This window comes from Lacerta agilis, chromosome 18, assembly GCF_009819535.1.
Source record: "Lacerta agilis isolate rLacAgi1 chromosome 18, rLacAgi1.pri, whole genome shotgun sequence".
NCBI classification, from domain to species: Eukaryota; Metazoa; Chordata; class Lepidosauria; order Squamata; family Lacertidae; genus Lacerta; species Lacerta agilis.
The window spans coordinates 9,683,109-9,824,065 of record NC_046329.1 but is presented as its reverse complement, the minus strand read 5'-3'; the positions used below and the strand labels follow the sequence as shown (position 1 = coordinate 9,824,065).

General features: G+C 51.0%; 3 protein-coding genes across 6 annotated transcripts; all 3 read right to left on the bottom strand.

The window, feature by feature from the left end:
• Window positions 1–4,425: 4,425 nt before the first annotated feature.
• Window positions 4,426–12,088, bottom strand: KLF16 (Kruppel like factor 16). Its single transcript, XM_033136630.1, has 2 exons — window positions 11,640–12,088; window positions 4,426–4,709 (listed from the first exon to the last, which is right to left on the bottom strand). The coding sequence occupies exons 1-2, from the start codon at window positions 11,908–11,910 to the stop codon at window positions 4,426–4,428; spliced, it is 555 nt and encodes a 184-aa protein (XP_032992521.1). The 5' UTR covers window positions 11,911–12,088.
• An 11,854-nt stretch (window positions 12,089–23,942) lies between these two features.
• Window positions 23,943–30,027, bottom strand: ABHD17A (abhydrolase domain containing 17A, depalmitoylase). Its single transcript, XM_033136745.1, has 4 exons — window positions 29,667–30,027; window positions 27,971–28,165; window positions 25,608–25,787; window positions 23,943–24,508 (listed from the first exon to the last, which is right to left on the bottom strand). Exons 1-4 carry the CDS (start codon window positions 29,978–29,980, stop codon window positions 24,283–24,285), a joined length of 915 nt encoding a protein of 304 aa, XP_032992636.1. The 5' UTR covers window positions 29,981–30,027; the 3' UTR covers window positions 23,943–24,282.
• A 19,362-nt stretch (window positions 30,028–49,389) lies between these two features.
• On the bottom strand, window positions 49,390–138,614 carry NFIC (nuclear factor I C). Of its 4 annotated transcripts, none has more exons than XM_033136769.1 (11): window positions 138,523–138,614; window positions 105,068–105,599; window positions 70,950–71,024; window positions 69,418–69,492; window positions 67,557–67,680; window positions 66,130–66,254; window positions 63,330–63,452; window positions 62,434–62,618; window positions 56,683–56,839; window positions 53,536–53,615; window positions 49,390–49,822 (listed from the first exon to the last, which is right to left on the bottom strand). In XM_033136769.1, the coding sequence occupies exons 1-11, from the start codon at window positions 138,523–138,525 to the stop codon at window positions 49,805–49,807; spliced, it is 1,497 nt and encodes a 498-aa protein (XP_032992660.1). In that variant the 5' UTR covers window positions 138,526–138,614; the 3' UTR covers window positions 49,390–49,804. The 4 variants fall into 4 exon arrangements, with proteins under 4 accessions (XP_032992660.1, XP_032992659.1, XP_032992657.1 ...); XM_033136766.1 differs by lacking the exon at window positions 138,523–138,614 and adding an exon at window positions 131,105–131,263 and having other exon boundaries at window positions 49,391–49,822; XM_033136767.1 differs by lacking the exon at window positions 138,523–138,614 and adding an exon at window positions 112,157–112,203 and having other exon boundaries at window positions 49,391–49,822.
• Between the last annotated feature and the right edge of the window lie 2,343 nt (window positions 138,615–140,957).

Genomic DNA, 140,957 nt, shown 5'->3' with positions numbered 1-140,957 from the left:
CAAGCGGCACACCCAAAACACACACACACACACACATACGAGCTTCAGTGCATCTTAAAAATAACAGGGGCGAAGGGTGCGTGGAATATTGACAATTTCTCAAGTCATTCACCCCATCCCCACCACCACAATGCATGGGTTTTTAAGACCAGGAGAAGGGAATACACCGTCAAATAAATACATTTTATAATCCACCATTTGCACAAGTCGTACGGCAGGGTTTGCCAGCTGCTTTGGCAAATTTCCGACTGCTGAGCGGGCGGCCAGAGCCTCTGGCCGTGTCTCTCCCCTGCCTGCCAAAAGACAGAAATGAAAAAATTGCATGCATACCCAACTCTTCCGTTTCCAACGGATCTTGAGAAAAGACCCGGTTGGATTAGTCTGAGCCTCGAAAAGACCCACAGAGACGACAAGGGAACTTGGAAAGGTTGGCACTCTCCCCAACTTCTTCCTTCGGCTCCATGTGCTTTTCAAGAGAGGGAAACGACAGCCATGGGGCTTTGTGTGGGTCTCATGGGGGGGAAGATATCTCAAGGTTTAGGGCAGTCAAACAACTTCCTGAGTTTTCTCAGAAGCAGCCTGGGGTCATATAACCCTACTTTTTAAAAATGCCGGCCGGTTCAATGTTAATAGTGCAAACGTACCCACAGCTACACTGCACTGGGGGGGGGGGAATCCTATTTAATTCAATGGGATTTGCTCCTGGGTAATAAGAGGCTTTAGGATTGCAATCTCGGGTTTTGGGGTTGGTTTGTTTTTTGTGTCTGTCTTAAGTTTTAATAGACTAAAAGTTTTAATTAAGTAGTTTTAGCTTTCACGAGCTCTTGCTTTTCCGAGACGCCAGAACCGTCCACAAAACTCTTTAAGATCTGCAGGGCTGACCGACAAGAACGTAAAGGAGATCCTTAGAAAGAAAATGCGACGGACGCGTTTGTGCTTGCTGTTTCCCATAATAAACATAGATGGATGGAACAAAATAAAAAAAAATCTTTCCAGTAGCACCTTAGAGACCAACTGAGTTAGTTCTTGGCATGAGCTTTTGTGTGCATGCACACTTCTTCAGATTCTGCATGCACACGAAAGCTCATACCAAGAACAAACTCAGTTGGTCTCTAAGGTGCTACTGGAAAGAAGTTTTTATTTTGTTTCGACTATGGCAGACCAGCACGGCTACCCACCTATAGATGGATGGATGGATGGATAGATGGATGGATGGATGGATTAGGACTTTGGGCGCAGCCAGCCTCCTGTCGGCGCGTGGAAATCGCCAGTTGGGTGCAGATTTCTCGGCCGCAATGAGAAAAATACGTCACGCCTCCAACCAAAACCAACACCCCCCCCAAAAAAAACCCTGCACTGCAATTCTAATCTGCATTGCATACAGACCAAACAAACCCAGAACACTCAACCGACCTCAGCAAGGCGCTCAGCTTCCTGTCAATTCGCACGTTATCCTTTTTAACCAAAAATAAATAAAATCTACTTCCTTTCGTTTAAAAAATATCTCTTGCTTAATTACAAAGGGAGGAGGGAGGGAGATCATAAATATATAATTCCCCCAGAATAATAAAAGGAATTTGAGGGTGGCGGGAATTACCGTTCCCTTATTAGTCCCTGAGAACTCAGGAAATTTTAGATGGGGGGTCAGGACTCCTGGAGCGGGGGGCGAAGATTATCCCAGCTGAGCAGGCAAAACTTCCAGCTGTTGGTGTGCTTCCCAAAATGCCTTGCGCTTCCCAGCCTGCATATAGGGGCATCTTCAGGTCTCGAGTTCGAATCCCGTGCCTCATAGACGCCGGGCAGTGCATCCCAGAGCGGCCTAAATCACTAGACCTGAAGCACCGAACTTTATCTAGCTCAGGGATGAGGAAGCTTTGGCGCGCCAAGTGTTGCCGAACTACAACTCCCATTAGCCTCTGCTGCCAGGGATGATGGGAACTGTAGTACGGGAGCATTTTGCAGGCTCAAAGGCTCCCTGAACTTGGCCTAGCTTTATCGCGACACTGGTTCCGCTCGGATTCAACCCTGGCCGATGGCGCCTGGGGTCTTGCACAAAGCCCTGCTTTTAAACGTCGCTCCGCCAGCTTGCAAACTCTCCGCCCCGTCACCCGGCGCCTGCGCGGAGAGGTCACTTTTCTCCCCGCCAAGAAACAGGAAAAGTGCTAGCACACGTCCCTTCTCCGTTTTCCCAAAGGACCCCGGGCGGAAGTCCGGATCCAGCAGGGTTAAAACGGGAGCCTCGTAGAGCGACTCTGCGGCGCTTTCCGAGGGAGGGCGAGAACAAGGCAACTCCGTAAACCCAAGACGGGCAGCGACGCCGTGCCCAGCACCAACCCGTAGACCGAGCAATCGCAGATATGGCTATTGCCACCTTGGCAAATAATAAAATAAAACAAAAACCGCCCTCCTGCGCCGAGGGAGTCCCCTGCACCCTAGGAGCAAGTTCCGCAAATGCATTTAACAAAGGAAGAAGTGCCTCCGGAGACGCGTTCCAACCCTCCGCAAGCAAGCACCAAGGCACCGAAACTCACGCTACAAACACGCACGCATATCTATTTCTCTTTATCCACACCCTGAAATACAGCTCTGCTGGGGAAGGGGGTGGGGGAAGTGCTTTGAAATGCGCCCAACTGAACTCGCAAAAAACTCTCCCAATGTTGCCCAGGCTCTGCTGCTGCTGCTGCTGCTGCTGGGTTTTTTGGGGGACTACAACACCCATCATCCCTGACATTGCTAACCAAGGACGATGGGAGTTGTAGTCCAAAAAAAACAGCCAAGCCTGGGCAACACGGCTTCTGCGTCTTATCGGGTCTGCGGTCTACCTGGCTCGGTGCCGCCCGCCAAGCGGCGCCGCTTCCCCGAAAACCGAAGCGAAGTTCCTAGTCCTCATGATTGCGGGCAAAGCGATTCCCAGCTCCGCCGCTCAGCTGCGGCTCGGCTATAAGGCAGGTTTGCAAAGGGAGGAGGAGGAGGAGGGTAAAATCCTTAAGCCTTCTCCCCCCACCCCACCCCACCCTCCATCCCCTCCCAGGTCAACACCCCCCCCCCCCCGAGCGATGCAGATTCTACATTAAAAAATAAAATAAATTACACTGTTTATACATATATGTATAGTTATAAAAATAACATGGAACAGCCACACCCATAAAAACAGGTCCTCAATTTTCTATGTACAGATATTAAAATTTGGACCCGGTTCGGAGGGAGGGGGAAGGAGATAGGGAGGGATTATTTACAAATGTTAGGGATCGGGTTACCCACTAGCGATGCTCAACTAAGTCCCGGGGAATAGACGGATATATAAATCAAACAGGCCTCCGAAGCAGGCATCAAGGAGGGCATTTTCCCAATCTGGTTGTCTTCCAGATGCTATTGGACTCCAATGCTCATGATCCCCGCCCATTGGGCATGCTGGCCAGCTGGTGTCCAGCACCAGGAAGGATGCAGGCTTCCCTATCCCTGTGCGAGGAAGAGGCGTTCCTCACTCTCAGGAAGGGAGTGCCTCTTCCAGAAAGAGGCATCCCTCTCCCCATCACCCCTAACCACTAGTCATGCTGGCTTTCGGGTGGGCTGGTGGGAGTCGCGAGCCGAGCCGCACCTGGAGAAGCAAGGTGAGCGGGTTTCGGCTGCCAAGTGAGCGATGGACAGAGCGATCGCTCCTCCACGCAGCATACACAAATATATTTATTTTCCCTCTTAATGGTTAGGTCAAGGCCAGGTTCTGATCAATTGCGGGTAGCCGTGACAGCAAGGAATAGATTATTTAGGGGGAAATATACCTCCGGTCACCAGGTTCCGGGAACAAATGACGCCGGATCAGCTCCGACTGTACCGTACCCTGTTTACGAGCCTCTCGGAGCCATCCGTTCGCCTTAATAGCTCCTCCCAGGCCAGAGGCAGTCTACCTTTGGTTACCAGATCCTGGCGATGAGCAATACTGGACATCTCTGTCCCATTGTACCATATAAATGAGCTCCCCAGAACCATCCCATCTAGCTAAAGAGAGGTTTGGCGGGTTCTAGACAAGGTGACCCACACTTTCCTGAGTATCGGGGAGCCGGGGAAGGGGATCGGGAACCCAGACTTTTCCGGAAAGTGATAGGGGAACAGCGGGGTGGAACGGTCGCCCAACCGAGAATGTCCCTTTGCATTGGGAAACCGAGGCAAAGGGGCCGCGAGAGGACCCCAAACGGCGGCAAAAAACCCAACAACACAGCAGGCGTGGAGCAGGAGAAGGAGGAACGTTGCAACCGAATGGACCGAATCTAGTCGCCTGGCACGGTTCCTCCGATCGCCAGCGGCGACCCTTGCTTCCTGGGGGGCGCCCAGATGGGAACCGGGAATGGGCGTCGCCGGAGGGTCCCTCGCGGGCTGGGGCCAGCAAAGCATCGTGGGTACCGGGCGGGCAAAGGCGGGGCCTTCTTTTCAGGGGGCGGGGCTGTCGTGGGCGGGGCTCCCGGCCAGGCTGCTGGCGGCAGAGTCACTTGGAGAGGCGCTGTGGCAGTCGGGCCTGCGGACCATGTCCGGGCGGAAGGCCGGGTGTCGCCGGGCGTGCTTGGTGAGGTGGTCGCTGCGCATGAAGCGCTTCTCGCAGAGCGGGCAGGCGAAGCGCTTCTCGCCGGTGTGGGTGCGCAGGTGGCGGGCGAGCTCGTCGGAACGGGCGAATCTCTTCTGGCAGGAGGGCCAACTGCAAGGGAACGGGCGCTCGCCTGCAAAGCAGAGAGAGAGAGAGATGAGAGAAGAAGAAGAAGAGTTTGGATTGGATATCCCGCTTTATCACTACCCGAAGGAGTCTCAAAGCGGCTCACATTCTCCTTTCCCTTCCTCCCCCATAACAAACACTGAGTGGGGCTGAGAGACTTCAGAGAAGTGTGACTAGCCCAAGGTCACCCAGCAGCTGCATGTGGAGGAGCGGAGACGCGAACCCGGTTCACCAGATTACAAGTCTGCCGCTCTTAACCACTACACCACACTGACTGTTATCGTTCACGGCGGGAACGTTAAGCTGGAGTCAGGGTGGATGCGATTAAATCGCTAGTCAGTAAGACTTCTTTTGGGACTGTGGGTTAAACCGCAGAGCCTAGGGCTTGCCGATCGGAAGGTCGGCGGTTCGAATCCCCGCAATGACGGGGTGAGCTCCCGTCGCTCGGTCCCTGCTCCTGCCCACCTAGCAGTTCGAAAGCACACCAGCACAAGTAGATAAATAGGTACCGCTCCAGCGGGAAGGTAAACGGCGTTTCCGTGCGCTGCTCTGGTTCGCCAGAAGCGGCTCAGTCATGCTGGACACATGACCCGGAAGCTGGACGCCGGATCCCTCGGCCAGTAAAGTGAGATGAGCGCCGCAACCCCAGAGTCGGACGCGACTGGACCTAACAGTCAGGGGTCCCTTTACCTTTATGACTTCTTTTAAATCTCTTTTTTAAGATTCGTCCTTGCTGGTATAATCTTAATATTTACAACCAGGTGAAGGTTTCGTTTTTGGAATATTAAGTTTTCAGAGTAGTTTTTACAGTTGTATCAAAAATTATGCATTTGGTTATACTATTAGAAATACGTAGGCCGATCATTATGAAATTATGGTGAGGTTTAATAAGTTTAACTGTTTCTATTTGGGCAACTTTTCTGCTGCACTTTATTGGAAGAAAAATAATCATTTCCTTAATAACAATAAAAACAATTTATTTAACTTAAAACAGTAACATTATAGCATATGTATCCATGTTTGTTAACTGATGTGGTTAAACTTTTTTTAAAAAAGAACAAAACAAAACAGAGTTTTAGCACACATGAAAAACTTAAAACAAATCCTTATTTCCTGATGAATAGCCTTTGGGTTATAATGTAACTCACGGTAAATAGAAACTATCTTTAGAAAGGTTTTTCCTCCAAAAGCATTTTATTTTAAAAAAATCCATTTTAAATTTAAAAAAAAAAAAACTGAATTATTTATTTTTAATCACTGATTTTTATCCACCCTGATTCATGGTGGGAATGTTAAGTTGGAGTTCAGTCTTTGGCCAAATCAGGGTGGATAAAAATATATATTTTTAAAACTGGATATTTTTAAAATTTTAAATCGGATTGAAATAAAACGAGTTCTTTGCAAAAGACGCCTGCGGAATTTCAAGTATCTCTTGGAGGTTGGATGGCGGCTAACAGGTTGAGGTTGAATCCTGACAAGACAGAAGAACTGTTTTGGGGGGACAGGGAGCGGGCTGGTGTGGAGGACTCCCTGGTCCTGAATGGGGGGACTCTGCCCCCGAAGGACCAGGTGCCATTTTGGACTCACCGCTGTCCATGGAGGCGCAGGTTAATTCTGTATCCAGGGCAGCTGTCACCCAGCTCCATCTGGTACGCAGGATGAGACCCTCCCTGCCCGCAGACTGTCCGGCCAGAGTGGTACATGCTCTGGTTATCTCCCGCTTGGACTACTGCAATGCGCTCTCCGTGGGGCTACCTTTGAAGGTGACCCGGAAACTGCAACTAATCCAGAATGCAGCAGCTAGACTGGGGACTGGGAGCGGCCGCCGAGACCACATAACACCGGTCCTGAAAGACCTGCATTGGCACCCAGTACGTTTCCGAGCACAATTCAAAGTATTGGTGCCGACCTTGAAAGCCTTAAACGGCCCTGTATCACTGAAGGAGCGTCTCCACCCCCATCGTCCAGCCCGGACACCGCATCTGGCTCCCGGGCCTTAGGTTGCCTACCCCTGGTCAAGACAAAAGGACTGTTTTGGGGGGACAGGGGGGCGGGCAGGTCTCCCTGGTCCTGAATGGGGTCACTGTGCCCCTGAAGGACCAGGTGAACAGTCTGGGAGTCATTTTGGACTCACAGCTATCCATGGAGGCGCAGGTTAATTCTGTGTCCATGGCAGCTGTTTACCAGCTCCATCTGGTACGCAGGATGAGACCCTCCTTGCCCGCAGACTGTCTGGCCAGAGGGTTTGCATGCTCTGGTTATCTCCCGCTTGGAAACTGCAACTAATCCAGAATGCGGCAGCTAGACTGGGGACTGGGAGCGGCCACCGAGACCATAACCGGTCCTGAAAGACCTCCATTGGCTCCCAGTACGTTTTTGAGCACAATTCAAAGTGTTGGTGCTGACCTTGAAAGCCCTAAACGGCCTCGGCCCAGTAGACTTCCGGAACAGATTAAGTTTGGCTCTTTTGTTTTTGCAATTTATTTTGCTTTTTGTTTTTTTGTTTTTGAGGCTTTTTTCGGTTAATTTGTTTTCGTGACTGTGCGGAACCCAGTCCAGCTACTGATGGGTTGATCGTGCGACTGCGGAAGTGGGTCAAATCCAAGCAATGACCACCATCAGTGCAGGTAAGGGGGGAAAATCATTTTAATTTTGATCATCTACAATACTGTCTTGCTTATTTTATAGTACAGTACTTTGATTGCTGCTTCCATTTTATGGATCCATGGTCTCGTTAGATAGCAAAATTCGTGTTAAATTGCTGCTTTAGGGGTTGTGCGTAAAAGTCTGGAACGGATTAATCCGTTTTGCATTCCTTCCCGTTCGAAAGCAGCGCGCCTTGGTTTTGGAACGCTTCGCTTTTGGAACGGGCTTCCGGCTGGAAGGGCAGATCCTGAAGTTGAGGCTCCAGTACTTTGGCCACCTCATGAGAAGACTACCTGGAAAAGACCCTGATGTTGGGAAAGATGGAGGGCACAAGGTGAAGGGGACGACAGAGGACGAGACGGTTGGACAGTGTTCTCGAAGCTACTAACATGAGTTTGGCCAAACTGCGGGAGGCAGTGGAGGATAGGGGTGCCTGGCGTGCTCTGGTCCATGGGGTCACGAAGAGTCGGACACGACTGAACGACTGAACAACGACAACCAAGGTACCACTGTAAACCAGTCCTTATTTGGGCTGCATGAGGACTAGAACCTTGGCGTAGGAGGGCAGGATTTGCCCGCGAACAAATGTGCCCAAGGAGGCAACGGAGATAACTGGGCTCTGCCCTGATGAATGAGCGTGCCGCCTTTGCAACCTAGCTCGTGCCCGCAAGAGTTTGCTGCCCTTAATCTCCTCGTGGGTGGAAAGCTAAGCCAGGCAGGCAGATGTCAGGATTGCACAAGCAAAGTCTGCAAACCGTGTCCCCCCGCCCGCCCCCTCCGTTTGGAGCGTCTGTTTACCCAGATGCAGCCCTGCTGCCTCGACGCTTTGTGTTTCTCGACAAAGCTTCTTGAGGCTGGCGTGTGTCTTTGCAAGATGGGGGATTTTAAACAACCGCTAACAGCTCTCCTTCGCCGGTACAATCTGTTCCAAGCTCGTTGAGAGCTCTCTCTGTGTGTGTGTACATCATATCTCGGGTTACGATAGCTGCGGGCTGCGTTTCTTCGTGTTTACTTCCAGGTTCCGGCGCATGCGCGCAGAAACGTTCTGCGCAGGTCGCACATGCGCGGTATCGCCGCTCCGGTTGCAGACTTTTCGGGGTGCGAACGGCACCCCAGAACGGATCGTGTCCGCAACCCGAGGTACCACTGTACTGGTGAAACTCGGAAAATTAGAATATCGTGGAAAAGTCCATTTATGTAAGCAATTCTCTTCATTAGCTACTGGAGTTTAATATATGAGATAGACTCACGACATGCAAAGCGAGATATGTCAAGACTTTGCTTGTTATAATTGTGATGATTATGGCTGATGAAAACCCCAAAGTTGAGATTAATTTGGGGTTCTCATCAGCTGTACGCCATAATCATCACAATTATAACAAATAAAGGCTTGACGTATCTCGCTTTGCATGTCGTGAGTCTATCTCATATATTAGTTTCACCTTTTAAGTTGAATTACTGAAAGAAATGAACCTTTCCACGATATTCTAATTTTTCGAGTTTCACCTGTATACGTGCCAGGAATTGGATTTATGTATCAGGACACTAAACCAGTTCCGAAGAGAGGGGCACTGGATGTCCTCTCTAAAGCAGCGCGAAAAATACGCATCTTGGCAAGGAGGGTCCTCCGGCGCCATCGAAATGGTCGCAGAGGAGCAGCGAGTTCTTCCGAAAAAGAAACGAACACCGGTTTACATTCCAGCAAGGCGATAGGTGTGTGTGAGAGAGGGGAAATCTGAGATTCTGTGATAGCGGTTCATCTTCATCTATCGGGCTTCTTGAGCAGGAGCAGTCTATCTGGAAAGTGAGAACTTTGGAATTCAGGTGTGGTTTTTTTTTGCAAAAGTCCTTGCTACCCTTCAGAAGCTCAAAAGGGTTTCCTTTTGAGCTTCTGAATATCATTGGGGGTGTGGGTCTGTAATAAAGCCTCTTTCTTGATCAGATGGGAAAGTGTGTTTGTGTTTGTGTGTGCCCATGTAACGAAACCCCTGGCTCTTTGCGTACCTAAAGCGTAGCCTCTTGTCCCCGGGCAAACTTATCTTTGCCACCGCACCACTCCCCCGCAGCCATGCGGCCCTCAGAATATTGTCCACTGGGGAATGTGGCCCTCAGGCAGGAAAAAAAATGGGTTTCCTGGCCCTTGCTCTTGGCCCAGGGTCTGAGGTCACCCAGTGAGTTTTCGGACGCAGTGGGGATTCGAACCCTCATCTCTCAGGTCCTAGCCCGACACTCTAACCCAGGGGTCCCAAGACTAAGGCCCGGGAGCCAGATCCAGCCCAATCGCCTTCTAAATCCGGCCCGTGGACGGTCCCGGAATCAGCATATTTTTACATGAGTAGAATGTGTCCTTTTATTTAAAATGCATCTCTGGGTTATTTGTGGGGCATAGGAATTCGTTCATATTTTTTTTCCCCAAAATATAGTCCGGCCCACCCACAAGGTCTGAGGGACAGTGGACCGGCCCCCTGCTGAAAAAGTTTGCTGACCCCTGCTCTAGCCAATACACCACACTGCCTTCCTAGAGCCCTTCTGCTGTGGGGCAGCTCTATAAATCAAGCAGGTCCGTAACTATGGGGAAAGCAAAATTTCACTTGCAGAGAAGGATCCGAAATAAGTTCCCTGGACGCTTGGTGGTTTTAGTACATAACACGGTTCTTTTCTTTATTCTGCATTTTGTCTGGCCTTTCAACGTGTTGTAAACCGCTTTGAGATTTGTTCTTTGTTAATATAAAGCGGTATACAAATGAATAACCGTTATTATAGTAATAAATTACGTGGCCAAAACAAAACAAGACGCCTACATTCTGTCGTGGTGACAGTCACCTTGGTTTAAAGATGCCATTTGGCGATTAGCGCATGGTGAAAATGTCCACAATCCGAACCAGGATGCTTTTCCAGCAGTGAACAGTTCCGCCCCCTTTTAATACAAAATCGGAATTGGACTGTGTGCCATTTCCCCTCTTGCCCTCCTGCAAATTCCTGTAAGAAGGCGGGTTTTCGGTTGGTAACCTGGTCGCGTTCCAGGGCTGGCAAAAGCGATCTTTGCCCGCTTCGTGCCCATCGCACTCCTGATGCCACCTTGCAGCACCCTTCCCACCCACTGACTCTTAAGCTGTTTACTTTCTGAGGTTTTTGTGTGTGTGTGTGTGTGTAAATGATGGTTGTGTTTGCCCAGTGGGTTCGGGCGGAGGAGAGCCAAGAAACCAAGTGGCAGGCCAAACCCCTCCCCAAATTGCAGTTTCCACACAGCAGGTCCCTCCCAAATCAGGCCACCCCAGGCCAGCCACACCCACTGCCCCACATGGGAAGGCAAGTAAACTAGGCATTTGCCAAACAAGAAGTGGGCGAGATTATGAAGCCGGGGGAAAGATTTCCATAACGTTTTTTTTTTTTCAAATTAGGGACATGGGCGTAGCCAGGATTTTTTGCTGGGCAGGGCAGGCTTTTGTTGGGGGTGGGGAAGCAGAACCTCAGATTTGTATTGATTAGCCCCCCACCCCACCCGCCTACGCCCGTGGGCACAACCCGGCGCCTCCTCCCTTCCTTGGCAAGGGAAAGCCCTACCGGATCAGTCAAAGAAACAAACATGCTTGTTTGTTTGTTTGTTCGTTCGTTCTCCGGCGGCCGAGGTAGAATGCGCCTGGCCGCGGAGGCTCGACCGATTCTGGGATTTTTGTCCTCAATATCGATAAGGATACGATACAGATATAAACCGAAGCCGCCCACTCAAGAGTCTCCGCGCATCCCACCCACTCCGCTCTTCGGGCGCACTTTCGCTTTTCGGAGCACGTGGGGCCGGGATCGCTCAGCCCACGCGCGGGGGCGTGCGGGGGGGCGGCGGAGGAGGTGGAGGATCGCCCGGGCGGCACCTTGTAAGGGCGAGCAGAGAGACCGGCGCAGAGGTCTCTATCGCGACGTGGGTGGGCTGCGTAATCACCCGAGCCGAAATCCAGGAAATGCGTGCGCCGACGCCGCCCAGAGCGAGCGAGGCGCGGTCTCCCCACGTGGGTGGAGGCACCGGGGGAGGGGCGGGGGGCGGAAAGCGAGGCGGGAACCCGCCGGAGGGAGGATGGCCTCGCGGTTCCGGGGGTGCCACCTTGAATGAAACAGTGGAGGGGGCAGTAAACCCCCACCCCGCATAATCGTGCGCGTTTGAATGCCTAGCCACTTTTGGGGATGTTTTTGGTGGGGCAAAGACCACTCGGCCCCCCGGGGTGTAAGATGGAGGTGGGGGGCGGGGAGGGAGAGAGACACTGGCCCCGGGCGGGGGTGGGGGGCGGGCAGCCCTTACCCGTGTGCGTCCGGAGATGCGCCTTCAGATGGGAAGATTTGCCGTAGATTTTTGCGCAGCCCTGGAACGGGCATCGGTGCCTCTTGGCCGCGCCGGAGAGGCTGCCTGCGCCGTCGGGGGTTCCTCCCAGGGATTCCCCCGCCGCCTCCGGCGGGGCCGCGACGATGGGGCGAGCCCCGCGGTCCTCCTTGGCTCCGGTGGCCGGGTGTACCAGGGCTCCGCTGGAGATGGAGACGAGGCACTCGGCGGCCAGGTAATCCAAGCCCGACATGATGGCACCCGCCTTCCTCTCTCTCCCAAAAAGCCGTCCAGGCGGATCCTCGCCTCCTCCTCGGATGGACGGGCTGCGCGCCTCCGCCGCCGCCGCCGCCGCCGCTCCGCCTCGCCCCTGGCGCAACGTGGAGAGACAGAAGGAGGGGAGGGACGCCGGCGACGGTCCCCGCCCAGGCTGGGCAGCGCGCGCGCTCGTGCACGCGCCTTGGTGGAGGGCAATTGAGGATGCGGCGGGTTGACCCTCCTACCCGGCGAGTCTCCACCCCTGAGTGCCGTCGGAGGGAGGAGCGCGCCCAGGGTGGAACAGAAAGAAGCGAGGCTGGGACGCGGTGTCTCTCTTGGCGCAGGCTGGGGCGCGATGACACTACAGGCTGCGGCTGGGGAGTTTCTCCCGAGTTTGCCCCGGTGGGAGTTTCCTCCCTCCCCAAGCGATCTCTCCCCCCCCCCAAAAAAAAGCTCAACAACGTTTTGTGAGATCTCCCCCCAAAAAACTCGATAACAAAACTCGATAACAACTTTCTGGCCCGCCCCGCCATCAAAAATCTAGCCTACACCCATGCCCCCATCACTAGTGAAAGAAGAGGCAAGTTTCGCTCTCAGGAGAGCCAGCATGGCCCCGTGGCTGCCCGGGGCCGTGGGTGCTGTGCCCTTGCGCCGAAATTGGTGGGTGCCCGACCCCTTCATGGGGAGTTTTTGATAACATCGGGCACCCAAGACACATACGCAGGAGAGGCTGACTCTGTTAAATAGGATGTTCTTCAATCTATCAAAGATTGTTGCTTCTTCTTTGACCAGGGGTCATAGAATTGTAAGGAAACCCCCCCCCGGTCATCTAGTCCGACCCCCGGGCAATGCAAAAATCAATTGCCCAACGTAGGACTCGAACCCACAGCCCTGAGATCAGACCCTCCCAAGTGTCCCTGTTTTCCAGGGGCAGTCCCAGATTTACAGAAGCCGTCCAGGTTTCTGATCTGATCCCGGAATGTCCCGCTTTTCCTTGGGGCACCCCTACTCTCATCAGAGAAATGTTGGAGGAGGTGGAATGGGACGGGCCTATTTTCATCGGAGAAGTGAAGCTCCAGGGAACCAGGCAAGAAGGCCTTCTCGGTAGTGGCACCCACCCTGTGGAACGCCCTTCCATCAGATGTCAAACAGATATACAGTAGTAGTAGTAGTAGTAGTAGTAATAATAATAATAATAATAATAATAATAATAATTGTAACCTGCCCATTTGACTGCATTGGCCCAGCGTTTCTGGGCAGCTTCTAACATACATAAAGGTAAAGGGACCCCTGAGCGTTAGGTCCAGTCGCGGACGACTCTGGGGTTGTGGTGCTCATCTCTGGGGTAACTTGCTCAAAATTGGAGAGAGAATACAAGTGGTATTGGCAAATGAAACTGATGGAATATAGTCAAAACAAAATTTACTGGCCGAGGGAGCCGGCGTCCAGCTTCTGGGTCATGTGGCCAGCAGGACTAAGCCGCTTCTGGCGAACCAGAGCAGCGCACGGAGACGCCGTTTACCTTCCTGCCGGAGCGGTACCTATTTATCTACTTGCACTTTGACGTGCTTTCGAACTGCTAGGTGGGCAGGAGCAGGGACCGAGCAATGGGAGCTCGCCCCGTCATTGATGGGGATTCGAACTGCCAACCTTCTGATCGGCAAGCCCTAGGCTCTGTGGTTTAACCCACAGCGCCACCCGCGCCCCTTCCAACATACATAGAAACATCATAAAAGCTTTAAAAAGCTTCCCAATGCAAGACTCCCTTCAGATGTCTTCTAAAGGCTATATAGTTAGTCACAAACAAGATAAACAACTATTTGATTTTTAGAAGGCATCCGAAGCCAGCCCTGTTCAGGCAAGTTGTTAAAGGTTGCTGTTTTATTGTGCTTTTAATATTTTTGGGGGGAGCCGCCCAGAGTGGCTGGGCAACAGAGTCAGAGGGGCGGAGTATAAATCATAAAATTATTATTATTATTATTATTATTATTATTATTATTATTATTATTATTTGGCACTCCCAGGAGGAATGCCTCTTTTAAATAGAGGTTTTCTTGCCTTTTCTTGCATGCACTAGAGAATACTGCTTATTATTTAATTTATTTATTATCATAGTCATGGGCCCCCTCCCCTCCAAATAGCTCCAGGTGGCCTTTTCAGTTCCTCCCCAACAGTCAGACATTTTGTCCTCACAGCAAACATCACAGAATGGGTGCCACCACCGATAAGGCCCTGTGCCTGGTTCCCTGTAACCTCGCTTCTCGCAGGGAGGGCAGCCCAGGACCTCCAGGCTTGCGCCCCAGGGAGGTCACTTTGGTGCTGCCCACAAAGCAGTTTGATAATAATAATAATAATAACAATAATAACAATTTATTCATTTACACCCCGCCCATCTGGCTGGCTATCCCCAGCCACTCTGGGTAACTCCCAACAGAACATCAAAAACACAGTAAAACTTAAGACATTAAAAAAAACCTTGTACAGGGCTGCCTTCTAAAAGTCAGGTAGTTGTTTGTTTCCTTGACATCTGACGGGAGGGCGCCACCACCGAGAAGGCCCTCTGCCTGGTTCCCTGTAACCTCACTTCTCGCAGGGAGGGAACCGCCAGAAGACCCTTGGAGATGGACCCCGGTGTCCAGGGTGGAGACACTCCTTCAGGTATTCTGGGCCGAGGCCATTTAGGGCTTTCAAGGTCAGCCCCAACCCTTTGAATTGTGCTCGGAAACATACCGGAAGCCAGTGAAGAACTTTGAGGACCAGAGTTATGTGGTCCCAGCGGCCAGTCCCAGTCCCCAGTCCGGTAGCCCTGATCTGGATTAGTTGTCATTTTCTTCTCATATGCGACAATTGAATCCAGCATTTTATTTTCAGTAGTTTCCTGGTTGTTGCTTTTAATAATAAAAAAACCCCTCTGTATCTGTGTTTTATTTTTCTACTTTCATGTTTTATTTTTATTTGCTGTATCCGTCGTTTTTATTGTATTCTGTAGGTCAGAACTTTCCAAACCGTTGTGTCGCGACACGTTTGTTTGCCGGCTGCACTTTTGTTGGAAAGGCACGAATGTTGGAAAGGGGCTAGTTAGTAAAAAACTGGTTTGCTAGTAAAACTGAATTTCTGCGTCGTGAAATGATGCGTGTCTAAAAAGTCGTCGACATGGAAAGTTTGGAAAGCTCTGCTGTATGTGTTTATGCCCATTAAATTTTTTGGTTTTTATTATTATTTAAGTTTAGAGCTCTTCTGCTAGGCAGCCAGTCTCATTGAATTCAGCGGAGTATGTTTCTGAAGGTTAGTGTCTTTGCTTACCGGTACATTCTCATGCTCCCCCAGCCCCCTCTCCCCAAAAGGAGTGTCCCGTTTCTCCGCAGCTGCCCACCGGCTAATAAAACAAGCAATGAAAATAGTCCACCGTTTCAAAAACAAACAAATAAATGTACAGGTTTCGAGGTAATTATATACAAACGAGAAAGCTAAAGGTACAGTTTATCTCAACGTCTTACAGTTTAAAAAAAAAATCACATCCTTTCTCCGAGGAGTTCCAGAGGACCGCTACTTTTTTGCTTGCGAAGAATCGTAGAATTGTCGGATCGTCGAGCTGGAAGGGACCCTGAGCGTCATCTAGTCCAACCCCCCCCTTCCACAATTCAGGAATAAGCAGCCATCTTGTATGAGGATCGAACCTGCAACCTTGGCATCCGCAGCGCCACGCTGTAACCAACAAAGCTCTCCAATTTCCCTCTGCTGAGGACCTTTATCAGCGGCGGCCAGCAATGTTGGGTTAATAATGCAATTGCCCTGAGAACTTCAGCTTGCATTCATCAAGCTTCTAGTCCTCAAGCTCTGTATATAAAAGGGTCGTAGCCGAGACTGTAAGAGGGGAGCCCAGCAGCTTTTGGGCGCGGATCCGGCGGCAGCTGTCAGTTACATTGAGTAGGAAGAGGTGACGTTCGGGTGACTTTTCGAGGGGGTGTCTCCCCGATCTTCCTCCCCGAGCTGGGCCCACAGCCACGTGGCCTTCCCTTTACTATCCCAGCCTCCCAAGAATCTCCCAGGCATAGGATGACAAAGGGAAAACCACAAAGCCTAGCAGTGGGGGGGGGGCAGGCGTCCTTTGGGGGGAAGGTCCCATCCTTCTAAAGGCCTTCGACACAATTCAGTGGAACGAGGGGGGGGGGACAGAAAGAAGGGGACAAAGAGAGGTGTAAAAGAAGGAAGGAAGGACGTGCGGAGGAGAAGCGGAACGGAAGATGATTCGGCATCCTGTGAAAGTGGGAGGGGAAAATGGGAAAGAAAAAAATGAGGACTAGAAACTTGAATATATCTTAAGATACAAAATAAGATCAAGATCGTTAAATAGGTGTTTTATGTATTTTTTATGTTTTGTATGAGTTTTTTCTTTGTTTTATTTTTTGTACCGGGAGTTTGCATACCTTTTTGTAATTTGTATGTTTGTATTGTTTTTATTTGTTGGTTAATTTTCTTGAAATACCAATAAATTCTTATAAAAAGAAAGAAAGAAAGAAACTTGAATATATCTAAACCACCGGCTCCTTGAGACAGAGACTTTCAGCGCATGCTAAAAGTTTGCCAGCACATCTATTTCATTTTTCTTTAGTTTATTCGTTATTTTTTCCCCCCTTATCCCAGCCCTGACTCCTCCCCAAGGAGCCCAGGGGAGACCTCAAAACTGTCACCGCTGTGTCAATTTTTATTTATTTTATTTATTTTTTAAAAACCCACTTTTGAAATATTTTCGGTGCGTCGTAAATGACAGAAGCAGCACTGCTTGTGCACTATTCCGTGGCAGACAGAACTCTTCCAGAGCTCACGAAAGCCCCATAACCTCCGAAATGGGGAGGTAAATCAGGTTTTATCCAGTATGCATCTGAAGGCAGCCCTGAATCGGGAAGTTTTTTAACGTGTGGTGTTTTATTATGTTTTTATTATTCTGCTGGAAGCTGCCCAGAGTGGCTGGGGAAATCCAGCCAAATGGGCGCGGGGAATAATAATAATAATAATAATAATAATAATAATAATAATAATAATAATAATTGCTATACCAATGGAGCACACACCCTGAGAAATTTTTCTTTCTCTTAGTTGAGTACTGGATTGCAAATCTCGACAGGGTGTGGTCAGTTCCAGAAGACAACATCCAGAAGCTTCAGAGTCTCACATAACCCCTCCGTGAGAAATTATACGTGCAAACAATACTGCAGAATAAAAATGAACCGTGCGGAATAAGAAGACGGTTTCACCTTCTTCCGGCGGTTCCCAAATCCAGCTTTCCCTAGCACAGAAATTGCACTGGCTAAGCATATGGATTAAAAAAATATATATAAATATAATTCTGGCACGGAATACAGGTACAGCAAACATTTCCTCCCGTTTCTTCAACCTTTATCGGAGACTCTAAACTCTCCTTGCTTGTCGTGACCAAGAAACACACCCGCGAGTTGCAGATAAAACTGTTTAGGGAAGCTTTTAATGTGTGATATTTTAATGTATTTGATTTTTGTTGGAAGCCGCCCAGAGTGGCTGGGGAAATCCAGCCAGATGGGTGGGGTACAAATTAATAATAATAATAATAATAATAATAATAATAATAATAATAATAATAATAATAATAAAAGCCACCGCATGAATTTATGGCAAGACGGCACTTGAAATGCCGTGTCCGGTTTCTGTTTGCCTGGCCTCACAAAGGGAGCGGGTAAAAGCTAGACTGTGGTACTCCCTGCCACAGGAGGCAGGGGTGGCCACCAATTTGGATGGCTTTCAAGGGGATTGGGCAAATTCATGGAGGAGGAGAAGTATGGCGTGCCTCTGAGTATAAGCTGCCGTAAGAGCGTTCCGCTTTTGAGATTAAAGCCACGCTCTTTAAATTGCTGCACTCATGAGGACTAGCAACGTGAAATAAAAAGCAGGCTCCGAGATTCTCAGGAAGCTTACTGCCACGCACATTCAATGGTCACCTCCATGGGATACAGTTAAAAGTCCTTGACTTCCCCCAAAGAAGGAAGGAAATAAGCAACTATCTAACTTTTAGAAGACATCTGAAGGCAGATCAGTTTAGGGAAGTTTTTAAATGTTTGATGTTTTTAATATTCTGTTGGGAGCTGCCCAGAGTGGCGGGGGGAACCTAGCCAGATGGGTGGGGTATAAATATATTATTATTATTATTATTATTATTATTATTATTATTATTATTATTATTATTGGTTCCCAGCACTCTTAGCAAACTACAGTTCCCACGATTCTCGCCGAGGGTCGTGGTGCCGTGCACTTTGAACGTGCGGCATGGATGTGACCGGCTCGGGACCCGCCCGGCGACACCGCCTGTGCCAAAACGTTTGCTATAGAATTGTAGAACCCTCGAGTCGGGCCCCGCAAAGGTCCTCTAGTCCAACCCCCCCTGCAATGCGGGAATCTCGGCTGAAGCAGCCAACACAGATGACCACCCAAACTTTGCTTAAAAAACTTCCAAGGAGGTTTCCCTGGCTCTTGCGAACAAGATCTATCCTGCTTCCTTGATACCAAAAGGGGGTCTCTCCATTCTCGGCTGCCTTACCGACACATTTTTCGGGGGGGGGTGACTCCTTTCCGGCTGCAGCTGGGCTCCCCGTCCCGAGGCCCGAGGGAGCTCGGGGACCCTTGCCTCGTCCTCTTCTTCTTCTTTCCAGATGATGGCATCGGGCGTCCGCCGGGCGTCCTTTTTATCCTGTCGCCATTCATATGACGAGCACGTGAAAAGCCCGAGTCGTGCAAGGCTTGGAAGTGGGAACCGAAAATCCACTTAAGAGGGCTTAATTGCGGCGGGGGCTCCTTGTTGATGCTGGATCCCATGACCAGGCTAAAAGGGGTCTCATGACTCCCTTGTACCAGACCTAACTTCTCAAAGGGCCCATTCTTCTTCTCCGTGACCTTCCGCTCAGCTGGGCAACTTATCCGTCAAGAGAGGGCCATTGATCCTCTTAAAACAGGAACAGGGGGACCTGAATACCCAACCCCACCCCGGATGCTTGTGGGCTCCCAGCTCCCAACAGCGCTGGTCAGCACGCTCAGTGGTCAGAGATGGCGGGGTGTGTGTGTTGAGGCCCACAACTTGTGGAGGGTTGCAGGTTCTCCATGTCCTTGGGACAAGGACAAAATTCGCGACTGGATTCTTGCTAGGGACGCTGCCCTTGATCAAGAACTATCTAATGCGGCCAGACTCTCCACGTGGTTCCCTCGCGTGAAGGCAGTTAGATCTCTGGCCCACTATCTGAGTGATCTGATGGATCCTACGCTGAGAAGGGCCCTTACACTGGCTCGATTTCATGCCATTCCTGCAGCATTCTTACAGGGGGTGTATTTTCCAATACCCCTCTGGATCTTCGACTCTGCCCATGCAACAAGGGAAAGATAGAGGACTTTATTCCCTTTTTCCTCTACTGCCCACTATATGCCAAAACAAGATCCAGGCTTCTCCCTCTAATCCCGCCGACTATCGCCAGGGACGATGACCGCATGAAATATCTACTGGCGGATGCCAACCCCTTGGTTTCACATGGAGTGGCCATCTACATATTACAGGCCCCGAAACTCAGAACCACCTTTTTGGCCAACTTCCCTTAGCCTTAGTCTTATGTATATTCCCAACATGGACACTGTCGTCACGCCCGCTAGCGCTTTTTATTTTATTTGTTTTATCCTGTACGATTTTACTTCCAATTGTTTTAACTGTATCTGTTGTATTCTTTGCATAATCATGTCAGGTTACTGCCTGGTCTTTTACTATGTGCTATGGCCATAGGGCTAATGCAATAAATAAATTGATTGATTGATTGCTATATATATCGGGACATTCGCAGGGGGACCTAAATGCTTGTTTACAAAGCTCTTGTACTTCCAACCTTACCGTATGCTTGTGAAACGTGGACCGCTTACAAAGGCCATCTCCAACTCCTCGGGAGATTCCAACAACGGTGTCTCCGAAAATTTTTACGCATCACTGGGGAAGACAGGCGAACCAACGCCAGTGTACTGGAAGAAGCAAAGATCGCCAGCGTCGAAGCGATTATTCTTCAACATCAACTTCGTTGGACTGGTCATGTTGTTCGGATGCCTGATGATCGTCTTCCAAAGCAACTACTCTATTCCGAACTTAAAACTGGAAAGCGTAATTCCGGTGGTCAACAAAAGAAGTTCAAAGACTCTCTCAAGGCAAATCTTAAAAAATGTAGTATAAACACCGACAACTGGGAGACACTGGCCTGCGAGCGCTCCAGTTGGAGAACAGCCTTTACCAAAGGTGTCGTGGGCTTTGAAGACACTCGAACTCAGGACGCAAGAGAGAAATGCGCTAAGAGGAAGGCACGCTTGGCAAACCCTCACCAGGATCAACTCCCGCCCGGAAACCTATGTCCCCACTGTGGAAGGACGTGTGGATCCAGATTTGGCCTCCACAGCCACTTACGGACTCACTGTTGAAACAGTGTTTATGGAAGACAATCTTACTCGGCTACAATTGGTCGCCAGAGAAGCAGAAGCTATATACGGCTACGTCTGTTCAGTGTTGCACCCCTTGGCCGGCCATTTCTTAAGCCACAGAACAGAGCAGCCCTGAGGCAGGGAGTTCCACCAGTTGGCTGCTATGCACAAAGGCAGGCTTGGTTTTGGCCAAGCCTCGAATCCATACCCTCCCAACATTTCTCCAATGAAAATAAAGGGACCCCTGACCGTTAGGTCCAGTTGTGTCCGACTCTGGGGTTGCAGCGCTCATCTCGCTTTATTGGCCGAGGGAGCCGGCGTCCAGCTTCCGGGTCATGTGGCCGGCATGACTAAGCCGCTTCTGGCGAACCAGAGCAGCGCACGGAAACACCGTTTACCTTCCCGCCGGAGCGGTGCCTATTTATCTACTTGCACTTTTGACGTGCTTTCGAACTGCAAGATTGGCAGGAGCAGGGACCGAGCAGAGGGAGCTCACCCCGTCGTTGCGGGGATTCGAACCGCCGACCTTCCGATCGGCAAGCCCTAGGCTCTGTGGTTTAACCCACAGCGCCACCCGCGTCCCCAATGAAAAAAGGGGTGTCTTATTCCATCATCATCATCATCATCATCATCATTTTAATATTTATAACCCGCCCATCTGACCACTCTGGGCGGCTTCCAACATATATTAAAACATTAAACAGACAAAACTTCCCTCTAAAGGGCTGCCTTCAGATGTCTTCTAAAAGTCAGATAGTTGTTTATTTCTTTGACAACCTCCAACATTCCTGCGATGAAAAAAGGGGCTGATGGTTTAGGCATATTCAGTTATAGTGAAGTCATCCACAGTCCTGTTTTAAAAAAAAAAAAAAAAAAACAAGCCCCTCCAAAGGGACAGAATAATGAACCCCCTGGGGTTTCCTGCCACGTGAAAGCTATTTTTATATGTTGGAAGCTTTTAGAAGGCATCTGAAAGCAGTCCTGTTTAGGGAAGTTTTTAAATATTCGATGTTTTATTGTATTTTTAATATTCTGTTGGGAGCCGCTCAGAGCGGCCGAGGCAAACCACTCATAAGGGCAGAGTACAAACAAATTATTATTATTATTATTATTATTATTATTATGAAAGCCAATGTTGTTGTGGTTCAGTCGTTCAGTCGTGTCCGACTCTTGGTGACCCCATGGACCAGAGCACGCCAGGCACGCCTATCCTTCACTGCCTCTCGCAGTTTGGCCAAACTCATGTTAGTAGCTTCAAGAACACTGTCCCACCATCCCATCCTCTGTCGTCCCCTTCTCCTTGTGCCCTCCATCTTTCCCAACACCAGGGTCTTTTCCAGGGAGTCTTCTCTTCTCATGAGGCGGCCAAAGTACTGGAGCCTCAACTTCAGGATCTGTCATTCTAGTGAGCATTCAGGGCCGATTTCTTTGAGAATGGAGAGGTTTGATCTCTTTGCAGTCCATGGGACTCTCAAGAGTCTCCTCCAGCACCATAATTCAAAAGCATCCATTCTTCGGCGATCAGCCTTCTTGATGGTCCAGCTCTCGCTTCCATACATCACTACTGGGAAAACCATCGCTTTAACTATGCGGACCTTTGTTGGCACAAACAAACAGTTTTCTCTCATTGGATTAAGTCCGCCCCAAGCTGTTCCAGCCGCTTTGCTAATCGGAGGCTTCTGCGGACAACCGCGTGCCACAGAAAAGAGGGGGGGGGACCCACGAAATTGGCCTCCTGCTTGGGTCAGATTTTGAAAAAAACATCTAAGCTTACAGGTATTTGGGGGAGGGCTGGAAAACGGCCACTGTGTGCTCCCCAATCCCTCTCTTCCTTCTCCCCATCGATCATGCCCCCCATTTGCACACACACCCCGCTCTCTAACCTCCCGAGCTGCATGCTGGAAACCTAGCGCTCTTGTCACAACGACCCTGCGAGGTGGGGAGGAGGGACACCCGCCTTGCCTGAGGTCCCCCAGCGAACTTTGCAGGCTGCCTTTAATCCAGGCCTGCAAAGTCCCACGGGCAGGGAAGCCGCTTCAGCCCCCCGGGGCCGCATTCCCCTTCTGGGTGACTCTCCGGGGGCCGCATTGAAAAGTGGGTGAAGGCCTGTAATTTCTACCAGGTTCCAACATACGAATCCCACTCTGTCCTCCTTCCGAAAAAAGAAACATCCGTCAGAAACATCGCAGTTACCGTCTCTCGGCCGAACCTACCTCGCAGGGTTGTTGGGGAGGCAGAAAACCACATGTACCGCCTCGAGCTCCTTGCAAGTGAGGGGGTAAATGTCAAAAAAATGAAAAAAATGAACACAGTACGATTGTGTCAAATGGAAGGGCTCGGCTCCTGGGGTTCTGCGTAGAAAGGAAAATTGCGTATACCCAAACCTTTAAACCGCCCCATGAGGTCCAACGCAGAGAGCCTTCTGGCGGTTCCCTCGCTGCGAGAAGTGAGGCTACAGGGAACCAGGCACAGGGCCTTCTTGGTGGTGGCACCCTCCCGTCAGATGTCAAGGAAATAAACAATTATCTGACTTTTAGAAGACATCTGAAGGCAGCCCTGTTTAGGGGAGCTTTTAATGGTTGATGTTTTAATATGTTTCTGTATATGGTGGAAGCTGCACAGATTGCCTGGGGAAACCTAGTCAGATGGACAGACCATGAAAAATAAAATTATCATGATTAACTGCGTACAGCAGAAGTCGTGCATGTTAAGACGCGGTTCTCATGCAGGCGAGTTTCTTAGCAACATTTCCTTGCAAGGGAATCTCCTGGACCCGATCCATCGCAGAAGATGTAGCGAAGAGCATTATGAGATGGTGCAGATCTTACAGGAGAGAGGAATGTGGAATTTTCCCCAGGTACCCCAACACACCCAGTTCCAGCCTGCAAGACACACCCAATAACATTTCTCGGGAAACAAATCTGGGTCTTCCAAACTTTTATTCCTCTTTGTTTCAAAAACGAACGGGTGGGAGGCTTCCCCCAAACTCCCCCTCTCACCCCCCCCAAATATACACACACAAAAAAATTCCCTGCGTTACTTGGAATTAAGTAAATTCTGGCTCAAACACATGGGGTATCTGGATACGGCGGGGATATTCAAACAATGGGATTCGGGAGTTTGTGGACGGAACAGGTAAGGTGTCTGTCTGACTCCTGCCAACCCGCTTAATCATGGCCTGTGTGGATCAGACGGGTTGTACTCCACAACCAGGGTTCTCCCCGGTGTGTCCTGGCAAAAACTCCAGGGTGCCACCCGCCGCAGTTCAGGAGAATCTGTAACGGAGGTCCTCCGGCCTCTAGGTGGCGCTGCGCAACGGGCAGCGGAGGCAGAGTGGACCGTTTTGGCCGTCATGCATTTTGGCGCCCCCACCCCAACCTGTGTCCTCGGGGTTAGAGCCGGGGTTCTGCCGCCCCACCCTACCCCTTCCCCCGAGGCTTATTGCTATCTCTGGGACGCGCCGAGAGTTACGAAAAGAAGGATCCGGGAAAATGGGATGTCGTGGTGGCAGCGTAGTGTCGATGGAGGCGTCGTCGGCGTATTTTTTTTTTCTTTTAAAAAAAGGACAGCGATGTGCGGAAACGGCTAGTCTGCAGGCGCCACGCAGGGAGGGGCGGCTCGGCGCGTGGCGTCGACGTCAGAGATGGCAGCGGGGGGCGAACGACCGGCTCCCGGTGTCGGAGGAAATGCCCCCGAGAGAGACCCAAGACTGGCGCCCCTCTGTAACAGAGGACTGAGGGGTCCTCTCCCGCTTTGGTGGGCAAAGGGACTGGCGATCGTTAACACCGTCCTAAAGCCGCGAGCCCCTCGCCATCCTCCTCGCCGGCCCTCCCAACCGAGGTGCGCGCGCCCGCCGGCGCCGGAGGAGGAGAGGGCGAGAAACCAAGACGGGCGGTCGTCAGTTGTTCTGGCTGGCCAGGTCGTGCGAAATGAACTTGCGCAGGCGCTCCAGGTACTGGCTGTACAGTTCAATGTCGTTGTGGCCGGCGCCCTCGACCCAGAGCGGCTCGACGGCCTTCGGGCAGCGCTCGTACAGGGCCAAGCCGTGGGAGAAGTCAATCACCTCGTCCTCCGTGCCGTGGATGAAGAGGACTGGGGAGGTGATCCGGGAGACTTTGTCAATGCTGTGGAAGGGGGGGGGAGAAACATGAGTTATTGGCCTGGTTCGCCCTGTAACGTTAACCATGGTTTTTTTTAAACCATGGGCTTTAAAACAACAACAACAACAACCATGGTTTTTAAACCATATGGTTTTTTTTTAACCATGGTTTTTAAACCATATGGGTTTTTTTAACCATGGGTTTTTAAACCATAGTTTTTTTATGAAAAACAACAACCATGGCTTTTTAAACCATGGGTTTTTTTAAACTATATGGTTTTTTTAACCATGGTTTTTTAAACTATATGGTTTTTTAAACTATATGGTTTTTTTAACCATGGTTTTTTTAACCATAGTGTTTTTTTTAATGAAAAACGACAACCATGGCTTTTTAAACCATAGTATTTTTATGAAAAAACAACAACCATGGCTTTTTAAACCATGTTTTTTTAAAACTATATGGTTTTTTTTAACCATGGTTTTTTTAACCATAGTGTTTTTTTTAAATGAAAAACAACAACCATGGCTTTTTAAACCATAGTTTTTTAAAACAGAGTTCCAAATGAAACAAGGCCCTGATTATTACTATTTTTTTTATATCTTCCCCCCCCACAAACCTCCCCAGGTTTTGTCATCTTCAGAGGAGGCCGTTGAAGGTCCCGCCAGCTTCAGGGGGTTGGACTGGATGGCCCTTGTGGTCTCTTCCAACTCTATGATTCTATGATTCACAGGCACACTTGGTGAGATTGTGGGACAGGGCCTTCTCGGTGCTGGCTGCTCTCAGACTCTGCAACTCCCTCCCTCCCTAGAGAAGCCAGACTGGCTCCCTCCTTGTCCTTCCACCAAGAAGGCTTTCAAGGAACTGGCTCCTTTTAAAGCCTTTCAAAGAGTGCTCTATTTACTATTCCTATCTTAACACACCTGGTTTTTTGTTCTTTACCTTTTTTAAAAAATTCTATTACAGCTTAACGACTTTTTAACCATTTTCAACCTAGCTCTGTTGTTCTAATTTGCGTGTGTGATGTCCGGTGACGGCCGGGAACCCGTGGTCCCACCCTCCATTTGGCAGCACAGAGAAGCACCCAGCCCCAGATCCCATATGCAGACCCTCTCAGCTGCCTTACTTGGGGAAAGCGTCGAAACAGTAGGTCTTCTTGGTTTCCGGGAAGGCGACCCGCATCCCGGAAGTGAGCGGCGAGTGCAGGATGACAGCCGCACACTCATATCGAGAGGCCAGGTCGACCGTGGGCACCGTCCCAATGCTCTGCCCGTACAAGATGATGTTCTCGGGACTGATCCCGTATCTGGGAGGTAGGCAGGGAAGGCGAGAGAGAGAGAGAGAGAGAGCAAAGCCAACTTCAGTTTCAATAATAATAATAATTACTGAACACACCCCTGAACGGGGCAACCGTGCCTCTGAAGAAGAAGAAGAAGAAGAGTTTGGATTCGATATCCCACTTTATCTCTACCCGAAGGAGTCTCAAAGCGGCTCACATTCTCCTTTCCTTTCTTCCTCTGTGGGGTGAGTGGGGCTGAGAGACTTCAGAGAAGTGTGACTAGCCCAAGGTCACCCAACAGCTGCATGTGGAGGAGAAGAGACGCGAATACGGTTCACCAGATTACGAGTCTACCGCTCTTAACCACTACACCACACTGGCTCTCAGAAGGAAGGAGGCAGGAAGGAAGGAAGGAAGGAAGGAAGGAAGGAAGGAAGGAAGGAAGGAAGGAAGGAAGGAAATAAGTGAGGGAAGGAGGCAAGTGATGGCAAAAGTAAGGAAATAAGTGATGATGGAAGGAGGGAAGTGAAGGCAGAAGAAAGAAAGAAAGAAAGAAAGAAAGAGAAGAAGAGTTTGGATTTGATATCCCGCTTTATCGCCACCCGAAGGAGTCTCAAAGCGGCTCACATTCTCCTTTCCCTTCCTCCCCTACAACAAACACTCTGTGGGGTGAGTGGGGCTGAGAGACTTCAGAGAAGTGGGACTAGCCCAAGGTCACCCAGCAGCTGCATGCGGAGGAGCGGGGAAGCGAACCCGGTTCACCAGATTACCGCTCTTAACCACTACACTACACTGGTCTGAAGGACCAGGTGCGCAGCCTGGGAGTCATTTTGGACTCGCAGCTGTCCATGGAGGCGCAGGTCAGTTCTGTGTCCAGGGCAGCTCCATCTGGGATGCAGGATGAGACCCTCCCTGCCCGCAGACTGCCTGGCCAGAATGGTGCATGCTCTGGTTATCTCCCACTTGGACTACTGCCATGCGCTCTGCATGGGGCTACCTTTGAAGGTGACCCAGAAACTACAACTAATCCAGAATGCGGCAGCTAGACTGGGGACTGGGAGCGGCCGCCGGGACCACATAACACCGGTCCTGAAAGACCTCCATTGGCTCCCAGGGCGTTTCCGAGCACAATTCAAAATGTTGGTGCTGACCTTGAAAGCCCCAAATGGCACAGTATCCCTGAAGGAGTGTCTCAACCCCCATCGTCCAGCCCGGACACTGAGGTCCAGCTCCGAGGGCCTTCTGGCGGTTCCCTCCCTGCGAGAAGCGAGGTTACAGGGAACCAGGCAGAGGGCCTTCTCGGTGGTGGCGCCTGCCCTGTGGATCACCCTCACTTCAGATGCCAAGGAGATAAAGAACTATATGACATTTACAAGACATCTTAAGCCAACCCTGCATTGGGAAGTTTTTCATGTTTGATGTTTTATTAAGTTTTTACAAATGCTGTCAGCCACCCGGAGTGCCAGACGGACAGGGCACAATATTAATATACAGAAACATAACCAAACATCAAAACATTAAACACTTCCCTAAACAGGGAGTGCTGCTCTGTCAACGGCCAAAAATGAAAAACTCCATGTGCAGTAGCAGTCCAAACAACCAGAGGCTGGTGAGCAGTAATGATGGAGTAGATACGAGCTGCGAATCTCCTGCAGGAGGAGAACGCTTGACCTTGGTATACGAGCATCCTGAGACCCGTGCGTTTGGAAAATAAAGCTCTATATTTACTCCAGGAAATATGCACAGACTTGGGACTCGGCTGCAAAGAAAATGCTTAAGTGTGTTGCAAAGTGCATTAGGGTAAAAGGTAAAGGACCCTCGGACGGTTAAGTCCAGTCAAAGGTGACTCTGGGGTTGCGGCGCTCATCTTGCTTTCAGGCCGAGGGAGCCCGCGTTTGTCCGCAGACAGCTTCTCGGGTCATGTGTCCAGAAAGACTAAACCGCTTCCGGCGCATGATGGAAACCAGAGCACACGGAAACGCCGTTTACCTTTCTGCCGCAGTGGTACCTATTTATCTACTTGCGCTGCCGTGCTTTCGGCTAGGCTGGCAGGAGCCGGGACAGAGCAACGGGAGCTCACCCCGTCATCGCGGGGATTCGAACCGCCGACCTTCCGATCGGCAAGCCCTAGAGGCTCGGTGGTTTAGACCACTGGGGAACGGCGAGCTACCCAACTGACTTAAACAAGGCACCCTCTCCTCCGCGCTCACCGGGTGCGCAGAGCCTGCCAGGCCGCGTCGACGTCGGCGTACAGATTCTTCTCGGAGGGCTTCCCCGTGCTGACCCCGTACCCGGAGTAGTCGTAGGAGAAGATGTTACAGCTGATTCGGGTGCCCAGGCTGATGTAGAAGCTGCACATCTGGCCCAGGTCCACGGCGTTGCCGTGCGAGAACAGGACGGTGAACCTGCAAGGGGAGGAAGGAGAGAGTTGGAAGGGAACGTCCTGCGTGTGCGGGGCCGGATTGAGGTTCGATGAGGCCGTAAGCTCCTGAAGGCAACGGGGCCCTTTGTATGTCCGGCTGTCCTTTGTCAACAACAAATCGTCGCTGGTTTTTTTTTGGTGTTGAATATACTCAGGTCTTCCGTCCTCAAGGAGGTCTCTTATTTAACAGTTTGCAGCAAACCAGAGGAAGGGATCCTGCTATCAGTTGCAAAGCGGACAGGAAATTCCAAACCGGGGAAAACGCCCTCATCCGCAGCGGAAACAGCTGTGGCGCCAACATCTGTCTTGTTGCTCCTTCCTGGCCGCCGCCCTCCCTTCTTCTCCCTGAGCTGGCAAAATCTCCGCAGAGACCCAGGTTTCAGCACCCCCCCCCCCAGGTACGGCAACGCTGCCTCCCCCCTGCCAATAATAATATTTTTTTATTTTTTATACCCTGCCCATCTGGCTGGGCTTCCCCAGCCACTCTGGGCGGCTCCCAACAGAATATTAAAAACACGATAAAACATCAGATATTGAAAACTTAACAGGGCTGCCTTCAGGTGTCTTCTGAAAGTCAGATAGTTGCTTATTTCCTTGACGTCTGCTGGGAGGGCGTTCCACAGGGCGGGAACCACCACCGAGGCGGGGGGACAGGGAAAAATAGAGGGGGGCGTAGAGGGCCTTCTCGGTGGTGGCGCCTTCCCTGTGGAACGCCCTCCCGTCAGATGTCACCTGAAGGAGCGTCTCCACCCCCATCGTCCAGCCCGAACACTGAGGTCCAGCTCCGAGGGCCTTCTGGCGGTTCCCTCCCTGCGAGAAGCGAGGTTGCAGGGAACCAGGCGGAGGGCCTTCTCGGTGGTGGCGCCCTCCCATCAGATGTCAAGGAAATAAACAATCATCTGACTTTTAGAAGACATCTGAAGGCAGCCCTGTTTAGGGAAGTTTTTAATGTTTAACGCTGTATTATGCTTTTAATATCCAGCTGGGAGCCGCCCAGATGTGCCAGATGGATGGGCTATAAATAATAAATTATTATTATCAATTATTACAAGAATATTTAGAAAGCACAACAAGGTGATTCGGAAGTCAAAAAGTATCTGCGATGTTAGAGGACGTGTCATTGTGGCGTTGTTTTTGTCTCTTTGTGTTGTCCGTTTTGCAACACAGCGGACGCTCGGGTTGCGAACGCGATCCGTGCGGGAGGCGCATTTTCGACCCACGCCGCTGCGTCTGCGCACGACGCAATTTGGCGCTTCTGCGCATGCACAAAGCGCGATTCGGCGCTTCTGCGCATGCGCCGAATCCCAAAAGTAACCCATTCCGTTACTTCTGGCACGGTGTGCAACCCGAAATCGCGCGATCTGAAGCGGCCGTAACCCGAGGTGTTTGTAAAGATAGTACTGTAATAACAGAAAGGCGGAAAGGTGGTGTCCAAATTAAAAGCGAAACGGGATGGAATAAACAGCACCCCAAAACCAGCTCACCTGGCTCCAGGTACACATCGGACATACATGCACCCCACACGGTTCCCCCGGCTGCTCTTGGTCAGGAACACCTCGATGGTGTCCAGTTCCCGCTGGGCATACTGGAAATCGGCTCGGTCCGCCAGGTGGAGTTTCCAGCGGGTCATGGCTCCCCCTCGGGGGGAGGCGCTGCCAGAGCCCCCCGCGGGATCCGGCTCGGGGACGATGGTGTACGTGGGCTCGGGAGGCAGGAAAGCTAGCTTGGCGGCGATGCGCCCGGGGCAGGGCGGGCAACAGAAGAGGCAGCAGAGTTCGCTGACCGTTAGGCCGTTCATGGTGACCGGCGGGGCAGGGGCACGGTTTCGGGAGGGGGACACACACACACACACCCCCGCAGGAGTCCCGGTGCCGGAGTAAAGCAGGGAAGGCGAGAGCGCTTAGGGAAATGTTTTAGCGTCCCGCCGGACGGAGGGAGCCTTTATGACATGCCCACTCCGAAGAACTATGAGAGGGTTCTCCCGCATTCCGGCGTAGGGGGGGGGGCCGCGTTCCGAAGTCTCCCGGCCGAGGATCCGCTTTCCTCTGCAGAGTCCTAAAAACAGAAAGAGAGAGAGGGCAAGAGTATTATCGGCACAGAAATGGAAGCGAGAAGAATCACCGACAATAGAAGAACGGCAAACGAAGGTGATGGACTACAGCGGTACCTCTGGTTATGAACGGGGTCCGTTCCGGAGAACCCGTCCGTAACCTGAAAGGTCCGCAACCTGAAGAGCTGCGTTTGCGCATGCAGGCGATGCGATCCGGCGCTTCTGCGCACGACATCATTATTTCAGGCATTGCGATATATCAGTATATCGCGATGTTCAGCTGGTGACACATCGCGAATTGAAAACCAGCTCCATCCTTATTTCAGACATTGCGATATATCGCGGCGGTGAAAACCAGATATCGCCCAGCGCTTCCTATTGCTACTGTGTCTCGCACCTGCACCCTGCACTGCTCTCATTTCGCCTCTAGAGTTTAGGCTCCCAAGCCCCCTTTCTGCAACCTTGAGGACTAACGGCATGTGTTTGTTTTTTAAAACAAAACCGCCCCCGGAAGCTGAAGACGTGCTCTGAAGCCCGGTGAGTAAGGGAGATGTCGGAGCCATGTGTCCGTCCGTCCCCCCAGTCACCTCGATGCCAAGCCACATGATTCACCCAAAGGAGTTACACCCCACAGCCACAGCAAAGGCTTCTCGCGGAAGCGATGAAGTCAGCTCCCACAGCTATGGAGAGCACCAAACACTGTCTGGAACGCACGAAGAACTAGCCCCAAATAGCTCTGGGGTGGCTCAGTCTAAAACCGGAGAGTGGGTGGCAATTAAAGCCAACACCCGTCCTACTCGTGAGTAGACCCAACTTGGTCCCTTGGTTCTCAAACGCCTTGGTACTCAAAACAACTTGGAACCCAAACACTGCAAACCCGGAAGCAAGTGTTCCGGTTTGCGAACTTTTTCCGGAAGCCGAACGTGCTCCGTTTTGAGTGCCACGCTTCCGCTTTGAGCGTTAGGTCTGTCTGTTTTTGCTATCAATCTTGCGTTTTTCGTGGCTCTTTTTCGTTTTGCATTTTTTGTGGCTGTGCGGAACCCAGTCCGGCTACCGATGGATCGATGGCGCGACAGCAGTACATTGTTTATTGATTTCATTTTATGGGTCGGTGGTCTCGTTAGATAGTAAAATTCACATTGAATTGCTGTTTTAGGGGTTGTTTTTAAAAGTCTGGAACGGATTGATCCGTTTTGCATTCCTTTCTATGGGAAAGCGCGCCTCGGTTTTGGAACGCTTTGGTTTTGGAACGGACTTCCGGAACGGATTAAGTTTGAGAACCATGGTACCGCTGCATATATACACAGACATTTTCCGCAGTCCAGGGCAGAGTCAGCCAAGCTGACTCCTACTACAAATTCCAAAAAAATTATAAATATTAATAAATCATCGCTGCAGAGCTGTCTGTGGATTGGACAAGGCTTTTTTATAAATTAAAAAAACAGGATGCACAGCCCTGTCAAACGGTGTACCATGGAAAAACAGTAATGACATCATCCGCTGCTGCCTGCCTTTTAAACACACACCGCTAGATATTCAACTTGGCCAGATGTATCTGGGGGAAGGAGGAGGTGGGGCACGCAACTCAGGAGGGGGGGCTGACTTCAGAGTAAACAGGTAAGGGTTCAGACACCCGGACTGCTCTACTGTGTGTGTGTGTGTGCTCTGGAAAGGGTCGAAGTTTGCAAAACGACCCCCCCCCCCAATACACACGCAAACGGAGAGAACGCAAACAGTTCCCAACTAGGTCCGAGGAGGAGGAGGAGGAGGAGACCTACTGAAATCAATGGGCCTTTCGGTGGGTTTACCAGTGCTGTGGCATCTGGCAGACATACCACCCATATCTTGGTGCTCTGCAAAATAAAAGGAAGAAAAAGAGGGGGCCGTTCAGAAGTTTTAAGAAGGCGACCTCCCAGGTTCAGTCTCGAAGCCACTAGAGAGCCGCTGCCAGCCCGTTCCGGCAATACTGAGGGAGATGGACCCACTGCTCAAGGCAGCTTCGCAGCCTCCCGATTTAAATCCACGCTAGCCCAGATCCTTCAGGACTGGCATCGCGTTCTGGACGACGGCACCTCCAGGACGGGCTGGTGGGGGGGGGGGGAGAGAGAGCCCGTTCCTTGCCCGAAACCCTGGGGAGTCCCTGCCGGTCCGCGTCGGCAACAGCGCGCTCGGTGGAGCCGCCGGGCCGACTCGCGAGGAGGAGGTCCCTAAAGGCAGCTCAGCTCGGGGGAGAAGGGAGGCCGAAGGCGCACACCGATAATCTCCACTCCTCGGGGAGGGAGGCGCGCGCAAAGCGAAAGGAAACTCAACCCGGATCGGGCTCGCAGCCACCGACTCCCCTCCCTGCACCCTCTCGTCTCTATCCGCCGCGGGATCCTAAGGGCAAGTGACGCCCCTTCCTCCCCCGGATAATCACCCTCGCCGCCGCGCGTCCCTCTCCAAGTCCCGACGGGGGTCTCTCCAAAGCGCTCTTTGGCGCACGGCAGCTGGCGTCTCTCTCTTTCTCTCCCTCCGTCTGGCTGGCTTCCTCCCTCCTCTCCCGGCAGCAGCTGCTCGGAACTAGCCGCCCAGCACCGGCCAGGCCCCGATCCGCCGCCTCCGGGCCCCCGCCCGGCCGCTGCAACCGGCCCCCGCCGCCGCCGCCGCCGCGCTCCGCATTACGCGCCCGGGGCCTGGAACTTGGAGACGCGGCTGGCGCTGGCTCGCTGCTCTTCGGCGCCTCCCCTTCGGCGCCTCCTGCTCCTCCTCCCGAGGAGGCGGATGTGACAGCAGCGACAGCCGCACTGGAAATGACGACGGGGCGGCAGGAGGAGCCGGAGGTGGAGCGTGGCCTCCTCCGCCTGGCACGGGAACAAACTGTTGCCACGCTGGGGAAAGGCTTCCCGAAGCGCCGCGCCGCGCCAGAGGTGGCCCGGTGCTTCTCTTTTTGAGTCATTTTCTCGCGGGGAAAGACCCAAGAGACCCCCCCCCGCGTTTCGCCTGCAGAGGGGCATCCCCAGGAACGGCTCTTTGCATTACTCTCTGGAGAGCCGCTGCGTGTGGGCAATTGGCCTGGCTCAGTATAAGGCAGATTTCCTGTGCGTCTCTGTATGAGTCGCTGCACTTTTCTTAGTTACTCCCCATTATGCTGGACAGGGGGGCGACAGTTTTATGTATGTTGGAAGCTGCCCAGAGTGGCTGCAGCAACCCAATAATAATAAATAATAATAAAAAAATATTATCGTTATTATTATGGCATAGGACATCCCTATTTTCACCGGAGAAATGTTGGAGGGTATGCTACATCAGGTGTACCTGTTGCAACTCTGCATGAGTCACTGCATGTTGTACCTGCATCTGAGTGTGTGCATGCATTTAGGCAGGTGTCAGCAAACATTTTCAGCAGGGGGCCGGTCCGCTGTCCCTCAGACCTTGTGGGGGGGCTGGAATATACAGGTATTTTGAAGGGGGGGAAATGAACGAATTCCTGTGCCCCACAAATAACCCAGAGATCCATTTTAAATAAAAGGACACATTCTACTCATGTAAAAACACGCTGGTTCCCGCACTGTTCGTGAGCCAGATTTAGAAGGCGATAGGGCTGGATCTGGGCCCCGGGCCTTAGTTTGCCTACCCATGCATTTAGGGCTATTTTGAGTAAAACTACAACCTTTAGAAGACATCTGAAGGCAACCCCTGTATAGGGAAGCCTTTTAATGTGTATTATTATTATTTTTTATATTTGTGGAAAGCTGCCTCTCAGAGCGGCTGATGTTTATAATCGGGATTTCCTTTTTCAGTAACTGGAAGCCATGGGTTCGGGTCCTACCCTCCGGAGCAGGAGAAAACGAGCTCGTTCCACCTTCCGCGTGACAGCCCTTCAGATGTTTGAAGGCCACATCTCTTTTTTTTCCCTTTGCGCCTGCCTGACAGGTGGAAATCCAACCGGCGAAGCTTTTAGCCCCCCTTCTTTGTTTCTGAAAGCAAGGGCCAAACACTAACCCTGTTTGGTCAGCAGATGGAGATAGTGGACCACAATTGGACATGCTGGCTTTTAACTCTGTAAAAGCTATACACACACACACACACACACACACACCATATTTTCTGTCTATAAGACGCCCCCTATTCTTGGGGGGCTCCAAATTAAGAAAACACCCCTCAGCACTACCTGTGTATATGTTGTAAAAATTTTAAGGTATTTTATTTATATATAATAATAATTGTTATTAATGTACCAAAACAAATAAGGCCACATGTCTGCAAAACAGCACAGGAAGACAGGCCTCACTCCATTTTTGACTCCCAACTGACCAAGTATTTCTTTGTCTCAGGAAACAAAAAGGGGGGGGGTGCCTCTGCCTGAGTGATAATCTCTGGCATCCTGATACCTGAGTGCCAGACAAAAGGGTGTGATTAACTTGGCTGGGAAATTTTGTTGTCGTTCAGTTGTGTCCGACTCTTTGTGACCCCACCGTCCAGGGGTCCTTTGCCTTTTACTCTAATGCACTTTGCAACACACTTAAGCGTTTTCTTTGCAGCCGAGTCCCAAGTCTGTGCATATTTCCTGGAGTAAATATAGAGCTTTATTTTCCAAACGCACAGGTCTCAGGATGCTCGTATACCAAGGTCAAGCGTTCTCCTCCTGCAGGAGATTCACCACTCTGTTCAACTCCATCATTACTGCTCACCAGCCTCTGGTTGTTTGGACTGCTACTGCACATGGAGGTTTCATTTTTGGCCGTTGACGGAGCAGCACTCCCCTTTTGAATTTTATGGGTTGCGACTCATCGGTTAGATTTCCAACTCGCCTTTCATCTAACCGGTAAGCAGGTTTTTAAATGAACGAACAAACCACATGGACTAGAAACTTGGGGGCAGTTGGTTTAAAAAGGAAACGGAGCTTCTTGAGAAGTTTATATGCATGTTTGAGAGGAAGGCAGGATATATAAATTCGGCAAATAAAAGATACAAACAGAGAGGGCACCACATTGACTTGATAATTTGGGTCACTCCTTTCTTCAACCTTTCCCTGCTTTGCAATGTTGTATTTTCCCTTTTTAGAAGCCTGAAAAACTCCCGTTATTTGCATATAATAACTGCATATAATTGCATATAATAATGAAAAACCAGAGATTTGCATATAAAAAAGACACAAGAGGCTGCGAGAGAGTTGAAAGCATAGCTTATTTAATTTTTATACATTTTTTTCTCATTTTTTGCAACTTTTTTCTCATTTTTTTCACCCTTTTTCTTATTTTTTTTCTTATTTTTTTTTAATTGTCCTTTCGGAATTTTATTTTTTTATTTTCCTTTTGCATAGGGGGTGGGGGTGGGGAGGAGAAAAGGAACGAAAACCAGAGCCGGCTTTCGGATAATGGTACATTTAAAAAAAAAAAAAAAAGGAAGGAAGGAAGGAAGAAAAGTGCATTGGCTAAAAAAAGAAAAAGAAAAAAAGTATGCGTATGACAAATGCTAGAATCAAATACTGTGAAAAGCACTGGAGAAAAGCAAGCCTGTGTGTGCATGTGAGTGAATGGGGGGCCATGGTGAGCCCGGCTGAAATGAGGAGGGAGGGATGAATTGCAGTTTGCTGTGTTGTTGGACCGAGATCTGAGTTGCAGCCGATTATTTCGTTCCTCGGGTACGTCTACGCTATATATCGACACCTCCATACAAACCCCAACCGCCCAATGAACCTTGGGAACCGTAGTTTAGCCGGGTGCCTGGGAACTGTGGGCTGACGATCCCTGCTTGCAGCATGACAGGGCCGGGTTCGAGAGTTCGTTGTGCTCAGAGTAGACCCCTTGAAGAGCGAACGGATGGGGTTGACACAAAGGGCCCCATCAGTTCCAGATGCGACTTTCCAATACGTCTACTCTGAGTCGGGTTCTGTGCAACCCACCGTTCCCAGCAGAGAAGGGCCGGCCGCTAAACCAGTTTAAGGCTGCGGTGTAGACGAGGCCACATCTGTTTCCTCTTTGGCCGGGAAACAGTCCCAGTTCACTCTCCCCAACCGCGTATACGTGTGTTAACTTAGCAAGCAGCAAGCGAGAGACAGAGCAAACTATTATTGCGACATTTGTAAAATATAAACGACAGAAGTGTGTTTGCGGGGAAGAAAATGAACTTCGGGTCAGATATACGGAAAAAGAGGGGGTCGGGGGAAACGAAAGATGGAAGGAAATGAGAATCGTTGCCAGCTGAATCTTGGCCCGACTCTGAGAAACATTCTTGCCTCGGTTAACCCCCCCCATGCTCCCTTCCTCTTCCTCCTCCTCCTCCACCTCCTCCAGACTACGCAATGACAACAGAGAACATGAACCCAAAAGGATAAAACTTCACAAACGGAAAAGTGTGGCTCAAGGTCTTGGGGGGCAGCGACATCCCGGCTGGGCAGTGCTGTCGGAGAAAGAGGTACGGGCCAATAAATCCGTCAAGCCTCGGTTTCCCTCTTAGTTTCCTCACTCCCTCTATCTTAAATCCAGTCTGCTCAATTCAATTTCGGCATCCGTTTGCTTTTAAAAAAGAAACTCGCAGAAAAATCCGCTCGCATTTCTGTCCCTGTTAATATACAGCGGTACCTCGGTTTACGAGCTTAATCCGTTCCGGAAGTCAGTTCTTAAACCAAACCCGTTCTGAAACCGAGGCGCGCTTTCCCTAATGTGGCCTCCCGCCGCCGGTGCCCTTCCACCGTTCGCCTTCCGTTCGTAGACCGAGGTGAAGTTCGCAAACCGGAACGCTACTCCCGGTTTTGCGGAGTTCGTAAACCGAATAGTTCGTTAACAGGGCTGTTCGTAACCCGAGGTACCACTGTAGTTGCTTCGTAGATAATTTTGCCTCAACCATGCATCCCCCCCCCCTAACAGACAATTGACTGGAATATAGTGCATTATATCTACAGGATTTCCCCGGGATTCCAATGGCGGAATTAGCGTCCGGGGGAATTCTGGGGAATCGGCAAAACGCCCGGGTTTTTTTTTTTTGGAAACTCAGCAACTTCCCCACAAAAAGCTCAACTACTTGAAATATGGCAACATTTGCAGGGCAGCCTTTGCAGAACTGCGCTGGAAATTTTTGCACCTGCTCAGATTTCGAAGGACCGCAGGATGTTGGGTTGATCGTATTGAAAAGCAAACCAAATCAATTCCTTTCCCTGTCCCTTTGACAGCTGCCAATCACATCCGTGTCATTTTATTTGTAGTCGAGGAGAGTTATCAACTCTTTCATTTGTATAGCTGTAATTTCTTTTTAATTTCTTAGAATGCGTTTTGTGTAGTCAGCCATCTAGCTATATCTGGATCTGATTGCATTCGATTCCTTTGCTTATGGAAGGTTCTGCAAGTCTCCCCGAATCAGACTGAACTCGTAATAGGGTCGAGCGGGCGTGCCAACCAACTTAGCCCCGCCCACCTGGCTCCTCCCCCTCAACCAAGCCCCGCCCACTCGACCTACCCCTCGGCCAATCCTGACAGCACTGCATCAGCCAGGAGGGAAGTAGAATGAGGGGTGCCAGATCTCTCCTCCCAGGATTGAATTTGGGGCCCTTTCATACCGTAACGCCACAGATTTACGAGAGCAAAAATTACCCGGGGTAGATAGGTGATCAGGGCTCAAGGAAGCACAATCCAGCAGCAAATTTCATAGGCACAGCATAAATTATATTTTTGGTATTCCAGAATTGTGCTGGCTTCTGTTTCCTTGGCGCGAGTATACAGTTATTGTCCTTGTCGTATTATTGTCCGGCGACAGGTTATGGGCCCAGTGGGGATCGGACGTCTCCGGGAAATTCACAAAACACGCCACAACCTTGTAGGTTCGAGACAGGACAGGGAAGGCTGTGTGTGTTAGCAGAAGGGGAGATGCCAGGAAAAACCAACAAACCATGACTGATCCCAGTAAAAACCTTATTTCCAAAGGCAGCCCCCCCCCCACACAAATAACAACTTCCCCCAAACTCTCGGGGTTTGGGGAAACGGATGCAGCGATCGACGGAGCAGGTTAAGCAGCCGCTCCTCCGAATGTCACGCCCTCGCTTAATCCGGTTTCAATCTGGATTTTGACTGCGGTGGTGGCGCCTCCCTCCCTCCCGCTCCCACACCGCATCATCTTTTTTGGGCGTCCTTGGCTAAACCGGATTCGGAGCGGTTCCGTCCGAGACGGAAAAAGGAGCATTTCACAGGCTGATTCAGTCCGGAAGCGGCTCGTTTTGGAAGGAAGCTGGGAGAAATCTAAGGCTCTTCTAGGTCTCTTCTGAAATAAACTCGCGGGGCGGAAGCTGGGGGTTGTTGCTGGGACATAGCCTCACCCTAAAAGCCTCGTGTCCAGCTGTCATCGAACGACAGCTTCCATCAGCTCGCCAATATTTTTCCGGGAAACGTTTAGGGTGTCTCCCCCCCCCCAACACCTTTTGAGGACAACGGAAAACCCTAAACCGACACAAAACCCACCGCTTCTTAATTTTCACTCGGGACAGCCCTCCTCCCCCAGCATCTTGTGGGGGGCAGAGGACTCCCCACCTCAAATCCACAAATGTGCAAGTTAAAAGAAGCTGGTGTGTGTGTGTGTTTTCCTTTCAAAAAAAAAAAAAAAAAAAAGAGAAGCAGCAATTTAATAAAATTATATTGCAAAAGAAGTTTTTTTTTCCTTTTTAAAAAAGATATAGATATATACACACAGTGCTCCCCACCCCCAGCCATGTTGCGAGATTATCCTGGCTTCCAAGGAAGGATTGTCAGTTTAGACTCTTTGCCCCTCCGGCCAGACCAATTTAAAAGAAGAAAAGGGGGGAAGGGGGAGAAAAGACCTTTCGTTTTAACGAAATAGCCTTGTCGGGGGCCGAGAAGCGATTTGGGGCGGGGGGGGGGGGTGGAGACACCCACGGAGACGCGTCGGATGCGAGTCACCGCGTCACCCGGGCGGCAAGAACCTCCCCCCGCCCCAATCCGGCGTAGCACCATAAAGGTAAATACAATATTCTGTACACAATTTCTCTCCCGCGGGGCCCTTTCGAACAAAAAGTATATAAAAAAAATATGTAGTGCATGAGGAAGGCAAGAGGGCGCGCCCCCGAGCGTGTGCCTTGCATAGAAGTGGGTGTAGGCTTCCTCGGGTAGGGTCCACAGTGCGAATGGCGCTACGGGGAAGCTCTCGTTGCTGACGGTTGGGGGGTGATGGGAGCTTGGCGTGTCCCTGGAGGACCAGGGCAAGGGGGCCTCTCGTTCCTGCACTAAGGAAAATACAACCCCGCGGCACGCGAGATATGGAGGAATGCCTCTGTTCCGACGAGGCATTCTCACCCGGGATAGGGGAATGCTTCTTCAGAACCGGTGGCCGGACTCTTTACAGCCTCAACATCCCTAGCAGAAGGCATCAAGGATGCAATTCAGGAGCTGCTGGAAGGCCGCCGCACCCCACACACATCATATGGGGGAGCAGGATGGGATTCCCCCCCCCAAAACACCCTGGGGTTCCCTTCTCGCCACCCACTCTTCATCCCGCAGCCTTCTCCCCCTTCCTCGCCTCCCTGATTGTCTGGAGACCTGCTCCGCTGACGGCGAGTCGGAAATCGCCTCCGGGCGACTCATCCTGCACCCCTATAGAGAGCTGCGCCTCTCTCCTCACCCTGCAACTTAGTTCCCAATTCCGTTTACGGTTTCTTGCAGCTCCCTCCTTCTTTTTTAAGTTTTCTGCCACGGAAGAATTGCACATCATGTCCTCCACTCTTAAGACCGCCTGTTCCCACCCGGGGGGACCCCATAAATAAACCAACAAGTGCAGCTGCTGAGATGGGGTTGCATAGGTGCGATTGCTGCAAGGCTTTTTGTGTTGTGTCTGCGGTTTTTATTTGAGTTCGCGGAAATGTGCCCAAGCGCCTTAATATTATTTTTTTAAAAGGTGGGGAGAATCTCGGCGCAAACCGCCTCAATTTTCCTCTCTTCGGCCAATTCAGGAGGCGGGGTGGTGGTGGTGGTTTAGGATTAGAGGCCCTGTTTTCTGGGTCTCGGCTCAGGGGCAGAGTGCCCGCAGAAGATCCCGGGTTCGATTCCCGACGGCAGCTCCCAGCAGGGTTGTGAAAGTCTCTCCGAAACAATGGAGAGCTTCTGCAAGCCAGTGTAGGCTGTCCTGAGCTCAATGGCCCAGGGGCCCAACTCAGTATTAAGCAGCTTTCTACTTAAACCAACCCTTCGCCAGGGACGATGAGGACTAGAATATTGCGTTGTTTTTAGGGGAAGCCTGCATGCAAAAGGTTGCAGGTTCAATCCCCAGCTGTATTTACAATTTGCCTATGGTTTCTTTTCGGGGCAGCGGCCAAGCAGGAAACACGGAGGGAAGGGTTAAAGATTTGTGGCAAAGGACGGAACGACTCCATTGGCCCCCAACTTCCCGACAGTCAGTCCCCGTCCCAGGCAGTATGGCCTAATGGTCAGGGCAGATGGGAGTTGCAGTTCAGAGACATCTGGGCGGCCGCGAGTCCCCGCAAACGACACACGAAGCTGTCCTTTTTGGGGGCTGCGAGTGTGAATCGTGTAGATCAGTGGGAAGTTGGGGGGGGCAGGACGTTCTCTCTCCAGCGGCAATGCCTTGGGTGAGGAAGTCGAAGCACCCTGCCCCACAAATCTGTGATGAGTGCCTGGTGGTTAGTAAATAAGGTGCTATCATTTAATTTAATTTAATTTAGATCCCCCTTCCGTTAGTTGCTGGCCGATAAACCAACAGACCAAAATTAAGTGCTTTTTAATAATAATAATAATAATAATAATAATAATAATAATAAGTAGGTGGTTTTTTAAAAAGCATTTTGGGGTGGGTGTAGATGGTTCCGGTAGAATTATAGAATCTCAGAGTTGGAAGCTGGGGTGTCAACTTGAATAAAATATTGGGGAAGAACAATTAAGTATAACCGATCGCATAACCGATCGCAGGACGCAACATTTGAACGGCGAGGCCCATTAGCTTTTGGGGAGAGGCGGTCCCCTCTAACAGTTTATTGGCTCCTACGGTTAGAAGGGACCCCAAGGGCCCTCTGCAATGCTAGAATCTCAACGCACGGTCCCCCATCCAGTCCGAAACCACCCCAGACCCTGCTTAGCTTTGCAAACGTGCTGGCCTGCAGAATATATTCTTAGCTTGCCTACAGAATATATCCTTAACCTGAAAGTGCATCGACGCCATCAACATGCCTGGGGCACCCCGGTTAATAAATTGCCTTACCTTGACGACGTCAGGGTTTTTAAAACAGCGTTTCCACCCTATACCCTACATCTATTGCTCCCCGGGCAAGGAAGAATCTGTCAGCTTCTTTCCCCTCACTTTCTAATCCCCCCCCAAAAAAGTCTTAGATTCAGTTCTCTGCTTTCTGCAGCGATTCGCCAAAAGCAAAAAGCCCTCGCGAAAATTCAGCATTTTCTCATGCAAATTTCTCCGAACGCATTTTTTTTTAAAAAAAGGCGGTTTTTGACCGTCGCGCACATTTTCGCGAGCTGTTCCCTTCCTCGCTTAATGAATTTTATTATTATTATTATTATTATTTTGCAAATGTCCTTTGGCCGGAGAAGTGCACTTGCAAAATTCAAATCGGTGCAAATTTCGAAAGGCAGGTGCGTTTGGGATTGCTTCAGGAAGGGCGAATCAATTTCCATGGGTATACACAGGTATCTGCTGCAGGGAGCTAAATTTGGTAAGTGGGCGAGGCTATCGACGTGTCAATCACCTGATCTCATGATGAGTCCGGGCAGGACTAATTTGACCCCCGGTTTGCAGATCTTGGATTGCGTTCCTTTCAGAATTAAAAAAATAATAATCTCGGGGTCTCCAAACGAGGAAGGCCGCTGTCTGCTTTTGCAGCCTAAGTTGGTAGTATTCTGGGATGTCGGAAAAGACCTCGCCTCTCAGAGCTTTCCCGGAAGCCGGCTGCCACGGAAATATCCTATTTCCCCCTTTTTATAAAACATTCAAACCGCAGACACCATCCCGGCGAAACTGCAGAAAGCCAGCAAGTTTTTTTAAAAGGACAAACTTTTCTCGTTCTGCCTCCCCACACTCACTAAGTTCCGTTTTTAAGGTGCAGGTTTTGGAAATGCCCCATTTTTTGGGGGGGGGAGACGATGGTGGGGTGGGTGATATAGGATGGGAAAGATTCTAGTGTCAGGAAACAACAGATCTGGATCTTAAAGAGAAGACCCATCAGATTTAACGGACGCAAATCAACCACAACCACACATCTCCATAGGTCTGCCGAGATTGTGATTCCCCTGGTTATAACTTTTAAGTTCAAATGGAGTGGGACTCTGACGCTGTTCATTAATTCTCCCCCCCCCCCACCGGGCCCACTGCACCTCCCCCCAAAAAAACCCTGCCTTTCCCCCAGGCACCGACAAGGAAGAGATGGCAACAGATACAGCTGGCACACAAATGTCTACTTTTCTACCTTCGAGAAACTTGATAATTGAAGCAAAACCCACTTTGAAAATCATGCCCTCGGCTGTTTAGGGTGCACAAGGAGTCTACTGTTCTCTCTCTGCATGAGTCACTGGACCGGGCGGGCACGCCTCCTCCTTAGGAGAGAATTCAATTCTGCCGAGCCTGGGCTCTGAATGGACGACATCGCCTCACTCCCACCAAGGACAGGCCAGTTGAGGAGCAGGGCTCGGGCCCAATCCAGCACGTCCCTCTTGCATTCTCACCAGCTAGCCCCCCACCCCACCCCGCCGCAAGCAGTATTGCAGACACACAGACCAACCCCACCAACAAGGGACTGGAAGACAGCCAAGCCAGCAGCGACTCGCTCAGAGAGGCGGCGGGCACCCTCTTCTGCTCTCGAACTGCCTGCAGGAGGAGTTAGCTGGCCTGCTTGCAACCCAGAGCATGCAAAGACCTTTCTGTTGAAACAAACAACACCCCCCCAAAAAAACCTAGAACCTGACGGTATTTGCCTACACCTCGCCCCACTTCGAAACATGCACAGACCCTCCCTTAATCTACTCCGGAGACCGAATGCCGAATGCAAGGGGAAATAGAAAGTTGCGGCTGGAGGAATAAGCTCTCCGGGGATTCCTTGCGAGTGGGTGCGAGGGGGAAAGAGGATGTCCCCCCAACCCCCCCCAAAATAAACCCCAAACAGTCCTTCTCGGCCACGCTTGCGGACTTTGATCTATTAGAAAGCAGAAGATTTGCAGAATTCAAGCCTAGCCCAACTCTTCCAGCGGACAGGGCGATTTAATTTTGTCGCCGCTGATAATTAAGAGATTACCTACGGGGGGGCGCTGCATATCGGAAACCCCCCTCCCCATTTTTCATTTGCGCTCGTAACCGGAAGACGCGGAACTGCAGCCAGGGTGGGCCTGTGCCGCCCCATGTTGGCACCGAATTCAAATTCTCATTGTCCGTCTCTCAGGGGTGGGGATGTCTACAGTCTTAGAACAGCTTCTCTCCTCCCCCCCCATAAAAAAAACCCACCGGGTATTTTAAAAAGGTTTTTTTGCAACGGTGATGGTGAAGCGGAACCTCCAGCGGCAGAGGCAATGTATCTTAAAAGACGCTGGAGATGAACAGAAAGGGACGAGCTGGTCCTGGTTTTGGGGTGTCTGGGGGGGACAATCTGGGGCGATCATGTTGCAAACGCTGTTGATAAGGTTTTTTTTGGGGGGGGGTTGCTGCAGGCCAGCGATTCCCGAAGCTGGGGGGTGGTGAGATTCTGGAGGGGGGAGGCAAGGGGGCAGCCGAGGGGCCCTGAAACACCAATACTGCTCATTCGCTTTGTTGAGTTAATTAAACGAAATAGTTTCAATTGGTTTTGGTATAAGTGTGGGATTAATCGTGAATTTCATCCCGTTGTTACGCTCCTGCGAACCGCTTATTCGAATGCTTTTCTTTTTTTTAATAGGGCGGGCACTGGAGACGAGCTTATTATGGGATGAAAAGGGGCGGCATCCCGGGGGAAAAGTTTGGGAACCGCTGGTCTAGGCAGACCCTGGGTCTCATCTGGGCGCAGAGACCTCCGACTTTCTTTCGGAGAAACGGCAAGAGCTGTTAAGACAGGGGAACGGCCTCGGAAGGGACTCTCCTTCTTGGAGAGTTTTAAAATAGAAGTTGTGTGGCCTTTTGCCAGGGATTCTGTTTGGGGACGTTTTTGACGTAGTGTTTTTAATATTCTGCCACCCGCAGTGGCTGGGGCAACCCAGTCAGATGGGGAAGCGTGCAAATAATAAAATTATTATTATTATTATTATTATTATTAGCTGCGATCCCTGCCTTGCAGGGGGCTGGACTAGAGGACCCTGGGAGTCCCCTTCCGAATCTACAATACTATGATTTGTTGAGGGAGAGGCCGAGTCAGTGCAAAACAGGACTTAAGCGGGAACAGCAAACAGCCTCTCCGTGTTTTGGGGGGTTTTCTTTTAAAAAGGGGATATTTACCGAGACCTTTCTCAGTTCGCTGCCTTGATGACTCCCAGCTCAACCGCCTCTGGGAAATCAATCGCTCAGAAATGCGGGACGAACCCCCCCCCCCGAAAAAAAATATGGACTGCTGGCAATCGAAGGAGGAGTCCCAGCAGAGCTCTGTACATGCTACAAACGTCCAAAGCGAGCTCCGAGGGACGTTGAATCTCAAGGTCGTGGGTTCGAGTCCCGCACTGCAGGGGGTTGGGATGGATGACCCCGTGGGGTCCCTTCCGACTCTACGATCCTAGGAGTTAAGAGGGGGCCGTGTGGCCTGCGAGGGCCGAAAGCGGTTTGAGAGCGGTCCCAATTCACCCCCCATGTTGCCACCCCACCCCACCCACGGTTGCCTCTGCTTAAACCGGCGAGGCGGGTTGCTGCGGAAAGGCACAAAAACCTGCCAAACCTGTTGAGTCGAAGAGGTGGGTTTTTTTTGGAGGGGCCAACCCTCTATAGGGACAAAGGGGGTACAACTCCCCGTGAGCATTTGTGCGCAGGAGAAGAGGAACCCGCACCACCTCGAACCCACGTGCCGCGTCCCTCGCACGGAATGCACCCCCGCCTTTTTGCACGAGCCCGGAACACCAAACCTCCCCCCCCCCAAAAAGCCATCTCCGCCACCCCGGAACCTCTTTAAGAAACTTCAGGATCAACACACAAAAAAGGAAAGAATTAAAGAAACAACCGAAAACTCTCTCGTTTCACTTCCTCCATTGCAATTTGCCCTCCCGCGACCCCGTCCGTAATGCTGATTTTTAAATTTTATTTTTTTTAAAAAAAGGCAATAACGTCCCCCACCACCCTGTATACCTCCCCCTTTTCTCCCCCGCCCCACCCCCATACACGCATCAAAAGCATGCAAACAGATCTGTGCATTAAATCTCATTAAAGTTAATACATTATTTTTTTCTGTAGAAGGCAAGGCACATGACGTGGTATAAAAGATTATCTTTCTCTCGTTTTTTTGTTTTTTTTGTTTTTTTCTCTCTCGTGCAAATTAGGGTGGGGAGGGTGGGGCGAGGGGGGGAAGGGAGCGGTGGGTTTCTCTCCCCAACCCCCTCATTTCGTTCCTCATCGGAGATGCGGAGCCAAGTTGGGGGGGGGGGAAGGCGAAGGGGGCGGGGCTTATGTATTTTTTTGCCATGCACACATTCTCAGCCAGCTGATTGGTTGAGCTAGGTCACATGAGTTCCTGTCCCAAAAGCACCATGCAGTCTATAGTGGTAAAGGGTTAAAAAAAAAAACTCTCTCGGTTCCTTCTGAAAACATTTCCACCAATTGCAAATATACGCTTTATGATTTCCATTTAAAAAAATAACAACAACCCCCATGGGAAGACCCTCGTAACCAACTTTGTGGTTTAATGTCAGCTTGGAGAAAGACCATGGTTGGTTTTTTTTTCGGGGAGGGGGGACACGGGATTGTGGGGTTCCCCACTCACGACTGGCTAAACCTGGCGTCGACATTTCTCATTATATAAAGGTGCAGAGATGTAAACAAGAGCCGCTGGATACTGCCCTCCCTTTTCCGCCAAACGCTCCCCATTGGAGGTGGGCCGGGCCGGGCCTTGGGGTTATCTAGCAAAGTGTCTTCCCCCCTCCCCCCTTAGCCTCGGAGGAGGAAGTGGAGGGTCGGGGGGGGGGAGAGAGGTGGGTTTTTTTTGCATATGCAAGCCCCAGGTGGGCGGAGAAGCCACGGCCCCTGAGAATAAGTGGCGAGCGACGACATCGTTGGAAGCATCATTCAGAGGGGCGACAGGCACTGCGGCCCCCCCTCCCCAAGCTTTCCGGCCGCGAAGCTGGAACTGGAGACAGAAGATCCCGGGAACAGGGGGAAGTCCTCCTGGGAATCGCGCGAGACCAGGTTCCGCCGCGGAAGGTCAAAGGTCACCCCCAAAACCTCTGCTGTTTCGACCGATGGAGAGATCCGTGCCTTTCTCAAAAGCTCACAACTCTTCTTCTTTCCTTGTTGTACATCTGAAGGCTCAGAGACTCCTGGGCAAAGGAGATCGGGTGCGCCACAAACCGGTTTGGGCCCAGCGGTAAAAAACCCCCAACAACATATAAAACCCAGAAACACACCCCTCACATCTCAGATCTTTAAGCTAGGAGACGGGAACAGATTTGAGACTTCTTTTTAAAAACAAGCTTGGTGTGTATGTTGGGGAGAAACTCACCCAAGGATGGGATTCATCTCGGAAGCCACCTCTGGGGCTGCTGGAGGAAGAGATGGAGGTGGAAAGCTCCTAGAGATTCTGCTGTCCTGGAGAGGATCAAAAAATGCCATCTGGGTTCTCCCTGGTAACATCTAGGGTGCGAAACCACCCCATCTCTTTTGCGCCAGTTGGACAACCGCCACGGCTTCTCCCCCAACGAACGCTGGGGACTATAGTGTGGAGAGGGCAGGTGAGGGGATGGTGGCGCTGGGTTCCAAAACTCCCCGGCGAGTAGGGAGTGTGCGGTTTGCGGCTTCCAAAACTCCCTTCTCCTTCCTCGAGTGTCCCATGTGGCCTTTTCCAGCTGGTCTGCTTGTGCGGCCATTGCAGGGCTGAGGGCCGCAAATCCCTCTTGCTCCCCACACATCCCTCCCTGCAGCCTCGATCGCTTTCGGACACGCAGAGGGAAACTCGTCTCCGGGGTCGTTTTGAAGGATCTCCGCTTTGGTGAAGAAGAGGAGGGACCCTTCTGAAGCGAAGGCGTTGCGCCCCCGCCACCCCACTTTGCAGAAAACTCTGGAGCGGCCCGGCATCGGACTCCCTGGGAGATAATCTTGGATGGCCCTTTGTCGTGGAGGATGCTTCCTTTGAGATGGCTGCATTGCAGCGGGTTGGACTCAATGACCTGAGGGGGGGAGGACCCCCTCCCAGCTCAGCAATTCTAAGATTCTGCGAAGGAGGGGAGGAAAACAGGTCCGTCGTGTTTTAAAGCTTTGGTGTTCGCTAGGAAAAGAGGGAGTCGTGGGTGGTGGTGGTGGGGGGGGGGTCGAGGCGTTATTGAAACGATGCTCTCGGAGCGCTACAGTTCAGCTCGGCCCGGATGGGGGGGGTCCTGCGCCCGCGGGGTCGCTGCTCTCTCCGTAACCCAGCGAGGAGGAGGACTGGCGCGTTAAAAACGTAGGCACTTGAACCAGTCAGAGATGGCTTCTGGGCTCCACTGTCTGGGGCTTGCGGGCGGGGGGGGTGTGGAGAGGGTGGGGGAAGGAGAAATTGACCAGAGTCCTATAGGGAGGGGGCAACTGTGGAATAAAGGTATCGCCTCCCCCACTCCTCTGCTGGATTTAGTTTTTTTTGTCCCGAAAGACTCGCTCTGATAAGGCCCCACCTCACCACCATTCTGTGCCTCCCTGGTGGTCTCCTCTTGACCCCCCCCCTCAAAGAATAACAAAAAAAGCACTACAGGGAGACGGCCTTCCTTACCTCCCCCCTCCCCCTCACACGAACTCCCTCCCGCCCCCCATCTTCCTTTCTCCTCTCCAAAGTGCATTTCCTACAAAAAAATAACAACAGTGTGCAATCCTTATTAGAAGTCCCCCACCCACCCCCCTCGTCGCCATCCACGCCACCCCCTCACATAGCTGGTTTAACTATAACATGCATAGCTCTTTGTACACAGGGGCTGGGGTGGGGGGAGGTTGCGGGGGGCGTGGGCGTGGAGGCCACCAGCTCGCTCGCATCTCTCCGCAGCCCCCTTCGCCTTCCCAACCAGGGACGCGGTCCTCAAGACGCGCGCACGCAAACCCGCCGGCACGCTATCTTTCCCAAACCCCCACCCCACCCCCGCTCCCAAGGGGTTTTGCCGAGCGGGTGGTCAAAGGTGGAGGGCTTGAGGGGAGATGCGGGGACCCCACCCCAGCCGCAACCCCGTTCCCCGCAAGAGAGCAGGCCGGCCAGACTCCGCGCAGGCCGAGCAGAGCGGGCAGGGAACCCTTTCTCTTGGCCTCGGGTCCAGCTTTAAGGCAAGGGTTCAAGACAGACCTCTGGTACCATGCGGGAAGTTGGGGTGGAGGGGGGTGGGGGACGCTGTTTAAACACAGCGTACGCCCGCATCCAATCCTCCGCCCGGCGTTGGAAGAAGACGCGCCATGCCAACCCATTCAGTCACCGCAGGGATTTGTTTTTTTTTTGCGCGCGCGGCGTTTCGGCTCCGCCTGCTCCAGGGCTGCGCTCTGCCTGCGTGGATGCGGCTGGGGTCTATCCCCAAACCGACAGCCCCTTTTGCCAGACCAACCCTGTCTCCGGCCTCCTCCCTCCTCCCCGCCCGTCCCACCCCCTTCCCAAAAGATGGCATCTTTCGAACGCGCTTTTACGCATTCTGCTGGGGGGAAAAGAGCGCAGCCCGCGAAAACGCGCTCCGTTCCTCCGCTGAAGAAATCTCGCCAAGCAACCCTGTCATGCGGTGGGTGCCGCGGGCAGGAAACCCTCACGGGGGGAAGCAAAGCGCAGGTTATTTTGTGGGGGTGGGGGGTGGGGGCAGGGCGGGCGGGCACAGACACAGCATAAAAGGCGTCCAGCTTTTTTTCTCTCACGCAGGGAGAGAGGGGTTTGCTACCTCCGCCGTCTCAACGCTTCGCGGAGATCCGTTTGCGCAGTCCGCCTCGCGCGCGCCGCTCCGTCTTCTCCGGAGAAGGAAGGCGGTGTACAAAAGGGGAGCGGGGTGGGTGGGAAGGTGCTGGAGGGGTCAGCAGCAGCAGGCCAGGAATTACCCCCCCCCTCTCTCTAGTCTTTCTCTTTTCCACCCCTTACTCCCAAGAGAAGGGGGGGTGAGATCAGGAACATTTTGCATATAACATCCCTTTTGAGAACGCAACAGGCGGGGTGGCCACGAGGCGCGATACGTCCTCTATACAAGTAGTGTTTTGTTTCTGGCCCGCAAAAGACTTGTCTGACGGGGTCGCGGGCCGGGCAGGTGGTGGGGAGGACGAGTCTTCGTTCGTTCGTTTTTTAAAAAACATTTTGCAAAAGTTTGGACCTTTCCTCCCCGCGGTTGCAAGGACTCCCGAAGCCAAGTCCCTCGTTGTCCCTCTCTCCGCGCTGCCACCAAGGTTTGAGCCGGGGGTGGGGCTGCATCGTTCTCCTCGGAGGAAGCCCAAAGCCCGGGAGGGAGGGGTGAGGGGGGGGGGTGAGGAAGATGAAGGTCCAAATGAAAGCTGCGGTTAACCTAAATACCAGGACTGGAGGATAGAGGTGAGAGAAAGAGAAAGGGGGGAAAGAAGAGAAAATTATTTGGCGGCGAGCAATCGAGATTGTACTGTTAAGTTATACACCCACTATTATATTCTAACACAGTGTTTTTCAACCTTTTTTGGGCAAAGGCACACTTGTTTCATGAAAAAAATCACGAGGCACACCACCATTAGAAAATGTTAAAAAAATTAACTCTGTGCCTATATTGACTATATATAATTTTTCAATTTTTCCCACAGCACACCAGGCAACATCTCGCGGCACACTAGTGTGCCGCGGAACAGTGGTTGAAAAACACTGTTCTAACAGATTGTTCAATATTACTTTATTTGGTATAAGTCGTTCCATTTTTAAGTTACGTTTTGTTGTGGCTTTTAGTATTGGATCAGGCTACACAGCGCTACCTTGGTTCTCAAACTTAATCCGTTGCGGAAATTCCGTCCCAAAACCAAAGCGTTCCAAAACCAAGGTGCGCTTCTTTCCCACCGGAAGTCAGGCAACGCCCGTGGGATGGAAACCTGCAAGCAGGATTCGAACACAAGACCAACACTGGCTGCCTCCTCTGAACATGGAGATGAGGAACCATCCATAGCCTTTCCCTGCTCTGTGATTTCCCCCCCCCCTAACCCTCTTCTAAAGCCTTTCGGAGCCGGTTGGGAACAAATCGAATACGGTAACCCAGGGGGTCAGCAAACTTTTTCAGCGGGGGGGGGGGGGGCGGTCCACTGTCCTCAGACCTTGTGGGGGGGGCGGACTATCTTTTGGGGAAAAAATAACAATGAATGAATTCCTATGGTCCACAAATAACCCAGAGATGCATTTGAAATAAAAGGACACATTCTACTCATGTAAAAACATGCTGATTCCCGGACTGTCCATGGGTAGGATTTAGAAGGCGATTGGGCCGGATCCGGCCCCTGGGCCTTAGTTTACCTCCCCGTGCAGTAACCAAACTCATGATAGGTTGTCCAGAGTGGCCGGGGAGACCCAGCCAGATGGGCGGGGTACAAATAATAAATTATTATTATTATTATTATTATTATTATTATTATTATTATTATTATTATTATTATGGTGACACCAGCAACGCTGAGTTGTTGTTTTTGCAAATACCCAGCAGGTGGCAGCACAGCCTTTTTGACACTTGGCTGCAGACTCTGTTTCTAGCTAGAGCTATCCATACATAGCTCTAGCTAGAAACAGCTCTCTATATTGAACAAACAGGCCAAACCCTACGCCAAAGGATAAATGGACGTAAATCTGATATCAGGAATCACAAGACAGAGAAACCAGTAGGAGAACGCTTCAATCTCCCAGGACATTCTATAAAAGATCTCAAAGTAGCTGTCTTAATACAAAGAAATTTCAGAAATAGACTGGAAAGAGAAGTGGCTGAATTGCAACTAATCACCAAACTAAAAACCATGGAGAAACCTGGTCTGAACAAAGACATTGGATTCTTATCTCATTATACATGACAAAGCTATCTTTAGCCATCTCACCCCTTGCCTTTCACTGCAAGACTAATTGCAGGTTTTCCACACCTATCAGCTGATCACCCATTCCCACCACCCTTCTGAGTAATACCCCTCCCCACTCCCTCACTATATTTAAGGGTCTGGTGACTTCTGTTTCAGTGTATCTGAAGAAGTGTGCATGCACACGAAAGCTCATACCAGGAACAAACTCAGTTGGTCTCTAAGGTGCTACTGGAAAGAATTTTCTATTTTGTTTCGACTATCCATACATAGAATTATAAAGTTGAAAGGGATATTTAGGACCATCTAGTTCAACCCCCTGAAATGCAAGGAATAAGCAGCTGGGTTTTTGCCAAAAGAATCAGGAAGTGTCTTGGACTATCACTATTTTTGTTGGCGAATCCCCCCCCCCCAAAAGCCTCCACAATTTCACTTCCCCCAAGAAGCTCAACAACCAGGCATGGAGGGTCAACTCTGCGAGTGTTTGTGATGAAAAGAAGCAGCTGCAGAAATTTAGCACTGAGCGCAGCGTCTGCTTTCCCCAGAAACTCAGCATTTTTCAAATTTATTTTTTAAACCAAGTTGCTAGTCCTCAATATATTTCCCAGTGGCAGGGGCCAGCAGCACCACCAAATTACATCTCCACAGGTCGCCGCATTCGCTTTCTTGAAAATTTTAGCTTGAATAACCAAGTTCTGGGCCCTTTCGAACCGGCAAGGGTGCGGCCTGCACCACAGCCAATCTCCAAAACGCAGTGCATGTGTAGCAGGGCGGGGGTTAAATAAAACAGCTGTGCCCTAGGAAGCTTCCGGATTAGCAAAGCGAGAATCCTGTCCCGAAGCGTAGGAAACGCTCCATGGACAAAACATGCAAAGATAAAATACTGTTGCAATCAGAATTATTCCACCCACAGGTTTTTTTTTTTAATCAAAAGGGTTGGCAGGAGCTGGGACCGAGCAACGGGAGCTCACCCCGTCATTGCGGGGATTCGAACCGCCGGCCTTCTTATTGGCAAGCCCTAGGCTCTGTGGTTTAACCCACAGCGCCACCTGTATAGAATATAGTCAACACAAAAAACAGTTACAGGTGGGTAGCCGTGTTGGTCTGCCATAGTCAAAACAAAATAGAAAAATTCTTTCCAGTAGCACCTTAGAGACCAACTGAGTTTGTTCTTGGTATGAGCTTTTGTGTGCATGCGCACGAAAGCTCATACCAAGAACAAACTCAGTTGGTCTCTAAGGTGCTACTGGAAAGAATTTTTCTATTTTGTTACAAAAAACAGTGACATTTTGTTGTTGACAGCTGGACATATAAAGAGCTCCATTACTTTTAGGAGCTTAGGGCCTCATCGAACCTAAATACGGCCCTGGCTTTAGCTGAGATTCCGGCATGGCAGGGGGTTGGTCTGGATGACCCCTGGGGTTCCCTTCCCCACTCTACGAATCTACGACCTGCAAGCCATCTTGGCTGGAGGTGTTTGTGCGTGGAGAGAGAGAGAGGGAGAGAGAGAGAGGCTGCGCAGTAAGCTTTTTTCCCCTTCCACCCATTTTTTGCAGATTCAGCAGATCTCGGCTGGCGAGAGCGATTTCCTCTCCGCGCTCCTCCTCTCCTAACCAGGCACCCGCAGTGTCTGCGCAGCCTCTCCTCTGCAGTCAATTCCCCACCACCACCAAAACCCCCCCACAAACCACACAGAGACTCATATATGCGCTCTAGGACATTGCAAATGCGGCACAGAGAATCGCACGTGAAAAGAGAGATTTGCGGGCAGACCGAGTGGATCTGACCCATGTCTCCCTGCCTGAGAAAAGCAGAAGATTTTGTAGAGAGAGAGAGAGAGACAGAGAGAGAGAAAGGTCACACAGATCGCTTCTTCGGTCACCCGACAAAAACATGTGTCGATTAAGGGGAAAGCACGCACCCAAAATGTGTCTGTTTGCGAAACGGGTTTGCCAAAAGCCGTTCATCTCGCTGCCTTTTCTCCCTTTGGACGTCTCAGAACCGCAAGTTATGCTATCTGGGCCTGCCTCACAGAATCAAAGGGCTGTAGAGTTGCAGAGGGACCCCCAGGGGTCATCCAGTCCAACCCCCTTTGCGATGCAGGAATCTCAGCTTGAAGCATCCCTGACAGATGGCCATTCAAACTCTGCTTAATAAAGACCTCCAAGGAAGGAGAGCCAGCCGGCCACCTTCCATCCCTCGGCCGAACAGCTCTTACTCACCTGTGCCTGATAGATACTGCCGGGGTCACGTCCTAGTCCCACGAAGCGGTTCGCAGGGGGTGTGCCTGGGGCGGAGTAGGCTGAGGAAGGGAAGGAGGGAGCAGAGGAAGGAAGGAGGGAGGGGGGAACACAGCACAGTTTAGAAAACAAACTCAAAATAAACCCCTGACCACCAATTCCGACCCATTCATGGGGAAACCACCCAGAATAATCTTCCTTCCTTCCTTCCTTCCTTCCTTCCTTCCTTCCTTCCTTCCTTCCTTCCTATCTTTCTTTTCCTTCCCTCTTATATTTCCCTCCCTCCCTCCCATCCACCTTCCTTCCTACCTCTTTCTCATCTTTCTATTCCTTCCTTCCTATCTTCCTTCCTTCCCATCTTTCTTTTCCTCCCTCCCTCCCTTCCTCCCTTCCTTCCTATCTTTCTTTTCCTTCCTTCCTTCCTTCCTTCCTTCCTTCCTTCCTTCCTTTCTGTTACTTCCATCCTCCTTCCTTCCAATCTTTCTTTTCCTTTCTATCTTTCTGTTCCTTCCTTCCTTCCTATCTTCCTTCCCATCTTTCTTTTCCTCCCTCCCTCCCTCCCTCCCTCCCTCCCTCCCTCCCTCCCTCCCTCCCAATCTTTCTTTTCCTTCCTTCCTTCCTTCCTTCCTTCCTTCCTTCCTTCCTTCCTTCCTATCTTTCTGTTCCTTCCTTCCTTCCTTCCTTCCTTCCTTCCTTCCTTCCTTCCTTCCTTCCCTCCTATCTTTCTGTTACTTCCTTCCTTCCTTCCTTCCTTCCTTCCTTCCTTCCTTCCTTCCTTCCCATCTTTCTTTTCCTTCCTTCCTTCCTCTCTTCCTTCCTTCCTTCGATTTAAATGCCCGCCCCCCCAATCACAAAATCTCAGAGCGGCTCACAGGACAAAACACGAGGTAAAAACCACAAGCAAATAGTTAAAACGAAAACAGCAACCCATCTCCTCCCCACAAACGCATTTAAGAGGCTGCAGAAGGTCGAAAGGGACGGACTGTGAAGAAAAGGCAAAGCCGGCGGCGGAATTAAAAGAGCAAAATGACGAACTTGTTACAGAACTATCTATCTATCTATCTATCTATGAATCAATCAAACGAAATTGTGGGCGGGAGTAGAGATAAAAGCAACGGGAGAAAAATGACAGAGAAACTTTGCATAATGAAGGCGCCAGGGCAGCCTCCCTGCAGAGCATTTCACAAACTCCTTCCTTCCTTCCTTCCTTCCTTCCTTCCTTCCTTCCTTCCTTCCCCTTGTCGTTGCCCTGAGGGCACAGCATAAATGTTTCCTGCTTCCCCCTCTGCCCGCCGGGCTCTCAAGCGCGCCAGTCCGCAATTTTATTTTACTTTCCTCCTTTTTTAATTGCATCCGTAGCCCACCTATCCTTCAAAGAGCTCGAGGTGGTGTTTGTGCTCCTCGTTACCATCCTCACAACAGCCCTGCGAGGCGGGACAGGCTGGAAGATCGCGCCTGGCCCCAGGATCGTTTCGCAACCGAGCGAAGGTGCCGGGATGGCGCCCGAGGTCTCCGCCACCCGAGGATCCTTGGATCCTGCCTGTTTTCCCACGCTAGCAACGCACACTGCAGAATTCCACCCGCGATTATTTTACCTGTACAACCGGAATGAATTTCAGGAACCCAAAAAGTCGTATTGAAAACTACAAGCTTCTAACCGCCTGAATGGCAACATGAGGTTCCGTTTTGGAGATGGTAACCCTGCTTAAGGGAACCAGAGCAGCGCACGGAAACGCCGTTGACCTTCCCGCCGGAGTGGTACCTATTTATCTACTTGCACTTTGACGTGGTTTCGAACCGCTAGGTTGGCAGGAGCTGGGACCGAGCAACAGGAGCTCACCCCGTCATTGCGGGGATTCGAACCGCCGACCTTCCGATCGGCAAGCCCTAGGCTCTGTGGTTTAGACCACAGCGCCACCCGCGTCCCTCTTGATATCATTTAGGCGCCGACAAATTAAATTGTTTCCTTCACTAAAACCCAGCGTGAGTAGCTGTCGTGGGGATAAACAACGAGAGTGAAGATTTTGGTAAACGATTTTAGTCCAGGTGCTCTTGTGACAATCTTGCGGCTCTGGGGGTAGGAGACCGGATGGATCCGTATGTGTGTTTGTGAGAAGAAGAAGAAGAAGAAGAAGAAGAAGAGTTTGGATTTGATATCCCGCTTTTCACTACCCGAAGGAGTCTCAAAGCGGCTCACATTCTCCTTTCCCTTCCTTCCCCACAACAAACACTCTGTGAGGTGAGTGGGGCTGAGAGACTTCAGAGAAGTGTGACTAGCCCCCCAAGGTCACCCAGCAGCTGCATGCGGAGGAGAGGAGACGCGAACCCGGTTCCCCAGATTACGAGTCTACCGCTCTTAACCACTACACCACACTGGCTCTCCAGAAAGTGCTTGTAAGAAACTAGCCTATTGCATAAAGGAAGAATTTGCATTTGCCGCCCCGCCCATTTTGCCTCTGGCCCCACCCTCTAGCAGCATGTGTTTCCCCCTGCCCTTCTTAATAATAATAATAATAATAATAATAATGTAGTGTCATTTAGGCATAGGGCTATTGCTGGGCTGTTGAGCTTCGCTTGGCGGCATTCGAAAACGCATTCCTTTATTTTAATTAATTAATTTATTATCATCGCCAATGGAAATCCTTTAGCTAGATCTGAGTCTGCAAGACGCCGTTTCGGTTCTACCAGCTGCGAAGCTTCTGTTTAGCTGCAACACTATTCAGTTGCAAAAAAAAAACCCAGGAGGGACGCCGCCGCTTCAATTTAAACCGGTGCGTTTCAAACCGGCCCTTTGCCCCAGCCCTTTCCCATTGGCAGGTGGGGGGGGGCTGCCGCTGTTTCGAACCCAGGCCTCCCCCGCTGCTGCCACCGCCCCTGGAAAAAAAGAACAAGCCCCTCCCACGAAAGACGCCACCACGCTCCGAATCTCACCCACCCCCCTCCGAAAAAATGAAAACGCAAGACTGCAGAGCGGCCGGCGAGCAATGTCTGGATTTGGGGGGTGGGTTTGGGGTGGGTGGGAGGTGGGCAGAATTGGTCATGGGTGGGCATGGCTGCTGGGCCATTTGGGAGGGGGCAGGCGGGCGGGTGTCGGGATCGGGTGAGGGTGGGGCGGGCAGGCTTGCTTACTGGGAGACGTCGGCGAAGTGGTCCCTCCCTCGGAAGTTGTCGCGATGGGTTTGGTGTCGGGTGATATTGCCAGGCGGGGCATACCCGGGGGTGGCGGCGCCAACATCTGGGTGGAAAGGTAATGCCCGGGCACCTTCACTTGGCCACCTCCATTTAACTAGCGGGGGGACACAACATGGGAAACAAAAGAAGACACAGAAGCTGGTTAGCAGAGCCCTCAAAAGAGCCGCACGGAGGAACCACCCCCCCTTAGAAAGAAACGGGGACGGTGGCCGGGCAGGAAGCGGGGGAACTCGGGCATCTCGGCCAGATCAACTCAGCGTCCCCATTTGCGACCGCCCCCCCTTGGCAGCCGGTATTCTGAGGTAGACTGCCTCTGAACCTGGAGGCTCTCCACGGCCGTCTCGTCACTGCTAGAATTACCCTCCGCAAACTGGCCCTGCTGCATTTCGAAAGCAGCATTTCGAAAGGACATGGGACGCGGGCGGCGCTGCGGGTTAAACCACTGTGCCGCTTGGGCTTGCCGATCAGAAGGTCGGCGGTTCGAATCCCCGCAACGACAGGGTGAGCTCCCGTCGCTCGGTCCCTGCTCCTGCCCACCTAGCAGTCCGAAAGCACGTCAAAAGTGCAAGTAGATAAATAGGTACTGCTCCGGTGGGAAGGTAAACGGCGTTTCCGTGCGCTGCTCTGGTTCGCCAGAAGCGGCTTAGTCCTGCTGGCCACATGACCTGGAAGCTGGACTCCGGCTCCCTTGGCCAGTAAAGCGAAATGAGTGCCGCAACTCCAGAGTCGTCCGCGACTGGACCTAATGGTCAGGGGTCCCTTTACGGACATCAGAACGGTGCTGCAGCTGGGCCAGGCCTAGAGGGGGTTGCGGGGGCCCGGGGCAAGGCTTGCCCCTCCCCTGGGGGACTGGGCAGGAGTCTAAGCAAGGGAGTCTCTCCTGGCAAACCAACCCCAACCTGGGAGCAGAGATAGGGCTATACAGGTGAAACTCGAAAAATTAGAATATCGTGGAAAGGTTCGTTTCTTTCAGTAATTCAACTTAAAAGGTGAAACTAATATATGAGATGGGCTCACGACATGCAAAGCGAGATATGCCAAGCCTTTGTTTGTTATAATTGTGATGATTATGGCGTACAGCTGATGAGAACCCCAAATTAACAACCTCAACTTTGGGGTTCTCATCAGCTGTGCGCCATAATCATCACAATTATAACAAGCAAAGGCTTGACATATCTCGCTTTGCATGTCACGAGTCCATCTCATATATTAAACTCCAGTAGCTAATGAAGACAATTGCTTACATAAATGGACTTTTCCACGATATTCTAATTTTTCGAGTTTCACCTGTATATATCCTTACATATATTTATTCAGAACCGGGTCCTGTTTTCGGACAACGGGGCTTACTCCTGAGCAAAGTTTTAGAAGGGTAACTGTCTTAGCTCCACCCCCAATGTCCAGCCTGGACACAGGGGTGCAGATCCGAGGGCCTTCTGGCGGTTCCCTCCCTGCGAGAAGAGATGTTACAGGGAGCCAGGCACAGGGCCTTCTCGGTGGTGGCGCCCTCCCGTCAGATGTCAAGGAGATAAACAACTATCTGACTTTTAGAAGACATCTGAAGGCAGCTCTCTTTAGGGAAGTTTTTAATGATTGATGTTTTATCGTGCTTTTAATATTTTTGTTGGGAATCGCCCAGAGTGGCTGGAGGAACCCAGCCAGCTGGGTGAGGTATGAATAATAAAATTATTATTATTATTATTATTATTATTATTATTATTATTAGGTGGAATTTAGGCATAGGGCTATAACTGGACTGTTGAGCTTTGCTTTGCAGCATTTGAAAATACATTCCTTTGTTTTATTTTATCATTTTATTTTATTTTAGGGTGCAGTTGCAAAAGCTGGAATACAGATCGAAGGGGGAACCATCCGTGAGGGGGGGGGGAAACACCCCATATTTATGAGAAGGGCGGGGGGGAACGCATGTTGCTAGAGGGTGGGGCCAGAGGCAAAATGGGCGGGGCGGCAAATGCAAATTCTGCTTTTATGCAATAGGCTAGTTTCTTGCAAGCACTTTCTCACAAACACACATACGGATCCATCCGGTCTCCTACCCCTGGAGTCGCAAGATTGTCACAAGAGCGCCTGGACTAAAATCGTTTACCAAAATCTTCACTCTTGTCGTTTGTCCCCACGACAGCTACTCACACTAGGTTTTAGTGAAGGAAACAATTTAATTTGTCAGCGCCTAAATGATTTCAAGAGGGACGCGGGTGGCGCTGTGGGTTAAACCACAGAGCCTAGGGCTTGCCGATCGGAAGGTCGGCGGTTCGAATCCCTGCGGCGGAGCGATCTCCTGTTGCTCTGCCCCAGCTCCTGCCAACCTAGCAGTCCGAAAGCACATTAAAAGTGCAAGTAGATAAATAGGTACCGCTCCAGCGGGAAGGTAAACGGCGTTTCCGTGCGCTGCTCTGGTTCGCAAGAAGCGGCTTAGTCCTGCTGGCCACGTGACCCGGAAGCTGTACGCCGGCTCCCTCGGCCAATAAAGCGAGATGAGCGCCGCAACCCCAGAGTCGTCTGCATTTCTTTCTATGGGAGAGTGGGCCTTGGTTTTGGAGCGCTTTGGTTTTGGAACAGACTTCCGGAATGGTTTATATTTGAGAACCAAGGTGCCACTGTGCTGCATTTTGTTTTATTGCTGTGGCTGGTGGCCGACGCAAATAAAAATTCATTCATTCATTCATTCATTCATTCATTCACATACAGATCAGCGTTCAAGCACAAACGCCACCATTCCTGACCATCAACCAAGCGGCGAGAGAGAGCCACATTTCGGAGGTCCGAGCGTCTACTTCGCATGCAGAAGGTCGCCGGTTCAACCCCTGGCATCTCCAAGTAGGGACCAGCAAAGACTCCCTGCCTAGAACCTTGGACAGCAGCTGCTAGCCCGTGCAGACAATACTAAGCTAGACGGACCGATGATCTGACAACATCCTATTATGTTCCATGCTGACAAGATCAAGGGAACCAATATTCCCGCTCTATTCCGCCTTGGTCACACCACACCTGGAATACCGTGTCCAATTCTGGGCACCGCAACTTAGGAAGGATGTTGACAAGCTGGAAGGGTGTGCAGAGGAGGAGGGCGAAACAAGATGATCAGGAAACCGAGCCTGATGAGGAACGGTCGAAGGAGCTGGGTGTGTTTAGCCTGGATAAGCGGAGACCGAGAAGAGATAGGAGAGCCACCTTCCGGTATCCGAATGACCGTCACGTGGTCGACGGAGCAAGCTTGTTTTCTCCTGCTCCGGAGGGCAGGACTCAAACCTATGGCTTCAAGTGACGAGAAAGGAGATTCCAACTCAACATCAGGGGGGAAGAAACTTTCTGACAGTAAGAGACAGTGGAACAGTCTCCTTGAAGAGGTGGCGGACTCTCTTTCCTTGCCGTTTTTGAGCTATGCAGCCGTACCTTGGAAACCGAACGCCCTGCGAGTCAAACGTTTCAGCCCCCAAACGCGGAAGCGAGCGTCCCAGTTCGTGAACGTTTTCCGGAAGCCGGACGTCCAGCGTGGCTTCCGATTGCGTGCAGGAAGCTCCTGCGGCCAACCAGAAGCTGCTGGACGTTTTCGGAAGTCGAACGGACTTCCGGGACGGATTCCGTTTGGCACGACTGTATTTTAAAGAGGGGGGGGGGAGAGGCAAAAACATGGACTGGATTTCCCCGGATGTCCCGTATTCCGGATATGTCTGGGGGAAAACCCAGACGTACTTGAACCCTATGCCGGGAGACGATATCCAAGGAAAGAAAAGAGGAGCGAAGCTTTTCGCAGGCAACGTTAGCTCATAATTCAGTGTGTGTTTTGGGAGGTGGGGTGGGTCAGCCTCCTCCATTCCCCCCCAGCTGCCCTGCAGGCAGCCTGAGCAGCAGGTAGGTACCCTTTTGATGGGACCACCTGCTGCTGATGGAGGGGGGGAGCCCACCCGGGTGGAGAGGAGCCTTGGAGCAAAGCAGGATGCACATCAAAGGGCAGGCCTGAATATGTTATGCATATTGACGGCCGGACCCGTCTGTGTGCGTGTTGTCTGTGTGATGGTTGCACAAGGCAGGGAGAGCTTGGTTTGGAAACAGCTGGAGATCCCCGGCTTCAAAGCAGCCCGAAATCTCCCTCCGGCTTTGCCCCTCTCATAACACGCCGTGCCGCTGCCTCCTCTCTTGCGGTGATTGAACCCAATCTATCTTCTTCTCCTTTTGGCCACCCCTCGTAGACAAGATTGCCTTCCGTAAACAGCGAGTCCGTACGTGGCTGCGGAGGCCAGTTCTGGATCCGCACGTCCTTCCACAGTGGGGACAGAGGTTTCCGGGTGGGAGTTGATCCCGGTGAGGGTTTGCCAAGCGTGCCCATGGGAGGCAGAGATGCTACTGACAATCAGGCAGAAGGAGGTTTGGGCACACACACACACAAAAACAGCAGCAGAAAGTCACCCGGCTGCAGGATGACCTCACCCAAGCATCTAAACCCAGGGGTTTCCAACCTGTTTGGGTCCATGAGCTAAATTTGTCTGCTATGGCACCCCTGTGGGGCTCAGCAGCCCAGTTATGTGTCCCTCCCCCCTTGCCTGTAGAGCTGGCAGCCTCTCGCCCTTTTTCGAACCCCCTCCCTTGTGGAGTGTTCCCTCGGCCTCCTCTCCCCTCTCCTTGGGGGTCCTCCGGGCAGCCGCTGGTCTCTGAGCTGCCCCAAAGAGAGGTGTCTCTTCACGCTGCCCCACAGGGGCCTGGGAAGAGGATGCCCCCAGCCTCAGTGGCCCAAGGGAGACCGGCCTAAGGTGGACATGAGGCCAGCACCTTACCTTGGGTGGCATTAGAGGGTGCTGCCAGGCCTGCTTGGCACAATGGCTCCCCTTCAGCACCGGGCACTCAGCTCCCAGGCTGGCATTGCAGACAGCAAGCACAGGAAAGTCTGCCTGCCTGCCCGGCCCCCCACTAGTCTGCCCATTCCCAACAGCAAGGGCTGGCGGACTGGCCGGCTGGTCTCCCTCGCCCGCTTGCTTGCTTGCTTACTCTGAGGCCGCACCCAGAACCCCCTGGCCAGCCCCAGAGGCACCATTCGCCCGCGGAGCTTGCAGCCAGGGCTGCTGCAACCAAAAGCCGTGCCAGCCTTTGGGAGGCAGAGATGCCAGTGGGCATCAGAGGGAGGGAGGGCAGGAAAGAGAGATGGAGGCCAGGTTTGCCCGCATCAACTCTGAGCATCATTCAAGGCACCCTGGGGTGCCACGGCATTACACCCTGGAACAAGGTGTCATAGGTCCAAAACGGCGTAAGCGTCCCGGGGCATTGTGGGATAATCAAAAGCTGCCCCCTGCCAGACGAAGGGAAGTCCCGGTAGCACTGCCGCCCTCCTCATAAGATTTCTGTGTGCCCTGCCACAAGCAACCACACCGCCAACCACACCGCCTGTCCCAAGGGAGCATAGACAGCTCCCTTTTGGGAAGTTTCAGTCCAGCATAACGCACATTTCTACATGCGTCTGGCGTGTGCCGCTCGGAAACCACTGCAGCTCAGGAAACCAGCCCGAGCAATCCACCAGTCCTCAGGAGGGTGAGGAGAAACCGCGCAGGGGCGAGGGGGCAGCGGCGCGGTATCTACGAGGGCCTTGGGAAGAGCGAGGATGAGTGAGACCGCCGAGTTGCCAAGGACTCCCCTGAACCCCAAAACACACAGGGAGCGAGTCACGCGGTTCCTTACCGGTCCGGGCTGCTGATTGGACGGGTCGCAGGCCAGCGAGACGAGGTCTTTCAGAGGGTCCTGAGGGTTCAGGTGTGGCGGGTACCGTATGGCTGTGTGTTGGAAGTAAGTGGAGGCCGTCTGGGGCAGAATCGAGGTGGTGGGGAAATGCAGCGCGGAGGAAGGGTGAGGGCTTCGGGTGATACCTGCAGTGGGCGACAGAGAGGAGACTGGGTGGCCTGCCAAGACGGGACACCCCCGGACCCTCCCGCGCTTGGGGCGCCTCTGCGGAGACCACAGCCGCGGCCTTCTTTCCCGCCTCCCTGCTCCCCGTTATCCTTGGGGAAAAATCTGCCTGGACAGAGATTTTAATCCTGGAAAAAGAAGATCTATGGCAACCCATATGGCACAGGTGTTTCCTCATTCCTGGTCGAATTTGGAGCATCTCTTCCCCCTTCATGCGCTATTTCGTTTATTAAATTTACATGCCAGCCGTCACCAGAGGCTCACAGGGCCGTTTACTGCACAAAAGAATTCTGGGAACCGTAGTTTGGTGGGGATGCTCAGAGTCCCCTGACGGAAACGGTGGAGAGGACATCCTTAGGAGAAAGGAATGACTTTTAAAAGTTTGTGCCTGAAGCGACTTCAGTCAAAAAAAAAAAGAGAGGTATATATAAAATATATATACCGAGTCTCTGCACGCAGAAAGCTAGCAGCGCAAGGACTCTCTGCTACTACTTTTCCGCTTGCGAGGGGTTTCAAAACGAGACGGCTTCCCTCCAGCAGAGATACATGAACCCGAATTGGCACGTTCCGGCTTTAGGGAGGACTCTCCTGCCTTAGTTTTTTTTGCCAAATGGGACTGGCCTGGCTCTAAGAAATCCACCCACCCCCTTCCTTGGCGACGCCCGACCTACCGCTGTGTACGGCGATGACGGGACGGTGGTGCTGTGTAAAACTGCTCAGCCGGGGCGAAGTATCTTGCGGAGACGGGCTGTTGAAGGGAGACTTGTCCATGTCTGGCTTTTTCGGGGAAATGCCTGGGGAGGAATTTGAGGAAGAGTCGGCACGTTTATCCGCCCCCTAAGCTTTGCACCTTGTGCTCTCTAAGTGTTGCTTTCCAAGGCTCCTATTAATTTTTATTTTTAAGGATTTATACCAAGCATAGGCAAACTCTGGCCCTCCAGATGTTTTGGCACTATAATTCCCATCATCCCTCGCTAACAGGACCAGTGGTCAGGGATGAAGTGATTTGTAGTCCCAAAACATCTGGAGGGCCAGAGTTCCCCTATGCTTGATTTATACTTTTCCATTACAATTTTTCTCGTTTCAATGAATATAGCCATAACATTCAAAATCATCGACCCCCCATCTACTGTTTCGTTCATTTATCAACTGCATATTCCAATCGCACACACACCCCATGCTCAAATCTTCTCTCTATATCTTCAATAATTTTAAAAATGCCCGATTTACACTAACTCTGCTAACGTTTCAACCTGTCTCACAAATACGTTTCCGAGCACAATTCAAAGTGCTGAGCTTGAAAGCCCCTAAACGGCCTTGGTCCTGTATACCTGAAGGAGCGTCTCCACCCCACCGTCCAGCCCGGACACTGAGGTCCAGCTCCGAGGGCCTTCTGGCGGTTCCCTCCCTGCGAGAAGCAAAGCTACAGGGAACCAGGCGGAGGGCCTTCTCGGTGGTGGCTCCCGCCCTGTGGAACGCCCTCCCACCAGATGTCAAAGAGATAAACAACTACCTGACATTTAGAAAATACCTGAAGGCAGCCCTGTTTAAGGACGTTTTAAATCTGTGATATTCTAATGTATTTTAATATTTGTTGGAAGCCGCCCAGAGTGGCCGGGGAGACCCAGCCAGATGGGCGGGGTACAAATAAATTATTATTATTATTATTATTATTATTATTAATGTTTTTTTAATCGTGTTTTTAATATTCTGTTGGGAGCTGCCCAGAGTGGCCGGGGAAACCCAGCCAGATGGGCAGGGGATAAATCACGGGTAGGCAAACCCGGAGCCGGAGCCGGCCCAATCGCCTTCTAAATCCGGCCCTAAGCTATAGCTTGTTTAGCTTATATGTAAATCTGGTACTCTGTGTGTGACGCCACGCAGAGGGGGCAGCAGATGACCAGAGGGGCTGGCACCCACATGCCCCTGAGTTTAAGAAGGCCGGCGACTCCTGCCACCCTCCCGTCTCGACGTCCTTCTGGCAACAGGGTGGAAGACAGGGCAGAGGGGGGGGCTAATCCCCTCCCGGATCAGCCTCTGCCCTCCTCCCGGCAGCGATTTATCTGGGGCAGCCGTTTTACGCGGAGCCGCTAAAGGGTTTAGCTCTCTCTCTCTCTCTCTTTCTCTCCCAGACGCTCATTGAGAAGGATTTCACAACCAGAACATCGAGTCCGGGGATTGAAATAAAGCTCTTGGGTGCGAAGGGTCCAAACACGTCTCTCGTCGGGGGGGGAAGGGTGGCCGGCCGGGAGAGAAGGTTGGGGAAGCCCTGACGTTCCCCACTAGTCAAAAATGCTGAAAGATACTGTTGGGGACAGGTTTGCAAGTTAATAATAATAATCATAATTTTTTAACGGATTTTAATTGAGATGGGCAAGATTTTGGAACGCAGAAACGAAGTAAAAAAACCAAACCATCCCTTCGAGCATGTGGGGCGGGGGCACCTAAATTATATACCGTCTTTTCCCGTCCATAAGACGCCCCCATGTATAAGACATTTTGGTTTAAGGAAATGGGGGAAGATCTATCCGTGTATAAGACCCCCACCCCTCAATTTTCGACATTACTTTTTAGGGGGGGAACCTAGTCTTATACCTGGAAAGATACGGTAATTCGGCACCTGAACGATTGGGATTAGTTACAGGTGGGTAGCCGTGTTGGTCTGCCATAGTCAAAACAAAATAAAAATTTCTTTCCAGTAGCACCTTAGAGACCAACTAAGTTTGTTCTTGGTATGAGCTTTCGTGTGCATGCACACTTCTTCAGATTGGGATTAGTAATTGTACAGTGGAAACTCGGTTTCCGAGCGCTTTGGAAGCCGAACGATTCGGAACCCGGACGCCGGAAACGAATGAGGTCCCCTATTTGACCCTTGATTCAAAACCCCAAAATGCATTCTACAGAATTGACTTTTTTTTCTTTCGAATCTTTGTATGTCGTATTGTTGTTTTGTTGCTGCGGCCGATGGCTGACGCGGATAAAGATTCATTCATCCGTTCATTCATTCCTGCTGCTCCCCCAATGTTTCCCAGTTTTTCCCCTCTGCAGCCTCTCGACTGTGCCCTTCTGCAAACCCCTGTTCTAAATCTATACAGTGGTACCTTGCTAGACGAATGCCTCGCTAGACAAAAAAAAACTCGCTAGACGAAAGGCATTCGCTAGCGAAAGGCTGTCTCGCAAGACAAATTTTCCTATGGGCTTGCCTTGCAAGACGAAAAAATTTCCCGATTCCCCCCCCCCGTCAAACCGCTCTTCTCCCGTTGGTGCTTCGCAAGATGACATTTTCGCTATACGACAGCACTCGCAGAACGAATTAATTTCGTCTTGCGAGGCACCACTGTACTGCCCTCCTCGTCTCAGGAAGGTACAGAGAGAGGGTAGGAGGCTCACACCATTCCTTCTCAGTCCAGCCCCTGACAGGTGCTTGGTTTCCTGAAGGTTTTGGGGTGGCCCAGCTCCCCTCCGACTTACCTCCTTCCATGTCTTCCGTCCAATTGCGGCTGCTACTCGTGGGGGAGCTGGGCGACGTGTAATATTCGCCCCCCGGGCTGCCATCCAGGTCGTCCTCCATCGAGCCGGACTTATGACGTTTACTCCTTAGGTGAGGGAGAAGGGGGAAGAGCAGTTAGCGTTCGGGTTCAAGCCGGAAGGTGTGCGTGCCAAAAATCTAGGAAGCCGTGGGTCGACGGGGATCGAGGAAGAGGTCCCAGGAATAAGGGGAGGAAGAGTCGGAAAAGGAAGCAGGAGATCTACGGGGAGCATATTTGGACCTGGGAAGGGGGGGGGTTATGGGAATAAGGGGTCAGCGAGGGAGAAAAGGTGGAATCATAAAGGAAGCAGAGTATTTGTTGGGATCTGGGAAGAGGTTGCCAGAATAAGAGCGGAATCGTAAAGGAATCAGGGAATCTTTATTTTTAATTGAAAACCGCATAACGTAAATGTTCAACCAGACATGTCCAAAGTCCGATTAGGGGGCCTAAATAATCTACAGTTATTTGTTCCTCAATTATTTACCTTTTATATTATTCAAGATTAATTTCAGAGTGACCTCCGGGTTTTCCCATTGTGTTTCCGGATTATATTTCTTAAATGCACATTTGACTTCATTTTTTCCGTATTGTTTAGCTTACTTTAAATCCTATAATGTTCTCCTACTCCCCCAGAGAAGTTCAGTCGATACCTGCCAACGGATTTACACTTTGACAAGTGTCCTTTCACATAGACTCTGTATATATCCCACTCTTTGTTGAATTTTTCGTCTACGATGTCCCCATAACCTCGCCGACAGTCTCGCTAATTCAGCATAGTCTCTTAATTTATTCTGCCAGTCTTATTTGGACGGGATATTTTCTCCCAATTTTTTTTGTTTTTTGCAATTAAGATTCTGGCAACAACTTTAGCATACATAAAGACTCTCCTATACATCAAGGACGCGGTTGGGGCTGTGGTCTAAACCACAGAGCCTATTGGGCTTGCTTGCCGATCAGAAGGTCGGCCGTTCAAATCCCCGCGTGAGCTTTCGTTGCTCGGTCCCTGCTCCTGCCCACCTAGCAGTTCGAAAGCACGTCAAAGTGCAAGGAGATAAATAGGTACGAATATGGCGGGAAGGTAAACGGCGTTTCCGTGCGCTGCTCTGGTTCGCCAGAAGCGGCTTAGTCCTGCTGGCCACATGATCCAGAAGCTGGACGCCGGCTCCCTTGGCCAGTAAAGCGAGATGAGCGCCGCAACCCCAGAGTCGTCCGCGACCGGACCTAACGGTCAGGGGTCCCTTTACCAAGGAAGCAGGGAATCTGTGCGGATTTCGGAGAAGGCTCTGGGAAGAACGGGGTAGGAAGGGAAGGCGATGATAGGATAGGAACAGGGCCACAGGGCCACAACTCCAAGCCTCCCAGACTCACCCGCTGGAGGAAGTGCTGGGGAGCGTCCTTCTCATCCCGGTACTTGAGGGGTTCAAGTCGTAGGCGAGGTGCCCCTGCAGCTCCCCCAGGGAGAAATTTGGCCCTGTGCCCGTCACCACCGGCGCTGCGGAGAAGGCAGAGAAAGGGGGTCAACGAGCCGTGTGTTAGGGGGGGCGCCGGTTTGCCGAGCGGGAAGCCTTCTGTCCCCGGCTGGGTGGGTCCCAGGATCGAGGAACGGGTTTCCTCTGGGTTTCCACTGGGATCAAGACGGCAGGTCGGACCCGCCAAACAACCGCAGCGATTTCGACCGAATCTGGCTGGACGCCTCCTGCGCTCGGGGCAAGCAGGTTTGCATCAGTGTTTGGGTAGAACTGGGAGCAAACCTTTTCTTCCTTTCCAAATCATTTGCACAGTGACCCCTCGACTTACGAATTTAATCCGTTCCCAAAGCACATTCGCAGGTCGAAAAGTTCGCAAGTCGAAAAAGCGATTTCCCCATAGGAATGCATTGAAGCAGTTTCAAAAAGAAAAATTCGTAAGTCGAATGAACCGCATCTAAAATTCGTGAGTCGAATAAACTGCACTTAAAATGCCAACGGATTTCCATTCGGGTGTCGAAAAATTCGTTGGCCTGTGTTTCGTTCGTAAGTCGAAAAATTCAGATGTCGAGTATTTCGTATTTCGAGGGACCACTGTATTAGTTTTCCAGTTTTTTTTTTTTTTTGCAAATCAACACCAAACGACACAAAGGTGCAATACAATTTTCCCATTAAGTTGGCTTCCCGCCCTTCGTCGTCAACGTGTTCCTTCTTTCCCGTGCTTACAGCTTTATATTACCGTATTTTTCACTCCATAGGACGCACTGGACCATAGGGCGCACCTCGTTTTTAGAGGAGGAAATATGAAAAAAAATATTTTTCTGGTTTTCCTCCTCTAAAAGCCCCATTTTTTTTGAGGATCAGCTAAAAGTTTTGCAGCTTTTTTTTGCAAAGGGGGAAAAGCAAAGCTCCTTTTACAAAGGGGGGGGGGGGTAGCAAAGAGGAAAAGCTCTGTTTTTATGGGGTTCAACTCACATTTCTGCAGCTTCTAAAGGAAAGGGAGCCTTTTCTACAGTTTCCAGACAGATAATCTAATCAGCCAGTCCCATGTCACTGGGGAAACAAACAACCTCCCTCTGCAGCACATTCAACAATGGAGGCCTGGGCTGAAAGGGAGCCGGGACTCTTATCTCTCTCCCGATCTCTTGCTCATCAGCTGCTGAGCGGGGTCCTTTCAACACCCCCTTTTCTCTTTGTAAAATAGAAAGCATGATCCTCTTTTGGCCCCTGGGAAATTTGGCTCCAGGGACCACCATTTGCTCCATAAGACGCACAGATATTTCCCCTTACTTTTTAGGAGGAAAAAAGTGTTTCTTATGGAGCGAAAATTACAGTAAGTTATTTATTTCTGGTTCACACCCCATTTCTTAGGTCTAATCTTAAACCCCAATCTATTTTCGATATATATTTCCCCCCCTCTCTTTCCCCTTCTCCCTCAGCTGTCTATTTGCCAATTCCTGCTCGTATACTTTCTGTTTCCCTTAAAAACAAACGAACAAAAAAAGGAAACAAAACAAATATTCTGCCCGAATAGGAAGCCATCTTGAATCACGGTCATGAATCAAATCGGTTTTGTCGACACGGACTAGGAGAAGCCTTTCCTCCTTGAACAATTAGGATTGTGCAGCTGCAGAGTGCTAGACGACTTGTGCAAAAGTTACCCTGCCTGCACAACACACACACACACACACAAAACAAGAACCTCAGGCCAGGTTTTCACAAAGGCCAGCTATACAAGAGGCGGCAAAGAGAGGCCTACTCACTCCGGGAAACTTGGATCAGCTCCGTGACGCTGAACACCCCGGACGTGACGAAGTTCTCTTGGAAATCTGTCGCGTCTGCGGAAAAGGGGGAAAGGAGAGATTAATTGAGCACGGGAAGCATAATAACCTGGGGGGGGGGACTGAAATGGGAAACTAGATGCACAAACTAGATGTTTCATTTTCTTTTTTATTAAAAAAAAAAAAGTAGCCAGGATGAACCAGGAGGCACTCCCTGTTTAGAAGAGGCATTCTCTGTTTAGAAGAGGTATTCTCTGTTTAGGGGAGGTATTCTCTGTTTAGAAGAGGTATTATCTGTTTAGGGGAGGCACTCCCTGTTTAGAAGAAGCATTCTCTGTTTAGAAGAGACATTCTCTGTTTAGAAGAGGTATTATCTGTTTAGAAGAGGCATTCCCTGTTTAGGGGAGCCACTCCCTGTTTAGAAGAAGCACCCCCTGTTTAGAAGAGGTATTCTTTGTTTAGGGGAGGTATTATCTATTTAGAAGATGTATTCCCTGTTTAGAGGAGGTAACCTCTGTTTAGAAGAGGCACCCCCAAACTCGGATCTCCAGATGTTTTAGGACTTCACTTCCCATCATCCCTGACCACTAGTCCTGTTAGCTAGGGATGATGGGAGTTGTCCTGAAACCTCTGGAGGGCCGAGTTTGGGGGGTGCCTGATTTAGAAGAAGCACTCCCTGTTTAGAAGCAGCACCCTGTTTAGAGGAGGTATCCTCTGTTTAGAAGATGTATCCTCTGTTTAGGAGAGGTATTCCCTATTTAGAAGAAGCATTCCCTGTTTAGAAGAGGTATTCTCTGTTTAGGTGAGGTATTCCTTGGGTTACAGACGCTTCAGGTTAGAGACGCTTCAGGTTACAGCCTCTGCTAACCCAGAAATAGTACCTCGGGTTAAGAACTTTGCTTCAGGGTGAGAACAGAAACTGTGCAGTGGCGGCGTGGCGGCAGCAGGAGGCCCCATTAGCTAAAGTGGAACCTTAGGTTAAGAAGAGTTTTAGGTTAAGAACGGATCTCCGGAACGAATTAGGTTCTTAACCCGAGGCACCACTGTATTTAGAAGAAGCATTCCCTGTTTAGAGGAGGTAGCCTCTGCTTAGAAGAGGCACTCCCTGTTTAGTAGAAGCATTCCTTCCTGAGAATCGGGAATGCCTCAGCAGCCAGGATGGCCAGGGGAGCAAGGATGATGGGAGTTGTAGCATCCAGAGGCCCTCAGATACCCGCATGCCTGACCTAAGAGGTACTGTTTCCTTACTACATGCGAGAGATGGAGGAATGCCTCTGTTTAGAAGAGGAATTCCCTCTTGAGGAAAGGAGAACGCCTCTTAGAGGAAAAACGGGGAGCATGCGGCTCTCCAGAGCTTGCCGGACTCCAACTCCCATCAGACCCAGCCAACAGCGTGGCCAATGGTGAGGAATGATGGGAGTTGTAGTCCAAAGGCACAGCAGTCTCCTCCCATGCCTGCTTTAGGGACAGAAGACGTTTCTCCTCTTCCATGTGCTGAGCATCCCTTGACTCACCCAATGTGATAATGGGCTTGCTGTCCTCCTGGTCCGAGCCGATTCCCGTCCTGGGGCTGCTGCTTTGATCTGAATCTGAAAAGGAAAAATGGAGGCGTGAGCTTTGTGACTGCAAACGGCTCAGGCTAACAATATCTCTGAATAAAGGTAAAGGGACCCCTGACGGTTAGGTCCAGTCGTGTCCGACTCTGGGGTTGCGGCGCTCATCTCGCTTTACTGGCCAAGGGAGCCGGCGTCCAGCTTCCGGGTCATGTGGCCAGCATGACTCAGCTGCTTCTGGCGAACCAGAGCAGTGAACGGAAACGCCATTTACCCTTCCCGCCGGAGCGGGACCTATTTATCTCCTTGCACTTTGACGTGCTTTCGAACTGCTAGGTGGGCAGGAGCAGGGACCGAGCAACGGGAGCTCACCCCGTCATTGCGGGGATTCGAACCGCCGACCTTCTGATCGGCAAGCCCTAGGCTCTGTGGTTTAGACCACAGCGCCACCTGCGTCCTGATTACCTTTACCTAGGTGGTTTCGTTATCAATTTACATTTGTAAAAATCAAATAAAAATGATTTTAAAAATAATAACCCCCGGCTACGCCCGAGACCCCTGGGTAAAAAGTTTACAGAGCCTGACCTCGCAGTCTTTCTCCGAGAGCAGGAAAACGCTCCGTGGTTGCTGTGCGTAATATGATTTTTGCAGTAATGGCTACTTCCCACCCAAGCTGCCATTCCCCCCTCCGGCCAGACCTTCCCTCTGCCGCCCGCAGGGTGATTGATGACGCTTGACGCAGATGGAGCCTCCCCTCTCTCCCCCGTTCCACCACCAGCGGACGCAAAGCCTGACCTGAACGCCCTGCCGGGGTCCTTGGTGCAACGCGGTTTTTACGCCACTGCAAATCCCAAAGCGTGTGTGTGTTTACACTGGGTTTCCCTCTTCCTTTATCTTTCTCTGGGGGGTGCAATTACAGCGTTACGACTGGTGGCAATCGTCCTTAGAATTTTCTTTCTTTCGGCCGTAGGATTGTAGAGTGGGAAGGGACCCCCAAAGTCATCTAGACCAACCCCCCCTGCAATGCAGGAATCTCATCCGTGACAGAGGTGGCCACCCAACCTCCAAAGGAAGGAGGAGAGCCCGCCACCTTCTATCCCACGGTCGAACAGCTCCTACCGCCGGAAAGTCCCCCCCCCGATGTTCAGTCAGAATCTCCTTTCCTGCAACTTGACGGCACGGGTTCGAGTCCTACCCTCCGGAGCGGGAGGAAACGAGCTTGTTCCCTCTTCCCTGTGACAGCCCTTCAGTTATGGGAAGATGGCTCTCCTATCTCCTCTGGGTCTCCTCTTTTCCAGGCTAGGCATACCCAGCTCCTTCGACCGTTCCTCATCAGGCTTGGTTTCCAGACCCTTGATCATCTTGGTCGCCCTCCTCTGTACACCTTGCAGCTTGTCAATATCCTTCCTATACTGCGGTGCCCAGAAATGGACACAGTATTCCAGGTGTGGTCTGACCCAGGCAGAATAAATTGGGACTGTGACTTCCCTTGATCTGGACACCAGACTTCTGTGGATGCAGCCTAGAATAGCATTCGCTGTTTTTGCTACCGCATCACACCATTGAAGTGACCATCACAGCTCAGTTGGCTAGAGTGCGGAAGGATCTGACCAAGGCAAAATAGAGTGGGACTATTACTTCCCTCGGCGCGAGTGGCGCTGTGGGTTAAACAGGGCTTGCCGATCAGAAGGTCGGCGGTTCGAATCCCCGCAATGACGGGGTGAGCTCCCGTTGCTCGGTCCCTGCTCCTGCCAACCTAGCAGTTTGAAAGCACGTCAAAGTGCAAGTAGATAAATAGGTACCGCTCCGGCGGGAATATAAACGGCGTTTCCGTGCGCTGCTCTGGTTCGCCAGAAGCGGCTTAGTTATGCTGGCCACATGACCCGGAAGCTGGACGCCGGCTCCCTCGGCCAGTAAAGCGAGATGAGCGCCGCAACCCCAGAGTCGTCCGCGACTGGACCTAACGGTCAGGGTTCCCTTTACACTTTATTACTTCCCTTGATCTGGAACAGCTACAGAATAAAAAATCTGTGCAGCTGCAAAGGAGCACGAGGAACGCCTTGCTGTTTCTTTCGAAACATGAAGAAGACAAATCTTTTAAGGACCGCTGTGTGTTTGCGATAGGCTAGATCAGTGGTTTTCAACCTGTGTGCTGTGGCACCCCAGGGTGCCTTGAATGATGCTCAGGGATGCTGCGGGCAACCCTGGCCTCTTTCCTGCCCTCCCTCCCTCTGATGCCCACTGGCATCTCTGCCTCTCAAAGGCTGGCACGGCTGTTGGTTGCAGCAGCCCTGGCTGCAAGCTCTGCGGGCGAATGGTGCCTCTGGGTCTGGCCAGGGGGTGCTGGGTGCGGCCTCAGAGTAAGCAAGCAAGCAAGCGGGCGAGGGAGACTAGCCGGCCAGTCCGCCAGCCCTTGCTGTTGGGAATGGGCAGACTAGTGGGAGGCCGGGAAGGCAGGCAGACTTTCCTGTGCTTGCTGTCTGCAATGCCAGCCTGGGAGCTGAGTGCCCGGTGCTGAAGGGGAGCCTTTGTGCCATGCAGGCCTGGCAGCACCCTCTAATGCCCCCCAAGGTAAGGTGCTGGCCTCATGTTCACCTTAGGCTGGTCTCCCTTGGGCCACTGAGGCTGGGGGCATCCTCTTCCCAGGGGGCAGAACGAGGAGGCTCCTCTCTTTGGGGCAGCTCAGAGACCAGCGGCTGCCCAGAGGACCCCCAAGGAGAGGGGAGAAGAGGCCGAGGGAACACTGCACAAGGGACGGGGTTCGAAAAAGGGTGAGGGGCTTGCAGGGAAGGGGGGGGACACATAACTGGGCTCCTGAGTCCCACAGGAGTGCCACAGCGGAAGGGAGCCGTGGACCCAAACAGGTTGGAAACCCCTGGGTTTAGATGCTTGGGTGAGGTCGTCCTGCAGCCGGGTGACTTTCTGCTGCAGTTTTTGTGTGTGTGTTTGCCGGACTGGGCCTTCCTCGAGGGAAGAACCAGGGGAAAAGAGCTCGGGCTCACCCACTGCAGCAACTCCTCGCCTCCCCACACCCGACTCTCCGGCCGCCTCCTCCCTCCCTCCCTCCCTCCCCGGCTTCATCAGGAACACAGCTCACGCCTCGGCCAGGCTGCAGCCCAGAACTCTCCGTTGCAGGCTTTCCATCTTATCTAAAAATAATCAGGCTCTCCGGGCCGTCAGCAGAGCAGACGCTGAGCTCAGCACTAATGGTTCCTAGTAGCATCCTGGATTAGACAACCGACGCCCCCCCTCCGCTCTGCCAGCCCAGGCTCTGCTCTTTCTCGCCCCCCCCCCCACCCACAGGCAAAACGCCCCACACGCAAACCCCTCTTTCTCTTTCTTCTGCAGAGGAGCCCAACAGAAATAGGCACGTCCCCCGCTGATCCTTGACACAGGAGCCGTTTTTGAACCGGGGTCTTTCTTTCCATAGGGACCTGGGTGCCGCTGTGGGTTAAACCACAGAGCCTAGGGCTTGCCGATCAGAAGGTCGGCGGTTCGAATCCCCGCAATGACGGGGTGAGCTCCCGTTGCTCAGTCCCTGCTCCTGCCCACCTAGCAGTTCGAAAGCACGTCAAAAGTGCAAGTAGATAAATAGGTACCGCTCCGGCGGGAAGGTAAACGGCGTTTCCGTGCGCTGCTCTGGTTCGCCAGAAGCGGCTTAGTCATGCTGGCCACATGACCCGGAAGCTGGACGCCGGCTCCCTTGGCCAGTAAAGCGAGATGAGCGCCGCAACCCCAGAGTCGTCTGCGACTGGACCTAACGGTCCCTTTACCTTTACTGTATTTTCACGTGAAAAACATTGGAGGGGATGGAATAGGACTTAAGACGTCCATTTCCATACCCTCTCACATTTTTCGAATGAAAATAGGGACGTCCTATTCCATCATCATCATCATCAAAAGGTAAAGAAAGGTAAAGGGACCCCTGACCATTAGGTCCAGTCGCGGACGACTCTGGGGTTGCGGCGCTCATCTCGCTTTACTGGCCGAGGGAGCCGGCCTCCAGCTTCCGGGTCATGTGGCCAGCATGACTAAGCCGCTTCTGGCGAACCAGAGCAGCGCATGGAAATGCCGTTTACCTTCCCGCCGGAGCGGTACCTATTTATCTACTTGCACTTTGACGTGCTTTCGAACTGCTAGGTTGGCAGGAGCAGGGACCGAGCAACGGGAGCTCACTCCGTCATTGCGGGGATTTGAACCGCCGACCTTCCGATCGGCAAGCCCTCCTAGGCTCTGTGGTTTAACGCACAGCGCCACCCGCGTCCCAATCATCACCATAGTTTTATTATTTATACCCCACTTCTCTGACTGGGTTGCCCCAGCCATTCTGGGCAGCTTCCAGCACATATAAATACATAATAAAACATCAAACATCAAAAAAAAACCTTCCCTCTAGAGGGCTGACTTCAGATGTCTTCTCAGGGTTCTATAGTTACTTATTTCCTTGGCTAGGAAAATAACACCACTCCCTCCAACATTACTCTGATTAAAATAGGGCCGGCCTAAAGAAAAGTGGGACTCTCCGGGGTCAAATCGGAAACCGGCACGGCCTCTGTAAATCCGGGACTGTCCCTGGAAAATAGGGACACTCGGAGGGTTTGCCTATTGCTTCTGCATGAGTTTCTGTTCTGAGCGGGATTCCCGATTGCAAGATCGGGGACTCGTGCAGAGACACGGTGGGCATACCCGATTCAAATCTTTCTGCAGCAGTCTTTCTTGAAATACGAATGCAAACGTTGGAGGGCGTGCGCGGGTGTCGAAATCTACTGGCTACTAGCAGGACACTTCGGGGTCAAATCGGAAACTGGCAGGGCTTCTCCAAATCCGGGACTGTCCCTGGAAAATAGGGACACTTGGAGGGTTTGCCTGTTGCTTCTGCATGAGTTTCTGTTCTGAGCGGGCCTCCCGATTGCAAGATCGGGGACTCGTGCAGAGACACGGTGGGCATACCCGATTCAGATCGGAAACCGGGACGGCTTCTGCGAATCCTGGGCTGCCCCTCGGAAACAGGAACACTCGGAGGGCCCGATTCCCATTTCTTTCCTCTTTTCCAAACGGCGTTCACCTGCACATAGCGGCACGGCTGCCAGGCAGACTCGGGCGCAGCTGTGGTTAATGAAACGCCGAGGTCGTTGCCGAGGGGGGAATGCAGAGGCCGTGCCCAGTCGGGTCTCGTGAGCCAAAAAAAGAAGAAGAGGGGAGGAGGAGTGCCCCGTCCAGGAGGGTTGCCAACGATGGCGGCTGTCCGAACTCTCCCTTGAAAACTCTGGCCCCCTGTTTTCATCTGCTGAGCCCGCTCTCGGCTTCAGGAACTGGGCCGGCGCCAGATCGCCCTGCCAAAAATATTTCTCCTCCTCCACCCCCACCCCTCGTATCTCTTTCCATCTCTCTCTCTCTCTCTCTCTCCGATGTGCAGGCATGCTCTGTCGGGCTCCCAAAACCCACAGGCCTCCCTCGGCATCCCGTTTCGCAGCCTCCGTCCGGATCCGTCACGCGGTTGTATGGAAAGGGTTACGGGGGGGGGAACGGGACAGACCCGAGTGTGTCCCAGTCAGGGTGCAGTTCTGCACCTGCACCTTTCGTTCGTCCCTTTCACAAAATGCTGCCACCCCCCCATCACCCCCCAAAAAGAAATTGTTCTGGAAATGTGTGGCATGCTTTTCCTTGGCTGGAAATCCTGGGGTGGTGGTGGCCGTCGTCGTCCCCATTTCGTTTGTGTGAATTTTGTGTGTGTTTTTGCACAATTTGTGCCTGGGGGGGGAATTCGAAAGCAAAATGGGGGGGGGGGACGACACCTTCCCAACACGTGGCGAGTGTCGGCAGGCAGGGGAGGCCATTTTGTAGCCTCCCCCTTCTCTGCCGTCCCCGACGCCCCACCCACCCCCCCAACGGCCATTTTGTGCCGAGTTCAAAACCTCGGAGATGGGAAGGAGCATGGGGGGGGGGAGAACGGACCATGTGGAGAGCAAGGAAAAGTCTCCCCCCCCCCGCAATTTGCCTTTGCTCGAGCTTCTTGCCCTCCCCCTCCGCCACAAAAAAACTAAAGTTAATATGTCAAGGTTGCCACACCACCATGGGAAAAATCACCAAACACCCCTCAACTGCTGCGGTCGACAAACTCGATTCCCAATTGACTCCAAAGACCCCCCCCCCCGAGAATCTGATGAAATAACCCAAAATGTTGTTTGTTTCTCTTTCTCTTTTTAAATGTGCCAATGTGGGCAAACCACCGTACGGAAATCTTTCTGGAAAATTTTGTTTTCTCCCCCTTCTCTCCCTCTCTCTTTCCCCTTAGCTCTATATTCTCTCAAAAAGGAGAGGGATCGGTTTTTAGTTTTTATTTTAAATCGAGGCAGGGAGAAGACGGAGGAAACGGGAGGAAGAGAAGGGGGGGTGTGGAAAAGAGAAAAAGAGAGAAAGAAAGAGAGAGAGAGAGAGAGAGAGAGAGAGAGAGGGAGGGAGACGAGGCTTCCAACCGAAAAGAACACACAGTTTGCCAGCTGTTTACTTTGGACATGAAATTTTGGCTCTTGCTATCGTGGCTTAAATATATATATTTATTTTTTCCCACACATACACACACACACAAAAAAGGTCTCGCTCCAGGCCTCCAGCCTTTTCCCGGACGGTCCTAAACGCCAACTGCTACCTCCCTGCAGCTCCTCCTCCTCCTCTCTCGTGCGCAACGGCGCATGCATGCGCGAGGCAACCGTTTGCAAGCAGCCATTTTGCAAGCAGGGGAAGAACACCCTGGAACCCGCCGTTCCGGAAAAAAGTTCCTTCCCCCCCCCTTGGCAGCCATCTTTAAAAAATTTGTTGTTGTTGGTTTTTTTTTTTTTAAGTGTTGAGAATTCCTCCAGCCATCTCTCCGTGCAAAAAGGCAAATCGTGTGCCAAGCGAGAGAGGGAAGGGTGCCAGGCCGTTGGGCTCGGGAGCAGGGGAGGGTTGTCTCCACACCGCCACACAAACACACACACAACCCTCTCTTGATATATATATATATATATATATTTATTTCGGTTCCAGAAAGGAGCCGTCAGCACCCGGTATTCCTTGGCCAAGAGGCGCAGACCTTTGCAAAGCGTCTCGCGGGAAACTAAGCCAGAGAGAAAAAAAGCAGAGGGAGGAAAGGGACAGGAGGTGTTCCCTTCCTCCTCCCGTTTGCAAAAAGTTTCGGGTTGTTTTTTTTAAACGCCCCCCACCCCCCACCCCACCCCCGATTTTTTCCGGAAGCTGTTAAGCCATGGAGGCCTGCCAAGAACCTGCGGGACAGGAACTGGGCAGTGCCTGAGAGAATATACCCTTCGACATTTCCCTGATGAAAACATGGACGTTCTGTTCAAGCATAAGAAGAATACGGATAATAATTCTACGATTTATGCCCCACCCAACGGACTGGGTTGCCGCTCTGGGAGGCTTCCAACATACAGTCGTACTTTGGTTCTCGAATGGCCACACTCTTCTTCTTTCCTTTCTTTCTTTCTTTCTTTCTTTCTTTCTTTCTTTCTTTCTTCTGCCATCACTTCCCTCCTTCCTTCCACCAATAACTTATTTACTTACTTTTGCCATCACTTGCCTCCTTCCCTCACTTCCTTCCTTCCTTCCTTCCTTCCTTCCTTCCTTCCGCCTTCCTTCTGAGAGCCAGTGTGGTGTAGTGGTTAAGAGCGGTAGACTCATAATCTGGTGAACCATATTCGCGTCTCCTCTACTCCACATGCAGCTGCTGGGTGACCTTGGGCTAGTCACACTTATCTGAAGTCTCTCAGCTCCACTCACCCCACAGAGGGTTTGTTGTGGGGGGAGGAAGGGAAAGGAGAATGTTAGCCGCTTTGAGACACCTTCGGGTAGTGATAAAGTGGGATATCAAATCCAAACCTAAGGGACCGCCTCTCCTGGTATGTCCCGTGTAGGACCTTAAGGTCCTCAAATAATAATCTTTTGGAGGTCCCGAGCAACAAGGATGCTCGGTTGGCCTCAACTAGGGCCAGGGCCTTCTCAGTATTGGCCCCGACTTGGTGGAACAGTCTATCACAAGAGACCAGGGCCCTGCGGGATTTGGCATCTTTTCGCAGGACGGAGCTGTTCCACCTGGCCTTTGGGTTGGTTTCTGTTTGATATTTATGCTTCATTCTTTTATTGGTGGGTTATTTGAAAATGAGACTGCAGTTTTAATGTTGGATTTTTAAATTTGTATTTTAACCTGTTATTTTAAATTGATTGTGTTTATGTTTTTGCTGTGATTTTAATTAGCGTTAGCCGCCCTGAGCCCAGTTTTTGGCTGGGAAGGGCAGGGTATAAATAAAAATTTATTATTATTATTAAACTCTTCTTCTCTTCTTCCAGACCAGGGGTAGGAAACCTAAGGCCCATGGGCCGGATGGGGCCCAGCACCTTCTTAATCCGGCCCGCGGACAGTCCGGGAATCAATGTACACTCGTACCTCGGCTTACGTATGCTCCGGGTTGCGTACTTTTCAGGTTACGAACTCCACTAACCGGGAAGCGCAACCTGACGCACACACGCGCAATTTGCACAGAGCGTTTTTCGCAGTTTTTTTTTTGTCTGCTCATGCACAGAACGAATTGTTCAGGTTACGTCCTTTTCGGGTTATGTACTGTAACCCGGAACGCATTAAGTACGTAACACGGGGTACCACTGTATTTTCACATGAGCAGAATGTGTCCTTTTATTTAAAATGCATCTCTGGGTTATTTGTGGGGCCCGCCTGGTGTTTTTACAGGAGTAGAATGTGTCCTTTTATTTAAAATGCATCTCTGGGTTATTTGTGGGGCCCGCCTGGTGTTTTGACATGAGTAGAATGTGTCCTTTTATTTAAAATGCATCTCTGGGTTATTTGTGGGGCCTGCCTGGTGTTTTTACATGAGTAGAATGTGTCCTTTTATTTAAAATGCATCTCTGGGTTATTTGTGGGGCCTGCCTGGTGTTTTTACATGAGTAGAATGTGTCCTTTTATTTAAAATGCATCTCTGGGTTATTTGTGAGGCCTGCCTGGTGTTTTTACATGAGCAGAATGCGTCCTTTTCTTTAAAATGCATCTTTGGACTGGCCCGCGGCTGGAAAAGTTTGCTGACCCCTGTGAATCCAGACCAATACGTAAGCCCCTTAACCAGTTTCCAAACTGGCGGGTGGTGGACAGAATCTCTTCCACTCCTCTTCTTCCAGAGGTGCTTCTTGCGAAAATCTCCCTCGCTGCCGTTCTGAGCTCGCCACCCTGTCTGCACCAGGCCGACGCAAATGTTCCATTTATTCATTAAAGGCCCTTTAATCTTCTGCCGTCTGCTACATCGCCATGCCTCCGGCGGGCTCCCTCCTCCCCGGTAGATGTTTGGATTCTTCGCTGGCCGGAAGAGTGAATCTGTCGCTCTGTCTCTTGAAGGGACGCTGTGGGTTAAACCACAGAGCCTAGGGCTTGCCGATCGGAAGGTCGGCAGTTCGAATCCCTGCAATGACGGGGTGAGGCCGGGGGGGGCAAAGAGGTCGTTCCCCGCACTTTGGGTTTGCCTCAAATCGGTGGCCGCAGACTAGGTGCACCCTGCAGCCATAGAATCATAGAATCCTAGAGTTGGAAGAGACCCCAAGGGCCATCCAGTCCAACCCCCTGCCAAGCAGGAAACACCATCAAAACATTCCTGACAGATGGCTGTCAAGCCTCCGCTACAAGACCTCCAAAGAAGGAGACTCCACCACACTCCTTGGCAGCAAATCCCACTGTCCAACAGCTCTCACTGTCAGGAAGTTCTTCCTAATGTTTAGGTGGAATCTTCTTTCTTGCAGTTTGAATCCATTGCCCCGTGTCCGCTTCTCTGGAGCAGCAGAAAACAACCTTTCACCCTCCTCTAGATGACATCCTTTGATATATTTGAACATGGCTATCATATCACCCCTTAACCTTCTCTTCTCCAGGCTAAACATACCCAGCTCCCTAAGCCGTTCCGCGTAAGGCACCATTGGGTTTTTGAGTTGGGAAGGGGGGATTCCCGGCTCGAGTAACTCCTGTCTTCTCCAACCGTTCCATCCTTGCTTTCTTTCCTTCTCTTCCTCCTCTTCTCCCTTTGCTTTCTCTCCCCCCACCCTCTCCGCCAGGGAGGGGGGCCTCCCCCAGCCGCCTCTGATGGGAACTGCGGCCTGTCGTAACCGTAATTGCTCGGGGGAAACGTCCAAGCCCAAGAGGCCTTTGAAGGAGGTGCCGGCAAATATGCAGAACGTACGGCTGCCGGTGGGTAGCCACAATGGCCGTGTGTCCCGTCCCCTCTCCGCTCCTCTGCTGCCTTCACTGCCAGAGCCAGGATGCCGCTGAATGCCTACTTTTGAAAAAACCGCAAGAGGGGAGAGTTGCTCTCAGGTCTGAAAACGGAGCAAGCTTGTTTCCTCCTCCGGAGGAGGAGGGTAGGACTCGAATCCGTGACTTCATCAGGACAGTGAGAGCTGATGGAAGGTGGTGGATTCTCCTTCCTTGGGGGTTTTTAAGCAGAGGTTGGATGGCCTCCTGCTATGGGTGCTTCAGCTGAGATTCCTGCTTTGCAGGGGGGGTTGGACTAGATGACCCTTGGGGGGACCCTCCCAACCCTACGATTCTAAGATGCTACAAAAGAAAGAAAAACAGCATATAAATTCTAAGGACGGTTGCCCCATCGGTAGTAATGCTGTAATTCTCCCCCCGGAGAAAGATAAACGACTGGTTTTTTTACTACAATTCCCATGATCCCTGGTCCTGCTAGCTAGGCATGATGGGAGTCGTAGTGCAGAAACAGCTGTAGAACCAAGTTTGGGGAACGCTGCTTTAAGAGGCAAGGTGGGAATTAAAGATAACAACAACAACAACAACAACAACAACAACAACCTATTTATTTATACCCTGCCCATCTGGCTGGGTTTCCCCAGCCACTCTGGGCGGCTCCCAACAGAATATTAAAAACATGATAAAACATCCACCATTACTTTTTTTTTATTGTACAGGGCTGCCTTCTAAAAGTCAGGTAGTTGTTTATCTCATTGACATCTGATGGGAGGGCGCCACCACCGAGAAGGCCCTCTTCCCGGTTCCCTGTAACCTCACTTCTCGCAGGGAGGGAACCGCCAGAAGGCTCTCGGAGATGGGACCCCGGCGTCCGGGCTGAACGATGGGGGTGGAATAGAGAATCAGGGATCCCTGGAGGGATCAAAAGATTGCAAGTACTCGGGGGGGGGGGAGGTTTCTAGTCCTCGGGTTTGATTTGCAACCAAACCGCAAATCCTTTCCACGTCTTGCCAATGGGGAAGGAACGAAACCCTTTTTTCCAGAGGGCGAGGATTTGAAATGAAAGCAGCCGGGGTCTGCATTCCAGGCCACCGCTTGAGGTTTCCTCGCTTTTAAAAAATCCAGCTAGGTGTCTGATGTTGCAAATGAGATGTTCAATCGATGGCTTCGATCCAGGTCACGAGAGTCAGGGCTGGGCCGGGCTCCACTCCTCCCTCCCTCCCTCCCTCCCTCCGTAGAAGAAAACAAGCTATCGATTTGCTTGGCTCAGCCGTTTGCTCCTTCCCTCCACACACACCCCAAAAACTTTTCGAGGGCTCTCCCCCCCCCCCAAAGAGCAAGATTCAAACTCGAGAGCAGGTCTACCTTCCTGTGGTTTCCAGAAACCGATATTTGGGGCTTGATCAAAGCGATCTCTGAAATTGTAATGGGGGCGGGGAAAGAACTAGAAAATAGGAAGGAAATGATGAGCGGTGGAAGGAAGGGAAAGAGGAAGAGAGGGGAAGGAAGAACGAACAGGGTGATGGTGGAAGATAACAAATGGATGTTCGATAACACAGTAGAGTCTTAAGCCTGCGACCGACAAGATCGTACTCAGGGTTGTCCACATCTGTCTGTCTCATGAGAAAATGGAGTGTGCCTCCGGGCTGGTGTGGAGGACTCCCTGGTCCTGAATGGGGTAACTGTGCCCCCAAAGGACCAGGTGCGCAGCCTGGGAGTCATTTTGGACTCACAGCTGTCCATGGAGGTGCTGGTTAATTCTGTGTCCAGGGCGGCTGTCTACCAGCTCCATCTGGTACGCAGGATGAGACCCTCCTTGCCCGCAGACTGTCTGGCCAAAGTGGTGCATGCTCTAGTTATCTCCCGCTTGGACTACTGCAATGCGCTCTCCGCGGGGCTACCTTTGAAGGTGACCCGGAAACTGCAACTAATCCAGAATGCAGCAGCTAGACTGGGGACTGGGAGCGGCCGCCGAGACCACATAACACCGGTCCTGAAAGGCCTCCATTGGCTCCCAGGACATTTCCGAGCACAATTCAAAGTCTTGGTGCTGATCTTCAAAGTCTTAAATGGCCCAGTATCCCTGAAGGAGCGTCTCCACCCCCATCGTTCAGCCCGGACACTGGGGTCCAGCCCTGAGAGCCTTCTGGCGGTTCCCTCCCTGTGAGAAGTGAGGTTACGGGGCCTTCTCGGTGGTGGCGCCCTCCCTTCAGATGTCAAGGAAATAAGCAACTATTTGACTTTTAGAAGACATCTGAAGGCAGCCCTGTTTAGGGAAGCTTTTAATGTTTAATAGATTTATTGTATTTTAATATTCTGTTGGAAGCTGCCCAGATTATTGTTGTTGTTGTTGTTGTTATTATCATTATTCCAGGAATCAGCAGCCCCTTCTCACCACCAGCAATGGGCTTGGGGCTCCCAAATTTCATTAGGATGCAAAAGCCATAAGTTTGCCATAAGTCAATGCGCAACCAAAACTCTTGACGAATTTTCATGAGGGTTTTTTTCTATTACAATTTTTGTTTAAAGATTCGCAGACCGAATAAGCATTTTTTTATTTATTCGGCTGAGATAAGAGCGTAAGGCTCTTAATCTCAGAGTTGTGGTTTCGAACCCCATGTTGGGGTAAAGATTCCTACGTTGCAGGGGAGGGTGTTGGAATAGATGACCTCCCTTCCTTCGAACTCTCCTATTAAAAGAGAGAGAGAAAGAAGGAGAGTGAGAAAGAAAGAAAGAAAGAAAGAAAGAAGGAGAGTGAGAAAGAAAGAAAGAAAGAAAGAAAGAAAGAAAGAAAGGAAGGAAGGAAGGAAGGAAGGAAGGAAGGATAGCATTGCTGCCGAAATCTGGGGGGCTGCGTTTCAGCCTGTTTCTGCCAATTGTACTTTTCTCCGCTTATTGTTGGACACACGAGAAAATCTTTATTTTTATTTCTTTTTAAGATCGAAAAAGTGGAGACACGGAACTCACAAGAGCAGTCCATCCCCGTTTCTGAAGAAGCGTGCGTGAGTCAGTGTGCTCTTTACTTCCACTAGGGAAACCAGAAAGCGAGTCTGAAATTTGCAAACTTTCGAACAAAGCGTCCCACAAGCCCAGCAGGGGAGGCATTGCAAAAACCCAGCCACCCACCCCCCCACCCCCGCTGCTGGAAATAAGATTTTTCCTCCCCCCCCACCCCCGTTCCTTCGTTTGAACGGAAGTTCAGGCTTTAAAATACGAGGTTGGGAAGGAGATTTGCAGGCTGCAGCAGTTCAGATGGCCCAGGGGTGGGTGTGTGTGTGTGGAAGTCAAATATGTATGTATGCAAGCATGTGTTTAAATGTATATATGAACGATCCCTTCCTACAGGCAGGGTCGAAAATGGAACAGCCCCCCCCACCTTTTTGCAGAAGCACAACCCCTCTCCCTCTGCAAAAAACAACCCCCCCAAAAAACACATTTCTCAGGACCACAGAGTACGAGCTACAGCACACACAGAGAACACAACAGTCCTTTATATAAAAAAACCCCGGAAGTTCCCTGATTGTATAATCGCCTCCGCCGCTTATATAATCACCAGGGCGAAACAATTTGTTCCCGCTGCAAATCCTGGCTGAATCTGCCAGAGTCGGTCTGGCCGATGGAGCCTGAAGCTTTTGGGGTGGGGTGGAGGGGGGAGAGGGGGAGAGGAAGGGCAGAGTCAAGGCGGTTGCCAACTTTCCTTCCTTGCCTTTGCTCCTGCGCCTTAACAGCGGCTGCAATATCTTAGGGTTATCATTTCCCCCCACCCCCAGTGGTGCTGGGGTGTGTGTGTGTGTGTCGGTGTTTTCTGAAATACTTGTGAGCATGTTTGCAAAGGCATGTTTGCAAAGGAGGGTGCCCGGCGCAACTCTGTAGAAGCCGGTGCTTGCCTCCTCTTCGGAGAGTGGGGAGGAGCTGATTTTGTGGTTCCTAATGTGTACCCCCCCCCCCCGCATTTGATCAAATACTGTTTTGCGGGCCGTAAAAAAAGAAGAAGCCCACAGGGGAGGGTGCCCGACGCATCTCTGTATGATATGTCGCTTTTGCCGCTTCTTCCGTGTCAGGGGAGGGGAGGGGAGGTGCTTTTGCATGAGGTTCCTGCATGTGGGCCGTTTCGTCGGCGCAAAGGTGAAACCGAGTTAACCCCATCTCAGCGGAGGTTCCTGTTGCACCTCTGCAGGAGTGCCTGATCCGGGCATACTTCTTACGCAATAGGTAAATCCAGAAGGGTGACAAAGCGGCAGAGGCGGCGGGCTTCTGTGAGCGTAGCTTCTTTAACCGCCGAGGATCCAGCCTGAAAAGAACTTAACTGGATACTGCCCAATGCCTGCTTAGCCTACCTCGAAAGGTTGGTGAGAAGATGGTGGAAAGGCGAGCTCAAGTACGCGCCTCTGAGGAGGAAGCGGGCAACTGGCTTGCCCAGAAATTGGCATGATCCTCTTTTGAAGCCATCCGAGTTGGCAGCCACCACTGCTTCCTGCAGCAGGCAGTTCCACGGTTTAACAAAGCGGCGCTTGAAAAAAAACAAAGGAGGGGGCAGGACTCTCTCTCATCTACCCCGAAACTTCCAATATTCAGCTCCACTGAATGTCCACAAGTTCTAGAATTACGAGAGAAGGAGAAATACATTTCTTTTTTTTCCACCCCAGGTTTGGGAAACACGGAGAGGTCCGGCCGAACCAGCAAGGAAAATCGTTCCTCTCTCGCCACACCTTCTTGTGGCAGGGAGTTCCAGGGGTCATCAATGTGCCCATTTGGGAGAACTTTCTGACGGTAAGAGCTGCTCGATGGTGGGGGGGAGGACAGACACCCGCAAGCAGGGGTGGGCTCTTCTTCCTTTTATTCACCCCCCCAAAACACACACACACACACACGGTACAGTGGAACCTCGCTTTTCAAACTTAATCCGTTCCGGAAGGCCGTTCGGATTCCGAGAAGTTCGAAAAACGAGGATCAATGGCCTGGCTGCAAAGTCAATGGGGGGTGGGGGTGAAAAAGGCATCTCAGATGATGTTTGGCTCCCGAAAATCATTCGAAAACCAAGGCATTTAGTTCCGGGAGCCGAAACGTTCCAAAACGGAGGCGTTCGGGAACCGAGGTTTGACTGTGCAGAAGATACTGCGTTTTCCCATATATAAGACTATTTTTGGAGACTTTGGTTTAAGAAAACGGGAGGGGGGGGAGAGAGAGAGATCTATCCGTGTATAAGACGCCCGTCCCCCCAATTTTGGACATTGTTTTTTTTTTGGGGGGGGGGGAAGCGTAGTTTTATACATGGGAAAATACGGTAAGTGTTGTGGAATCAATGGCCACAACAGCAGATAACAAATAACTTGTCCTGAAAAACTATTGTGCCATAGTTTCACTTGATAGCTCTAAGATAGTAGTGAAGGAAGGCGGGGGGGGGCCACCGGGCACCACTGGGGGGGCTGTAGGGCAGCTTAGGGGGCATTGCTGTGGGCTGCAGGGAAGTCGTAAGGTGGCATGGGGGGGTTGTTCAGCTAAGGAAATTAAAAAAAAAAAAATGGCTCAACAAGTTTGGCCGATCCCCTAAAAACTGGCCTGGAGGGGGGGGCGAAGCTTGAGAGGGATGAAACGGAAACTTGTTGGGCCCAAAATTTTGTTGGTTTTTTCTGCAGGGGGGGGGAGAGATCACCCAAAATAGTTCTTGAGCTTTTAACCCCCCCAATATTTAGCTTCTGGGGGGACACCCCAAAAAAGTTCTTTAGATTTTTTTAAAGAGATCATCCCCAAAAGTTACAGAGATTTTTTGGGGGAAATCACCCCCCAAAATGTTGCTGAGGTGGTTTTTTTTGAGGAAATCGCCCCCATAAAATTTGGTTTTTTGGGAGACATTACCCCAAAAACTTCCTGAGGTTTTTTTAAGCAAGAGATCACCCCTCTAAAGTTGAACTTTTGGGGAGATCGCCCAAAAAAGTCCTTGAGTTATTTTGGGGGGAATCACCCCCCCAAAATTGTTGAGTTTTTCTGGGGAGATCACCCAAAAAAGTTGTTTGGCTTTTTTGGGGGGATACCCCCCATAAATTTAACTTTTGGGGGACATCACCCCAAAAAGTTCTTGAGATTTTTGCTGAGATTTTTGGGGAAGATCACGGGTAAAAATGCCCCCCCAAAAAGCGGACATTAAGAGGGGCAGGGTTTTGATGACAAAGGATAAAAATGGAGGTATGGTAATTTGGATGAATGCAATTAGATGCAGTTTAAAAAGACAAATTTAGAAGCCGAGGGAGGGTTGGGGGGGGGGAGTCCGGGGGTTCAGGGAACCCCATAAAGGTACCGATAAGTTGTGTGTGTGTGTGCAAAAAACTGTTGTTTTCTTTTTGAAACTATGAAAATAAAATTTTAAAAAGGGGGGGCAGGCGTCTGCTAAGGGGAGGTGCAGAACCTCAGTTAATTCAGCATTTTTTTCATGCTTTTCGGTAAATTTTTTGAGGCTAAGCCCCCCCGGGAGACAGAGGTGGCCTGCGACTTTAAACCCCCCCCCCCCGCATGCGATTGTGTGTCTGTGCCCCGCCTCGTCCTCGCCTGACCCCTGGGCACAGGCAAACCCCAGCCCTTTCCCTGGGCAGGCCTGACCCACATTCCTGGCCAGGGCGGGGAGGAGAAGAGAGCGAAGGGGGAATGGAAAAGCTGAGGAGGAGGAGCTGCAGCGGGAAAACGACGGCTCAAAAAATTTTTCCCCTTTCCCCCTGGTTTAGAATTGCATCCTCTGAGCCAAATGCTCACAGAAGGCATTTTTTAAAAATTATGTGAACCTCCCCCGGCCTTTTATTTTACCCCTATGGCACTGTATATATTTCCCGCAGATTTCATAGAGTTGGAAGGGTCCCAAGGGTCATCTAGTCCAACCCCCTGCAATGCAGGAATCGTTTTCATTTTGCTTTTGCTTTCCCGCAAGTCGCTTTGAGATCTTGGAGCGACTAGTTTAATAAATAATAATAATAACAATAACAATCCCCAATGGCATCTCCGGGTGCTGTTGAGGTTGCCCCATGCCTGAAACCTTGGGTATGAGACTCTTAATCTCAGGGTCATGGGTTCGAGTCCCAACGTTGGGCAAAAAAGATGGGGTTGGACTAGATGGCCCTTGAGGTTCCTTCCACCTCTACAATTCTGTGATCCTATTCTTCTGCTTCAAGTTAAATCGCCCAGAGTGGCTGGGGAGACCCGGCCAGATGGGCGGGGTATAAATAATAAAATTTTATTATTATTATTACTATTATTGTTATTGTTATTGTTATTAATCAGCCCTTTATGCAGAACCATGCATTATTATTATTTTTAAGGAGAAGCTGCAGCTCAGTGCAGAAAGCCCTGGGATCAATCAATCAATCAATCAATCAGGGATTACTTCATTGTAGGGGGTTGGACTAGATGTCCCTTGGAGGGCCCTCTCAACTCTGCCATTCTGTGATTCCCATTCCACCATCCTATTCTGCAGCTCCAGCCAGCCAAGAAGTTTTAGCAAGCCCGGGGGGAGGGGGGAATTTGCCTCTCCATCCATTTTAGCGCCTTGTGGCAGAGAGTTCCGTAGGTTAACCCGGGATCGCCAGCAGCACACCGAGCCGAAGAGGGATTTCCTGGGGGCTTGATGCCGAATCTACCATCTACGGTTTTTATCCTTACGGCGTATTACCCTTGCGTTCTCGGCCTCCCCCCCACTAAACTGAGAGGAGTCTGGGACTTGCAATCTGCGCCCATTCAAAAAAAAAGGGGGGGTCCCCTCTCCCATCACAAACAAACAAAACCCACCCTCCAAAATGGGAAAATAAAAAAGCAGCCACAAAAGCCATTGTTTTCTGCCTTGCCAGTTGGCCGCTGCCAACATTGCCCGGCCGCCATCTGGAGATAACTTGCATTTTTTTTCCAGAACACAGACAAGAGGGGGGGCCTCTTTTCTCAGCTTCTCCGGGGCTGGCTTTGGTGGGGGTGGGGTGGGGAGGAGGGTGTCGCCTCGCCACCTGCCGCCCATCTGCCCAAAGCTGGCACTGCCATCTGCTGAGGCTCATCTCCGGGGGTGCCAAGGCCGACAGCTGCTCTCGGGTTTTCCCCGACGGGCACCGGTGCCAAGGCTGCGGGCCTCTCCCAACGCCAGCCTGCATTGGAGAGAAGTGGTGTGGAATGGTGCCAACCGTGGGCATCAGGTTCCCTTGCGGGGGTGGGGGGTGGGATGGGATGGGGTGGGGGGCTTCTATCATGCCAAGAGAGGGAAGGAATTAAAGCACACACACACAAATATACAGAGAGGAGAGCTCTTTGTGTTTTGGCCGGGCCACACAAATTAAACCGCGCGCCGTTAATTGTGCAATTAGGGAGCCCCGCTTCTTGGTTTCATTATTTATCAAAAAGCACCTCATCTTCCCAAGGAGGGGAATTAAGAGATAGCAGCTGGCGGAAAACCCCAATATCTGTCTATCTCTCCGGCAGCCTGGCGTATTGTTTTCAGGACAGTTAAAAGGAAACTTTAAAAAAAACTAAGTCAAAAAAACTAAGATCATGGCCACTGGTCCCATCACCTCCTGGCAAATAGAAGGGGAAGAAATGGAGGCAGTGAGAGATTTCACTTTCTTGGGTTCCATGATCACTGCAGATGGTGACAGCAGTCACGAAATTAGAAGACGCCTGCTTCTTGGGAGGAAAGCAATGACAAACCTAGACAGCATCTTCAAAAGCAGAGACATCACCCTGCCGACAAAGGTCCGTATAGTTAAAGCTCTGGTTTTCCCAGTAGTAATGTACGGAAGTGAGAGCTGGACCATCAAGAAGGCTGATCGCCGAAGAATGGATGCTTTTGAATTATGGTGCTGGAAGAGACTCTTGAGAGTCCCATGGACTGCAAGAAGATCAAACCTATCCATTCTGAAGGAAATCAGCCCTGAGTGCTCCCTGGAAGGACAGATCCTGAAGCTGAGGCTCCAAGACTTTGGCCACCTCAGGAGAAGAGAAGACTCCCTGGAAAAGACCCTGATGTTGGGGAAGATGGAGGGCACAAGGAGAAGGGGACGACAGAGGATGAGATGGTGGGACAGTGTTCTCGAAGCTACTAACATGGGTTTGGCCAAACTGCGGGAGGCAGTGAAGGATAGGCGTGCCTGGCGTGCTCTGGTCCAGGGGATCACGAAGAGTCGGACACGACTGAACGACTGAAGAACAACAACAAAAGGAAACGTCCAGCTTTAAACTGCGGTGACCAACCTAGATGGCTTCGAAAGGGGATAGGGCAGATTCCTGGAGGAGGAAAGGATTACAGAGCCTCAAGGGCTATGCTCCGTGGCCAGAGGAATTAAACGCCTCTGGGGACCAGTTTCTGAAAAACGCAGAAGAAGAGGAGAGTGGCTCTGTTTCTCGAACCCTGCTTATGGGCAATGGGTCGGCCGTGGTGAGAACAGGTTGATGCTGGGCTGCGAACCCTCCAACATTTCTCCCAAGAAAATAGGGACGTCCTATTCCATCATCATCATCATCATCATTTTAATATTTATACCCCGCCCAACTGACTGGGATGCCCCAGCCGCTCTGGGCAGCACCCAACAGAATACAGGTGAAACTCGAAAAATCAGAATATCGTGGAAAAGTCCGTTTATGTAAGCAATTGTTTTCATTAGCTACTGGAGTTTAATATATGAGATAGACTCATGACATGCAAAGCGAGATAGGTCAAGCCTTTGCTTGTTATAATTGTGATGATTATGGTGTCCAGCTGATGAAATCCCCAAAGTTAGGATGACTCTGGGGTTGCGCCGCTCATCTCGCTTTACTGGCCGAGGGATCCGGCGTCCAGCTTCCGGGTCATGTGGCCAGCAGGACTAAGCTGCTTCTGGCGAACCAGAGCAGCGCACGGAAACGCCGTTTACCTTCCCGCCGGAGTGGTACCTATTTATCTACTTGCACTTTGACGTGCTTTCGAACTGCTAGGTTGGCAGGAGCAGGGACCGAGCAACGGGAGCTCAGCCCATCATTGCGGACCTTCGAACTGCCGACCTTCCGATAGGCAAGCCCTAGGCTCTGTGGTTTAACCCACAGCGCCACCTGGGTCCCTAAGTAGGACTGCCCTATGTCCAGAATCTCCTGGACATAGCTGAGATTCGGGCCTTGTAAACAGTGCTCAGGCGAAAATAGCCGAAATGTCCAGGGAAAATCCGGACGTATGGCAATCCATGTTGGAAGTGTAGAGTTTGGCGTGTTTCCTTAAAAATAGCTCAAAACCTCATAGCTCGACAGTCCGGATTTTCACGTTTTGAAATACGGAAACCCTGAACCTAACAACCATAGAATTGTACGGTTACAATGCAAGAATCGCAGCTGAAGGGTCAACATAGTGGTTGTTCTTTTCCTGGATAGTAAAGAAATCTACAGATTGCCGCTCCCGAAATTTTGTAACGAGACCGTCTTGCCGCCGGGCAAAGATGGCAGCGGTGCTTCTGTGGACGTAAATATTTTATAGAAGGCTTTTAAACGCACTAAGTGCCGGATGGGTTTTTGGGCCTCGATCCAAATGGTGGGTGCTCTTCGGTGTCTTTGGTAGCAGAGAATCGGTTTCTATTTTCAGGGGAGAAACGTTGGAGGGGATGGAATAGGACGTCCCTATTTTCAGGAGAGAAACGTTGCAGGGGATGGAATAGGAAGTCCCTATTTTCATGGGAAAATTGACCTGGGCCAATTGCTGCAAGAAAACTTGCTGCCAGATGATTTAATGATGCAGAGTGAGACCCCTGGGTCCATATAGCTCAGTATTGCAGACACCACTGCCAGCCGTTCCCAGGGCGTCTTTGCAGAGCCCTGACCCCGAAGCAAGTCAAATATTGTGTTGCCACGGGGCTTAAAAAGGTAAAGGGACCCCTGACCAGTAGGTCCAGTCGCGGACAGCTCTGGGGTTGCAGCGCTCATCTCGCTTTACTGGCCGAGGGAGCCGGCGTCCAGCTTCCGGGTCATGTGGCCGGCATGACTAAGCCGCTTCTGGCGAACCAGAGCAGCGCATGGAAACGCCATTTACCTTCCCGCCGGAGTGGGACCTATTTATCTACTTGCACTTTGACGTGCTTTCGAACTGCTAGGTGGGCAGGAGCAGGGACTGAGCAACGGGAGCTCACCCCGTCGCAGGGATTCGAACCGCTGACCTTCCGATTGGCAAGCCCTAGGCCACCCGCGTCCCGTGGGTCTTACCTGCCTGGTAATAGCCTTTTCAATAGAACTGGCTCGCCTCCTAGATCTCGGCCATGCAGACACCCCCTTCCAGCCCCACACCAAAAAAAAGGACAGTGGGGTGGGGGTGGGGAACCCCCACAGCTGTCAGTGTCAGATAGCGGAGCCCCAAGAGAAATCATTTTTACGCGCCCTCCTGGCTGCCCCTGGAGCTGGCATCCCCGCCTCTGCCAAATGAGCTTCCCTAATGGAGTTCTTGGCAGGGAAACGCCGGCACGTTGGGGTGGGGAGGAGGCTGGCTTGGCGGCGGCTGGGGGAGAGGGAGGGAGGGGGGAAAGACTGGAGGGAGGGAGGGAGGGCGTCCTGGCAGCTGCCGCCAGCGTGGCATCGAATGGAGGGGGGGCACTCTGCCAAGTGGGGAACTGCGAGCCCATTAGAGGGCAAGGAGGTAGCCAAAGCTCGGGGAGCGCAGGAGAGATCTGGCCGGCAGGTGCAGGCCAGACTCCCCACCCCCCAAAATCTCATCTTTAATTCAATGGATATGGGGAGGGGGGCATCCGCACAATCCGGGGGGCACCGGGTTACCCACGGCGGCTGTGCCTCGCCTCCGACGGCTGGGAAACCGCGAAAAGGGAAAGGGGTCTCTGCTCCTCATCGCTTTGGCCATTGTGAGGACAGAGTGCTGGCCTAGATGGGTGCCCCCCCTTTGGCCTGATCTAGCAGGGGACCCCCAGTATCTGTATGTTCCCTGCGGCAGAGCGGCCTTGAACTCTAAAACTCCCCGAAGGCTCGTCCGGTCTAGGGTCGCCAATAAGCTGCCTTGAGATTTGTTTTCACCGTGGAAAGGCAGCGTTCAAATGGTGATATTTCGGAAAGTGAAAACCAGTGGCGCAAAACTTCACACATACGCCACACGCTAAGTAGAAGAACAGAAGCATAACGACCCCACCCCACTTACCATTTCCCCCCCTCTTACCCCGCTAATTATTTAAACTGACTCGAGGACCAATAACTTATATGCATTGACCACTAATAACGAACCAGCGTCTTCAAAAGCAGAGACGTCACCTTGCCGACAAATGTCCGTATATTTAAAGCTATGGTTTTCCCGGTAGTGATGTATGGAAGTGAGAGCTGGACCAGAAAGAAGGCTGATCGCCGAAGAATGGATGCTTTTGAATTATGGTGCTGGAGGAGACTCTTGAGAGTCCCATGGACTGCAAGAAGATCAAACCTATCCATTCTCAAAGAAATCAGCCCCGAGTGCTCACTAGAAGGACAGATCCTGAAGCTGAGGCTCCAAGACTTTGGCCACCTCATGAGAAGAGAAGACTCCCTGGAAAAGACCCTGATGTTGGGAAAGATGGAGGGCACAAGGAGAAGGGGACGACAGAGGATGAGATGGTTGGACAGTGTTCTTGAAGCTACTAACATGAGTTTGGCCAAACTGCGAGAGGCAGTGAAGGATAGGCGTGCCTGGCGTGCTCTGGTCCATGGGGTCACAAAGAGTCAGACACGACTGAACGACTGAACAACAAAAATGGTTTTCCCGGTAGTGATGCATGGAAGTGAGAGCTGGACCATAAAGAAGGCTGATCGCTGGAAAATGGATGCTATTGAATTCTGGTGCTGGAGGAGACTCTTGAGAGTCCCATGGATTGCAAGAAGATCAAACCTATCCATTCTGAAGGAATTCAGCCCTGAGTGCTCACTGGAAGGACAGATCCTGAAGCTGAGGCTCCAAGACTTTGGCCACCTCATGAGAAGAGAAGACTCCTTAGAAAAGACCCTGATGTTGGGAAAGATGGAGGGCGCAAGGAGAAGGGGATGACAGAGGACGAGATGTTTGGACAGTGGGACAGTGTTCTCGAAGCTGCCAACATGAGTTTGGCCAAACTGCGGGAGGCAGTGAAAGAAAGGAGGGCCTGGCGTGCTTTGGTCCATGAGGTCACCAAGAGGTGGACATGACTAAACGACTAAACAACGAACCATACATTGTAGATATTACTATGCTGTTTTCGCGACATACAAATGACATGAGAAAACTAGGTATGCTTATTTGTATAACGCTATTCTTGTTTGTGAGACCCAATAAAAAGTTATTTAAGAAAGAAAAAGAAGTGAAAATCTAGACACAAAAGTTGCTGAGATTTATTTTTTGGGGGGGGGAGCGTCTGCCATCCCTAGTCCCTGCAATCGCAACGAAAAAAAATGTCTCTTGGGGCAACTGGTTGGCCACTGGGAGAACTGGAGGCCAGACAGTCTCCATCTCTCCAGCAGGAATGTTCTGTCGTCGTGCCACGGATTCATTCCAAGAATGGGCATGTGTGGTCACCCATAATCGTGACCCGTCACACGCACTGAAAGTGAGCGCGATTATCTGAGTCTGCGAGTGTCTGGAGGCGGTTGGAGGATGGATGGCGGCTGACAGATTGAGGTTGAATCCTGACAAGACAGAAGCACTGTTTTGGGGGGACAGGGGCGGGTGGGTGTGGGGGACTCCCTGGTCCTGAATGGGGTCACTGTGCCCCTGAAGGAACAGGTGCGCAGCCTGTGAGTCATTTTGGACTCACCTCTATCCATGGAGGGGCAGGTCAATTCTGTGTCCAGGGCAGCTGTCTCCCAGTTCCATCTGGTACGCAGGAGGAGTCCTTCCCTGCCTGCACACTGTCTGGCCAGAGTGGTGCATGCTCTGGTTATCTCCTGCTTGGACTACTGCCATGCGCTCTTAGTGGGGCTACCTTGGAAGGTGACCCAGAAACGACAACTAATCCAGAACGCGGCATCTAGACTGGTGACTGGGAGCGGCCGCAGAGACCATATAACACCAGTCTTGAAAGACCTACATTGGCTCCCAGGACGTTTCCGAGCACAATTCAAAGTGTCAGTGCTGACCTTGAAAGCCCTAAATGGCCCAGTATCCCTGAAGGAGCATCTCCACCCCCATCGTCCAGCCCGGACACTGAGGTCCAGCTCCGAGGGCCTTCTGGCGGTTCCCTCCCTGCGAGGAGTGAAGCTACAGGCAACCAGGCAGAGGGCCTTCTCGGTGGTGGCGCCCTCCCTTCAGATGTCAAGAAGATAAACAACTAAATGGCTTTTAGAAGCAGGTAGGTAGCCGCGTTGGCTACCTACCTGTTTCTAAAAGTCATTTAGTTGTTTGAAGAAGTGTGCATGCACACGAAAGCTCATACAAAGAACAAACTTAGTTGGTTTCTAAGGTGCTACTGGAAGGAATTTTGTTTTGACTTTTAGAAGACATATAGAAGGCAGCATTGGTTTCTGAGACGGCTTCTGCAAATCGGGGATGCCCCTGGAAAATAGGGACACTTGGAGAGTCTGGACTGTGCATCGTTCTGGCACGGAAGGAGCATCGTTCTGTGGTTCTCCTCATGTTTTGGGTCGGCCCCGAGCACGGGAACCCACCCCACTCCAGCTACTAGTCAATTTGATCTCGAGAATTCCCATCTGCTGAAAGAGGACTCGGCGGATGACGGAAGGAGGAGCAATGCAGCAGATCTCCCCTAACCACCTCTCCCTTGCGCTATGTGCTATGCACTTAAACTCTCTCTCTCGCACACATTCATGTTTTGCAAGCTTGTGGTCATGGCCCCATGCATTAGTAATAAGCTCAACATTGCAGACTGCGGTTTGGGCTTATAGAAAAAATATATAAAAAAACCTCAGAGAAATCAAGTTTCCTCGGGGCTAAGATCATGGCCACTGGTCCCATCACCGCCTGGCAAATAGAAGGGGAAGAAAGGGAGGCAGTGAGAGATTTTACTTTCTTGGGCTCCATGATCACTGCAGATGGGGACAGCAGTCACGAAATTAGAAGATGCCTGCTTCTTGGGAGAAAAGCAATGGCAAACCTAGACAGCATCTTAAAAAGCAGAGACATCACCTTGCCGACAAAGGTCCGTATAGTTAAAGCTATGGTTTTCCCAGTAGTGATGGATGGAAGTGAGAGCTGGACCATCAAGAAGGCCGATCGCCGAAGAATGGATGCTTTTGAATTCTGGTGCTGGAGGAGACTCTTGAGAGTCCCATGGACTGCAAGAAGATCAAACCTATCCATTCTCAAAGAAATCAGCCCTGAGTGCTCACTAGAAGGACAGATCCTGAAGTTGAGGCTCCAAGACTTTGGCGACCTAATGAGAAGAGAAGACTCCCTGGAAAAGACCCTGGTGTTGGGAAAGATGGAGGGCGCAAGGAGAAGGGGATGACAGAGGACGAGATGGTGGGACAGTGTTCTCGGAGCTACTAACAGTGGGTGCGAATTTTAACTTTGTGCAGCAGGGCTGTCTCCTAGACACACCCCTCTCCAGAGAAGCGAGACCAGTAAGGGTGTGTGGCCTGGGGGAGTTCTGGGGGCCAGGTAGGGAGGGCTAGAGGACCACATTTCATCCACAGACATGGAGGTTCCCCGTGCTACTGAAGGATGGCTTCTGTTTATGGTTTGACCCAGAAAACCAGGAGGCTGACTTGTTTGGCTCATAGCTTCAGACAGTGACAGCACCTCCCAGAAATCAGGAGTCATTTTTTTTGCTGGACGATCCTTTCAAGATTGCCTGCAAGGGGTGGGGGGGGGTCAAAAGCTTCTTGTCCGGCTCCTTGCGGCCGAGTCAGCATCTCCATAAATAGCATTTTTTTCTCTCTCTCTCCAAAAAACTTCCCCCCCACCAAACACCCCCTCACACACACAAGCGCCCTCCACTCCATGCCTGTGCAAAAAAATAAACCACCTCCCACTACGGAAAACCTCTCCTTGTTTGCCAGAGCACTCAGCAAAAGGCGCAATATGATTTGATCGATGGCGAGAGATTGATTACCATTACGCTGCAACGCTTTTGACTTTCAGCCGCGACCTCACCAGTCCTGGAGGCGGCAAAGGCGTGCGGAAGGAACTCCGGGCACACGTATGCACACGCAAGCCCCGGCCCTCCTCCCCGCGCCCCCCCCCCCCACTGCGGTTGCAGATCCAAAATCCAAAGGGGGAAAAATACTGAACGGCAGAGTGAGGGGGGAGGAAGAGAAGTGCGCGGTTGAACTTGCCGCGTTCTCCGGCCAGATTAAGAGCGGTGACGGTATTAAACCCGCAAGGAGGAGCCCGGAGGATCGGGGCGACGGGACGTCCCCCGCCCCGCGTCCTGCTCTCGCGGCGGCCGGCCAGGTGGCTGTCGGAAACCCACATGCAAGACCAGAGCACTTTCTCCCCTCCTGCGGCTAACAACAATTTCATAGAATCCTAGAATCCTAGAGTTGGAAGAGACCCCCAAGGGCCATCCAGTCCAACCCCCTGCCAAGCAGGAAACACCATCAAAGCATTCCTGACAGGTGACTGTCAAACCTCCGCTTCAAGACCTCCAAAGAAGGAGACTCCACCACACTCCTTGGCAGCAAATTCCACTGCCGGACAGCTCTTACTGTCAGGAAGTTCTTCCTAATGTTTAGGTGGAATCTTCTTGTAGTTTGAATCCATTGCCCCGTGTCCGCTTCTCTGGAGCAGCAGAAAACAACCTTTCTCCCTCCTCTATAGGACATCCTTTTATATATTTGAACATGGCTATCATATCCCCCCTTAACCTTCTCTTCTCCAGGCTAAACATACCCAGCTCCCTAAGCCGTTCCTCATAAGGCATCGTTTCCAGGCCTTGGACCATTTTGGTTGCCGCCCTCTGGACACGTTCCAGCTTGTCAGTATCCTTCTTGAACTGTGGTGCCCAGAACTGGACACAGTATTCCAGGTGAGGTCTGACCAGAGCGGAATACAGTGGTACTATTACCTCCCTTGATCTAGATGCTATACTCCTATTGATGCAGCCCAGAATTATTTATACCCTGCCCATCTGGCTGGGCTTCCCCAGCCACTCTGCGCAGCTTCCAACAATATATTAAAATACAATAATCAATCAGGCCAGAATTGCATTCGGTTTTTTTGCTGCTGCATCACACAGTTGGTTCACGTTCAACATTGTGGTCCACCGAGACCCCCAGATCCTTTTCCCATGTCCTGCTAGCAAGCCAGGTGTCGTCCCCCCCCCATCCTATATTTGTGCACCTGGTTCTTCCTTCCTAAGTGCAGAACCTGACATTTGTCCCTATTCATTTTGTTGGTTTGGGCCCAGCTCTCCAACCTGTTATAGTCTGCCTCGGTATGAGGCTCTGCCCTGTGGAACTCCTTGCCAGTGTAAGTGCAGTCCTAACTTCTTTTAGACACCCCCTTTAAATATGTGGTTCTTTTTCCTTTTTACCGACCAGTACTTACCCCTCAAATATTTCCCTAAAATATAAACCAGGGGTAGGCAAACTAAGCCCTGGGGGCCAGATCCGGCCCAATCGCTTTCTCAATCCGGCCCGCGGACGGTCCGGGAATCAGCGTGTTTTTACATGAGCAGAATGTGTGCTTTTATTTAAAATGCATCTCTGGGTTATTTGTGCGGCCTGCCTGGTGTTTTTACATGAGTAGAATGTGTGCTTTTATTTAAAATGCACCTCTGGGTTGTTTGTGGGGCCTGCCTGGTGTTTTTACATGAGGAGAATGTGTGCTTTTATTTAAAATGCATCTCTGGGTTATTTGTGGGGCCTGCCTGGTGTTTTTACATGAGTAGAATGTGTCCTTTTATTTAAAATGCATCTCTGGGTTATTTGTGGGGCATAGGAATTCATTCATTCCCCCCCCCCAAAAAAATATAGTGTGACCCCCCCACAAGGTTTGAGGGACGGTGGACCGGCCCACGGCCGAAAAAGGTTGCTGACCCCTGATTTAAACAAGTAAAATAGCAAAGGGGGTTGACCAGACTGCCCTTGTGGAGGAAAGTGGGGGGGGGGAGAGACACCCTCTGTTTCCCCACCCCCACCCCCTTTTTAAAAATAAAATCCAGCCCAGGAAAGACTTGAGATGCAAAAGATCTTTCCAACCGGCTGAAAGTAGCTCTGGGGTTGCCCATTGCAGAGAAATCGGCTGAGAATCTTCTTCGTTTTTTTTTAATTTTAAGTTTTTTGCTGACGCAGGAGAAAGGGGGAAAGAGAGAGAGAGAGAGTGCATTATCGTATATCGTAAGGAGGGCTAGCGAGAGAGACCGGCTGCGACTGCTCCAGACTGATAATGCCAGAGACAACGGGAGCTGCATCTTAAAACTATGCGTTACCTGCCAACCAACACCCCCCCCAAAAAAAATCCCCCCAACATACATCCTGCATTGCTATAGGCTGCAAAGTCGGGCCCGTGAAATGCAATGCTGGCAAAAGGGGGGAGGGCATAGCCACAGTTCCCAATCCATATTAGAATCCTAGAATCTGCAATGCAGGAATCTTTTGCCCAAGGCGGGACTCAAACCCATGACCTCCAGAGATCAAGAGTCTCTGCTGACTGAGCTGGAGGACCGCGGAGCCGGCAAGAGATCCAGATCAAATTCTTGGACTGCGGCAGTCGCTCCCAAGCGGGGCAGGAGGGCGGTGGGATTACCTAGTGGGCGGCTGGAGGTATGTCAATGACTATCAGGCTTTGAAAAGTTGCCATCCCTTGGGCAAAGTTCATCAGCCTTGCTGAATTCATTAAAGTAAATAGGTTTTGAATAAAAAGGAAGGTTGCACATGCGTGACGCATTTAAATTCAATGCGTCGCCGCCGCCTGCGAAGAATCCTGGGATTTGTAGTCCGCCCCTCCAAACCACACTACAATTCCCAGCGCCCTTATCAAACTACATCTCCCAGGATTCTCGAGGGGAGGAAAGCGTGCTTCACAATGCATAGCACAGATTAGCCTGAATCATAGCTATAAGAAGCAGGAGGTGTTTTCTGAAGAAGTGTTTCTGAAGGAAAAAGATTTTCTCGCAAGTAAAGCAATCTACTACTCGAGCGAATTGGATCAAAGGCATGGATTATTAGCAAAAGGACACCATAGCGATGGGATATGTGGTTAAAACCTATTAATAAGGGTTACTTATGACCAATGCTCACTGTAGTATCAATTATTATTATTATTATTATTATTATTATTATTATTATTATTATTATTATTATTATTTGTACCCTGCCCATCCGGCTGGGTTGCCCCAGCCACAAGTACCGAGTTAAGTCCTTGGAGATCCTGGGTTCAAATCCCACCTCAGCCATGAAGCTCACTGCGTACACCATGGGTAGGCAAACTAAGACCCGGGGGCCGGATGCGGCCCAATCGCCTGCCCAATCTGGCCTGCGGACGGTCTGGGAATCAGCGTGTTTTTACATGAGTAAATGTGTCCTTTTCTTTAAAATGCATCTCTGGGTTATTTGTGGGGCCTGCCTGGTGTTTTTACAGGAGCAGAATGTGTGCTTTTATTTAAAATGCACCTCTGGGTTGTTTGTGGGGCATAGGAATTCGTTGATTTATTCATTTTCAAAATACAGTCCGGCCCGCCCACAAGGTCTGAGGGAGGGTAGACCGGCCCCCTGCCGAAAAAGTTTGCTGACCCCTGCCTAAATGCATGCACACACTCAGATGCAGGTACAACTCATGCAGGGTTGCAACAGGTACACCTGGCGTAGCATACCCTCCAACATTGCCAATCTCTCTCAGATCAACCTACCTCGCAGGGTTGTAGTGTAGAGGAAGCATAGAGCTCCTTGAACGAACGGTGGGATACCAACCAATCAGCTAAACCAGGCGTCCGAGGGCCAGGTGTGGCCCCAGGGTCTCCCTGCTCGGCCCCCGGCAAGCCCGGCTGGCCACACCCACTGTCCCAAGCCACACCCCTTGCATATCTGGCCTGGCGCCTTCATTGAGACTTCCTGCCTGGCTGGAAATTTGTCCTCAAACTCTGATTGTGCCTCGTGTGTGTGTGTGTGTGTGTGTAGCCAACTCACAGACTCCTAGAACTGAAGACTTGGAAGGGACCACAGCGGTCATGCAGTCCAACCCCGTGCAATGCAGGAACCTATCGCCCAGCGCGGGGCTCGAACCCACGACCCTGAGATTAGGAGTCTGGGGCTCGAAAGGTCGCAGCGTTTGGGGCTTAGGGAAAACCCAAGGAGGAGAGAAGGGACAATGAGGATCATCTAGTCCAACCTAGTCCCGGCCAGGGAGGGGAGGGTGTAAATAAAATTTGTTGTTGTTGTTGTTTAGTCGTGTCCGACTCTTCGTGACCCCATGGACCAGAGCACGCCAGGCCCTCCTGTCTCCCACTGCCTCCTGCAGTTTGGCCAAACTCATGCCAGTCGCTTCGAGAACACTGTCCCACCACCTCGTCCTCTGTCGTCCCCTTCTCCTTGTGCCCTCCATCTTTCCCAACATCAGGGTCTTTTCCAGGGAGTCTTCTCTTCTCATGAGGTGGCCAAAGTCTTGGAGCCTCAGCTTCAGGATCTGTCCTTCCAGTGAGCACTCAGGGCTGATTTCTTTAATGATGGATAAGTTTGATCTTCTTGCAGTCCATGGGACTCTCCAGATCTCCTCCAGCACCAGAATTCAAAAGCATCAATTCTTCGGCGATCAGCCTTCTTTATGGTCCAGCTCTCACTTCCATACATCACTACTGGGAAAACCATTGCTTTAACTATACGGACCTTTGTCGGTAAGGTGATGTCTCTGCTTTTGAAGATGCTGGTTCGTTATTAGTGGTCAATGTATATAAGTTATTGGTTTATGAGTCGGTTTAAACAATTAGGGGGGTAAGAGGGGGGAAATGGTAAGTGGGGTGCTGTCTAGGTTTGTCATTGCTTTCCTTCCAAGAATTAAGGTATATTATTATTATTATTATTATTATTATTATTATTATTATTATTATTATTATTATTATTATTATTACCCCCTACAATGGAGGAATCTTTCGGCCAATGTGGGACTCGAACCCACGACCCTGAGATGGAGAGTCCAACACTCTACTGACTGAGCTGCGGTACAAAGCTAGAAATCTCGCATTTCTGGCTCCCCGGACTTTTGCAACTCGAACCACCCGCCTCCCCAGCAGAAACGTGGGGACCCCCCCTTACCGAATTAACTCAACAACCAGGGTTTGCCCGCCGGAGACTCGCAACCCCTGTTAAGCAACAGAAACAAAGACATTCGAGGCTGCCGGGGGGGGGGGGGACGACACACACTCTTTGCATTTGCCCGGCACTCAGTCTCGCAGCCTGAGAATGAATCCCCGTTCTGCCTTAAACGGGGAAGAATCTACCTTAAAAGGGAAAAGGAGGGGGGGCCTGCTTTCTCCAGAGAGTGAAAGTGACAGGAGGCCCTATCAGCTGTGATTTTACTGCCTGGGGTTTGGTAGCAATTAGATTAGGTGATTTCAAGGCTGCCGAGAGAGACCCAGACAGGCTGGGGTCGGGGTCAGGATGCAACAAGGTGAGGGAGCGGGGGGGGGGACATTTCTTGCATGCTGTGCAGCAATTGCCCTTCACTTTATCCCCCTCTTGTTTTGTTTTGTTTTGTTTTGGTTAAACGTTAAGTTTTTTGGTTAAAAGTTTCCAGGAGAAAGAGCGAGAGATGGGAAGTGACGCTTGCGTCGAGAGGCATCTTCGTAATCTGGAAAAGGGAACTGCACAATGGGTTGTTTCTCGGCCCAGCTTCGCTCAGAACCACAGAATTGTCAGAGTTGCAAGGGACCCCCAGCGGTCATCCAGTCCAACCCCCTTGCAATGCAGGAATCTCAGCCGAAGCATCCCTGACAGGGGGCCATCCGACCTCTGCTTAAAAAAACCTCGAAGGAAGGAGAGTCCACGGTCAAACAGCTCTGACTGCCAGAAAGTTCTTCCTGGTGTCGAGTCAGGAAGAAGTTCCCCTGTTCTATTCACAGATATACTGCCTTTATACAAGGAGGGGCAATTTTTGTTAGCATGGCTAGATTAGGGGTGCACTAGGCTTGCCATAGGGACGCGGGTGGCGCTGTGGTCTAAACCGCAGAGCCTAGGGCTTGGTTGGCGGTTCGAATCCCCGCAATGACAGGGTGAGCTCCCGTTGCTCGGTCCCTGCTCCTGCCAAACTAGCAGTTCAAAAGCACGTCAAAGCGCAAGTAGATAAATAGGTACCACTCCGTCGGGAAGGTAAACAGCGTTTCCATGCGCTGCTCTGGTTCGCCAGAAGCGGCTTAGTCCTGCTGGCCACATGACCCGGAAGCTGGACTCCGGCTCCCTCGGCCAGTAAAGCGAGATGAGCGCCGCAACCCCAGAGTCGTCCGCGACTGGACCCAATGGTCAGGGGTCCCTTTACCTTTTAGGATTGCCATAGGTCAGGAAAATTCCTGGCACGTCCTGGTTTTTGGGTGTAAAAATGACGTCAGGGTGGAATTTTGCAAAATGTCTGGGGAAAGCCAGATGTAAGCTTAAAACCACTATTTTGAGGGGAGGTTCCCCCCCCCAAAAAAGCAACAATTTTGACGGTTGAAAAGCTCAATGATTTGGGCGTTGTCAGGAATTTTACTTTTTGAAATATAGCAACTTCAGGGTACACCATTATTTGGCCCACATTTAAAAGGCAACGCGACCCCAGATTGCACTTTTCCCAAATGAAGGGGTCAACCGAGACGGTGCTATCCCTCAAAATGTGCCCTGCAGCCAGGCTCCCACCCACCAGAAAAGCTTTATGGTCAAAGAGGTGAACTGGCACAAGTAAAATGTCTAAGGTACGATCCTGCTGTACCAGGAGAAACGCCTGCAAAAAACCATGCAAAATTCCACGCAGAATTTCTATATTGGTACTGCAAGCTGATGCGGAAATGGGACAAACTCAATGCTGAGACAGGCGGGACCACAAGATCCCAAGAGAAACCAAAACAGACAGATCCATCTGTCCCTTCATTTGTGACCAAGGGATGCTGTTCCTTCGTTTATGACTAAAACCTATCCTTTAATTCGCAACTAAGGAATGCCGTCCTGTGATTCACGGTGAGAAAATGACTACAAAATTCATGGCTGCAAGAGGAGATCCCTTGACCACAACTACGAAATGCCCTCCTTTGATTCACAACCACGAAATGCCCTCCCTTAATTCACAACCACGAAATGCTCTCCCTTAATTCACAACCACGAAATGCCCTCCTTTAATTCACAACCACGAATTGCCCTCCCTTAATTCACAACCACGAAATGCCCTCCCTTAATTCACAACTGTGAAATGCCCTCCTTTAATTCACAACCACAAAATGCCCTCCCTTAATTCACAACCAGGAAATGCCCTCCTTTGATTCACAACCACGTAATGCCCTCCCTTAATTCACAACCGTTAAATGCCCTCCCTTAATTCACAACCACGAATTGCCCTCCCTTAATTCACAACCACGAATTGCCCTCCTTTAATTCACAACCACGAATTGCCCTCCCTTAATTCACAACCACAAATTGCCCTCCCTTAATTCACAACTGTGAAATGCCCTCCTTTAATTCACAACCACAAATTGCCCTCCTTTAATTCACAACCACGAAATGCCCTCCCTTAATTCACAACTGTGAAATGCCCTCCCTTAATTCACAACTGTGAAATGCCCTCCCTTAATTCACAACCACAAAATGCCCTCCCTTAATTCACAACCACAACAATGCCCCTCCCTTAAGTGCGCCACCACGAAGCGCCCTCCCTTAACTCCCAGCTAAGGACCACCGCTCCTCCGTTTGTGCCAAAAGAAGGCCGAGAAGACCCGTGGATACCAGCGCTCGAAACAAGACTTTCCCGCCGGCGAGGGCTGCCTACCTCTCTCTCGGATGAAATACGCCAGGTAGAGGTCGAGTTCCTTGACGGAGACGCTGATGTGGTGAGGCTGGACGCAGAGGATGGGGTGTGTGCACTGGGCGGCCTTGACCAGCCGCTCCCCGTCGGTGCTCTCCAAGGGGATCCCCTTGAATAGGATGACCATCACTAGGTCCAGCCGCCAGACTTTGTCGGCCTGCCGGAGGCAGTCGATCCTCCGCATTTTGCCCTTCTGGTCGGGGTTGGAGAGGACGCAGCAGGAGGGCTTCTTCCCCGTGATGGAGAGGACGAAGTCTTCCCGGTACTCCGGTCGGATGTCCTTCCGCAGCTTGGCCAGCAAGCGGGACGCCCACTTCTGCTTCACCTCCGGCTTCTCGTTCAGGAGCTCATCCTTGACGGCCCGCTCCTCGTCCTTCGTCATGCGCTTCTCGTGCTTCTTGAAGTACTTGCGCTTGCGGGCCTGGAGGTTGAACCAGGTGTAGGCGAAAGCCCGGACGTGGGGGAGTAGTGCCTCAATAAAGGGGTGGAACTCATCCTGGAAAAGAGAGAGAGAGAGAAACAGTCAAGAGGCATTCCCCCACCCGTTCTCTCAAGAGCTTTATCTCTTGATGGACGGCCGCCCTGACTCGGTCCCAGACACACTGGCCAGGTGCTTGGAGGCTGTGGCTGCATGGATGCGTGGGAGCCGGTTGAAGTTAAACCCTTCGAAGACAGGGGTCCTCTGGCTGGGTCGGGGCGACATGAGGTCGGGAGGCCAACTCCCATCTCTTGCAGGGGTGCAATTAGTGCCAGCGCCTTCTGTCAAGAGTTTGGGTGTAACCTTTGATGCCTCTCTTTCCATGCAGGCGCAGGTTGCAGCCACAGCAAAGGTGGCATTTTCCCATCTCCGCCGTGTTAAGCAGTTGGCCCCCTACCTCTCTCGCCCTGATCTGGCCACAGTGATCCATGCGACGGCCACCTCCAGACTTGATCATTGTAACTCGCTCTACGCGGGGCTGCCCCTAAAGCTGACCCAGAAACTCCAGCGGGTGCAGAATGCTGCGGCGAGGCTCCTTACCGGGTCTTTGCCGCGGGACCACATTCATCCAGTGCTTTACCAGCTGCACTGGCTCCCGGTGGAGTACAGGGTCAGGTTTAAGGTGCTGGTTTTGACCTTTAAAGCCCTATGCGGCTTAGGACCCTCGTACTTAAGGGACCGCCTCTCCTGGTATGTCCCATGTAGGACTGCGTACTCCTGTTTTAGTCTGGACACAGAATCTGAACCAAATTCTTAGCAACAGCAGATCTGTATGTTTCATTGCGGTTATGCCCTTGCTTTGTTGAAAGAGGGATGAGTGGAACAACAGACAATGGAGCGTTGGGGGGGGGGACAGGATCCGGAATACCCCTCCCACACTCACAGCTTATAGCTAAGGAAATTTTATCCTCGTCTTCTCAGCTGGCGAAACGCTATTTACAAGAGACCGGCTCTACAAGTTAGACAGGTCACAGCGACCGTATGAAAACAGGAGGCCAGTTTTCCTGCTCATCAGCTGCAGGCCGGGACTTTAAAAAAAGCAGCTGCCAGCTCCTCTCCGCCGGGGCCTACCCCGCAGGGCCGTTGTGGGGAGAAAACGGGTAGCGGGAGGGACCTTGAGCTCGTGGGAAGGAGGAGGAGGCAGGATACAAAACAAGCAGCCGCTTCAGAAGAGCTTCCAGCTACAATTTGAAATCTGCTTCCCCTTAAGAGTAATTGAGCATTTGGTCAGGAACCAAGCTGCCAAACCGACCCGCCCGGGCTGCCGTGCCAAGAAAATTTGGCTCCGCGCGGTTTGACTGGAAATGTCGTTTCTCTCTCCTTCCCCCCCCTCCATCCTCCGTGCCCCACCCTGAGCCTGCGGCTTCAGGCGGCAGATCTGGGAGGCCGACGGAGCCCCAGTTTCCACTCATAAGCCACGGCCTGCGGCTCTCCAAACCTGCCGCGACGGAGGAGGAGAAGAAGAAAAAGAAGAAGAGTTTCGATTTGATATCCCGCTTTATCACTACCCGAAGGAGTCTCAAATCGGCTAACGTTCTCCTTTCCCTTGGCAGGGCGGGTGGAAACGGAGCGATCTGCTCCGAGGCACCGGCGAGAGAGAGAGAGAGAGAGAGAGAGAGAGGAAGGATTCCAAATAGCCGGAACTCCCAGGATTTGCAGAATTGCACATAAATGCAGTGGTACCTCAGTTCTCAAACTTAATCCGTTCCGGGAGCCCGCTCAACTCCCAAAACCATTCGGAAGCCCCTGCAGCCAATCGGAAGCTGCGGTGGACATTCGGCTTCCAAAAAACATTCGCGATCCGGAACACTCACTTCCGGGTTCGCGGCGTTCGGGAACCGATTTGCTCAGGAGGCAAGCCGTTCGAGAACCAAGGTGCCGCTGTAACTACAGATTCCATCTCTCTCTCACACACACACACACAAACACAAATATAATTTCCCTTTTCCTGCTCTCTCTCAAACCAGGCCGGGGAAGTTTAATCAGCCCGGGGGCCGAAGTCCCTCCTGCAAAAACTTCCGAGGGCCACATGGCCTTGGTGGGCGGGTCCAGAAGGCGTAAGTGGGCGCGGAAACAGATGCAAATTTCGCCCATGCGCAGTAAGCTAGTTTCTGCACAAATACGCACGGACATGCTTTTTTCTATCCCCACACCAAGGCGGCGAGAGTTCATGGGCCCGGGTAGCTCTGCTGGTTGGAGTGTGGTTCTGATAAACGCCACGGTTGCAGGTTCGAGAGCGGCATGGGTCCTGCATTGCAGGGGGTTGGACTGGATGACCCCCCGAGGTCCCTTCCAGCTTTAGAATTCCATGATTCTATGATCAGAGGAGGCATCCCAGCCAGAAATGTGAAGCAGAGCTGACAAGGAGTGTGGTGGGCGTAGGAGACTCCCGAGGGCCGGTCGGAAAGGCGCGGAGGGCCACATTCACACACACACACACACACACCGCCGAGGCCTCGGATTTCTCAATGATGAATTAATTCCCAATCAGGAAAAACCGCACATGCCGGGCCGTGGGGGGGGGGAGGGGAGGGGAGGCATTTGGAAGAAATGGAGCAAGGAATTCTGGGAAAGGGTTAAGCGTGTCCCCGCCACGGAAACGTCTTTTCCTCACTTAAAGGGGGGCTGCCAGGCTGTCTTTTCCCAGGGCAGGTAATATGAAGCCAAGCAGCTGCCCTGCTAATTGGGAATGTCTATCCCTCAACCCTTCCTCGGTGTCTTCGCCTTGCCCTTTGCAGCTTTCCTGGCCTCCCGGCCCCCTAGCAGTTACGGAGCGGCAAAAGCTGTCAATTGCAGTGGCTTGTTTTGTTTCCCCCACCTTAAATTCCGCCTCCCGCGTTTCAGTTTGCAAACTTATTTATTTATTTTAAAAAAGTTCCCCGGGGGAAATACATCAGCGTCTTAGTGCAGGTTTATCGGCAATTTTGCCCGACAGCCGCATTTTTTGCAAAGCAATTCCTGCGTTTTGGTACATAGTTTCCTTTAATATATGCTGTTTTAGGCACGCTTAACCACAGTACCTTGTGAGCTTATGGGAGGGCCGTGAGGACGGAGGACGTGAGGAGGAGGCAAGATTCGGAAGCACCCGAGAGAAGTGTATAAAATATATATGGTTTCTATTTCTTTGATTCTTGAGAAGATGTAGCGTCTTAGAGAAGGTTTTCCTGTATGTTCTATGTGTTTCCGTTTTCAAAACGAAGCTGCGCCCTGGCGCTTTTAGGGCAGTAAACTAAAAAGAACAACGACGATAAGATTACAAATTTGCGCAAGACGTTGCCCGTCCTTCCGCCGACGTGCCCGTTTTTTGGATTTGCGTGTTTCCTGCTTGCTCGGCCCCCCCCCCACCTTCGCTCAAGGTTGGGAGGGGGGGTTTGGTTTGGGGAAGATAAGAGGCTGCGATGCCGTGCAACAAAAGCCAAAGCTCCCGGCGGCAAGGTCACGAGAGGACAGCTCTCCCTCGCCGGGGCCGCAGTCTAAGCGGAGGTCAAGCCAGGTGAGGTCTCCGCTGTGAGTAATTCATTAGCCGACGTGGACATCTGTGCTCAGTCTTGGATAATCCCCGGACGGAGGTCCCAGGCATCCGACACTCTAAGGTCCACACACACACACACACACCGCCACCGAACCGCCATGCACGGTCAAATCACCCTGGGCTCTGTTCTGCGCCCCCTTCGAGCTTCGGCGAACCCAGTGGCCTTGCGTTCCTAGCCCAAGAAAGGCGCCCAGATAAGGGGAGTAACAATAAGTAACCTGTTACAGGTGGGTAGCCGTGTTGGTCTGACATAGTCGAAACAAAATAGAAAATTCTTTCCAGTAGCGCCTTCGAGACCAACTGAGTTTGTTCTTGGTATGAGCTTTCGTGTGCATGCACACTTTTTCAGATACTGTACACTGAAACAGAAGTCACCAGATCCTTAAATATAGTGAAGGAGTGGGGAGGGGTATTCCCACCACCCTTCTGAGTAATACCCCTCCCCACTCCCTCACTATATTTAAGGATCTGGTGACTTCTGTTTCAGTGTATCTGAAGAAGTGTGCGTGCACACGAAAGCTCATACCAAGAACAAACTCAGTTGGTCTCTAAGGTGCTACTGGAAAGAATTTTCTATTTTGTTTCGAATAAGTAACCTAAACAAGAACGCCGCAAAAAACGACATGGGTGGAGCTGTGGGTTAAACCACCGAGCCTAGGGCTTGCCGATCAGAAGGTCGGCGGTTCGAATCCCCGCAATGACGGGGGTGAGCTCCTGTTGCTCGGTCCCAGCTCCTGCCCACCTAGCAGTTCGAAAGCACGTCAAAGCGCAAGTAGATAAATAGGTACCGCTCTGGCAGGAAGGTAAACGGCGTTTCCGTGCGCTGCTCTGGTTCGCCAGAAGCGGCTTTGTCCTGCTGGCCACATGACCCGGAAGCTGTACGCCGGCTCCCTTGGTCAACAGCTGTGGAGCCTCTTTATGGAGGCGGGTCTTCCAAATATGGGGTGCCACCACAGAAAAGGCCCACTCCTCCACAACTATAACACACCCAGGCCTGTATGGGTTAGTCATGGTTCACCAGAAGGGGCTTAGTCCTGCTGGCCACACAACCCGGAAGCTGTACGCCGGATCCCTCGGCCAGTAAAGCGAGATGAGCGCCGCAACCCCAGAGTCGGACACGACTGGACCTAACGGTCAGGGATCCCTTTGCCTTTACCTTACCACCTCCCGGGACAGTGGAAAGCTTTTAAAAGCTCTCTCCGGTCTGTGCCAATCTGGGTGCAGCCCAGGGATTAAGCGACGGACCGGGGGGGGGGGGATCAGCAATGAACCAGGACAAGGCTTGAAATCCGATCAGCCACTCCAACAACTTTCCCTCCCGCCAGATTAGCATCGCCAGAAAGATGCCGCCTCGAGCTAATCCGCTTTCGAGAGACCCGGGACGGATGCCCGGGGGCAATCCGGAACGTCGAGCTGCCCCTGCGACGGCTTGGGGGGTGGGCAGCAGCCTTACCCAAGCTGGGAAACCCGCCTCCCCCCAAAAAAACCACACACCCCTCCGACGCTCAGAAACCAGCATGCCAAAAGTCAGGGACCATGACATTGGCTGGAGTTGGCCCCCCACATCTTGCTACACAGTTGGCAGGCCTCTGAATGACTCTGAATCCCAGCCTAGGGTTGCCATGTGTCCTCTTTTTCCGGGACACGTCCTCCTTTCCAGGGGTAAAATTTCCGTCCGGGTGGATTTTTAAAACTATACTTTCTGAACGAGACGTAGACATCACCGGTGGTTGAAAAGATTTGCTTTCCTCTTCTGTTCTGCTAAACCACACCCGCCCGCCCGCCCCCAGCAATATTTCACAGCTTCTATTGCCGGGTGAGACCATCAAGAAGGCTGATGGCCGAAGAATTGATGCTTTTGAATTCTGGTGCTGGAGGAGACTCTTGAGAGTGCCATGGACTGCAAGAAGATCAAACTGATCCATTCTGAAGGAAATCAGCCCTGAGTGCTCCCTGGAAGGACAGATCCTGAAGCTGAGCCTCCAAGACTTTGGCCACCTCATGAGAAGAGAGGACCCCCGGAAAAGACCCTGATGCTGGGAAAGGTGGAGGGCGCAAGGAGAAGGGGACGACAGAGGATGAGATGGTGGGACAGTGTTCTCGAAGCTACTAACATGAGTTTGGCCAAACTGCGGGAGGCAGTGAAGGATAGGTGTGCCTGGCGTGCTCTGGTCCCTGGGGTCACGAAGAGTCGGACACGACTGAACGACTGAACAACAACAACAATTGCCGGGTATTTAAAAGGTAAAGGACCCCCGGACAGTTAAGTCCAGTCAAAGGCGACTATGGGGTTGTGGCGCTCATCTCGCTTTCGGGCCGAGGGAGCCGGCGTTTGTCCACAGACAGCTTTTTGGGTCATGTTGTAGGGGTTGTTTTTCAAAAGTCTGGAATGGATTAATCCGCTTTGCATTGCTTTTCTATGGGAAAGCGCCGCTGCCTTGGTTTTGGAACGCTTTGGTTTCGGAACGGACTTCCGGAACGGATTAAGTTTGAGAACCAAGATGCCACTGTCTTCCTGTTTAAAACCCAAAACCGAGTATCTCCCAGACCCAGCCACACACAGACGCATGACAGATGGCACACACAGCCAGCCAGGATCAGATATCACTGTGCTGGAACCGTCTTCGTGACTCGGCAGAAAGGAATAGTCACTCTGCACATGCTCAATAAGCAGCCCTTCTCAGAAGAAGTCGCGCTGCTAGGGACAGGTGCCGAAGTCAAGCCTATGAGGCGAATTTTAAAATATTGGGAATTCGGTGCTGAAGACGCAGTTTGCGAACTTTCCCTAGCGTTGAGGAGGAGTGGGGGGCAGTCAAAGGGGGGGAAGGGGAACATATCGGAAGACTCGAGATTGCAGAGGAAAAAAATTGTTGGCTTTTCATGAAAGGCACAAGACCAGGCCAGCAAATCGCAGAGGGGGGAGGAATCTATCAGGAAACACAACTTCCTTGTTCTGGGTTGTGGTGGGGGATAATAATGGATCTCTGTGTCCTGACCGAAATCACCCCACCCTCGGGCCTTCCCCCTCGACGGTCCTACTCACCTGTGGAGAGTCCATCTGTCACCCAATCGCCCCCCTCCAGGTGGGACCCCCCAAGGAGGCGGTTTCCAAAAAAAGAAAAAAACACCCCAGGCTAGGAGGAGAGTAACGCCTCTCTCTCTTTCTCTCTCCGATTTAAAAATAGCATGCTGTCCTTTTCTGCCAAGGAAGCGATGTACGCAGGAGGTTGGCTGGCATGGCACTACGGGATCGCCAGACCCCCCCCCCAAGGTCTCCGGGAGTTGAAAAGTGCACGTCCGCCCGCCCCCACGACATGAAAAGGAGCTAAGGAAATTGGCGGGGTGGGGGGGAGAGAGGAAGGAGAGAGAAACAGAGCAGGGAAAGGAGGAGAAACTCGGGGTGAAATGCACATTGGGGCTCTTGCATTTGGGGGAAAGAACCTAGGAAGAGCCAATGGCTCCGCTACTTATAGAACCATAGAATCATACAGGTGGAAGGGACCCCAAAGGTCATCCAGCCCAACCCCGTGCAATGCGGGGACCTTTTCCCCCAACGTGGGACTTGAACCCACGACCCTGAGATTTAAGAGTCTCGTGCTCTACTAGCGGAGCTATCCGGCGTCTTGTCCTCGCCGAGGTGCCCTAAAGCAGTGGATTTCAACCAGTGTGGCACAACTGGAATGCCTTGAACAGTAGAAGTAATAATAATAATAATAATAATAATAATAATAATACAGTGATACCTCGGGCTGCGTTCGCTGTGGGTTGCGTTCCCCATGGGATACGAACGTGCTGAACCCGGAAATACCGGAATGGGTTACTTCCGGGTTTCGGCACGCGCCCATGTACCAAATCACTAAATCGCGCTTTGCGCATGGCAGAAGCGCCGAATCGCGCATGCGCAAAGATGGCGCTTCAGGTTATGGTCTTTTCATGATGCGAACAGGCCTCCAGAACGAATCCCGTTCGCAGCCGGAGGTAACACTGTAATAAATAATAATAATAATAATAATAATAATAATAATAATTTTGACTTCCGAATCACCTCATTGTGCTTTCTAAATACTCTTATAATAATTAATAATAATAATAATAATTTATTATCTATACCCTGCCCATCTGGCTGGGTTTCCCCAGCCACTCTGGGCGGCTCCCAACAAAATATTAAAAATACAATAAAACATCACAATAGGTAAAAAAATTTGTAAAGGACCCCTGGACGTTCAAGTCCAGTCAAAGGCGACTCTGGGGTTGCGGCACTCATTTCGCTTTCAGGCCGAGGGAGCCGGCGTTTGTCCGCAGACAGCTTTCCGGGTCATGCGGCCAGCAGGACTAAACCGCTTCTGGCGGAACGGGACACCGTGAAGGAAACCAGAGCGCACGGTAACGCCGTTTACCTTCCCGCCGGAGCGGGACCTATTTATCTACTTGCACTTTGACTTGCTTTCGAACTGCTAGGTGGGCAGGAGCAGGGACCGAGCAACGGGAGCTCACCCCGTCGTTGCGGGGATTCGAACCACCGACCTTCCGATCGGCAAGCCCAAGAAGCTCGGTGGTCTAGACCTGTGTCCCTAAAATGATGAATAAACCCGGGAAAGCCCTCGAAAAGCTTGCAAAAGGCAGGCACTAAAAGCTGGATTCCTGTGTTGTATGGAATGGACCTATTAATAAGATCTCTGCAGAAGGCCTTCAGTTGCAGAGAGCAGAGATCAACTGCGTATAAGTCGGAGGCAGCGACACCAGAACTCGGGTCCTGCTCTGGGGCCTCCCTTTGGGTGTCACGTGGCCGGCGCCCATGAGATCACGATGCCGAGCAAGATGGACCCATTGCCCTGATCCACCAGCGTCTTCTCAAGTTATCCGAGAGAGGCTGGTCGTTCACACAACTCAGCCACTTAAACATGCTTGCAACCCGGTGCTGCTCGCCTGGGGCGCACGAGGCTCGGCCCCAGGCGACCAGCCAGGGGGCGTTTTCGGCGAAAGCCTGGCTTCGTTCCCCCGCCTCACCCCCACCCCAAGCAGACAACTCTTGTGTCCATCGTTTTGCACGGCTGCCTCCAAACCCTTCCATCCAAGCGGCCGTGGGGGGGAAAACGAGTTACCCTCGGATCCATTCCTCTCCTTTTTGTCTACGGCCTCCCATTCCGGGGTTTTGACGCCACCCACCCCTGTGCCGTCACTCACAGTCCAGTGACTCCATCCTACAAGCATCCGGGGGAGAGGGGGCGGGGTGTGTGTGTGGGGGAGCTGGACTTCTGCAAATCTCTTTCTACACGTTGGCTATCTATAGCCATGAGGTCAGATCTCTCTCTCTTTGTCTCTCTCTCTCTCTCTCTTTCTCCCTTTCAAAAACAAGGACCCAGACCTGCTAAAGAGATTAGACCATCTCAAGACAGCGGAAGATCAGTGCTGTCAAGTATCCCGTTTTCCCCGGGATTCTCCCTTATTTCAAGCAGTTTCCCGCTGCTCTCCCTTATTTTTTATTTCCCTTAAATTTCCCGTTTTTAATGGAAGCGGCTCCTCCCCTGCTGGCCAGGGACTGGGTGGGAAGACCTCGCCTACTTGGGAGAGAAAAGCCTCAGCCCTCAAAGCAAGTGGGAGCCGTTTCCCGTGCTTACAGGGGGGTGTATTCCTCCCCCTGCATCAGCCCCTATCCGTTGCCCCCGAGCCCCTCAGCCGGCCAATAGGGTTAGCTGGCGGGCGGAGCCTGGCTGCCTTTGAGCAGCTGCTGCTTCCTGTCCTGTTTGGATGGGATCAGACAAGAAGACGATGGGGCTCCATTGTGCGGAGCACATGGCTGCCCTCCTCTATGCTCCGCTCCGAGCCCGAGCCTGCTTGGAGTTTACATTGCTGCTCCGCCCACTTTTGCTTCTGGCTCCGCCCACCACTGACATGTGACTGTCCCCGGGATAGGTGAGACGGCTGATCCCTTATTTTCAAATCCGAAACTTGACAGCTATGTGGAAGATGGCTCTTTCGATTTCTTTCGGCCTGCATGCTCAGGTCCCCGTCTTGCCCCGACTTCCTTCGGGGACAACCTCGGCTGAAGCAAACCGCCTCCTGCGATTTGCAGCAACCGCAAGACAAAAGCGCTGGGACGGAGCGGAGAGTGGCTTTCGATAGCGTTTTCCTCCTCCGCGGATTTCTCTAGAGCCGAATTCCCCCAGCAATGTTATCACCAGTGCTATTTTTTGGGAGGTGCCAGGACTCACCATGAACACCTCCCTAGTTCTCTTAAAATGGCAATGGTGCCCACCTGAGAGGTGCCGGAACTGAGTTCTGGCGAGTTCCGGCTGAAAAAAGGCCCTGGTTGTAATGTCACCAGCAGCATTTGGTGCCGAATTCAGCAGCCAGGTAGCTTGCCAGCCATTTGGCAAAAGCCTGGTGCTGATAACTCCAAGGTTGCGGGTTCGATCCCCGTACAGGACAGCTGCACACCCCTGTATTGCAGGGGGTTGAACTAGATTACCTTCAAGGTCTCTTCCAACTCTAAAATAGTCTGAGCGCGTGACAACAATCCTGGCCCCACTGAGCTGGCTACCACTTAGTTTCCGGACCCAATCCAAAGTGCTGGTTTCGACCTACAAAACACAACTGAGGTTGGCGGGGCACGTCCCCATTTGCCCTATCGCACTATCCACCACTGATTTAACACACACACACACACACACACACACACGAGCAACTATCTAGCTTTCCCCATTCATTTTAATCAAATATTCTCGGGACTTTCTGGATAAGAAGTGCCTCCATACTTTCTTCCTATATCCATTGAAACGTAAGTCTGTCGTCGCGCTGAAGTTCAGTTTTTTGGCCAGTAGGGGGCCACGTCAACTCCTGCGTGGCCAACAACAAACAGGGAGGCAGGTGAGCGAGCAAGCGGAATGGGAGGGAAGGATTCTGCTTAAGAGATAGGCGAGGGGAGCCTCACAGAGCAGTTTAACTCTACCCTGTGAAATCTGGCCACAAAAAAAGTTTAACGGAAAGAGGGAGGCATTTCAGAAAACCACTCTCTGAAGACCCTTCTCTTCTTCTTTAAAATTAATAATAATAATAATGATAATAATAATAATAATTTCTGACATATATAAAAAATAAAATAAATTGTCCAGTAGCATGCACACTTCTTCAAAAACACACGAAAGCTTATACCAAGAAAAAACTTAGTTGGTCTCTAAGGTGCTACTGGACATTATATATAGATATAGATAGACTGTGTCAAACCAAACACAGCTACCTACGTGAATAATAATTTTATTACCGATATGTTTGGAGGAAGGGAAAATAGCTCAGTCAGTTAGAGCATGGGATGCAGGTGGCACTGTGGGTTAAACCACAGAGCCTAGGGTTTGCCGATCAGAAGGTCGGCGGTTCGAATCCCCGCAATGACGGGGTGAGCTCCCGTTGCTCGGTCCCTGCTCCTGCCCACCTAGCAGTTCGAAAGCATGTCAAAGCGCAAGTAGATAAATAGGCACCGCTCCGGCGGGAAGGGAAACGGCATTTCCGTGCGCTGCTCTGGTTCGCCAGAAGCGGCTTAGTCATGCTGGCCACATGACCCGGAAGCTGTACGCCGGCTCCCTCGGCCAGTAAAGCGAGATGAGCGCCGCAACCCCAGAGTCGTCCGCGACTGGACCTAACGGTCAGGGGTCCCTTTACCTTTAACTTTTACTGATAATGCCAAGGTTCCAGGTTCGATCGCCGTATGGAACCGCTGCAGAGCACATTCGTGCATTTTTGGAAATTCTCTGCCCACGCTCGACACCAAGAAAGAAACCCCAGACGCAAGCAGTTTCCCCTCTTTAATGCTGACTGTCTTCGGGAGGAGGGGGAAAGGGCAGGAATCGCGAGAAGGTGAAGGAGGTCGATCCAATAGCAATGTGCTTCTAGCGCACTGGACACTTTGCCAATACATCTATTCGTGGCCCAGAAACATCCCAGAAACTATGGATACCGGCGCTGCTGCTGGTCCGTAGATGCTGGCAATGAGGTTCCCAACCAGCCGGTTGTTGCAGGTATTTATTGCTCACCTCACAACAACCCTGCAAGGTGAGCTGCGCCGAGAGCGACGCCCCTGCAAGGAAAGCTAGAAGCATTTGGGACTTTCGAGAAAGAGGTGAGCAAGTGGCGACAGGATAGAGGTTTATATAATACTGCTACAGGTGGGTAGCCGTGTTGGTCTGCCATAGTCGAAACAAGATAGAAATTTCTTTCCAGTAGCACCTTAGAGACCAACTAAGTTTGTTCTTGGTATGAGCTTTCGTGTGCATGCACGCTTCTTCAGATACACTGAAACGGAAGTCACCAGATCCTTAGAACAACAGGACTCAACATGGACACTGGTACCAGAGCCTGCAATAAACCCAGATGCCAACTTTGCTGCCACATAAACCCGGACAACGCCATTACTGGCCCCAACAACATCAAACACACCATCTCAGGACTATTTAACTGCTCATCTTCCAACATTGTGTATGCAATCAAATGCCAACAGTGCCCTTCAGCTCTATATATTGGACAAACAGGCCAAACCCTGCGCCAAAGGATAAATGGACATAAATCTGACACCAGGAATCACAAGACAGAGAAACCAGTAGGAGAACACTTCAGTCTCCCAGGACATTCTACACAAGATCTCAAAGTAGCTGTCTTAATACAAAGGAATTTCAGAAATAGACTGGAAGGAGAAGTGGCTGAATTGCAACTAATCACCAAACTTAAAACCATGGAGAAACCTGGTCTGAACAAAGACATTGGATTCTTATCTCATTATACATGACAAAGCTATCTTTAGCCATCTCACCCCTTGCCTTTCCCTGTAAGACCAATTGCAGTCGTTAACAGTGGTCAACAGGTTTTCCACACCTATCAGCTGATCACCCATTCTCACCATCCTTCTGAGTAATACCCCTCCCCACTCCCTCACTATATTTAAGGGTCTGGTGACTTCCGTTTCAGTGTATCTGAAGAAGTGTGCATGCACACGAAAGCTCATACCAAGAACAGACTCAGTTGGTCTCTAAGGCGCTACTGGAAAGAAATTTTTATTTTGTTTTATATAATCCTGCGTGGCACAGAAAAAGAGAGGAAAGAGGAAAAGCTTTTTCTCCCTCCGAGTGTCGGATGAGAGAAACGACGCCTTCACGTTGTCGGTCTAGGGAACTCCCTTCCACAAGGCGAGAAAGTTAAGGCTACAACGAGAAACCTTTTCTATCACAACTTCATTGTTTTCTTATCTTCAAGAAGCTCCCTCCGTGTTTGATGGCAACAAGTCTACCCCTCCAACCAAAATTCAGAAGTCAGGCGCCGCTTATTCCGTACGCTAAAGGCAATCGTCTCGGTTACTGCAAATGTGGAAAGGATTTGCGGTTTGGTTGCAAATCAAACCCGAGGACTAGAAACCTCCCCGAGTACTTGCAATCTTTTGATCCCTCCAGGCATCCCTGATTCTCTATTCCACCCCCCATCGTTCAGCCCGGACACCGGGGTCCAGCTCCGAGAGCCTTCTGGCGGTTCCCTCCCTGCGAGAGGTGAGGTTACAGGGAACCAGGCGGAGGGCCTTCTCGGTGGTGGCGCCCGCCCTCTCGTCAGATGTCAAGGAAATAAACAACTATCTGATTTTTAGAAGACATCTGAAGGCAGCCCCATTTAGGAAAGTTTTTAACGTTTGATGTTTTGTCGTGTTTTTAATATTCTGTTGGGAGCCGCCCAGAGTGGCTGGGGAAACCCAGCCAGATGGGCGGGGTATAAATAATAAATTATTAGTATCATTAATTACTGTTGTTATTAATCTTACTTTATCTGTAGAGGAAAGCTCAACGGAATAGCACATGATCTGAATGCAGAACGTCCAATGCCATCCAATGGGAGAGATTTCCTTGCCTGGAACCCAGGGCAGCTGCTGCCTACCAGTGTGGACAGCACTGAACTTGATTGAACCGACAATCACACACGGTACAAAAGGCCGCTTCCGGGATTCCCGCTGACAAAACTACAGGAGGTCTTAAGTTACAGGGGGAGGGACTAGATATCGGGGCGGGGGGGGGGACATCAGCAAGGGCCGTTCCACAAGGGGACGGTGAGATCTCCATCCCTGGAACAGCCTCTCTGTGATTTCCAAATCCCCCCCCCACAGAGGGACAGGCTGGATGACCTAGAATCCTAGAGTTGGAAGAGACCCCAAGGGCCATCCAGTCCAACCCCCTGCCAAGCAGGAGACACCATCAAAGCATTCCTGACAGATGGCTGTCAAGCCTCCGCTTAAAGACCTCCAAAGAAGGAGACTCCACCACACTCCTTGGTAGCAAATTCCACTGTCGAACAGCTCTTACTGTCAGGAAGTTCTTCCTAATGTTTAGGTGGAATCTTCTTTCTTGTAGTTTTAATCCATTGCCCCGTGTCCGCTTCTCTGGAGCAGCAGAAAACAACCTTTCTCCCTCCTCTATATGACATCCTTTGATATATTTGAACATGGCTATCATATCACACCTTAACCTTCTCTTCTCCAGGCTAAACATACCCAGCTCCCTAAGCCGTTCCTCATAAGTCATCGTTTCCAGGCCTTGGACCATTTTGGTTGCCCTCCTCAGGACACGTTCCAGCTTGTCAGTATCCTTCTTGAACTGGGGTGCCCAGAACTGGACACAGTATTCCAGCTGAGGGCTGACCAGAGCGGAATATAGTGGTACTATTACTTCCCTTGATCTAGACGCTATACTCCTATTGATGCAGCCCAGAATTGCATTGGCTTCTTTAGCTGCTGCATCACACTGTTGACTCATGTCAAGTTTGTGGTCTACCAAGACTCCTAGATCCTTTTCACATCTACTGCTCTCAAGCCAGGTGTCACCCATCCTGTATTTGTGCCTTTCATTTATTTTTTTTGACCTCTGGAGACTCCCTCCGGAAAGGCGCGTTCCCCCCCCCCCCTATCTTCCTCTCGGCCGAAGCAGAGCAGCCTCGGCCCTTCCCTCTCTCGCCGTCCCAATTTGTTCGGAGAGCGTCACATGCTAAAAGGAAAATAAAAAAAATAACTTGCATATCCTTGACTTGGCCCGGGAGTTGCGGGGCGGGATTGAAAAGCATTGAAGGGGGGGGGTATGGCGAGGGAGGGAGGGAGGGAGGGAGAAGGGCAGAGATAAGATTGCACAACTTTTTTTTTCTTCCAGCCTCCCCAGTCTGGTTGCTGAGCATTGTTTAAAGAAAACAGTGGGCCCTTTCTTTGGAAACAACCTTCCTCCTTCTCTGCCTCCCTCCCTCCTTCCCGCTTGGACTGTGTTCCTTCTGACTTCCTCCGTCTGCTGAGCAGATGCCCTGGACACAACTTTCACTAGAAAAGGGGAAAAAAGGGGGGGGATATCTTCAAAGCAGCCTGCCCTGCTCTTGACCTTAAATACCCCTTACTAGGGAGAATCTGAGAGGGGAAACAAAGCAAAATTGGGCAAAGAGAGCGGGGGGGGGGGGAGGAGGAAACGAATATTCGTGTTCGTTTCCTGTTGTTCAATGAACTCTGGTTAAGGTAAAGGGACAACTGACCATTAGGTCCAGTCGTGTCCGAATCTAGGGTTGCAGCGCTAATCTCGCTTTCTCTCCTGAGAAAGGGGATATTATTATTATTATTATTATTATTATTATTATTATTATTATTATTAGTTGTTGTTGTTCAGTCGTTCAGTCATGTCCGACTCTTCGTGACCCCATGGACCAGAGCATGCCAGGCACACCTATCCTTCACTGCCTCCCGCAGTTTGGCCAAACTCATGTTAGTAGCTTCGAGAACACTGTCCCACCATCTCATCCTCTGTCGTCCCCTTCTCTTGTGCCCTCCATCTTTCCCAACATCAGGGTCTTTTCCAGGGAGTCTTCTCTTCTCATGAGGTGGCCAAAGTACTGGAGCCTCAACTTCAGGATCTGTCCTTCCAGTGAGCACTCAGGGCTGATTTCCTTCAGAATGGATAGGTTTGATCTTCTTGCAGTCCATGGGACTCTCAAGAGTCTCCTCCAGCACCAGAATTCAAAAGCATCAATTCTTCGGCGATCAGCCTTCTTTATGGTCCAGCTCTCACTTCCGTACATTACTACTGGGAAAACCATAGCTTTAACTATACAGACCTTTGTCGTATCGTTTATTATTATTATTATTATTATTATTATTATTATTATTATTATTATTATTATTATTAAATTTATATTCAGGAGAGAATGCCTCTTCTAAATAGAGGCATTCTTTCACTGCTTGCATAAAGTTGAAAATGTTACTTCTCTGAGCAGGGCTTTGGTCCCTGTTGCTAGAAGTCCCATTAATGATCCCTGATTATTGAGCCGTGCCGGATTCTGGGATCTGGAGTCTGGCAAATTTTGGAAGGTGGCAGATTCCCATCCCTGGCCTAGCAGATCACTGTCAGTCGGAGTCATGCCCCGGGGCTGGATGGCCTAGTCTGGGGAGCTGACGAAACACACTTAGATACCTATTCAGGGGTCGGCAAACTTTTTCAGCAGGGGGCCGGTCCACTGTCCCTCAGACCTTGTGGGGGGCCGGACTATATTTTGGGGGGGAAATGAATGAATTCCTATGCCCCACAAATAACCCAGAGGTGCATTTTGAATAAAAGGGCACATTCTACTCATGTAAAAACACGCTGATTCCCGGACCGTCCGCGGGCCGGATTGAGAAGGCAATTGGGCATCAATACATGCCAACAGTGACGATTTGTTGTTCACAAAGGACAGCTGGACATATAAAGGGCCCCATTACCTTCAGTAGCTTAGGGCCTCATCAAACCTAAATCCAGCCCTGCTCCTGGTTGTTTTTTTTTTTGGAAATGCACAGGGAATTGAGAAAAACTTGGCTAAAATCGAAGGACACCAAGACGGCGGAACTAGTAGATTTCGATACACACACACAGACTCCAACATTCGCACCCGCATTTCGAGAAAGACTCTGCTGCTGAAAGACTCTGAGATTTGAATTGGGTAAGCCCACCATGTCTCTGCACGAGTCCCCCGCTCAGAACAGAAACTCATGCAGAAGCAATAGGCAGACCCTCCAAGCACCCCTATTTTCCAGGGACAGTCCTGGATTCACAGAAGCCGTGCCGGTTTCCGATTAGATCCTGAAAGGTCAAGCTTTTCCTTAGGACGTCCCTATTTTCAGGGGAGAATCGTTGGAGGGGATGGAATAGGACGTCCCTCTTTTCAGGGGAGAAACGTTGGAGGGGATGGGTGTCTCTGGGTTGTTGTTTTTCCTGACAGTAAACAAGCAAACGAACAGAACCCGGAGACCAGAAGGTCGGGGGAACCCAGGAGGAAGAAGAAATGCAAAATCATGACCTAGGTTTCTAAAAGCGGCCGCAAGGGAGGAGGTGGCTGAGCCCAGACAAGAGCGAGGGAGAGTCCCAAGGTGCTGAGAGACAGCTGGAGAGAGAGAGAGAGAATTTGCCATCAAGTGCCTGGACCCAAATCAAGCAGGTCACTGCGGCGTCCTGGCTAGGAGTGGCACCAAGTGTGCCAGGGCTATTTTTGGGCCTGGATGCTGTGGGTTTGCCAGCAAGGCAGACGTTCCCGAATGCGAGAAGACCTCTGCGTCCCAAAAAATGTCTCTGCGCAAACTCCTTGCCAAGGGTTTTAAAATCGCTAAATTGGAAGTTGTGTCTTGGGGGAGGCGGGGTGAAGAGAGAGAAAGGGGCAAAACAAACAAACAACATACTGTATTATTATTTATACCCTGCCCATCTGGCTGGCTTTCCCCAGCCACTGTAATAATAATAATAATAATAATAATAATAATAATAATAATAATAATAATAATAATAATAATAATTTATTTTTATTTATACCCCGTCCATCTGGCTGGGTCTCCCCGGCCACTCTGGGCTCCCAACAGATTAAAAACAGAATAAAACATCAAACATTAAAAACTCCCCTAAACAGGGCTGCCTTCAGATGTCTTCTAAAAGTCAGATAGTTGTTTATTTCCTCGACCTCTGATGGGAGGGCGTTCCACAGGGCGGGAGCCACCACCGAGAAGGCCCTCTGCCTGCTTCCCTGCAACTTTGCTTCTCGCAGGGAAGGAACCCTGTATACACATCCAAAAATGCAGGTATTTCTAAAAAATTCAGCTGTTAAGATAAACACTGTCTTAGAAAAAGCGGGACTAATTTTAAAAGCAGCATTCCTTTTCCTTTCAGAGACAAAGACAATGCACTCTGTACCGACTCAGAGGCCCTCTCTCCCTCTTCCTGCACGAAACACAGAGAAATCGGCTCGGGAGATCACCTGAACGTCACCTGAACTTCCAGTGGGCTTCAGAATAGGTCCCCTGATTCACTGACCATCATGGAATATTTTTTATTTTTACTATTGTAATTTCGTGGATACCATCCTCATCCATTCATTTACATCCTGCCTTCCCCCTCCACCCTCCACATCGGGGCTCAGGGAGGCTAAAACAGCCACAGATAAAAACGCAGAGACGCTACAAAGCTATAAAAGGTCGCCATTCATTAAACCCCAATAAAATTAAAACAATATCTATTAAAATGCATGTAGCAGAAGCATCACAACACTATCTTTCCTTTCAAAACGGCAGCTACCTGTTGGAATAGAAAAGACTTCACTTGCCGGAGGGAGGAAAGCCTGGAGGGAGCAGGCCTGGCTTCTCTCGGCAGGGAGTTCCAAAGTTGTCTGGGAGGAGCCAGCACAGAGAAGGCCCCGTCTTGCGTCCCCACCAAGCGAGCCTGTGAGGTTGGCAGGACCAAGAGAAGGGAATCCCCAAACATCTCAGAGCCAGGGCAGGTTCGTACGGGAGAATACAGTTATTCGCATAGCCTGGGCTTAAGCCGTACAGGTCTTTAAAGGACATAACTACCGCAATGCGCTCTCCGTGGGGCTACCTTCGAAGGTGACCCGGAAACTGCAACTAATTCAGAATGCGGCAGCTAGACTGGGGACTGGGAGCGGCCGCCGAGACCACATAACACCGGTCCTAAAAGACCTACATTGGCTCCCAGGACGTTTCCGAGCACGATTCAAAGTGTTGGTGCTGAGCTTGAAAGCCCTAAACGGCCCAGTATACCTGAAGGAGCGCCTCCACCCCGGACACCAGGGTCCATCTCCCGAGGGCCTTCTGGCGGTTCCCTCCCTGCGAGAAGCGAGGTTACAGGGAACCAGGCAGAGGGCCTTCTCGGTGGTGGCGCCCTCCCGTCAGATGTCAAGGAAATAAACAACTGTCTGACTTTTAGAAGACATCTGAAGCATAGGGAACTTTTAAATGTTTGATGTTTTATTTTATGTATTTATTTTTTAATTAAAGATTTTCTTGTTTTACGAAGGTATGTGCAATGCCTCTCTCGTATTTCTTCCATGTAACATTTTTACAATTTCGTTGGGAGCCGCCCAGAGTGGCTGAGGCAACCCAGTCAGATGGGTGGCATATTATTATTATTATTATTATTATTATTATTATTATTATTATGCCCGGCAACAGACCAGTAGGCATAGGAGCTGTTGCAAAAAGGGAGTCACACACTCCCTATAACCAGTACCAGTCAACAGCCTCGCTGCAGAGCTTAAGATCTGTAAGTCAGAAGGGAACCTGAGTGTCATCTAGTCCAACCCGCCGCATTGCAGCCGTCCCATACGGGGATCGAACCCGCAACCTTGGCCTTACCAGCACCACGCTCTAACCAGCCGAGTTTTTAAGGTTATGGCTCTCTCTCTTTTGCTGGGATAGGGGAGCACACCAAGCTGCAAGCCCCAATTTGCAGCTTTCAGCCGCATATCTGCGTCGCCGACTCATCGCACCACAAGCCACCTCTTCCATTTCCTCAGCCTCAGTGCCCCGGCCTGAGAAATGGGAGCAAAACAGAGCTGCGGGTGAAGCTGCCGCAAAACCCAGCCGGCCCGTTGCTGCCTCTACCCTCTTCAACCGGGCAGGCACCATCGCCGGGGCTCAGAGCTTCAGTATGCAACCGACATGCTCCACCGCGTGCGTGTCCATCGGACCCAGGGGGAGCCCAGCACCTTCTTCGCTCAGTCGCCAACCAGGTGCCCCCCATGGGATGCCCCCAAGCAGAACCTGTGTGCCACAGCATCCCTCTCCACCAGCAATTCTCCAAAATAAAAAGTTTGTCTACAGTGGTACCTTAGAATCATAGAATCACAGAATCCTAGAGTTGGAAGAGACCCCAAGGGCCATCCAGTCCAACCCCTTGCCAAGCAGGAAACACCATCAAAGCATTCCTGACAGATGGCTGTCAAGCCTCCGCTTCAAGACCTCCAAAGAAGGAGACTCCACCACACTCCTAGGCAGCAAATCCCACTGTCCCAACAGCTCTCACTGTCAGGAAGTTCTTCCTAATGTTTAGGTGGAATCTTCTTTCTTGCAGTTTGAATCCATTGCCCCGTGTCCGCTTCTCTGGAGCAGCAGAAAACAACCTTTCTCCCTCCTCTGTATGACATCCTTTTATATATTGGAACATGGCTATCAGATCACCCCTTAACCTTCTCTTCTCCAGGCTAAACATACCCAGCTCCCTAAGCCGTTCCTCATAAGGCATCGTTTCCAGGCCTTGGACCATTTTGGTTGCCCTCCTCTGGACACGTTCCAGCTTGTCCGTATCCTTCTTGAACTGTGGTGCCCAGAACTGGACACAGTATTCCAGGTGAGGTCTGACCAGAGTGGAATACAGTGGTCCTATTACTTCCCTTGATCTAGACGCTATACTCCTATTGATGCAGCCCAGAATTGCATTGGCTTTTTTAGCTGCTGCATCACACTGTTTGTCAAGTTTGTGGTCTACCAAGACTCCTAGATCCTTTTCACATGTACTGCTCTCAAGCCAGGTGTCACCCATCCTGTATTTGTGCCTTTCATTTTTTTTTTTTTTACCTTGGTTCTCAAACGCCTTGGTTCCGAAAACCGGGAAGTAAGTGTCCTGGTTTTCGATGTTTTTCAGAAGCCGAACATCCGCTGCGGCTGCCAGCTATTGTTTCCGGGGCTCCTGCGCCAATCAGAAGCCGCGCCTTGGTTTCCGAACATTTCGGAAGTCAAACAGACTTCCGGAACAGGTTAAGTTTGGCCTTTTCGTTTTCGCTATTTATTTTGAGTTTTTGTGGCTTTTTCGGTTCGTTTGTCCTTGCGGCTGTGCGGAACCCAGTTGATTGTGCGGCTGCGGAAATGGATAAAAAGCCCCCAAAATCATCCAAACAATGACTAGCATCAGCGCAGGGAAGAAAAAAATAATAATTTTAATTTTGATCACCTACAATACCGTCTTATTTATTTTATAGTACAGTGCACTGTTTATCGCTTTCGTTTTATGGATCGGCGGTCTCGTTAGGTAGCGAAATCCATGTCAGATTGCTGTTTGAGGGGTTGTTTTTGAAAGCCTGGAACGGATTAATCCGTTTTGCATTCCTTTCTATGGGAAAGCGCGCCTCGGTTTTGGAACGCTTTGGTTTTGGAACAGACTTCCGGAACGGATTAAGTTTGAGAACCAAGGGGCCATTGCTGCTTCTCATAGGAGGAAAATCTCATAGCTTATGCACAGGGCGAAAACAGCCATCCTTTCTTTTCACAATGCACCTCTCTGGGGGTGCCAACTTGAATAAAATATGGGGTGAACCAAGTACAGGTGAAACTCGAAAAATTAGAATATATTGAGCTCATGAGGAAAGTATGTGGGCTAAGAAATGCTGCTTGGAGATAGCAGGCATGTCCAACAGGTGGATCATGATCTACTGGTATATTGTGGGGTGATCCTGGTAGATCCTGGCTGATCTCTGGACCCTCAGCGATCTCCTTACCAAAAAGCGAAAAACAACTCAACTTTTCCTTTCCTAAAAAAAAAAAAAGCTCTACAACTTTGGGGAGATGTCCAGAGAAGCGGACACGGAGCAATGGATTCAAACTACAAGAAAGAAGATTCCACCGAAACATTAGGAAGAACTTCCTGACAGTGAGAGCTGTTCGGCAGTGGAATTTGCTGCCCAGGAGTGTGGTGGAGTCTCCTTCTTTGGAGGTCTTGAAGCGGAGGCTTGACAGCCATCTGTCAGGAATGCTTTGATGGTGTTTCCTGCTTGGCAGGGGGTTGGACTGGATGGCCCTTGGGGTCTCTTCCAATGCTAGGATTCTAGGATTCTATGAGATCACTGCCAGTTTTTTTATATACTGTGAGTAGATCGCAGTCTATTAGGAGTTGGATGTCCCTGTGTTATAGGAAAAATCGTTGGGCTCACTTGGATTACCAAACAAAAACACCACCCAGGAATATACAGGTGAAACTCGAAAAATTAGAATATCGTGGAAAGGTTCGTTTCTTTCAGTAATTCCACTTAAAAGGTGAAACTGATATATGAGATAGACTCATGATGTGCAAAGCGAGATGTGTGTCAAGCCTTTATTTGTTATAATTGTGATGATTATGGCATACAGCTGATGAGAACCCCAAATTAATCTCAACTTTGGGGTTTTCATCAGCTGGATGCCATAATCATCACAATTATAACAAGCAAAGGCTTGACATATCTCGCTTTGCATGTCATGAGTCTATCTCATATATTAAACTCCAGTAGCTAATGAAAACAATTGCTTACATAAATGGACTGTTCCACGATATCCTAATTTTTCGAGTTTCACCTGTAGGCCTTGCCCTGCGTAATCACAGGCAGCATTTGAACAGCAGATTTTTTTGGGGGGGCTGGCCCCTTCAAATATTTTATTGGCAGGGGGGCCCTTGGCCCCTAGCGATTGGCTCCTGTGCTCCAAACCGCAGACCTTGGCCCCCCGCAGCTGAAACTGAGAGCGATCCACAGCGCGTCTCCGCATTTCAAACTTGCAAAACGGAAATATTCCTCCGTTGCAAATATGCCCCCCCAATACACACATCATTCCATATATATGGGACTTTATGGCGGTACGACACATTTAAAAAGTGTTCCGCTTGGTTCGTTGTTTCCTAACCATCTGATAACAGTGAGCCGATTTTTGCCTGGATTAAAAATAAGAGGTGCAAAATCTAGAGCAGAGACTCGTAAAGACACGCAACGGGCACCCTCTTCTGCACAGGACAGTCTACTCTTCCCCCGTTATCAGTCATTGATGGACTGTACCAAACCATATCTGGTGCAAAATTACCCGTCCCATTCCCCCAGTGAGAGCAGTACATCATACAGGGTTGCGGCGAGCAGCTTCCTACAAGGTGTTTTGAACTAACAAAACCCTTTTTTAAAAAGAAAAACAACTCCCTTTTTTTGCAGCATGGCTGCAATTGTTTCAAAGAGCATGGTTTTGAAACTGCTGGCTGATATTTTACAAGGGCTCATATGTGTTTGAGGCAAGGTGAAGATTTAAGTCAATATTTTTCACTTTTTTTTAATTCTGAAGCTTGGAAAGCCAGGCATTTTAATGTATTTTGATTTTTGTTGGAAGCCGCCCAGAGTGGCTGGGGAAATCTAGCCAGATGGGTGGGGTATAAATAATAAATATTATTATTATTATTATTATTATTATTATTATTATTATTATTATTATTATTATTATAATATTCCATCTCAGGGACAGGACTTTGAACACCAGGCTGTTTGTTTGTTTGTTTGTTTGTTTTGTTTTGTTTTAAAAAAAAGCAAACAGGATTTACAAGCAATGGGCAAGATTTAAGTCTCAAAGCTTTCGAAAACAGTTCCTTTTTTATTATTTCAAAGAGGGAGTCCAGAATTCTGATAACGGAATATTGAAACTGGGCCAACTTTTGACTTGGCTAGGCCAGATCTTTGCACATCTACTGTCAAAAGCTCAGGCCAGCTTGTATCAACGCGGGCCTTGTCTGTTCTAAACGCCTCTGTATTTTTTCGGGGCAGCCTAATTCAAATGCTCCCCACTGTCGGGGGGTGGGGGTGGGAATCCTTAAGTTTGCTACCAGTCTCTTCCCCTGCCACAACAAATGCACTTAGAAATAACATAAAATTCATGTCCTTGGTAGAAAAGTGTGCCAAGGTTCTTGCAAGACGCTGCTTTGTTTAGGAGTTACTTATCGGGAGAATCACCCTTAGTTTGCAGCAAGGAAGCCGTTACATGAGAGGCCGGGCTTTCAATAATTAAAATAAAATATCAAATAATCGATCAGAGAGGGAGGGAGGAGAGGTTGCCCTGCTGGAGGGGACACGGGAGCAGAGGAATTACGCCGCGAAAGTTGGAAGGAACCTGCAATAATATCAGGCCCTCGTCACCATAGGGCAAAGCTTCACCACTAAACAAAACTTGCGTATGGGGAAAAAAGACTTTATAGCTGGCCATGCCAGGGGAAGGGCGAACTTTTTCAACACACAGTGGATTTTGACACACACAGAGAGAAAAACAGCCGAGGGAAACACACACAATATCCCGTGACTGGCAACACAACACGCCGCCGAAGAGGGCACAGCAAAAAGACAGGCTTGTGGGGGCAACAACAAGATGTGTTCGCAACTAACCAAAAGGATCCCCCCCACCGAAAATTCACAGGAATGTAAGGAACTGTGTTAGCTCTGATGACGCCTGGAGAACCCTGCCAGCGACTTTCCCCATGAAATATACAGCATGGCGTGTGAATATTTCATGCCTCGTGCTGCAACACTGTCGTTGCAGATCGGTGGCCCGACGGACGCACACCGGTTCCACACACATAGGGGGGGGGTAGGCACAGGAAGGAAGGCTCATACACACACGCACACACACACCTCGCTCGCAATCAGCTGTCTCACACACACTTGCACGCTTCCACGAAGCGCAGCCTTTGCACGAGGGCCCCGCGTGGACGCTATCGTGTCCTGGGCGACACGTGCGCCGGACCGCCGAGCTCTTACACGGCTCCTCTCTCTCTCGCCTGGCACACACGAACGTTCTCACTTCCATGTGCGCAGGCTGCTGGGCACATCCTCCCATGCAGGGGGGAATGTGGGGCCTATGGCACCAGCGCATGGCGCATTTGCACACTCGCTCGTGTGTCGTCGTCCGTCCCCCCGGCGCACTGGGGTGGGTTTCGAGACCTCTGGGTCACTCAAAGGCTCACCAATGCTTACAAGTCCACTGAAGTAACTAACCCCTATGCAAGCTGGCAAGGAATAGCCTTACAAACTCTGACACACTGGGACATAATGTGCTGGGCATTCCTGCAAAAATGTTCTCTCTCTCTCTCTCTCTCTCTCTCAGACACACACACACACAGAGAGAGAGAGAGAAAGCCCTCTCTCTTTGCCAACTTATCAGAACTTGGTGCACAGTTGGCAAAACAGTCGATATTAAACCTCTCCTCTCCCCACCCCCACCGAAAACCCCTAGTCACTCACTCCATTCCCCCCCCCCCAATGTGGAAGGAGAGGGTGTTCTTGCGGTCACCAGACCCATGTCAACACCAAACTGCCTAAGGAGTACAGATGGAAAGGGGTTGGGGGGGTTGTCCTGCCCCACACATATCATACCGATTCAGACCCATGCATTGCTAAAAAGCCAGCAGTTCAAAGCACAACACAGGAGGGAAGGAGGGTTGGGGTGTGTGTGTGTGTTAGGTGGGTAGGATGCAAATAGAAACTTATTGCAATCGACCTGCAAAGTGGGAAGGGGGGGGGTGAATTTGACAGAGATCGGGCGCCTTTTGGAAAGCTCAACTGACTCAGAGAGGCGGCCGAATGCAAAGCCCGCTCGCTCGCTCGCTCTCCAAAACCCCCCCACCCCGCCGCGCCACAAGCCCGCAGCCCCGCCACGCATTTTCTGCAATGGACAAAACTCTTTTCTCCGGGGTGGGGTGGGGTGGAGAGAAAAGGATTTTGGAGAGGGGGTGGGTGGGTGAGAGAAAGAAAGAAAGGAAGAAAGGAAGGAACCAAGCTGCAAAGAGGAAACAGATTTCAACCCCCCCCCCCCAAATTTTTTTTTACAAATGATACAAATTAGCAATGCAAAAAGGAAGGAGGGGTGGTGGAAAGGAGATCTCTGATGGAGCGGGGGGGGGCAGGAAATTACCTGGGCGAGGCATAGAGGTGAAGCGTACATTTCCAAGCTGTCGCGGAGTAAGCCGTTGAGGAGGGTATTTTTTTTGAGGGGGGGGGAGGTTTGAAAAAGCAGGCTCCAAGCGTAAAAGTTACTGAGTCATTTCGGAGGCTGGAACAATTTTCTTCTCTAACACTCTCTCTCCCTCTCCCTCTCCCTCTCTCAAACATACACGCTCACTCTCTCTTTCCCGGCGATGGATCGGTGCGGGGGGGGGGAGGGGAGGAGACGGCGAGGGGGAGGGTGTCCGAGGGGAGGGGTTGGGACCAGGGAGAGCGGGGGGGGGAGAGAGAGAGAGAGAGAGAGGAAGCACGCCTAACCCTCCGAAAGAGAAGCATTATATATATATAAAATCCAACTTTTTAATTAAAAAAATAATAATCAGAAAGGGGCAATCATATCCAACCCTACGCGTAGCGCGCACAGGGCGCGTGCATGCATGCAATGCGCTTTGGTAAAAGTTAACACATTGCTCCCGCTTTTCGGGAAAAAAGGTGAAAAGCTGGAATGGCAATTCATATAGCGACAATAATAGGTAGGTAGGTAGGTAGGTAGGTAGGTAGGTAAGTAGGGGATCGCAGCTGCCGGCAGAAAAAAACACCCGAAGGCTGCTGCGATCCCGCGCACCCACGTTTCAACTAGGAGCAAAGGTCGTGTGGAACGCCGGGGAGACGTGCCCAAAGATCGCGCCTTTACGCAGGCGATTAATTTTTATTTTTTTTAATGAAATGAGATCGTATGCTACTCTGGCAACGTCTCCGGGAAAAGAGGAAAGGGTGGGTCAAAAAAATATTTATTTATTTATTTATTTATGGGAGGGCTTTAAGAGGGGGGTAGGTTCACAACCCGGGAGGGGGCTAAAATAATAATATGATTTTTAAATAAAATAAAATAAAACTCATAAAAGCTGTACTAACATCCTAGGGAAGGAAAGAACGGTGGGGAAGGGATGGAGCACGCCCCCCCCCCACAAAAAAAACCCCACTTTAAAAAAAGAAAAGGCTGAGATGCAGAGTCAGACTTGGGAATTTTTATAAGGTGTGAAGCAAACAGGCCTGAGATGATGATAATAATAATAATAATAATAATAATAATAATAATAATACCCTAAATCAGCCAAATGTCCATTTCGGGGCGGTGGAGAGAACTCCCATATTATCCCTCTGGGAGGGAATTTGAAATAAAAGAGCAGACTTTGGAATAAGAGAAAGGTGTTTGTTTTTTGTTTTGTTTTTAAATCATCTGGATTTGCATAGATCCTTACCGCTAAACTCCCCCAAAAGAAAAACAGCTGTGTCTCCGAGTGGTTTTTGTGTTTGTGTGTGTGTTCTGAGAGTTTGGAGATCCGAATCAGGTCCTCCGAGAAAGGGGTGCGTGAGGCGTGCCCGGCGTTACTCCAACTAAGAGGGCCGCTCATTGAAAATAACAGGCATGCCGCCTAACTTGGGCCCATTCCTTTGAGAGGTTCTACTTCTGAGTAGAACTTGGCTTGGCTCTGCCATGCAGCCCCCCCTAGATCTGGGTGAGAATCGCCGGAGCAGAGGAACGACGCGCTACAGGGATCCCGTCTCCAAGGCTTCCAGCTCAGGAGCTACCCACTCGCGCGCACCTTTCGCGAGGAAATGGGATTCGAGAAGAATAAACGAAGCCTCTTCCTACTCTGGAGCACTCTCGCCCTCCCTCTCGCCTTTTTAAAAAACTACATTATTGTCATGGACCTTCCGCACACCCACCTTGCGAAGCGAAACACGCGCGCGCGCGTACCCGAAGTTTCCTAAGTCAGGACTGAGCGACGCACAATTGCCCTGAAAATGAGCTTGTGTGTATAGACACCTATCATGCTTTTGAATTATGGTGCTGGAGGAGACTCTTGAGAGTCCCATGGACTGCAAGAAGATCAAACCTATCCATTCTGAAGGAAATCGGCCCTGAGTGCTCACTGGAAGGACAGATCCTGAAGTTGAGGCTCCAGTACTTTGGCCACCTCATGAGAAGAGAAGACTCCCTGGAAAAGACCCTGATGTTGGGAAAGATGGAGGGCACAAGGAGAAGGGGACGACAGAGGATGAGATGGTTGGACAGTGTTCTCGAAGCTACTAACATGAGTTTGGCCAAACTGCGAGAGGCAGTGGAGGACAGGCGTGCCTGGCGTGCTCTGGTCCATGGGGTCACGAAGAGTCGGACACGACTGAACGACTGAACAACAAATCATCTGAAGGGGAGCAGGGAATCCCAAACTTAAAGGAGCTCTTCTCTACTCCTACGCCCCCCCCCCCAGCCCAGTTTTTAGCTCTCGGCAAAGAAGTCACAACTCTCTCCTAACCTCTATTCTCTCCCCCACCCCCAAGTGTCAACAAAAAAGCATATTTGGTAAGCTAATTGATTATTTTGATTATGATAACAGTAACAATAAACCAGAATGCTTCTCAACATAACCCTGTGCGTGTTTGCTCCGAGGTCCCGCCGGCCTTCCTTCTTCCAGGTAAGGAAGGGTGCGCAGGAACGCGGCCTTTCAGGCCAACTGCTCAGAGATGCGTTAAGTTCAATCAGGGGCCTTCAGCTGCATGTATATCCCCCACTGGCTTGAGAGAGTATGCCCCCATTGAATTCAATGGGACTGTACTTCCGAGTAGGCACCCACAGAATTGCCTTGTTGGTGGATTTTGGGAGGAAGGGGGCGGCGGCCCGTGTAATTAGGGATTGTGGGACGGGAGGCGGCGTCGATGGGTTTTGGAGATCTGTGTCCAGACCCCACCCCCCAACAGAAAGTGAAATGATTCGCTCCCTGGGCACCGCTTTTAGCAGATGCTGGAAAGCGGCCGAGCGAGCAAACAAGCAAGCCAAACGACAAGGGGAGACACCCCCCCCCCTACAAAAAAAGGAGACCCCTATTCTTTTGGAACGGGAGTTCTTTCAGGGCTCTGTCTGCAAAGGGTCCAGAACATCACAAACAGCCATTTCTCAGAGACCGACTAGGAATGCTCACCGCAGCACAAGACCTAACCCTCTGGGTGCCCGGCGAACACCCACAAAATTCCCCATGAAGGTGCAGGGCACCTACAAATTTCGGTGCCAGGGCCACCATGCACGCTGCATGGCACGCAGGGTCGTGGGGCCAAGCTGGCACTCCTTTTGTGTGTGTGTGTGTGTGTGTGTGTGTGTGTGTGTCCCAAACCAACCCACCCACCCACACACACCAGGGCGCAATCCCAGAAAGAGGCGAGATTGACTTAACCCTACACCTATGTCCTCCTCTTCTCTTCGCCAATTTCCCAAGACCTGTATGTTTCCCTCGCCAACTTCACCTCCTTGTTGCAAAGGGGAAGGGGTGTCCAAAAACGAAACAAAACAAAAACCCCACCTCAAAAAACCATGGAGGATTGAGGTTGGTATTTCCTGCCCCCATCCCCCGAAAAGAGAAAACGCGGCCCAACTCCTAACTGCCTTTCTGCCAGGTGTTCAGAGGAGGAAAAATAACTTGGCTCCCAAACTTTCTCGAACCACAAAACTCTCGTTCCGGACATGGCCGGCAGTTGGAAGCAGAATAAAATAAAAAAGAAGGGAAGGGTAAGGGTTTTTCATTTTATTTTTTATTTTAAAAGGGTGTGTGTTTCTATAGAAATGGAACCATAACCCGGCTCTCCGTTACGCATGAAAAAGGCGCATGATTTCTGACTTGAGGTCGGCTTCTTAAAGGAAATGGCAGGCTGAGATTTGGAAACTACCAAAAAGCGTGGAGAGTTCGCTGCCTCTCCTAGGAAGTTAAGGATCCGCCTGGAGGTAATAATAATACACCGGCGCTGTTTGCTTCCGAAACCGGCGCAAAAATGAAAATGATGATGAATAGGAAGTGTTAAGTGAGGTCACAATGAGGACTAGCGGCTTGCTGGAGGACTTTCTAATACCGCAATTGAATAGCTGCGCGGAAGAAGCGTGCGCGCATAAAAAAAAACTTCCTGGTTAATTTCAACAGTTCTCTCTCTCATTATGAAAAGGGGGGGGGGACGGGGACGGACATATAGCACTGAAATATAAAGTTGTTTTTATCCACAGGGCTGGACTTTCAACTCTGTTTACAGGACTGCTATATATAAGAGAATGATTTATACGGTAACATTTCATTTAGAATTTATCCATAATTCTGCGGTCGGGGGAAGGTAAGGAGAAGAGGGGAAGCTAAGAAATCACTGCAGGACAAGATCTTGCCTCCGGCCTAGATGCCACAAGCAACTGCCAGGCTGAGAGCTCCTGTAGGCAAAGCAAAATCCTCGCCTGCAGAAATGTAGCAAGACAACCTTTCTCTCCGTCACCTAGGTCTCTAAAGCGTGAAGGCCTCTGGCTCCGTCAAACTGTCAGTCTTTGAGGTGCCCCTCCCCCGTTTGCTGCAACTGACAGACAGGGCTGTCCCTCCGGAGCTAGATTTCTATTTGCAGGGGTTTGTTTTATTTTATTTTATTTTGGGGCATGGGTGGTCTTCAGCCGTATATGAGGAGCCCCGCTTTACAGTCTTGTAGAGGTAGGGCCCCCAACCAGACACCTATCACCTCATGGGCCATTTACTGATATGCAGACTTGCCTTCAGACAACCAGTGTTCACGTGAACTATCAAACATGCAGATAATTCGATATATCCGTTAATTGATGTGAGTGGTTTGTCTGGAATGTTTCGCCGAGTGGTGTGTGTGCTTTGGAAGGAGAGGGGTATGATCCATACTTTCATTTCAACGTTTTCCTACATCCTCCCGCTATAAGCCCCTACAATTATTATTGCTCCACATTGCAAACGATGAAGTATTTGTTATTTTTGGCGTCGCCTGGCGTTTAGCCCCCACTCCAAAAGCCAATTCTTTATCATTAATGGGAGCCTCAATCCTTCTACTCCCCCTCCCGTTTCACTTCTCTCCTACTCCGATTTTTTTTTGGGGGGGTAGGGGGAGGGTGTTACAAGCAATCCGGATTTTTAAAAGCTTGGGAGTTGACACCGGAGTTTCACCGCTTAGCGCGGGGATTATTATTATTATTATTATTATTATTATTCGGCAGTCGGGAACAGCCACGTAAAATTCCCGGTTTCCCCCAAAGTCAAAGAATTTGGGATGAGTTTTGGGGGGAAATGAGGTGCGATTGGAAGAGGCGGCGACCGGAGAGAAGCATTTGGACCAACTGCGGCACTTTTCCCCTTCGCAAACTTCACGGCGCTCCCAACCCCCCCTCCCCGATCCTAAGCGTGTCTGCTCAGAAGCAAGCCCCATTCAGTTGCATGAGTTTTCCAGGTAAGCGGATGAGGATCGTGCTCTTAATAATAATAATAATAATAATAATAATAATAATCCTCCGAGCTTCTACAGACCGTGACTCATCCCGTGGGAAAACTTCCTGACACAGGACAAAAAGGCAGATTTACTCGCGAGGAAGCCCCGCTGATTTTCCAAAGGACGCGTTGGAACTTTGGCCTGGAAGTAGGCCCTACAAGGGACCCTATAGTGCCTACTCATGAGTAAGCCCCATGACTTACTTACTCATGAGTAATCCACATGGGGCTTACTTCCAGGTGGAAAAGGGTGCAGGACCGCCGCTTTCTGAGCAGCCCGCCGGCTTAATATTGAGCAAAGCTAGTTTAAAGTTGGCAGCAACTCTGCAGGGCAAATCCGACTAGCACGTGTTTACTCGGGAGTAAACTCCCACCCACGGACAGCAATGGAGCTTTTGCTCCTGAGCAAAACAGCTCGAGACTCGTACAAAGTGCCCTCCGGTGGTGGCACGCTTTTACCTATTGGGCTGTTAGTCCCGTTGAGTTCCACAGAGCTTTACTTTAGAGTAAACGAGCGAGCGGGTCGCGGTGGGGGGGGGAGCCCGGAGCTCATCCGTGGAAGACGCGGGTTAGCGCGGGGAACAGAAACCTATCGCCATCGATTAATCGATCGATCGCTCCCTTCGATCAAGGCTCCCTGCGGAATACCCAGGCGCGAGGTGGGGTGGGGAAGGGAGGCGAGAGAAATCCTCTTTGAACTCGCTTCCCAAGGATAGATCGCCGCACTTAAAAGAAAGAGAGAGAGAGAGAGAGAGATCTATTTTTAGAACAGAAACCGGCTTGGGGTTGGGTGTGCAGAGGAAAATGGACGGAGGAGGGTAAAGGTTGGAGCGAGGAGGATTTTTTTTCCCCCGTGAGGGGCGGGCGGAGAGGGTCTGGTGCTGCAAAAGGCTGCAGCCCAGTCGGTGTGTGTGTGTGCACGCGCGCGCGCGCGCCTTTCTTCCTCTCCCGTCCACCTTGTGCTCCGCAGAGCTCAAGATCTTACTGCTGACGAAGCGGCCTTCGCCGAGCCTGCCGCAGGGCCCAGCTTGGTTAGCCAGAGAGTGAGAGAGAGAGACAGTTAATTTTTACGCGCAGGATGGAGAGAGAAAGGGGAGGGGGTTGGAGAGAGGGAGATCTTTCCAAGGTTGGCGGGGTGGAGGGGAAGGGAGGGGGCACTCTTCAGCTCGAGAGCGAGAGGCTGGATCGAGGCCAAAGAAGGCAGCAGTTAGCGGCGCCCAGAGAAAGCCCCGGCGTCTCCCTCTCCCTCTCTCTCCGGGTCTCTCCTGCTCTCCGCTAGGCGTCATGTTCAAGTTCAGCACGGCTCCCTTCTTCCTCCGCCCCCTTCGCCACAGCGGCCATTTTCCGCTACATCTACCGTTTGCTGAGCTAGCTAGCTGCCAAGAGAAAGAGAGGTGGGGGGGGGAAGGGAGGGGGAGAGATGATTGCCACACACTCCCCCGTCTCTCCCCCCTCCTCCTCCTCCATCGCAGATTCTTACGCATTCTCCCCCCCTCCCCAATTCCATGCGTAAAAGCGCACCGGGTTTGGAGAGGTAGGACACTCCGCAGACTTTACAGCGCTTTGCATTCGCCACCTCTGCGCACCTCCCCCCCCCATCACATATTAAACTCTGACACTTTGCACCAAGGACGGGTATGGTGGTGGTGGGGTCTTCATCTAGGGAAGGCACTACGGCAAAACGCGATGGGGGCTCTCCGAATAGGGACGCACTCTTTCCGGAACGGGGCATCCCCAAACACTCAGAGAAATGCACCCCCGGTCATTTTCCAACCACCCTGATCGTGCCAAGATCCTTTCTGTTTTGATTCTAACAAGACTCTCCCCTCCCCCAGCACCCTCTTCCTCCCCCCCCCCACCCCACCTGCCTTGGACTTTTTCCTCTCTCTCCCCCCCTAAAACCCCACCTCGCATCAACTTCTCCTGCTCCTCCATCAACCCACCCGCTCCTCCGCCACACCCCACCAAGGAAATCAGGGTGTGGGGGATATATATATATATATATATATATATATATATATATATATATATATATATATATATATATTAAAGGATTTGGAAACTGACGAGAAAAACTTACCATCACCCAAACGAAAGTGACCAGGGCAGCAGATCGGCTGGATGCCAACAGGAAGCCAAGGTGGCCGCCGGCGGGAGAGGGAAGGGGCTTATTTATTTATTTTTAAGGTCCCACCAAGTTGTTGTTGTTGTTGTTGTTGTTTTTAATTTGCGGAGGGCGAAGGAAAGGAAACAACCTAACCTCCTCCCTGGGGTAAAAATAATAATAATAATAATAACAACCCGAAAAGCGGGCCGAGATCTTCCTTTCCCTTCAGCGTTGGATCAGTTCTCTCCCGGCGCCTTCAGTGGATGTGTCGACAGCATCTTTTAAGGTCCCAGCTCCGGAGAACCCGCTGCGCCGTGGCCCCCACCCCCAGATGTCAGTGAAGTAGGGGAGGTGATGGTTTCTCTCTCTCTCTCCCCCCCCCTCAACTTCACCCCTCTCTCTCTCTTTTTGGTAATAAAATAAAATAAAATCCTGGGGTTATTTAGTTGCTAGGTCACATCGCCGAGGGTGGGACATACACACACAAACACCAAAATCCTTCCTGGGTTGTGAACTGAAGACGGGGCGGGGGGGGGGTGTTGCTGAGGACTTGGTGGATGGTTGTTAACTCTAGAGAGTCACACAGAGGGGGTTCTTAATAAAGAGGGGGGCGCGGTGGAAGCGGGTGAGACGGGGCAGCAGTTAAAAAAAAACTGTCTTGGGGAGGGGAGAGGAGAGAGAGAGAGACCTCACTTTTCGTGGGACGCCACATCGGGGGCGCGGAGATTTAAAAATACTGCTACTAAATAAAAGAATAAGCTGCTCTCTTTTTTCTGTTGCTATAAGAAGGTTGCTTATGATAAATGGATATCGCTTCCTGGTTAAAACCTCGTGTTTTTTTTAATCAAAACAAGATTTGGGGCAGGAATGGGTAATAAAAGAGGAGGCGCAGCGTCAGCAAGATTCCACTCCCTTTGGCAAACAAAATCTAGAGAGAGTGAGGGGGGGGAACTGGTTGGGTAGATGGCTGGTGGCAGGCAGGGGAACCCTCACATCTCCCCGCTGCTTTCCTGGGTAAGCAGGTCTCCAGCAGCGGCGGCGGCGGCGGCGGCGGCGGAACCCATGACCGACCTCTCTCTCTCTCTCTCTCTGGCGCGCGCTCTCCCTCCTCCCTGCCCGGGCTGCTAGGCTCCGCCCCTCGCTCCACCCCTTTCTCGCGTGGCTGGGGAGGAGGGGGGGCATTGGAGGAGTCTGTCAGCGCCAGGATGCGAGAGAAGGAGGGAGGTGGCATTTGAGAGAATCCCCCTTGCCTTGAGCTAACCCGTCCACCTTCACCCTATTTCTTCCTCTAGCTCCCAAAGGTGGGCCGAGGAGGAGGTTTGATAAGGCGCAGTGCGGATTTACGTATTAGCCAAACAAGGGATGCTGGTGGCGCTGTGGGTTAAACCACAGAGCCTAGGGGCTTGCCGATCAGAAGGTCGGCGGTTCAAATCCCCGCGAAGGGGTGAGCTCCCGTTGCTTGGTCCCTGCTCCTGCCCACCTAGCAGTTCGAAAGCACGTCAAAGTGCAAGTAGATAAATAGGTACCACTCCGGCGGGAAGGTAAACGGCGTTTCCGTGCTCGCCAGAAGCGGCTTAGTCATGCTGGCCACATGACACCCGGAAACTGTACACCGGCTCCTTCGGCCAATAAAGCGAGATGAGCGCCACAACCCCAGAGTCGTCCGCGACTGGACCTAATGGTCAGGGGTCCCTTTACTTTGACCTTTAAACAAGCTATAGCTTAGGGCCCCACTGTCTTGCCCCCCCCCAAGAAATGTTGGAGGGGTGAAATAGTTGCCCAGATTGGCTGGGACAACCCATTCAGATGAGGGGGTATAATCAGTGCTGTATTTACGTATAAACTAAACAAGCTATAGCTTAGGGCCCCACTCTCTTGGACCCCCCCCAAAAAAAAAATTTAAGGAAAAAACAACCTGGATGTATATTTCCAAAATATAAGATAAAAAACAAATAAAATAAAACCTACATGCAGCAACAGTGTTTTGTGTTGTGTAGGCTCCTAGGATGTAAGTCAGGGGCCCCGCCTGCTCCCCAAAATATCCCTGGTTTGCTCCTTTCTATATAAAGTGGTACCTTGGTTCTCAAACTTAATCTGTTCCGGAAGTCCGTTCCAAAACCAAAGCATTCCAAAATGGCTTGAGATACCTATTAGGCCACCTCATAAGAAGCGAAGACTCCCTGGAAAAGACCCTGATGTTGGGAAAGATGGAGGGCGCAAGGAGAAGGGGACGACAGAGGATGAGATGGTGGGACAGTGTTCTCGAAGCGACTGGCAATGAGTCTGGCCAAACTGCGAGAGGCAGTGGAGGATAGGGGTGCCTGGCGTGCTCTGGTCCATGGGGTCACCAAGAGTCGGACACGACTGAACGACTGAACAACAACAACAACCTATTAGGTCCACAAATT

Excerpts from the sequence above, each read along its gene's own strand:
- NFIC (XM_033136766.1), bottom strand. The coding sequence starts at position 131,134 with ATGTACGCTTCACCTCTATGCCTCGCCCAG. Across the intron at positions 71,025-105,067 it reads GTATTTCATCCGAGAGAGAG|ATTCAGATCAAAGCAGCAGC; the intron begins GTAGGCAGCCCT and ends TTTCCTTTTCAG. Across the intron at positions 63,453-66,129 it reads GACGGAAGACATGGAAGGAG|GCATTTCCCCGAAAAAGCCA; the intron begins GTAAGTCGGAGG and ends ATTCCTCCCCAG.
- KLF16 (XM_033136630.1), bottom strand. The coding sequence starts at position 11,910 with ATGTCGGGCTTGGATTACCTGGCCGCCGAGTGCCTCGTCTCCATCTCC. Across the intron at positions 4,710-11,639 it reads GCATCTCCGGACGCACACGG|GCGAGCGCCCGTTCCCTTGC; the intron begins GTAAGGGCTGCC and ends TCTGCTTTGCAG.
- ABHD17A (XM_033136745.1), bottom strand. The coding sequence starts at position 29,980 with ATGAACGGCCTAACGGTCAGCGAACTCTGCTGCCTCTTCTGTTGCCCG. Across the intron at positions 28,166-29,666 it reads CGATGTGTACCTGGAGCCAG|GTTCACCGTCCTGTTCTCGC; the intron begins GTGAGCTGGTTT and ends CTCCCCTTGCAG. Across the intron at positions 25,788-27,970 it reads TGGCAGGCTCTGCGCACCCG|ATACGGGATCAGTCCCGAGA; the intron begins GTGAGCGCGGAG and ends CCTACCTCCCAG.